The 110,690-nt window shown below is 38.6% G+C and overlaps 5 protein-coding genes and 1 long non-coding RNA gene across 21 annotated transcripts; 2 read left to right on the top strand and 4 right to left on the bottom strand.

Annotated features, from left to right (window-relative positions):
* Positions 1-3,086: 3,086 nt before the first annotated feature.
* On the bottom strand, positions 3,087-10,027 carry LOC135484247 (uncharacterized). Its single transcript, XR_010446438.1, has 2 exons — positions 9,351-10,027; positions 3,087-7,589 (listed from the first exon to the last, which is right to left on the bottom strand). It is a non-coding gene; the product is annotated as an uncharacterized LOC135484247 (long non-coding RNA).
* A 1,020-nt stretch (positions 10,028-11,047) lies between these two features.
* LOC135484246 (dimethyladenosine transferase 2, mitochondrial-like) lies at positions 11,048-20,919 on the top strand. Its single transcript, XM_064765553.1, has 12 exons — positions 11,048-11,187; positions 11,571-11,822; positions 12,164-12,235; positions 12,492-12,583; positions 13,038-13,170; positions 13,470-13,627; positions 13,885-13,974; positions 14,273-14,335; positions 14,568-14,719; positions 14,985-15,087; positions 15,333-15,443; positions 20,225-20,919. Exons 2-11 carry the CDS (start codon positions 11,576-11,578, stop codon positions 15,423-15,425), a joined length of 1,203 nt encoding a protein of 400 aa, XP_064621623.1. The 5' UTR covers positions 11,048-11,187; positions 11,571-11,575; the 3' UTR covers positions 15,426-15,443; positions 20,225-20,919.
* Positions 15,641-22,094, bottom strand: LOC135484245 (galaxin-like). The gene is made up of 7 exons (XM_064765552.1): positions 21,729-22,094; positions 21,184-21,315; positions 19,616-19,744; positions 18,942-19,205; positions 18,506-18,669; positions 17,914-18,158; positions 15,641-16,736 (listed from the first exon to the last, which is right to left on the bottom strand). Exons 1-7 carry the CDS (start codon positions 21,769-21,771, stop codon positions 16,460-16,462), a joined length of 1,254 nt encoding a protein of 417 aa, XP_064621622.1. The 5' UTR covers positions 21,772-22,094; the 3' UTR covers positions 15,641-16,459.
* Positions 22,095-25,331: 3,237 nt separating this feature from the next.
* Positions 25,332-38,549, bottom strand: LOC135484243 (galaxin-like). The gene is made up of 9 exons (XM_064765548.1): positions 38,487-38,549; positions 31,276-31,407; positions 30,868-31,041; positions 29,951-30,235; positions 29,374-29,607; positions 28,930-29,045; positions 27,906-28,120; positions 27,077-27,621; positions 25,332-26,854 (listed from the first exon to the last, which is right to left on the bottom strand). The coding sequence occupies exons 4-9, from the start codon at positions 30,111-30,113 to the stop codon at positions 26,526-26,528; spliced, it is 1,602 nt and encodes a 533-aa protein (XP_064621618.1). The 5' UTR covers positions 30,114-30,235; positions 30,868-31,041; positions 31,276-31,407; positions 38,487-38,549; the 3' UTR covers positions 25,332-26,525.
* LOC135484244 (mediator of RNA polymerase II transcription subunit 6-like) lies at positions 34,553-51,097 on the top strand. Of its 2 annotated transcripts, none has more exons than XM_064765549.1 (8): positions 34,553-34,593; positions 43,845-44,004; positions 44,664-44,755; positions 48,066-48,148; positions 48,951-48,990; positions 49,407-49,475; positions 49,695-49,826; positions 50,615-51,097. In XM_064765549.1, exons 1-8 carry the CDS (start codon positions 34,572-34,574, stop codon positions 50,743-50,745), a joined length of 729 nt encoding a protein of 242 aa, XP_064621619.1. In that variant the 5' UTR covers positions 34,553-34,571; the 3' UTR covers positions 50,746-51,097. The 2 variants fall into 2 exon arrangements, with proteins under 2 accessions (XP_064621619.1, XP_064621620.1); XM_064765550.1 differs by lacking the exon at positions 34,553-34,593 and adding an exon at positions 38,031-38,335.
* Positions 51,098-54,513: 3,416 nt separating this feature from the next.
* On the bottom strand, positions 54,514-105,381 carry LOC135484241 (regulator of G-protein signaling 7-like). 15 transcript variants are annotated; one of them, XR_010446437.1, is made up of 21 exons: positions 105,191-105,229; positions 103,660-104,239; positions 99,598-99,627; positions 88,847-88,943; positions 88,404-88,454; positions 85,450-85,556; positions 84,548-84,599; positions 83,525-83,666; positions 83,124-83,205; positions 82,318-82,455; positions 81,740-81,826; positions 81,370-81,384; positions 80,396-80,457; positions 79,821-79,934; positions 79,384-79,509; positions 77,606-77,695; positions 76,757-76,831; positions 76,343-76,457; positions 75,967-76,059; positions 61,941-72,124; positions 54,514-59,086 (listed from the first exon to the last, which is right to left on the bottom strand). XR_010446437.1 is itself a non-coding variant. In XM_064765535.1 (20 exons), the coding sequence occupies exons 2-20, from the start codon at positions 103,810-103,812 to the stop codon at positions 72,059-72,061; spliced, it is 1,695 nt and encodes a 564-aa protein (XP_064621605.1). In that variant the 5' UTR covers positions 103,813-104,239; positions 105,269-105,381; the 3' UTR covers positions 54,514-72,058. The 15 variants fall into 15 exon arrangements, 13 of the variants coding, with proteins under 13 accessions (XP_064621605.1, XP_064621604.1, XP_064621607.1 ...); XR_010446436.1 differs by having other exon boundaries at positions 54,514-64,258; positions 65,468-72,124; XM_064765535.1 differs by lacking the exon at positions 105,191-105,229 and adding an exon at positions 105,269-105,381 and having other exon boundaries at positions 54,514-72,124.
* Between the last annotated feature and the right edge of the window lie 5,309 nt (positions 105,382-110,690).

Raw genomic sequence — 110,690 nt, 5'->3', positions numbered from 1 at the left:
CGTCCAGGACACAACCGCCATCTGATGTTTTTGTGATAAACTAATTTAACACGTCTCTTGGTTTCTGTCGGTCATGATTTTTCTACTTGATGCTTACATTTTAGACTGACAAATAGGTATTGGATGACAGAGGAGCAAGTGTGCCCGACTAAAGTAGGGACAACGCCTCTCATGTATGTCTCATTGTGACCCAAGAAGAAAGGTATCTACACCAGGGCCCGGTTGTTCAAAAGTCTCGTTATCCCTAACGGTTACTTTAAGTATCCTCAAGGACGTTATCTCTTCAGTTAAACCAACTGAAATGTTCACGTCAAGACTTAACATCGCTGTTAAAGCTAACGTGGTTTTGAACAACTCAGCCCTGGAAAACAGCAACATCTCCTTATGACAGGGACACAGCCTCCTAAAAAGTCGTTGTGAATGTTCGTTGATGTACATGTATTTTGTTGAGTTTTTTTAATATATTTTGTGCCCTGGAAAAGTTATGTTTGACGAGCCACATAAATTGAAATTTACAAAGTTGAATGTCTCCTTTTGAAAGTTGTAAACGTCGCCATATACATACATGTAGACATTTTTAACTTTTTAGTAATTGCTTCACCAAAGTTTTCATATTTGCACAAACTTGGAACAAATTCATTCAAGGTAATCTTTGCTAATGAACAATACTTTATTATCAACACATTGTATACAAGATAGATCTATGTATTTGTATATAATTTCATCTCATCATCCACATCAGACATGTATAGGAAATGCATGCACCTACTGGAAAAGAAAACATGGGGAGCTGTTCAAAGGCCAGATAATTTCCACAAGTTACAGAATACTTCAATTTCTACAGTAAGGCAATCACAATATTTCAAGCTGCATTAAATAAAATTGATTTTAAAAACACATTTGTGCAAGTCGTTCACAGCCTTAAACTCCATTAAACATATTCATGGAAAGTTTTTAAAAAGGGTTCTTCAGCTGCCAATGAAGTATTCACCAACTATATGTAGATATAGTTCATTAAGTATGTTGAAAGAAATTGCCGAAGGAGTCAATTTTTCTCATCTGAACCTTGGACTGAATAGGATAAGGTGTGAACCTTAATTTGACTAATGTCACAAAACACAATTATTCAATCAATAAATGAAACGGCCAGGGGCCATTGTGCTCACCGTATACATCTTTTAGTAGGCAGGATCATGCTTAGTTTAGAGGTGAATATGGTGAACACAATCAGGCATGAAGACTTTTTTTAGATGTGTATTGATGTCAAGTAATAAGACAGGGCAGTGATCCAACCAATAATTGTCTATGACATCAACAAGATCAATATCGTGTGATTGCTAAGAGTCCCTGCAATAAAAAATTCATCGAAAAAAAGTCATTAATAAGCGAGATATTGCACGTCCTACTTTTTCAGTTTTGACCCCCTGGTGGCCAAATCAAGAATCAGATCAGGCCAAAATTCGGTGTCAGAGATTATCTGATGTAGGGGGTTACATGTACCAACTTTCAAGTTCATAGCTTTAGCAGTTAAGAAACGTGCCATAGTTACACTCGAACGGTCAATTTACGCCATTTGACCTCTGTGACCTAGAAAAGGAGGTCAAATCCAAAAATCATAGGAAATGTGATGTATCCTTGCTAGGAGTCCCTGCCATAAAATTTTATCGAAAACAATTCACTCAAATAGGCAAGATATTGCACTTCTTCCTTTTTCCGTTATGGCCCCCTGGTGGCCGAATAAAGAATCAGATCAGGCCAAAATTCGACATCAGACGTTATCTGATGTAGGGGGTTATATGCACCAAGTTTCAAGTTCATAGCTTTACTGGTTAAGAAACGTGCCATAGTTTACACTCTAACAGCCAATTTACGCCATATGACTTCTGTGACCTTGAAAAGTAGGTCAAATTGAAAACCCGTAAAATATGTGATGTATTCTTCCAAACAGTACCTACCATAAGAATTTTATCGAAAACAAGTCACTTATAAGCGAGATATCACACTTTTTAGATTTCCACTTTTGGCCCCCTGGTGGCAAAGTTAGGAATCAGATCGAACCAAAATTCAGCGCCAGAGGCTATGTGATATAGGGGGTTATATGTACCAAGTTTCAAGTTCATAGCTTTAGTGGTTAAGAAACGTGCCATAGTTTACACTCTAATGGCCAATTTACGCCATATGACCTCTGTGACCTTGAAAAGTAGGTCAAATTGAAAACCCGTATAATATAAAATGTATATTTGCTATGAGTACCTACAACAAAAGTTTTATCGAAAACAAGTCACTTATAAGCGAGATATCACACTTTTTAGATTTCCACTTTTGGCCCCCTGGTGGCAAAGTTAGGAATCAGATCGAACCAAAATTCAGCACCAGAGGCTATGTGATATAGGGGGTTATATGTACCAAGTTTCAAGTTCATAGCTTTAGTGGTTAAGAAACGTGCCATAGTTTACACTCTAATGGCCAATTTACGCCATATGACCTCTGTGACCTTGAAAACAAGGTCAAATTAAAAACCCGTATAATATAAAATGTATATTTGCTATGAGTACCTACAACAAAAGTTTTATCGAAAACAAGTCACTAATAAGCGAGATATCACACTTTTTAGATATCGACATTTGGCCCCCTGGTGGCCAAACAGAGAATCAGATCGGACCGAAAATCAGTGTCAGAGGTCAGCTGACCTAGGGCATTCTGTGTACAAAGTTTCAAGTTCATAGCCCTAGCAGTTAAGAAACATGCCACTGTTAGGATACGACGACGACGACGACGACGACGACGACGACGACGACGACGGACACAGCGCTATCGTATAGACTCCCCTTACGGTGAGCCAAAAAACTACTTTTTCAAATATATCCAACCGTTGAACAGCTCCATTGATATTGCCAAAGCCCACCAGAATACATGTATTAAGGAGCTAAAATCAAAAATGACATGCAATGGTGAAAATAACTAGAAAAACACATACATCTAACAATAAAAACACAACATACCGGTAAAATTTAAAAATCTTTAAATAAGAAATGAAAGTTGTCACAGCAACCACATATATTTAAATGCACGTTGCAGGCAAAATGTTGCCATGGCTAAGCCCTGGGGCCCCATAGAAGGTTCTTCACCGCAAAACAAGGCAACAAACATTCCACAATCTATATTTATACATTTCACTTTCTTTTTCTTTTGTGGCACATATCCTAGCACAAGTAAGAAAAACTTTCAAGGTTTCGTCAGTGTATCTGGTTATACATATGCACATGAAAAAGACCTCCATTGGACTAATTCATGCATGCGTTATACAAATTTTTTTGAAATATGTTCCAATGAAGTCCTAATTGACACATGGTTTTTAAAGAATACAAGTACGATGGAACCGTCGGCATCTTCAGTGGACACCACCGTTAGCACGACACTAAAGAACACTGGTTTCCAGAAACCTGAAAATTATTGTGAATCTTGTAACTGTACATGGCCGCCGTATTGACCCGACAGTAGCTAGCAAACCACCCAGACAAGAAAGAACACAATATAATCATTTCAAATATTACTTGTGTATGCCTGGCAGCAATACAGTGCTCAATATATTGACATTAATCCCAGCAAAATCTATGGATTTCACCTTAGTTCATATCATTTATAATTGATGTTTTTATCAATGCAATCATCATAGGGTGGAGTTCCCTGTTGGTCGCACAACCACTTTCATTTGTTTTTTATTGAACCAAACTGAAAATTAGATTTATAGAAACTTTGTTTTGTTGGTGATTTTCTTTAAATCAACACTAAAAGATTCCTTCCGCCATTATACTCTGCCTTGCTTCACAGTCGGGACAAATTCCACACAGCGGATATGCTTTCCGCGTTTGACAGGCTTTGTGGTCAGTTACAATTGCCAGGCCAATAACTAACATCAAAATTAATCCAACACCTGTGAAAACCATGCAGTTTTCAGCATTCCAAGGGAGTCCTGCTGAAGTTAAAACCACAAGCTTGAGAGTTGGTCTGAGATTCTTTTAAGTTAAAATATGCTGGGGAAAAAAACAAGTGCTCAGCAAACTCAAAAAGAAGCTTGAATGGCACATAAAGCAACCTGATGATACCAAGAAACATCTTGATAATACCAAGTATCGATAAGAGATAATTGAGATAATTGAGTAGATAATTGAGTAGCATGTGAACACCTACATGTATACAAGATATTTCTAGCAAAAAAATGTTTCATAAATCATTGATTGTGAGAACGCTAACAGTACACAAAACACAGAGTTGAACTGGAAAATTACGAGCCCCAATAATATCATTATCGCGCAAAAATATGACTGATGGACAGTAATACTGACAGTCGTATCGCATACAATGTACAATTAGTTTTATTCCATCTATTTACAAGTGCATTTGTCTCTAGTAGACATGTACATGTGAGGTACATTGTATGAAACAGCAGCTTATGTACACCATGAAGCTATTGCTTGCAAAGAATTTACAAAAGATAAGGTGAGTCGATGCGATATTTAAAACAATATGGAAAAAGAACAGTCGTAGAAAAAGTAATTAAGAGAATGTTTTTAGATTACGAAGGAGAAACTATACATTGTGAACTGTTTTCAAAAATACGGTACATTTATTGTCACCATTTTTAGGAATCTTCAGAAAGGGCATTGGAAACCCAAAAATTTGTAATGTTCTTTGGTTCTCCTAGAATATTTTTCACTACGTTTTGCACAATTTTTTCTCACTACATAGACGTACCCCATTGAAACGTAGCGGAAAATTATCCAGAAGGGTGTGTATAGCTAGAGTAGGTCTACGGGTTCCAGGACTGTACACTACAGGTTAGATAGGATGGTTGAAAAGCAAGCTGCCCAGCCATTTGAATCTAAATGACATCTCAAGCCTTCAGATGGCAACATTCAAGCTCTACTTTGTTTCAGGCATCATTAAAAATTGCGGATCTTTTCTACAGAATGTCAGGCAATTTAACATAACCTTGCTGTAGTGACACACCACATGCCACACCCCCATGACAAAAATAGGAAAAATAGCCCTGTTTTAGTGACAAAGCAGGTGGGAAATCAATGATACATAAAATTAGAAATCAATGCGTCAACATGTAATGTACAATTCATGTACACGTTCAACACTTTCATCAATTGGACTGATCACTGCTAAACCTTATTTGGTCATAATATTAGGTTTAATGAAAATAATGCCGTATTGTACTCTTGTAACTCGGAGGGTGATCATTGGCATACATGCGTAGTAATTTAAGTGCCAGACCCCAGACCCATGCGTTGTATCATCAGGAGGTTTGGCCCTCGGAAGGACACCAATCTGTGTTCTTAAGTAAGACACTTACCTGACTTGAATTATTAATGTACAGACCAATAATTGGCGTGGGGGGGGGGTCGAAGCACTAAAATGAAACCAGTTGGATTAAAATTATAAAGGTACAATTAACTTTATGAAGAGCAGTCCAGAGGTTTATAATGGCTATTAACAGACGTCGAAGGATGATGTCGCCATACATGTACATGTTCCTCTGGGGTTGCCAGATCTACATAAGGATCAGATCAATGTGCATGACCTATTTCCTCTCTGCTTCCGATACAAGGACACTTTTAAAATCTGTCAGTGAATGAAAGTTGCTATTGTATTCACTCAGACGACCTACAGGTATATGTTCACCATGCATGAAATATTGGTGAACCAAGCTGGAGCCACAAGTAATTATTCGTCATGATCATCCAGAGTAATAACCCCATCCCTTTCTCATCAAATTAATACGTCCACCTCATTATTGATTTGATCAGCATTGATGCGGTGCCTAATAACAGAACATCATCACCCAATTAACTGTAGGCTACCATAAACATGTACATGCAGGATAGAGTGGTGTAAAAAATGTACATCATACATGTGCACACTGACGAAAACCCTTTACTGGGCATCTCGGAGCCTTCAACAACTTCTCGGTCTTCAAACAGCAATTCAAACAAAATTTCGACATCACCCAGGAGAATCTCCGCGGAGATAACAAGCTATTTATTAAAAAACACCAATTGATAAGGGTTAAATATGGAGTTTGGGGACTTTGATTCATGGGGTTATCCTTAATCAATTTTTGATGACATCTTTGGAAAACAAATTGTTTTGCACAGGCTACAGCTTCGTTCTATGTCACAGGCAAACTTGTTGATTAACAATGAATTGCATTCATCGTTCCAAGAATCCCCACAATCAATACGTGTATGTTGTCTTATTCAACTAACTGCTGAGCCACGCCCCTCACTGTACCTCATCAGTAACCATGGAAACAGGCTTATCGGTTCTGGACAATAACACTTCAGATTGGTTGCCATGGAGACAGTTTGTGGGTCCTTAGGATACAACCAGATCATCAGTGACCTTAACAATAAGATAGACTTCCGTGAAGTATTTCTATTCATATGTCAACAGTCCGTCAATAGTTAGAGTACACTAATAGGAAAGGGTCGGGTTGGGCTTTAAAATAATTGATGTAAAAATGGTTTAAAAGACTGTATGTTGTAAATGTAGCAAACGAGAGCCAACTTATCAGAATAAAATGTCAGGTGGCGACCACGTCACACCTCTTTTTGTCGTTACAAGACTCCAGGCCTCTTATTTGGGAGAGACCCTGCTTTTCTTAAAAGTTGGGCATATTTTGGTTTTTACTGTGATTTCATCCCGTTCAGAGCATATTTTGCAATGTCACATGTACCTACAGAAAACATTTCAGGAGGGAAACAAAATGGCACTGTACATCAGGTATCAGATCTAGAGTCCAACGTTTCCCAAATATACCATAGGCATAGTACAATAACATAAGAATTTACAAGAGGGGTGCTGGATTTTATACAAAGTGCATTTCTTTACAAATTTACAAACATATTGCCCTATCATTATGTCTCGTTGGAACCACTGAAACCGGAGTTAAATTTTGCTAAATGAGTAGTACTACTGATATCACCAACAAGAATACTTCTTGTTTTCAAATGCTCCATTGTTAGCAGGCTCAACCTGTTATTTCTGAATGCCAATAAATAAAAAAAAGAGCAACTTCATACTCATAGTCACAAGGTGAGCTTTACAAAATGTGCAATGTGTACAACATTTCAGTTTGAAAACACTGAGGTGGAAAATTACCATACACTATATAGATGTAAAAGAGTCTTGTACATCATGATTTAAATGTACATTGTACCTATACCAGTTGTAATGTCTTGCACTTCGTCAACTTGTGATGATGGCCCTTGATTATCAGATATCAGTTCAGAAGTCTTCTATTTTCACAGACCATGAGACTCCATCTCAATCTTTATCGGCAGGACAATGCAGGAAAGACTGTAGCGTATTTCATGTGGTAATAGTATAAATTCTACTTTGCTTGAAAAATATCTTGATCTCTCTATTCCAGAAGAAATGGATGAAAAGTTTGTATTCCAGCATTTAATCCGAAGAAAGTATTTTGGGCAAATTGAAATGGATGATGAGTCTTTTAGTTCAGCTTCAAATAGTCAGAATGAGTATCAAATTCAGTGAAATCTCGTCATCTTCAGTTTACCCTGAAACGAGAGAACAACACCTGTTTATTACACCAAAGCCAGGCACTGTTCAATGGAAACGTCCACACATAAGAGCGTGTTTAGGCCTGTCTCCGTCAGAAAGGTTGCCGTGGCCTAGTGGATATATCTAGGTCTCAGACCCCGTCTCTGAATCTGAATCTGAATCTGTTCTCCCAGGTGACGCAATTCTGCAAAAGAACCTAGGTAACCTCCGGTGCTGGTGCAGGATAAAAGCTTGGTTCCAAATTGTCAACTTAAAAGAACGTCGGTGTAGGAATAGGATGAAATTGGTCTTGGCGGTTTAGAAGATTGAGGCTTCTAGGGCGACGTTGAAGGCCCTTAGGTTCTCTGCGCTGCTGATGTTTCTGGGCAGTGGATTCCACTCTACGATTGTGAGAGAAATGAAGCTAAAATTGTAGTGGTTTCAAATGCACTGGAGGATGTTAAAAATCGTAGGGCGTTCTATTGACTGTATCGCGTTAATGTTCTTGTGGCTTGGGACGGTGTTGGGAGATCAATAGCTGCTTGATCATGCTAGTCATGTGTTGCTTGGTGGAATATCATGAACCGGGCATTGACAATGTGATGTTAGTGATGTCATTCCCAAACTTTCCCATGTCCCCTTTGCTGTAGTTGTAGATTCTTTTTGGCTTTCTTTTGTTCCTATGGATGAACATTCATCATGACGGCTTCATGGTCACTCATCCCTGGGATTATTCTTGTCTCGGTCACAGTGTCTGGGTAGGTGGAGAAGAATACGTCTAGTGTGTTCTCTTTCCTGTTTGGTTCCTGTACATGTTGTGTTAGTTCATGTTTTGTCATCACCTCAACGAAGGCAGAGTTGAGTTTCATGCCATACTGTGGGTTTGGTTTAACCGAGTTGTTGTCCCAGTCTATTGATGGAAAGTTTAGGTCTGAGCCTAGAAAGATCTGGGGTAGGGTATTTGTTGATGTTAGTTGTGACAGGTGGTTGTCAAGTTCCTCTATCATGCTGACTGGGTTCGGGTTTGATGGATTCCTGTAAAAGGATCCAAAAAACATTGGGTTGCTTCCTTTTCTACATAGCTTCCCCCAGTTGACCTTACACTTAACATTTTCCAGTGGAGTTAGGAGCATGTCTTCTTTGTATTGTAGGCCAAAAGGGTTCCACCTCTACCTTCTCTGTCATCTGTTCGGTAGGAGTCGTACCCGGGAGGTAGGCCTGTACCTTGTTTGAAGTCTGCGCTGAGGTGAGTTTCTGAGGCCATGACTAGGTCGGGGTCCTCATGGGCTATGAGTGCTTGGAATTCTGTTTGCTTAGTTGCACTTCGGCGACTTCTACACTTAACGATCAAGATCGCTCTTTACGGTACCGTCACCGCTTTCGAATCCAACAATGGCCACTTTTTTTATTTTCTGCCCGTAATTTTTCTTCAAAATTTAGTGATAATACAATATTTCTTCATCTACTGTATAAAAGCTGACTTTCACTTCAAAGTCCAAGATAACAGACAATATCATCTTCCGTATAGCAGTGTTAGATTAGTAAGATTTTTCACAACATTTCATAAGTTAGTCTTGTCATGTTCACGGGCGGTAAATACATACCGATATTCAAAAATATAATTTACAAGTTATATCGTTCCGCACTCATCATAGCGCACTATGGAAAAGGGTATTAAGGGAGAAGTATGGTACGAAAAAGATTTGCCGCCTGCACAATGGCCACCAAGGAAGATATGCAGACAATCCCTCTTTTGCAAGCTATCAAGCATGACTTACCCAAAGGATATTATGTCAGTACAGAACTGGAAAGTTAGTAAGCGATGCTAGCCAGAAGCAGGAGGAGTGGTGGTAGTTGCTGTGTTAGGTGCCATCGTGGTGTTGTAAACATCTGCCGCAACAGAAACTGTTGGCATTTTAGTTGAAGTACCTTCATCGCCAGTTTTCATGGTTTGAAGAACAGGCTTCCACAACAAACTGTAGTATACGGCCAAGACTATGGCAGCCAAAGACACTGACAGGACGTATGCCAGTACAGTTGCAAGCCTGACCCATTTCTTGCTGGCTTTGGATGACTTGTTTTTCCCCTTGTCCATTCCAGCCCCACCTTTGCCGCCCCCTGCAGCATAATTTGTGGAATTTTCCTCTTTCGGCATGTTGAATCCCTGAATTTCACGAATATGATCCTACAGAAGAATAAATATCACCACAAAGTGGTGAAAACAGTTCTTTTTGCGACGGAATTTATAAGAAAATTGATAAGTGGAGACTACTGTTACTGAAATCGAGAAATTGTACGGCAGTGAAAATGGTTCCGTGATTTATTGTTTTTAAAATCAACTACTTCAGAGTTTTAAGTGACGTCTATATTAGCAGTAAATTTGTAAACACTTGAAAATATGTCACTAGGTATAAATCATCCTATATTTTGCAAGTAATAACGAACGAAAAGAAGGAACCAGAGACAGTAGTGACACCTGTCCACAGTACAAAATTGGGTAGCCGGTCGTTTCGCTCCATGACCTTTTCGCCCTCAGTCGTTTCGCTCCAAATCGTAGTCGTTTCACTCCTTGGGACTGAGGTTAATGGAGAAAGCCCGGGGTACCAAATTGCTTACTTACAATAGATATAATATTTTTGAGATGTGAGGTTATACGACAAAGAACGGGAAGTTTACGTTGAATCATTCAACTGATCCGATCAACTCGATCTCTTTGGCGCAGGGCAAGTAAGTCATTGGGAAGTCTTATTTCTATATACATGTATAGGCCTATATAATGTATATAAAATGTATTTGTTGTTGACTATCGGAAGTTTACGGTGGCTGGGAAAGACCATGAAATTATTTTTTATAACACGGGCGCCCCACATAGTTACTCGGGCGCGAGGCTGCATGTTTCATCATGGAGGTCCATGGTTTCATATAGCCTAACGCTTGTTGGCTGATCATAATCGTTCCCCAGCGGGCCAATTCTGTGGTAGGGCCTCGTTTTGGGATTTGTCGCTTCATTTTCCGGCAGAGGTCAAATTCCTGAATGATGGTGATGATGTTTTTTAAAATACGACGCAATAACGCACACACAGTAGGCCTATACCCTTGGCTTTTTTGACTTCAGCTAAGGTCTCATCACTGTGTCATCATTGTCCGTTAAACCTTATAAAATTACGCAATTAGGATAGGCATAAGTCAAGGATCGGGGCTGGCAGCAGTAGGCCTAGTTATAGGCCTATAGGGTTACTCCCGCCTCTCAATATTTCTAATTGACGAAGGAGTTAAAAAGGTGGTTCTCACAACTTTACTGAACTTCAAGCCTTAAACCAACAATGAAGTTTTCTAGAACCTTCTAGGCCTAATGGTACCTAGCCCAAGACTCGGGCCGATCATTCTACATTTTAATGGCAAGGCAGCTGACAAGATGACAAGTGACCAGCCCCAGAACTTTCCTTTCATTTTCCCAATTTACCAGGCGCAAAACCTTCGTCGACTACGATTTTGAGCGAAACTATTTCAATTTGGAGCGAAACGACTGGGGGCGAAAAGGTTATGGAGCGAAACAACTGCAATTCGCAAAATGGCAGATCTTTCCGGAATTTACAAATAAGGCTTTGAAAAAAGGTGATGTATTACAAATGTGTATAGTATTTTCAGTTAGAAGAGTGTTTAGATAGTGTGGCTTCATATGTGGAATAGACTGTCAGTCTCTCTTGGGTGTGTCATGCAAGAAAACAGTCGGAACAGAAAAATTATTTCCAACTATTCCTATTTCCGGACGCTTTTTGTTGTCGGATGAATGGCTTTTTGGTTTAGGCCTATTGTTTCGGCTCACCGCCGAACCCCCTTTATGTTTTCATGGACAATTGGAGTTAACATAATTGACTTAAAAGTAACAGTTTAAAGAGAAACTTACTCAAAGAACAGCTTGAACAACTGTTTTCAAACATCTATGATATTTGGAAAAGATGATACATTGTCATTGAAATGTACTGTATACTTTACAGACCAGATGATGCAAAGAATACTGCCTGGCGTCAGATATGCTCAAACAAATTGGCTTCAGCAACACTTGAAATGGAGGAAAAATTGTGTTGACCAGAGTTTCATCATACAGCATTTATCTAAATGGAATGTTCACCAGCAGTTTTCTACAAAGGAACACTGGAATTCCACTGAACAATGGCTCAATAAATATCCTGTGCTGACCGACACCAAGATTCGACCAAGTGTTTATATTCTGGATCATGAACTTGCAGGTAAAAGTGACCCACTTGCAATATTGCTAAGTAGAAGTTCACAATCACATGCCTTTGTGTAATGTTTGCACTTATTCTGCTGCTGCTGCTGCCCTAGGATATATCCAGCCGTATATTTTACTCTAAGCTAGATCACTACAGTAGTTAAGTATCAACTAAAGTCATGTTCTGTGAAAAATTATTAATTATATCAAAATTTACGGAAATATAATGTTTGACTTCTCGCTGTTATACGTAGCTTTATTGTTCCAAATCCTAAGTATTGTGATCTACTCGTACAGTAATGACTTTTGTAAATAATTCAGTATCATGAACCTTGTACTATCTTTTTTCTCTTCCAGGGTTGATTGTTGAAAAACTTGGAGGAAGAAATCTATCTAATGAAAAGGCAGCATGGGTGGAAGTCAATCCAGGTATTTGTTTGCAGTGTACATGGTGTTGCACTGTTGGGTGATGGTATTGTTCTGCTGCAATCGCTTATTACTATTAGTAATTTCTTGGATGTGTTGACATGGTTTCCTGAGGGCAGTAAATTCATCAACCTGCTAAGTGATTGGACAAGAATCTGCAATAACAACAACGATAAAAGAGTCACCTGCCATGAGAGCCTTTTTTACTCGTCAATAAGAATATTCGCAGAAATTTTCTTTTCTCTCATCTTGTATTTAGGCCCAGGGGTTGTCACCAGGGCATTACTTGAAGCTGGTCTGCCTCGATTGATTGCCATAGAACGCCAAGATGTCTTCAATCCTGAATTGGAGGTACATTGAATTTTAGTTAAAACAAATTCAAAGCCTGAGTCGAAAGGGTGGTGTAAGACATACACCAGTCGGGCTATGATCCAATTTTGTAAGTTGTTGGCAATTTGGGGAGTCTCCCCCGCCAAACTTGCAGAATCGACTGTGCCCCTCACGTCAATTTTGTGTCGACCAGAGCTCGATTTACGAATTACTCATAAATGGGGCGGGATCTTTTCTAAAAATAGGATTGTGCAAAATAGTACACACCCCTGCATGTCCTTTCATCGATGAACTCCCGATTTGCTCTGTTAATTTGGTTTAACACCACTATTACATACTTTTGCTACCATGAGTGCTTAAGAAGAAATCTTAAGCAGTGCCACATTTCTTTTGTGATGAAATGTTACCCTGCTATTTCTATGTAATAGCCCAGCAGTATGATACCAATAACTGAGACTGTTTTGTTGAATTTCAGGATATCATGGAAGCATTTCCAGGAAGATTAACTTACATCAATAAACATTTCTTCTCACATCCATTTATTGGAGACAAATATTATGAACTTCTCCAACTCATGCCAGATTTTTCTGCTAAGTCTTTCCTAGATGGTGAGGCTCTTTTTAATTCTCTTTCATCTTTCTCTTAAAAAGTAGCAGATTTTTGTATCATGTACTGCCATGAGCAAGAATAAATACATTCAAAGACTATTCGGTAGTATTTTTTTAAAGAATACCGTGTAGTCTTGTTTCTTGATATGATACAAGCAAACCTCTTCTCGTTGTTGACAATCATCTTATCTTGATGAAAGAAGAGGTAGGTAGAGTTAAAGAGACGAGAAGAGTGCTGGCTCAAAAATTGATTACCTTTCAAACCAAAATTGTGTACCTTCTCACTTCCTCTTCTCCAGACCCTCCTCTGAAGATTATCTGCCATCCTGCAGGGCACTGGCTCTATGAGAAGAAGTTCAGCCGTACACTGCAACATCAGCTCGTTAGGAATAAAGATTCCATCTACAGCCAGGGCCGGGTGCAGTTCATAACAATAGTTTCTGGTGTGGAACATATGGTCAGTAATAGCTTGGAGTTAATACTGATGAACTCTCAAACTTTCAAATACAGTGGAAATATTGTAACGCCAGGCATAAGTCTCACGAAGAATCTGATTGGCATTTAAATTGCCAATGCCAGCTATAATCAATCATGTCTGCCAGATATCTCAATCCACTTCATGGTGCATCAGCAAGCCATATTTTAGTGTGCTATGCTATGCTTTGGTTAACCAATCTTTTCCATTTGTATACGAAAGTATTCTTTCCATTTCAGAATTTGACTCCAACGTTCCCTTCCAAGACCTGTTATCGAATCAAGAATGTACTGCAACATCTCCTGTTTGACACAGAAAGCTTACTAAAGGTACTTTCCTCTTTCAGTCATCTTTAAAACGGAGATGTCCCATCTGATCACTGGTATTAATTTCTTACGTTGGTATTCACAGTCAGGCTTTTGTCATGCCCTTACGAAATAACGACGGTGAACACTCAACATTTAACTTCTTAACCTCTCGGGTGGCTTGTAATCTCAAGCAAATTCATTGATTGAATGTTTTGGTGCACCAGATCTGATGTGATGCAAACTGCTTCAACACAAATATGAGGACCAAACATTTTCTTGCTTCGTCTTAATATTGGCATAATGCTTGTTTTCCTTACAGGTTCCAACAGAGTATCTCTATCCGATGCCTCTGATGAAAACATATAAGGATGAAAAATTCAAGGTTTGTGATAAAAAAGAGGGGCATGGCTAAAGAGCATGACGACTCAAGTTTGAATCGTTATCTAAACCCTCACTGGAAACATTATTATTTCAAAGAAAAACAAAACGGTATTTGTAATATAAAAAGTGCAATTTTCATCTTAGAAAGCATAGGTCATAACAGATAATTGAATTCATAATAATTTGTCAGTCTTGCAAGTTTCTATGGGAAAATTTTTTTCTACTTTATGCAGAAATATAAAAAGGAACCGTTTGTGTTGTTGCGTATGACCCCCAAGTGGAACCTGTTTGAACAAGTGGTTCCAGCAGAATATCTTGGCTTGTTCCAGTTTTTTCTAAAAGAGATGTTAGTGAAGAAAACTGCCAGGTTGATCCCTAATGTCGAGTAAGTAGGTTTTAAAATAATATCTGCATCTGCATGCTGTTGCCTTTATCTAACTAACAGCTAAGTTGGCGGACACTTTTAAAACAAACTCCTCTCTGAAACAGCTCAGGAATGTTCTGCCATGAATCAGTCCACGTGAATGGTCCATGGCAAGAAATTAATAAGCCTATGAAGGGCAGCTACAAATATTTTATGTCGAGGCCTGAATTGAGCCTGCTATTGCAATGGAAGATCCTGTTGACATTCAAACAACTCTTTATTTCAGTACCTGGTTCCCTGGTCGTGGCTTAGATCTGATCAAATCGGGCTATGCAATGACAGATACTGTTCGGGATACTACACCAGATGACTTGCTCAAAGTATTTGAGGTAAATATTTTGTTAAATTTTCGATTTAATGTAGCCAGTATAATTACTCTGACTGATATTTGTAAATGATAAAAGACAAGAAGTATAGAATTTCTTAGAGACTTAGGTGTCCAACAAGAATGATTATCAGCTAACCTAGAGAGAAACTCACTGAACGGGTCAATGGTGGTGACGTGCAGATTTCATGGTCAGGTGCGACTTGTATAAACAGTCTGTACTTGAAACAGGGGATGTTTTCCTTGCAGACGATGCTTACCTGGCCAGAGTTACATTCATCAAGTTTCTACTCCGAATATTATGGTCAAGAGAGTCACAGAAAAGAAGAACGACATGCATGACCGCAAGAAATATATTTGGTAAGTTTGAATGGATATCACTTTGCGCACAGACCAAAATTTTAGTTTTTTGTTCTCCTAAAATTTTAAGTACTGGATGAAGATAAGGACATTTTAATGCTCTCAAAAACCTTTATGTGGAATCAAGAAGAGCAGAATGGTATCTTCTTGTGTATGCTTATACTATCAGGCGATATATCCCAATATAGGTGGTTTTTAGCAGAGTCTAAAGTGATGGACCATCACCAGATGTGATCTTATTGCAAAAATGAGATGAACACTTTGTTGATAAATAATATTATTTATTACAAGAATATGTGTGGCAGTATTTATAAAAATGTAAATGCTGATATGTACTCTTTAACTCTTGTGTTGTATATTGCCTTCAGGCAATAATCTGCAGTAATAGTTCTTTTTAAGCATTGCCTCTGCAACAATGTCACTCAAAAAAATTTTAAATGTGCTTCCTAAAGAACCTGAGAAATGTTATCTTCTTGAGCTAGGGTAGAAAATAATTCCAGAAAATGTATGTTTCTTCTTACAAAAGAAAATCTCTCGAAAAAGGTGCCCAAAAAATTTATGTCTTCTTACGAAAACAAATCTCGCTCTGTTTTTATTGGTAGAGCCCTGAGCAAAATGTGAATTTTCATGGATATTGATATTTCAATACCAATAGGATGGGTCTTTGATTTTGAAAGAGGCAATTTCAGTGAACACAGCAAAGAGTAAGAGATTCTTGTAAAAATATCCCATCCAATTTTACTAAGAGTAGCCCAATCTACGACTTGATCTACTGTGACTTATTAATTTTTTTACTTCCAAAGCTCTTTGTAATATATTGGATAATTCCCTGCTTGCTAAAATCTTTGTGCCAGGTATCTCTTAGGATGGCGCAATCCCAAAATAAAAAATGACCACCTGACTGCCATTGCAGTGGTCCATGTTTACTCTCATCCATTCAGACATCCACATGATTAATGTTTGAAAACCTGGTTCCTTGCTCGCTTTGTAATGGTTATTTTGTTTAAGAAATATGTCTATGAATTTTGTCGATGAGATCTACTCCGTAGTATCCTTTTGCAAATTTTGTGTTTTCGCACTATAAAATTTCTTTGGCAACATTTTTCCTTCCTTGAATCAAAAATGTCCCAACCGCAGCATTTCTGATTTGATGAATAGTACCGCCTTAGGATTCCATCACAGCAACGGTGTCGTGTCTTATCGTAGCTCTGCCGAGCACAATCATCCACATTGTGCCTTCGATTGGGGCATTTTCGTTGGTCAGATTTTGCTATAACTTTGCGGCCACAACATCTGTAAAACAGACACAAAACGACATGATTTTACAAGCATATAAGACGTACAATGTGTAGGACATATGGGGTTTGATTGAATTATATGTTTGACTTGAACCGTTAAACTCTCTGATATTTCATTTGTTTCGGTAGTATTTCCCATTACCTTTTGGTTAGTCATGCTCCATGAAAATTGTATCATGGTATTTCTGCCACCAAAAATGTTTTTTGTTTGGTGACCCAGATGGCAGCACTTTAAATTTGAGGGCATTTTCTGGAAGCCATCCAACAAGAGGTTTTCCCCAAAAGGTTTTCCACTGCATGATCCTTTGAATTAATATGGGACAGGTATTTGGTACGTGTTTTAAATCGCATTGTCACGAGCATGGTGTTTGGAATAATACTGGCCTTACGTTGCTAGTGGAATATGTGTATGGGATATGTCAGGCTTTTGATATGTATATCTTTATGACCTGTATGAGTGGATGAGTTGTCAAAACATTAGCTTACACTGGGAAATCCAGCATGTCCGTACTGATGAAACTGTGTGGGATTTCCCATCATAGTAATATGCAACTCACTCAGCCCTATGCATAATGATTTAATTTTCAAAAGGAAATTTCCTATATCCTTCACCCCAAATATGATAGTTATGAAGTTTAAGGTACAAATTTGTGAATTGCAAACTTTTTTGACAGAGACTTTAAAATAAGTGTTTCATTTTTAAATTCTTGTTTTTAAAAGTTCTTCAACCTCATAATTTAGTACAACTGTCCTTTTGAGATATCTTGGTATGGACAGATTCTGTAAGTTTGGGTTCACCCTTGGTTTCATGAATAGTTTTAATGCAGGATCCTGTCAGGCCAAAGGTCAAGTTTTCGAGCGACACCCAGAAGGAAATTTCACATTGTGTCATTGGATTTCCCCACATGAATCATGCTGATAGTATGATCCGATATTTCCAGGCCATGTTATCAGGATGAATAAATCGAGGTTGCTCCTGTGAAGGTTGGAATGTATAAATGTACAAATAAAAACCTAGGCCTATTCTGATTTCCCACGGTGCTCGCTTATTACAAGTTCTACATTATATCAGCAACCCACACCCCACGCTTATTGCTAATTATAGCCTAAAATGTCTTTTAGGTTTTTGCACTGTCTGCACTTCCAATTCCAAAATAGTGGTTGAAACTTACATATAATTCTTTTGACTCTTTCCTCTTTTGATCCTCCCCTTGCAACAGAGATCAAACCTTGTATCATAAACTCTCAGGTCACAGCATTGCGTTGTGGCTCCCAATCTTGGATGGAGCATTCCCCTACAGCATATTTCAGTGGCAGTATTGTAAGACCGTCGTCCACAGACATGGACTTCTTCTTGTAATCTTCTGATAATGAGTTGTGTTATGTTAGAATGTATCTTGCCTGCTCTGTCACAGAACTGAAAGTAATGGTGATTTTAAAATTGTTTGGTTTAATGAACTTCACTCTTTCTATATGGAATCATCTTGAGCAAAACTAGGATAACTTTCACTTGTATCTTGTCACTCTTTGATGGTGACATAATCATAAAGTCTACAGGCGGAGTGAGAGTTGCTCTTAGTAGTAAAAAAATTTAGCTACTTATCGAAAATTTAGTTTTTAGGTAAATAGCCGAAGGGGCAAATTGAACTGGTACATGTAGTAGTTGGGTGGTAAATGACCAATCCTGTAGAGTCGTGGCTTTCTTAATAGTTCACACTCTGACATTTAACTCTGTCTCTGTATTGCAGTCTAAATGTAACTTACCTCACTTTGACTATTATACGTGTGGTAGATGTTTGTTGAAGGTTCATAACAGCATGCATTGGAATGACGATCTCGCTTGTCAACTGCTACCCGAGAACAGCACAGTTGATTATTCGTTGGTACTGTTGTTCCACAACATTGCTTGGTAAATGGTACTATTTTACCTATGTTAGAAAAATATAGGGGTTAAGGAATTTCAATGTCCATATTGATCTGTTCAGAAAGATTTGTCATCGGTCTCATATTTCTTGGTTTTAAACGCATTAAGATTGTGGTCAATTTTTTGCTACATATCTCAACCGCTAGTACCGTAATATCATCGTAAAGATGTGACCTACAGTATTTGGATGAGTTTTCATCCTATGTTATGGCATGAAACTGATTTCTTTAATCTTTCTTACTCCTGTATCTTTGTAAAATTCTTGGCGGTACAAACCTCCACAGCATATATGCGTCTTGTCACTGTAAGGATTTGATTCTATGATGGGACCATAATCACTGGTTCTTGTGGCACAGCAGAACCCATGGTTTAAGGCATCATCCATTGCAAGTAGAGAACCCCTGCCGCCTCCTCTGCAACACTTGGCAGTATTTCTGTTGTAGCCAGTTGCCCCACAGCAGGCATTCACGTCAGGAGCATAAAGAATGGGGTTTCCGTTGCAACAAAAAATGTTGGTCATATTGATATATCCTCCGGGTGCTAAAATAGAACAGTTGACATTAATAATTCCAAGTATAGATTAGCATCTAATTTGTGCTTTATAGTTCTGATAGATCCAAATAGAACCTTTGCACCTATAAATTTTGTCATTCACGAAGCATTGATATTTGTAAGAGTATTTTTTAAAAGAATGTATTCCTCAAACAGACTTTTTTCCCTTGTCCATTTGCACAATTTTAGCATATGGGAAAGAACCACTTATAACAGGCTTCTATCACATTGAGTCTTTTATAAATTATTCAATATTTAGATGCAAATGACCCCCTGATCAGAAATAATTCAGCCAGAACCAAAAAAGATCAACCCCAGGATTAGAATGTCTGTCTATAGTTCAGTCAGTAATGTTATAGTGCAGTCAGTAAAAGACACCAGCGTAACAAATTACTTACCATTTCTGCAGCATTTATAATCAATCGGGATGATATGATCCGTGGAGCAACACTTCTTTTCTTTCCAGTTGTAGAGCTCTGCCCCACAGCACTGGAGATCTTCATTGCCGTTGGTGGCCCTTACATTGCCTGAAATTATGTAGGTGACACAAAAAAGATAACTAGTACATACTTTTAATCAATAATTCCGAAAATATCAATTTGAATATTACCAAATTTTTGTCACATCTGGCCAAGATCAGAAATTATGGTTTCCAGTTTGTTTATAGATTAATTACAGTCGTTATTGCACACAGGCATTTGCAGTTTTGGCACTTCTGAACCCTTGCACGTTTTTTTTTGGACGTCATTGGTCACCAGTAAAACCAAGGGGGTCAATTCAAGAGAACCAGAACACCTACTTATTTAGACTGCTCAGATTTATGGGAAAGAAGTACTGCTTTCTCTCTTTCAGTGGCCTGAAGGTACTACCCCTACCGATACTACCAACCCTTTGTTTTAATCTTGTGTTCTAGAATGAACTTTTCAGATAAGTTATGGTAGTGAGATAGGTTAGAAAAGTGACTGCACGCTGCCTTTAATAGCCCATTGTTTTTCTTATTTTTTCAGGTGACGTCTAGTGATTTAATTTGCCATGCTTGCCTGGCACAGTGTCTCCCAAGTAATTCAACACAACTCATGCTCCCAATTATCTTCGAAGTGTCATGGTGTGACATTACTGCTAAACCTTCAAAACGATACGTGGGTGCCGATGTGTCAGAAAGAGGGATTGGTAAAATACTGTGTCCACTCAGTTATGTGAAAATGAATCATCACTGCCAGTCCTTGTAGACACTTGGAAGGTGCTGCCCACTGCTAAAAATTGTTCTTGGAAAGAGCCCCCAGAAATATGATTCGTATGTGAATGTTGATGTGTGTGAAGGTTAAAAATATTATTAGAAATGGGCCTACCATGAAGGTCATAAAGCAAGCACTCGTCAGGAGGTTGTGAGTTCTATTTTTGGATGGATCACCACTGTTTTGTCTCTGCACCCTTGAGCAAGGCTCTTAACCCTACTAGGGGAAGACATTGAGTACCATTGAAAACAGCATCCTTACCTGATTAAGTCTATAGTTATCAGGGAATTATGGTATTATAGGGACATTGAATTGAGAAGTAACATCATTGCTGTATATGTAATGCAATCATTTCATGGGAGATCACATGAGAACAGGACCAAAAGTTAAAAGTAAAATGGCGTAATTCGATTCTTACTTAGTCACTTGTTGTATACTTGGTGCTTGAATAAAGAGTATTTTTATTGAAAATATACCCGGCAGTTTTGTTTTTTATGGGGCAAAGCTCAGATGAAACTGTGTCATGCACTGACATAACTTTATATTATTGTGCAACTTCAAATCAGCTATAGTGAGCCTCAGTAAAGATATTTTCTAACAAATATCATGTATGTGGAAATCTAGCCACAGAGCGGGAGTCTCCTTGGCGTCCGTTGTCAGGGTTTGAACATTCGCGGTGTAGCGCCGTGAATTGTAGGAAGGCATTAAAAAAGCGTCCAGTAGTGACCTACCATCACAGCATAGCTCGTTTCCGGTGTCGATGAGTTTGTTGGAGCAACAAGTCGACTCGAACGGGTCATAACACGTGGAACCACATCTGAGTTGATCACCCTGACACGCCCATGACCGATCGCACAGAGCGACTGAAAGGTGGAAAATCACAAAATGAAATTCCCGTTACCGATAGCTGATAGATTGCACAAATTTCTTTTGGAATTTTCTTGTGTAATGGGTTTCCAAACTTTAAATTGTCGTCACAAATATCAGGTGACCGGGATAGTTATTTAAAGAGATTCAGGACTGTCGTCTGCCAGAAGCCTCAAAGAGTGAGACGTGAAGACTGATAAACGGGAGCCTTAATCTCTTTAAGTCGTCAAATCCTGAAACATTCGATCGCGACTGGAAGAAAGCCACCAATCCCGAACTCAAACTGAACTGATTGAGACGAATTTGAGCATTTGAAAAACACCGTTGCTAGGTTTATATTGAAATAACGAGCTGGGCGGGAGAGCGACGACAATGTACAGACTACGTCATTAAAGTAAGTTGAACTTACCGCCAGTCCATGCGAGAACGAGGAAGTCCAACCACCTCATCATCTTCTCGAAGGCAAACTAAATCGGCAGACATGACCATCCGCATGTCGACTTCCTGCCTGGTGAGAAAGCGGACTTCCCAAGTCGGCTAAAGGGAGGACGGGTCAGGCTTCTGTGAGGACTAATGCTGATTCAAACTCTATCCAACCCCCAAAAAGATTACCAATTTAAACTAGCTTCTGTCTGTGCATATTGTTATAATAGTCGCCCTTTATCAACACAGAGAATGTTCTTTTACTACGGAATAATCAAAGTCCATGGAATTCAAACAATGACACATAGGAAATGGTTCATCAGATGGAAAGATATTGTAACCCGTACGCCCACTTTTGTGACACCCAGTTGCCCCATGTTGGGATTTCCGGAAGACTGTATATCTACGTGCCAACTTCCTCTATATCTAGTGGGACCATTGAATAGGTCTATAGAGTTGTAATATAACGAAATCTCTTTGAAAGAAATCATGTGATTGATGAGAAATGGCGAAACTTATGACCAGGATGACGAACAATTTACCCACAAATCTTGCCATAGGCACTCTTTGAAAGAAATCATGTGATTGATGAGAAATGGCGAAATATGGCGAAACTTATGACCAGGATGACGAACAATTTACCCACAAATCTTGCCATAGGCACTGAAAAGTACCCCCAGGTATATGGCACGGCTTAACCCGCCGGTCATTGAGGAATTCCTTCATTGGCTCCTGAGTGGGCGCGGTCAACCGGTGACTGGCGCGTACAATACAGGCTATATCATCAACATCCTGCTTGGTTAAATCCTGGTTACTCCAAGGTTATTCCAATGTTCGTGCCCTCTCAGAGACGTCTCTATTGCTTGGACATCGAGTCTCTGGACGCTACCTACCCGATAACGTTCATATGTCGTCGGTTGTCTGCTTGAACAAGAAGCCGCCCCCTTTATTTCGAAGTCCACCCAAGACCAGTCCTTTCCTATATTTGTTACTGTTTTGGTATGAATGAAAGGGACGGGCGCTGCCTTCGTCATTTTGGACTCGTACATCTCGGACCATAGCTGAATGATCGATTTGGTTGTGTTTTTTCACATCTCATGGACTCGAGACTAAAATTCCTCCCACAATAGTACTATCACAATCTATAATGGACCGAGGACAAAAGTTCCTTCTACACCATCACACTCTATCATTGACTGGGGACTGAGGTTCCTTCTACACCACTAGTCACAACCTTTCATGGGCTGGGGACTGAAATTCCTTCCACACCATCCCCACCTCTCAAGGACTTGGGACTGTGTACAGAATTTTTTTCTACACCAGTCACAGCCTCTCGTTGATTGAGGACAGAAGTCCCTTCTAAACCAGTTACAACCTCCTATGGACTGGTCGCTGAAAATCACACAACCTATCATGGACTCGGGACTGAAATTCCATTTTTATTCCTCCTTGCCGTCTTTTTTAGCCTCTTTTTCATTTATCACTGCACAGGCACAATGATGATGATTCTGTCTCCAGCATCTAACAGGCAGTGACAGGTATTTAGTACGGACATCCAGGCCTTTAGAGATTGTGACACGTGTAGAAATGTTTTGTCTTCGCTCTGTGACAGGCTTTGACTGACCCGTCAATTATAAATCTCTTCCCATAACGTGCAGTGACAGCCCGGGAGTGACAGTTACTTTAGAATAAACGGGCTCATGTTGAAGTTATTTCAGCCTCAGTAAACGACATAATATGTCGTTTACTGTATTTATCGTTCACCATATTATGGTGAACGATAAATACAAGGAAGCTCTGATTTTAGTCTCTAGTCTATAACACCTTCGAATGGTGGAGGAGAGATAGTACAGTGGAACCTCCCTTAGCGGACACCTCTCTATCAAGGACAACCTCCATATTAAGGACAGTAGTTTTGGTCCCAAAATGGCACTTTCCTTTCAATTTGACCTCTCTAATCAGGACACCTCTCTATTAAGGACAGCACTTGGAAGTCCCGAGCGTGTCCTTAATAGAGCGGTTGTACTGAATTTAGTTCAAGACAGGTTGTGAATGATGTAGCAGGGGATTCGTGAAGGAAATCTGCAGTCTACGACAGTCTCAGTGTGGTGAGGTAGGTCGTCTTAAAGCCTCCAAACTACGGTAGGTCGCGATTGTCGAAGGGTCAGGGATTCCAGTCCCAAATGCTATGACAGGAGTTTGCTAGTGTAGTAGGGATCATCTTTTGTCCAGTGTAATACAGCATGTGACTCGTGTGGCACGAAATTAGACTCCAGTCTATACAACAGTTACAGACTGTAACTGGATATTCCCGCCATCGGATTAAAACCGATTGCGAAAGGTACTGGACGTTGCACTCAGCCTATGACTATGAGGGAGGATGAGGTTATACCCGGTTGTAGTAATTTCAGACTCCATTCTGATACTGGTGTAGCATGAATAATGTTGTGCCTGGTGAAGAAGGGATTTCATACACTAGTCCTTAAGATATTGTGACTTGTGTAGAAGGAATATCTGGTCCTAGGTCGAGCGAGGTCATGATGGTGCCCTTTGGAAAAATGTGTCTCAAGTTCACCATGGTAAATCCACAATTCACCATGGTAAACTGACAGCACTTCACCATGGTGAATTGAGACGGTGAAATATTTTACCATGGTGAGCATGGTAAATTCTACATTCACCATGGTGAGCATGGTAAACTCCGATCTTACCATGGTGAATCTGCCAGAGATCTTTTTCGTAAGGGTGTACATGGAAGGAAGTGTCGGTCCTCAGTCATGAGAGGTTGTGACTTGTGCGGAGGGAGTTTCTGTTCTCAGTCTGAGGGACGGCATGCATGGAAGGAATATCAGTCCGCAGTCCATAAGAGGCTGTGACTTCCGCAGTCCGTAAGAGGGTGTGACTTGTATAGAAGGAACGACTGTCCTCGTTCCATAAGAGGTTGTGCCTGGTGTAGAAGGAATTCCAGTCCTCAGTCAATGAGAGGTTGTGACTGGTGTAGAAGGAACTCGAGTCCTTAGCCAATGAGGGGTTGTGGCTGGTGTAGAAGGAATTTCAGTCCCCAGTCCGTGAGGTTTTGACTGGTGTAGAAAGAACTTTAGTTCCCAGTAAATGAGAGGTTGTGACTGGTGTAGAAGGCATTTTAGTGTCCAGTCTATGATAGCTTATGTGATTTTCAGCTTCCAGTCTATGGGAGGTTGTGTCTTGGTGCAGAAGGAAAGTCTGTGATAGACAATGACCGCGTGTTAGGAGTTTTAACGAATTGTCGATGACAGGCTGTACTGACAAATGCAATAACCAATCTCCAGTCTGCGGCAAGTGGTGACTGTTGGAATAGAAAACCTAATACCCAGTCCAAGAGAGGCCGTACTTTTTCTTTTTTTAAAAAGAAAAGTACGGCCTCTCTTGAGTACGGCCTCTCTTGAGTGTCACTATCGTAACGTGCATTTAAAAATGCACGTTACGATAGTGACACTCATCAGTATGCCCTGGTGCTCCCTCTTTTTTACTACCATAATACCACAATCATAGAAAGACTTGACTATTATGTTACAGCTGGTAATTTATTACCCAACTTAATGCCACAAAAATCACATAAATACATAAATCACACTGAATGTATTCTGGACATACAAGTTTAAATATGTGACCCAGCATGGAGAAATGAAGAGACGGCATTTTATTTGTAATGACAACTGATTGCCTTTTGATGCATTAACTTTGGAAAGCTTGGGTCAATGTCCTTAATCTCAAAAATAATGTTTTACCTGATTTGCACATTACAAGGGGGGGTAATTTGTGTCAATATGACTTTATTCACTCAAAGAAAATTCATTATCAATGCCATGAGCCTAAAAACCCTACATCCTCAACTTTTGTCTCTAAAATTCCAAACACTAACACTTACTGCTATCAACTAAATACAAATTAAATATACTTATAGTTTTATACTAATGAATTTCATGCAACAAATTAACTGCCATAATTTACATTTAATACACAGACCCTGAAAACAAAATCTGTTAAACAAGGTAGACTATCCAATTTTGTTCCAAGATGTGCCATCTGGTAAAAGAATTCAAATCAATGCCAGGAGCAAATATACCCTGAATTTTTGACACCAAAACATTCGTCCCTCGTGACTCGTTGGGTAGTACGACAAATTCAATACCAGAATAAAAATTGATGCTCATAACTATTGATTCACATAATTAAAATCCATTATGTTCTGGCTCTACCAGATTAGAAAACACAATATCAACATCTTCACGTTCTGGCTCAACCAGAAAATACATGTCTCATATTAGAAACTTACTTTGTGTGATAAATACATCACATATGTAAACAAACATACATTGAAAGCTATAACTTCAAGCCCCATTCCTTAAACAAATATTACGTGTACAATCTGATCACAGCATTATTGGCACAAAAAGAAAAGGGCATGTTTGTTTCTTGGATGAAATCTAACTGCAGATTTTTGTCATTCACTGGTATTAGAAGAAGATACCCATTAGGCTCAAACATAGTAGCTCTTTTCTGTCAGAACAGCCAGAATGACAAAAGTGTAAATAAACTGCAGATCTCATAGCAATTACTGTGCAGACAATGGTATCAGTTTTTACTGAAAGTTAAGGTGAAATGCATCCCACACAATAAAAATGCAAAAGATCAGCTCCTTCTCGTTCAGTGTTTGGAGTATAGACCAAGCCATGAGTCACACGTAGCACTTCCCATTTCATCCTAAAATATCACTCAATATTCCATTTCTTCTGGTCTCCCTCTATGCATACAAAATCTTCTCCATCTGTTTTACAAAACGGCTCTCATACTTAAAGATGACATCATTGGCTTCAAACATCAGCATGCCTCGCCATGGTTCCTGGGAGGTTACCAGGATGAAACGACGATATCTTTCCTTGAGCATATCCCTACACTGGTTCCTTCCATGCAGAGGTATCAACAAATTAATTCGCTTTCCTAGTTGACGTCGTCGATGTACCCGCGTTAAGTCCTCGACAACTCTCGCCCGACGATAAAGCACGCGGCCACCGAGCGATGTGTGCAGCTCTTCAGGATGGGAAGCTGTGGTCATGATCACCAAGATATACTCTGAAAAACAGAAGGAATATTTGCTTATATTATATCTTGTTTAAAATATTATCCGAAATCATTTCAAAAACTGAAAAGCTCGTGGTGCACCTAAAGTCCATGACAATGCCTACCAAAGGTTTAACGCAGCACCAAAAAATTACATAAGTGTATTAAGCTCCAATTATTTAGTATCCTCACAAGGAAAAACAAGCCAGTATTTTAACTTCTTTGGAATCTTACTTTTCAAAGGCTGACGCTGGACGAGTTTCTTAACAATTTGTTGTGAGGATGAAGACAGCGTACAACAACTCCCAGGCATGATGTTCTTCACAGGAACAATTCTTCCATTCAAGCACCACTGCTTTGTCATATCGTAGCTGCGACCAGAACAGGTATCACTAACAGCATGTGGGGGGAAGCTATGCTTGGTTTTGGATGGGTTGCAGTCAGCATCGTTGCCATATCCAGTTATTCGTGAAGTGGTTGACCTCATTTTCGGCAGTCCCCCCTCTATACATCTTTCATCCTTGGATATAGGCTTTCCACTGCAACATTTTTTACTACTATCGATTTTCTGTCCAGCGCAACATTGTGCATCATAGTTCATAGTTAGAACTCTCTCCCTACCACAACAGGAGTAGTTTTTTCCGGATCTGTCCTGCTTAGGATGGTCAAAAGAATCACAGCACATTCTGGTCTTGGGATTGATTGCTTTACGACCACACGTCTGAACTTCATCACACTTCTCAGTTAATTTCCGTTTGTCTTTGGGAATTTTACAACACCTGAAATTATATTGGAAAAAGGTGTTATTTACTGTCTTGACACATTTAAGCTGGTTGAGAGGCAACTGTACAAAAGCACTGTGATAGGCCTTCACCACAACGTGAACAGTCAGCTTTAATTAAATAGATGCCAAGATAGCTGACCAAGATGAACAGCTTGATAAACTCATCAGATGTTGGAAATGTAAATATCGACCATTTTCGATTATAGATGATATGTGCAGATTAAATTTACACATACAGCAGAGCAAAATGGCAGACAAGCATAAACTGGTCTAACTTACTGCCATTCCGTTTTCTTTATGATCTCACCATAGCAACAGTTATGAGTGTTAGGATCATAGAGCTTATTCCTGCAGCATTTTCCAGTATTAGTGTCCTTAATGTTCAATGCAGCTATGCCATGGCAGCATGTGTGAGTCCATGTATAAATCATGGCACTGCCACATATTTCTTTTGGACCATTTTCATAACCATGGGGGCCACGACCTGGGCAATACTGAAAATAAACAAATTCACATTAATGAGGGAAGAGAAAAAGTAGTGAGACACACCACAAACCTCAAACTCCTATTTATTTCTATATATCTGATTTAATTTTCTTCAAAAATATTATCTCTCAAATGTTAGCAGACGCCTGTTCAAGACTATTGAAGGATTTTCCTAGAATTGTCTATTTCTATTGTTTGCTGTTGACTGGAGTAATCATTGAATTGAATATTATGAGAAGCATAGCTGTGGATGAGCAAAGAAACTTATATATGGTGAGGGGTGTGCTAATATTACGAGAGAAGTGTACCTAATCAACCTAAATACATGTTTTCAAACAGAGAGCTGGAAACTACTCTGACATCAATAGTGCTAATAATAAAACCAGTCTACGTTCAGTCATTCAGGCCACGAGTACAATGCTACTGGTCTTCTCACGTAAGGTTGCAAGATCAGCCTCAGGAGGAAGCCATATTGGACAATGGAGAAACTGTGGACATGTCACAGTAAATATTAATTCAATAATAATAATAATAATAACCTGTATTTATTACTCCTTTGAAAGTTTTCATGATCACCAGGTTTGACAGTAATAAACAAAACATTAAAATGACGTTAAAATACATCAAAAATGAAATAATGTTCGGTATAAGACAGTTAATACATGTAATGAGGAAATGCCCGATTCCAATCAGACCGTTAAGTACATGTACATTCTAAAATTCAGTGAACAGATTACGTGCGTACTCAGACATCTGGCGCCACACTGGTTAGCTTCGATCCACGTCTCCTATGACAGAATTGAAACTAAACAATTACCTCTTCCTTGTTGTTGATTGTGGTGAAAGTTTTGGATGTTGCATTGTAGCAACAGTGGTTGTCAAGTGTTTTCTTCTTCAGGGTGATCACACCACCAGGCTCACCAGGACGAATTCCTGGAAAAAAGCAGAAAATCAAAATCTATCTCAATTTATCGAAACCACAGCGATGCGGATTGGATTTAAGGTTCTTCTGATTGTGTAGAAAGCACTAAATTGCTTTGCCCCCAGTACATCTCGAATTTATTGATAACATACACCCCAAGTAGGTTTTCTATTCAGAATTGGGATTGCCTGAAGACATAGTGGACAGGCATTTGAGATGTCCAAAACACTGCTGCTCCCAATGATCAGAAGCTCAAACTGCCAATGTGTTCACATGCAAAGTCATAAATTGATGAAGGTTTCTAAAAAAATCAGGAGCAAATATCTCTGCATAACCTACCTCCACAACATCGATGTTCCCTGTCATCATATGCTTGTAATTTATCACCATTTCCACAGCACTTGCCATGATCCTCAGCATTAGGAATTGCACCCAAAGAATAACGTGACCCACTTCTACAACACTTCTCATGGTTTTTATTGAAGACACCGACATCTCCACAGCACTGAAGGTCTGAGCTGCGATTATACCCGAAACCATTGCAGCAGAATTGTGTTGCCGTTAATATCTTACCTGAAGAGATAAGTCAGTATAAAAGCCACAAATGAGAAAAAGACTGGAAAAGTATAAACAATCATGGCCGCTAGGTCTTAATTGGGACCAATTAGTGTTGTTTTCCCCGCTTTGGCATCTCCTTTCGAAATATATCTTTTTTAAAAGCTATTAAGACTAAAGCACCCAGCAAACACTAAAATGTCAATTTCGGATAACAGAGGCATACTCTTACTTTACAACAATACTAGATCGAAGAGCTTATGTTTTTGGTTAACTCTTTGTTAACTTTGATAGAGGGGGTGATATATCATTAAAACCAAAACTGTTAAGTAAAGTGAGCTTTCTAAAGTCATTTACTTACCAGAACCACAACACTCATAAGCTTTTCCAATCACATTATCGCGACCTGTTTCCTCATCATGACAGCACTTCCCATGCAATGTTGAATACGACTGATTCCCACAGCAATAATTCTCTGTTTTTATATCTGAAGGACGGTCACACACCACACCACTACAGCACATTTTTGAGTTGATATCGTATATTTCTTTACCACAGTATTCCTTGTCGAAAGGTAGAACCCCATTTGGGGTACATCTTTCTTGTCCAATGATGAAGGTTTCGGTTGAGAGGCAACATTCACGCTCTGCAAGACATGGATGAAGTACATCATAATAGCCTAACAGAAGGGACATTCTGAATCAACCAATACTGCATTTCATAACTGAATTCACAAAAAGCATTATAGATCAACCAAACTTCGTGTGGGGAGTACCAATAGTGTGTTAAAATATACTGACAGCTTTGCCTGTATACATTGGTAGCCTCACGATACATGTATGAAGCACGGAAAATTCATGGACTTCTCATACAACTTTCTGTTTTCCTCCGATCCAATCCACCAATCCTCACAAGGAATTGTGTTAAATGCTTTAATGTAGGCCGATTTCTTGCTGCATTACATGCACCTGTTAAGCTCCCAATTCCCATCAGAAAATGACACTCGTCTATGCAATGGAGGTTGTTATAAAGGATTGACATTGCCCTGACACATCTGGTTGTTCATACATCTATGTGACCGATTACGCCGTTCCATCTACAGTATATTCAGCCGACTTGTCACTGGCACATCAGTGCCAATATAGTTTTCCTTCGCACAACATTCACCCTTTTGCCATCAATGTAAATGACCAACTCGATACATTTCATACACATGCAAGAGATGTTTTAGCTCAGAATTTATCTTGTTGCTGATGCAAAGCAATTTTTATACCTTACCTTTTTTTGTAGTGTCTTCGATAAATTTCTGGTGTAGAGTCCCATTACAGCAGAACTGGTGTTGACCATGTTCAAACAATACCTTGCCACAGCATTGTTTGTTTTTGTTGATGGGTTCTTTGGCAATGGCCAAATTATCACAGCAATGGTAAACAGACTTTTTGCGCGCTATACCTGAAATGTCAAACAATACACAATTTTTTCAATCCAGACTATGCTTCTAGTCTTGAAAAGTGTAGTTAATTTAAAATTAACTATCACTATTTTTCAGCAATGCCAAGTTTATAAAATTAATTTTTTTAAATTTGATTGACAATGATTAAAAAATCCAATTCTTTATCTTTATTATATACTGTATATCTATAAATCATAAAAGTTGAGATAAATTTGAAGAGGCACACAAATTACCTTCGCAGCAAAGGTAATCATTTGGATCATCCCCAGCTTGAATATCAAGAATGTTCGCATAAGGTGATGTGCAGCATATCTGTGTGCTTTTGTTGTACGACTTCCACTTCCCATTGACGAAACAACTATCCCCTAAAAAAATAACTAGCATGTAACACTCTGTTGATTTATTTGTTCTTGATCTGGCACAGAATACTATACTTACACACAACATGAACTTTAATATAATGAATAACCTTGCTGGAATTTTTTTTTGTATTGTAGTCAATAGTCATTACTATCTGCTCTTTAAGTCACACGTTCAAGATCGCGACTAAGGACTGAGGAGGGTGATGTAATTTGTTTCGAGGGTACATGAAGGCTTTAGAAAAGTCCACAAATAGAAGCCACACTGGATGAGAAGAGAAACTTAGCTATAACAAAAAAATACACGTAACCATATCTGCCACATCTGGTGTCACTGTGATTTAGAGGGAGAACTCGGGTGAGGGAAAATGCACTCCCCGATGTAGCAAGAGACTAAATGCTGATCACTAATAACGATTTCCGCAAGTGTTGTGAGGTGGTTTTGGACATGTCTAGGAAATTCTACAGTTACAATCAGTTTTGATGAGATCTTCGTTGGGGTCTAAAATCTTTGTGTGTTCTTCAGTTTATAAAGTTCGGGTTCAGTGGGTTTCAAGATAAAAATCATATTGATGATAATGATAATAATGATAATAATAATACTATTAATACTATATGTACATGAATCAATAAAAAAATGAAATGAAGAGAAAAAGAATGTTGTGGATACACGGGGAGTCGCACCCGTGACCACCAGACCGAAAGTCCAGCCTTCTAACCGTTGAACCACAGAGGTTTTCATGTTTGAGTGGAGATTTTCTTCGCCTGTAATAGCCAGGCTATGGCGATACAGTATGAACCTTGTGTGAAATAGAGCGACATTTTTATTTCAAACAAGGTTCAGATCACCAATTCGTTCAGAATATTTTGTGTGGTTGCCACTGTGATGGAGGACCTGCCAGCAATAAATTATAGTTGTTTTTAATCAAACGTTGCCTTGGCTGGTTCGCACTCTTTTTTGTGGGAAAATCCTTGTTTTAATTAAATTGTGCCAGCTTATATACGTAGGTGAGGAATTTGTAAGTACTCTGCCAAGAAATTTGAAGGGAAAATCATTGTGAGCATGGTAAATCTGAGATCTTTTTAGTAAGGGCTTGTTTGTTAATAGATAGTCAGGGATTACCTCATTAATTGCTTAGTCAGCTACACAAAATTGCCGAATAATTATACTGACTAATTATGGTGGTACCAATGCAAGCCTCAAAAGGATGACAAGACGACAATTAAGGTAGACATTTTGGGCTTGATTTTAAATTATATCAACTAACAGAATTTCGATCGATTTTGAACTAGGAACGCGATCTTTTTCTAGACATTGTCTCACGGGCAGTATATTTAATCAGAACACCAGACCTAAAGAGACAGCAGATAGGCTACTGCAACAACCATACCGTAACATGCTGCCACAACCAGACCTGATAATACAGCATAGGCCCTATGCTGTCACAACCAGACCTGATAGACAGGAGATGCTGGCACAACCAGACCTGATGAGATTGCCGATACTGCCACAACCAGACCTGGCGAGATAACAAATGATATGATACCCAGAGCTTAGGCAGCACGAGCAGATCCACAACTGATAATCTTTCTCAAAGCAGACCAATGAACGAGCTCGATAGCAAAAGATTACTTCGGAGCAATCCTCAACCGTTCATGTTTTGAAACTTACTGGACCTATGATAACCAGGCCAATAGAAAGGATAGAGGCCCAAGTCTGAGTGCCCTTAGGCCATGGGAATGATTAATCCGGTTTACCGTCCGAGAGATTTAAAAAGATGACGAGGCTTTTTTTCATTTTTCATTATTCGTTATCGGTTTTCAGCCTGATTTACTGGTCAATACACGTGACTCGGCAAGTTCCAGTAAATGGAAATCCGGTCAGTCATCAACATGAGGCATTGAAAAAATGTCATCATTATGGTGAATACCCTACCTATCAAGTTTTAATTGTGTTTTTAAATTAGTTTAGGTCAAGATGGACCACAGGAAAGATTGTTTAAAAAAATAATGGCAACAATAAAATAACTATTTTTTTCCAAAAAATTGAAAAAATGTGAAGTACGCTAGCTCTGAACCCATGCAGGAGGTGGACGGTAAACCGGATTAGGCCTAATCATTCCCATTGCCTAAGCATTTCGTGATATGTGTCCGGTAAGTGAGTTGGCGAATGTTACAGGCCTATTCAGCCCTGCAATGGTAGAAGGCAGTAACTCCATATTTTGGTCAAATCCACCTTTTGGGCATTTCTGGAACTACTGCTAGTGCTTTATCTTCTGAAATGGTTGTTATCCCTGTAGAAGCAATATTTTCTGAGATTTCAGCATGGGGGTGAGAAGTAACTCCGACCTCCAGACACTAATACAATGGTAAAAGGCAGTAACTCCAATTGCAATGGTAAAAGGCAGTAACTCCATGTCCAATGTGGAGTTACTGCCTTCTACCATTGTTTTTTTAAACCCCAGTGGAGTTACTGCCTTCTACCATTGTTTTTCTCCAAGTGCCTGTGGACCCCCACACCCCACCCCAGTACCCCGCCCCTGATAATTCATTGACTGGGTGCCCTTGATCCTTGACAGCCACTGTTCTCCCACTTCCCTGTTACAGTCAAAAATGCATTGGAGTTACTGCCTTTGATGATTGTACAACCAAAAATAGTGACGGTGGTTTACAGTGGAAGAAGGCAGTAACTCCACTTTGACCTTGAACTTTGACCTTTTGACCTAAATCACAGTACTTTTGATATTTGGAAGATGAAAAGACAAATTTCAAATTGTAAGTATTTTGATAAGATTCCTCATGTTTGAGGCATAAGGTTGATCACAAATTGTTGTTTTTCTCAAAACTATGAAAAGTGGAGTTACTGCCTTCTACCATTGCAGGGCTGTATTATCCCCCACAGTCAAGCCATATTGATAAGCAAAGATTAAGCCAATATGCTTAAACATGAGCATTTGTAAAAGAAACGGAAATTGATAGAGATTTCCCATTCACAAGCCCAAGCCTTCTGAACAATGAAAAGAGTCAGTCTAAAACGTAAACAACAACACGTGAGTATGATCTTAAAATAGGTACTGACGCAGCCACGCCGTGACGTCATTTGCACCGACGAATGGCCATTTTTGATTTCCCCACAAAATTGGTGGACATCGGAACATTAGGGAAATTGCATGATGGCTGACAATCGCGCTGGTTTGTACAAAATCTTCTTTCTTTTTCATCCAAAATGCGGTGACAGTGATATTGAATCAGAAACAAAGTAATCACAGTTAATCCTACATACCTACTGAATTCATTGATACCGGGATAATCATATATCTATATTTAATTGTGCAGAATATCGAAAAGAGTTGACACTTTTTGATTCTGAACTCGAATTTCGACAGGACCCTAACCATTATGCAAATGCACTGATGCCTACTGAGTACATGAATGTTGTATCACACCTCATGCATGTCCTGAATAGTATGCTGGTCCATTTGTCCAGATTTTAATATTTCCATGTCGAGACTGTTCTGTGTTCAGTGATCTTATGTTTAGCATGCTTTGTAGTTAGTCACATCATTAGTAGTTGGCGCTACCTGTATCCTTTGTCTTTACAATATGGCTGATTAGCGGTCCGCTGATTAGTAAACAACCATATATTCTATATCCGCCTTCATCTTCAATTCTATGATCTCTCAAGAGACAACAACACGAAACATGGTGGCAGCGGTAAAAAGTATTGCAAAGACCCACGAGATCTGAAGAATCGTGCTTTCCAGTGACTTTCCTACTCTAAAAATTGACTTTTAGTGGTGACTTGCATCTCGTATCCAACCCTAGTGCATACACCTGTACATTGACAGTGCATACTGCACACAATCATGGCTGAACCTATTGTGGCTGCTGCTGTTGTGCCTGCTGTTTTGCCTTCTGTAAGCGGCATGAAGCCTCCACAACCACCAAGCCTTGATGTTGGTTGTGCGGCGGACAATTGGAAGTTATTTAAACAGAAGTGGATGAACTAGGCTGTCGTCACAAAAAAGGCTAGACAGGATCGTGAACACCAGGTGACCCTGCTGTGCCATACTCTTGGAGATGATGCTCTGAGGATCTTCAATGGTTTTACTTTCGCCACTCCAGAGGAGCAAAGGACCGCTGCTGAAATCATCGCTGAAATCATTTGTGCAGGGGGAAGTAAATGAGACATACGAACATTTCATTTTCAATAAACGAGACCAGCGAGCGGATGAAACCTTTGATGCTTTCCTTTAAAACATTCGCCTGCTGATCAAAATGTGCAACTACAATGAGGCATCTGTTGACTCTATTCTGCGGGACCCCCATTGTACTGGGCATAGCTGACAAGGATACGCAAAAACTCCTTCTTCGTGAAAGGAATCTGTCCCTTGAAGGCCATCTTATCCGATCAATCTGCGGCAGTGAACAAAATTCGTTCAGCGCCGGGAAAACGTCCCTCGTCTAGTAATGTAATGTAACTATTGCAGAGGAGCTCACGTAATGAAAAAGTCTGGGTGCCCTGCCTGGGGCAAAACGTCTGTAGCATGCGAAGGAAAGAAGTGGACACGGGTGCTACTGTCAATCTTCTACCATTGCGTCGAGTGATTCATGCCCATATTACTCCCCCACAGTTAAACGGTTGAAATAATTGTGGAATGGCTCGGAAATGGTTCCTGTGGGCACTTGTCGTACAGTGCTTATGAATCCTTAGAACAAAAAGCGCTATTCTGTCGAGTTCGTAGTTGTGAATGAAGAGCTCACTCCTCTCCTAGGTCTAAAAGCAGCAATAGGGATGAAGCTAGTTACCGTCAATGATTCTCAGATGGAACGTGTCGCCGCGATTACTGTCCGCAATAAATATTTTGATGTGTTTGACGGATCTCTTGGTAAGCTACCTCGGAAAGTATCCCTGAAAGTGGATGAAAGCATCCAACCTGTTGTGTCCTCCAGTCGTTGAATTCCTGTATCACTCCAGCCTAGGCTATGAACCGAAATATATCGTCTCACTGTATTCGATGTTCTAACCCCTGTTGAAGAGCCAACCCCGTGGGTAAACCAGATGGTCGTCACAGAGAAAAAATTGGGTAACCTAAGGATCTGTCTTGATCCAAGAGAACTCAATCACGTTCTTCGAAGGGAACACTTTCAATACTTGACGACAAGCTCACTTATTCTCAAAACTTGACCTGTCCTCAGGTTTCTAGCATGTGGAGCTTGACGAGGAATCAAGTTTACACACTACTTTCCAAACTTCCTTCAGGCGCTTTAGGTGGCGCCGCATACCGTTTGGACTCTCAGTCTCATCTGAAATCTTAAACAAAAAAACTGCTGGAGGCCATTGAAGGACCACCTGGTGCAGAGTGCATAGCAGATGGTGTGGTAGTCCATGACCCTGACACTGAAATGCATGATCGCAACCTTGATGCCTTTCCAACTCGATGTCGTGAGAAGGGAATAAAGCTCAGTCTGCCGAAGCTTGAACTGAGACTGTCTCGAATCCTTTTTATTGGACATCAGATTATGGACAATGGTCTTGGTATAGACCATGAAAAGCTGCGCACTATGAAAATGCCAAATGCCAAGGCCTGAGAACTTAGAAGCTCTCCGTCGCTTCTTAGGCCTTACTAACTATCTGGCTAAGTGTCTGCCAAACTTAACCTCTGAAACCTCGGCATTGAGAAACCTCACCAAAAAGGATGTCCCCTTCTCGTGGTCCACTCCGTAAGAAGATGCCTTCAACAAAGTGAAGAAACTAGTTGTTGAGGCACCAGTGCTTGCGATGTACGATCCATCTGAGGAACTATCACTAGAAAACGATGCGTGTGATTATGGCATCGGATCGGTGCTAATGCAATGCATAGCATATGCTAGTAGGTCACTCACGGACACGGAAACCCGTTGGGCACAGAGCCAACACAAAGAGGCTCTAGAGAGTGGCGTCCAGCCATAGTAGTACAAGTTAAGCCACGGACATATGAAATTGAGATTAGTGAAGGAAATCTACTCAGACACAATCGCCAACAATTGCGCCTGAAACCATCAGGTCAACCTACCGGTACACTGACATAACCTATAAGGGTGCCTGTCCCCGTCTCTCCCCAACAGAAACCTGACACGTCACCAGTCAATCCTGTTCAGACACCAAAGAAAGGCAACGTCAACGGCACCCCAACAAAGTGTGGCCAGGTCTCCCAGTGTTGAACCACCGCAAACCACTCAATACTACACCACCCGTTCAGGGCGTGTCAGAAAATCTGCACTCTGACTCAAGCTCTAAATATTATGACAATTTGACAATCTAAACAGGACATTTATGTCTACAGCTATAGCAAAGTTGACTACTGATTCTTCATAGACGCTTTTATTCTAATACTGATTCATAGGACACTTCATTTAATTCTAGAGCACTGCATATCCATGTACTCTTTCATTGTGTTGATACTCATTACTCAACAATGTGTGTAACCATTCTTCACTGAACTCCTTCAAAAAAGGGGCGATGTTCCGTGATCTTATGTTTAGCATGCTTTGTAGTTAGTCACATCATTAGTAGATGGCACTACCTGTATCTTGTCTTTACAATATGGCTGATTAGTAAACAAACTCATATTCTATATCCGCCTTCATCTTCAATTCTATGATCTCCTTCAAGAGACAACAACACGAAACAAAGACTGGTACCCATTTGTGACCCAGCACAGCAAAATGAGTCGCATGTCGCACATATGATTAGCCTAAAATGACACCAGGACATAATAGAAGAAATTGATCTCATCAGATTTCACATAAGGCAGACAATAGCGAAATGGACAACCAGTCCAGTCCGTCTCAACCTGTCAAGCTCGGATCGACATGCGACTCATTTTGCCATGGCGGGTCACATTTGATTACATACTCCTGACGACCTGAGTGGAGCCGTAGGGCAATACGGGTAAGTGTTAGGCTGAAGGACACCTCCTGCGCCCCTCCCCCTCCCAAATCTACCACTGAACATGCTTGTTTTTGTGTTAAAGTATCTGACGTCTGACCAACTGAAGACATTTCTCCCATTTTTCACACACTACTTTGGCTATCCTGCTTACCTGATTCCCTGGTAACATATTCAGTAATTACTGCATGTACTTGAATAAGGAATCCAGCTTTGATAAAAAGGTTCAATACTTGAAGTTCAGCCATCTTAAAAGTCATACATTGTATATGTTAAACGTTCCTTTTCGTTCTGTGGAATTGAAATGATCTCTAGCTGAAAATTTAGTTTGATTTTATACTCTCAGTCTAACTGATTCATACGCTAATTTGGGAAATTCCGAGCAGGACTTTACAAAAAAGTTATCCAGTCGCATGGATTGTGAAATAATTATCACTATCAGTGTGCCACACACACCTATGTGACACTGACTGTCGGATGAATTTTTGAGAGTAATTCTAAAAATTTGAAAAATATGTCTAAAATGTAAAATGTTTTTTTGGTGTCACAGTGTCAGTGACACTGAAAGAGGACTGCCCAACATACTGTATTACATGTATTATATATAGTTTTTCATTTCATTCATCGTAAAATTTGTCCGTCATAGCCATCATACATGTCATAATATCTTGTAACAGAAAGCTTCCTCTTATCTGAGGTGTACGTACGAGTCAGTAATGGAAATTTCCCATGTACTGTATAGAACACTTGTACATTTATAAACCTGTCACAAATATTCTGCAGAAATGAAAGATTTGTATGAAAGAAGTTTGGAAATTAGCAGAGTTTACAATGTATGCATTTGGCTTTTCACACAAATTTGAGCTGTTTAATTTTATAACTTCCGGTATTGTGACTAAAGACACTAAGTTAGTACAAGTAAAATGTCTCACCAGAGGAACAGCTTATCATCACTGCGAGTAGGACGAGGATCATGAAATTATACTGGTTCATGTTGATGTTCTTGTTTTCTCCTATCTCCAGTAGGCTATCCTTGTCTTCAGCTATTCAAGTACCTAGTCTTCCTTACCCTGTCACATTCTAAATCCTGTTTGAACAAGGCCAACAGAGATTCTTGGTTTTGAGGCATCTTTGATTTCGTAATAGGAAAGTCGTAGTACTTTCCCCAAAGATAGAGCCCACTCCCTATCTTTAGTAATAACTGTTGTTTCAGTTCCGGGTAATACAGGAGCAAACTGATCTGAAACAAGAACTTCAACAACCCGGAAGTATCTTCCTGAGAAGCCTTCTGTTCAAAAGGAGTTCCTCTTAGTCTTAAAAGAGTGACTTAATTGCACAATTACTTAATTACTCTGATAGAGGTGTGGCTTTTTGCTTCACAATACAATAGGACTTTTGAGCCTTTTTCCTTATCGTGCATGCTGCACCCATTTTTTCGTAAAGGTTCCTTTAGAAAATCGGCACGATCCGATGATCAAAACGGCCACTATAGCTGCCATTTTTCAATCTGGTTTCCATTGAATTCAGGGGAGAACGTTTGACACATTTGGTGTCATCAAGCCAAAAATAATTTGGTTGGCTTGATCAGGGCGAGGTTCCTTTGAAAATCGGCGTAATCTGATATCAATATGGTCCCCATAGCAGCGATCTTGTTTTTTTCGGTCAATATTGTGGAGAACGTTGCAACTGGGGCACTTTTTCCTGTGTGTGTTGGAACTCCTTTCGCATGTTAAGGGATAGATATATTTCGAAAATCAGGCCCCAACCTTGGATTCGATACGGCGGCCATTTTGAATTTCATTTACTTTGATTTTGGGAGAACATCTCGTCTCATTCGGCCAATCCTTTTCATGTGTCTTTGAATTTCACTCTGCTTGCTAGTTATCATGACATTGACATGAACAAACGCTGTTCATCAAGTCAACGTGCAACAGTCAGTCGAGGGCGTATGACCTGCTTTGCGTTGCTCTTTTTCAATTGAGAGTAGTAAATATTCAAGAAAACCTACTTTTCGGAAACTGTAACATTCTTTACTTTCTGATGTCTCTGCTCTCTCTGCTGGTCCTACATGTAGGAAAACCAGACTCGAAACTTTTGTCAGAAAAGGGGTTGTAATTTTCTCAAGTATTCTCTCCAAATAATATTTTCTGGCAATGATATGTGGGGTTTAATACTATGTACATGTACATGTATGGTGGTTTATTGGTACTTCAGTGGTGTTGGTTAGACATTTGACATGATAAAGACAGTATCTCCTTCCATTGCACCAACGGCCATTGCATACACATTCCAGACTTCAATAGTACAAGTTGTCCTTGTCTTTCTTTGTAGTACCCCCCCCCCCCGGATCTACATGTAGCTATGATGAATTGCATTTCTGATGCATTTGGATTTTCAAACACATGTTTAGGTTGTAGATGATGGAGCAATCGAAGTACATCGTATGAGAGACCCAATATCAAGGCACCGTAGCTAACCAGTGTTTTGTGCCAGCTCATTCTGAAAATAATATTTCTCTGATATTTAAAATCAAACTAATATCTTCAAATTTGATACTTCACAAAGCATTATGACGAGACCTTAAAAATTTAGGAGGTTTATTAAAAACACCTTAGCCGCGGTGGTCGAATTGATGTACAAACCGCTCTGATCTGAAGTGAAGGAATCCCCTGTATGAGTCATACTTTATTCTACCAAACCAGGACATATTTCTGCCTGTTCATATAGTTCTGGTCACCGTGCTATTTTTTTCAGAAAAAAACATTCAATACAGATTTTTTTAAATCAAGATAGTTGCCATGTTTTGGTTTGTTATCTGTCTAATGATAAAAGTTGCTGACATTATATGAATGAAGTTTTAAAATTGTATGTAGTTTCTTACCTGAAACAATGCTACTCCAACAAAGAACTGCCAACAGAAAACCACTTGCGATTATTTTGTGTTCCATTTTCAATTAAAGTCCCTTTCCATATGTTTGCTTCTCTCTTCATCGGACTCACTCCCGAAACAACTGATCGTAAAGTTTGGGATCAGTATAAATACTATTGCCAGTTGCCAGACTTCTATGATGGGGAATTCCCAATTTATAAATAGCACATGACATTGGGCCAAAATGGAAATGCCATTACTTTGATGTTGACACAATCAAGCGACCAGGTCATTAGTTGATTGTCTGATCTTCAAGCCTTCTAGCATCCGATAATAATGTGAACTATGATATATTTTGTGGATGAAATTTAAGCGTTTTTGTTTTAAAGGATTGATCAGGGCATCAGATATTGGGTAGATAAGTCTATTTTGATTGGAAATCCACTAAAACTCTGTTCTTTTGAGGTGTTGCAATAAAATCAAAAACTTTTTTAACTTGTTCAGTCGCTGTTTCTAACTTGCTACAAATCTGTTACCAAAGCTATGATCCTTGCACAGCAAAATCTGCCAAAAAAATTTTGAAGTGTAACTATAAATGGTACAGAGTGGCTTTTTAATAATTTTTGCCTCATGCACCATTTTGCCGAAGAAAGTTGGTATATTTTATTTTCAAAGACATGTTTGAAGTTTCATTGATTTACGATTAGTCATCCTGATCAAAAGCAAATCTTGTGAGTTGTCAGTTTTCAGTTATTGAGTTGCAGTGCTATCAATTCAAGTAACCAATGGCAGCCACGACTCGGCTCAGTTGACAATGACATGTGATCTATTCAGGAAGTGGTAGATCAGATCGCTTATTGTGAAATTATCCTATTGAAATGATAATTAATAGGTTCACTTCCTATTGTTTTTGCAGTTGTAATAATGTGTTATTTGTGGGTATGGGCCAATTAAAATTGAGTAAGATTCCTTTTGGTTTTTTTGGATCAACATACTTGCTGAGTTAAATCTCCCATGCAGAACCTTTATGAGCACTACAGCATGACATGATGTACATGTACCTTCTCACAATCTATAAATTATGATTAGAATCAAATTGCTTTGATAGTGATACATGGATGTTCGAGATTATTGATTAAGGATGAACTGATTTATTTAAGAAGTGTTTTTAGGCCAATTAAAGGTGGCGAGCAGGAAATCGTTTCTGGTGCTCTGATATCGCTACTCCTGTCCAGGCATGAAATGTGTGGAGGTGTCACATCCTTTGTTGACAGAGTCCTAGTCTTGTAGATTAAACTCATCAGGATAACATTTACGATAGCCTTTAAAAACTTGACATACACCTTATTTCCATCATCCCACATTGTAATTTATGTTGGCCTTCTCTAGCACTTTTGGTGAAATTGTGGGTGGGAAGACGGGAAACGCTAACCCAAGGTCAAGTGTTATTTTGGTTTCACCTTAATTTTTTCCCTCGTGCACTCAATAACTCTTTGGATTTCCTAATTAAAGTTATAACTGCGCGTTTTGTGTAAAAAAAATACTCAATAATTCAGTGTGTGTCAATGAGTGTTGGGAAATTTTGCACTTTCGCATCTTTAGCTTGTTTACAGCATCATGTATTCTTTTACCACTATTTTTCACAGCACAAAAATGAGGAATTCCCAGGCTACCATTTCCTCGTAGTAGTCAGTGCGTATCTTGGATACGCAGTAAGTGCTCATCTTGGATACCCAGAATCCAGCAAGCGACCCATCACGATGTCTGGCTCGTTCGCATATTGATTTGTTGGCAAAACCCTCTGCTGCAATTGGACCTTGCTGTTGCACTTTCAATGGGTTTTGTCTCGAGGTGGAACCTGAATTCGGCGAAATGTCTTTCTCTGGTCTTTGCTTCTAACATCTTTCTCAGGTTACTGGGTAGCTGGAGCTGGAATCATTCTCCTTTCTTCTGGATGAGGTGGAACCTGAATTCGGCGAAATGTCTTTCTCTGGTCTTTGCTTCTAACATCTTTCTCAGGTTACTGGTTAGCTGGAGCTGGAATCATTCTCCTTTCTTCTGGATTAGGTGGAACCTGAATTCGGCGAAATGTCTTTCTCTGGTCTTTGCTTCTAACATCTTTCTCAGGTTACTGGGTAGCTGGAGCAGGAATCATTCTCCTTTCTTCTGGATGGAAATGATATACCACTCATTATGTATATTTGCTGTCCTTATAGAATGATGATACTGTTTTCTGGATAAAAAAATTACCAAAGAGTAAAATTATATCTGTATGATGATTTGTACCTATACCGTGTATACTTCTTCTCCACCATATCTACTTTCATTTGCTATTGTGAGTTTTTTCTCAGTCACTTTAAAGGTTGAAACTTTATGATATTTTAGACCCACTTGAAAAATGGATTTTGCATCTGGATTCTGAACATTGAAATTCATACAATGTGCGGTCAAGGTCGGTTCCATAGTGATACTACATAATCTTTGTTGGCAATCACTGTGATGGCCATTATGATTTTCAGGCCTGATGATCTATGCAGCTGTCAATGAAAACCCTGTATCCCCTGGCATGACAGGTCAACCCAATGTGACTAAACTCCCTATCTTTAGTCATTACAGTGAAGCAAAATCATTATGTCTTTGCAGATAATCTGTTGTCGACATCATGGTATGCCAGCGAATGGATCCCCCTGCTAAATGCCGAAAATATCATGGATTACTTCTCAGATAGGTCCAATCAATTCTATGACCCTACGTGTAATAATGAGATTGTGAAAATGCAGCGGCTTAACCCAGAACAGCTCAAGTAGGTATAAAGAAGTATTGAGAAATTAACCAAATCAGAAGACAAGTCTGTCTTTGGGTATCGGACATTGTTTTAGAGTTGCTGAGGGCTTGGCGGTGTATTCCTGTTTCGCCTATTCCTGTTCCGCCTATTCCTGTTTCGCCTATTCCTGTTTCGCCTATTCCTGTTTCGCCTATTCAAATGTATTGCTAACCTCCCCACAGACGTAGGAATATGAACCGTCCCTTACTGACCGACCAAACCCGAGGAGAGCCACATATGTACGCATTGAAACAATACGTCAATGGAGAGAGGGACATAATGAGTTACGTTGATGCAGGAATAGGCGAAACAGGAATAGGCGAAACAGGAATTTTGTAGGCGAAACAGGAATAGGCGAAACAGGCATACACCGGCTTGGCAAGCTTAGTTCTATATTGGCGGTCCCTCAAACTTTATTACCAAACTGAGGGACTTGACTTTGCTGAATGATTTCAACCTACTACGTTATTATTTAGTTTTTGATGAAGAAGATGCCAATCCAAAATATATCCTTTAAAAGTTCTATCGCTTCTGTGAAATTCAGTCTGTTTGACATTGTACTCCGGGAAGGACATTGATTAGTCTACACAGTAGACAGAAAGGGGCCGATGTGTGAAAATTTTCTTCATCATTTTCAGCAACATGCCCGGATTAGAATATATCCTGCTGCATGTTCAACCACCTATACTTTATGTGATCAGGAAACAACACCGACACTCACCCACACAAGGTAAGGAACTTCAGCATCCCAACAAGACCTAGCAATTCCTAATTATGTATGAAATTTAACCAACAGCCCAAACCCAGTAAACAACTGAACCCTCCCCTGTGTCCGTGTTGAAGACAAAAGTGTGATCACGGTGTATAGACGAATAAAATCGTATCAGGTCAGTAACGGTCGATCACAGGATGGCACTAGGATTTTTTAAACTCTCCTTCTGTGTGGGGGCACACCTACGTGTATTCTCTTTTATAGATATGATATATGTATATAATATCATTTGATAGGCTTGTGGGTTTTTCCTGATCTGGATGTGATTTTGTATCAAGTAGTGTCCGGTACATCTTGTCTCTAAAAATTTGACATGTTTTGATGAACTGACAGATTGTCATTTAAAAGAAGGCTTACGGGAAAAATGAAAATTGCAAGTGCTCTGCTCTCAAGATCACACTTCTATTCTAATTGTATGTTTTTTGCAGGAAGACGATAATATACATTGTACTGTTATTGTTATTATAATATTATACTACACATTTTCTCTCAACTTGCTCAGTGATCATTTTCATATGATAGATCATAGCTTTATTTCCATTGTTGTGATTATGATAGATGATACATGTAAATGCATGTAAGATATTGCAATTTTAAAATTCCTGGAAACTTTCCGATTAATTCCACATTATCTTGTCATGTGGTTTCAACAGAATGGAGTGATACCAAAACAAGACACAAAACTGACCACAACAGAGATACCCCAATGAGTGGTGCTATTGTAACTGTCGGGCTATTCTCTGCCTTTTTTATTCCAGTAGAGGAAGTTAATTTTATGAGCGCATGTTGGAATTTGTCTTTTTACACATTTGACAAGTAGAATTGTGCTTTCACTGTTCAATAAATTACACATCAGGAAAATTGGCCTACTGGTTTGTTAATAAAGGTCAGCCATTGACCATGCACTTCCTTGTTTATTGACTGAAGTCATTTTGAATTGGGGACTTTGGTGTCGGCCTCCATGTTGACCCAAGTCAACATGACTCATGGCCAATATCTTACTGACTCCTTTATCGCCTCGACCAAATTGAAGCTCCCCCCCCCCAAAAAAAAAACAACATGCCTGAAAGTCTTGACTTGTGATTATATCTCGAGCAAAATCAACTTTTCTATGAACAGAAATTGCTGGTGTGCCAGTAGTTTTCCATTACCTGGTATTGAAAATCTAAGATGACTCACTAATAGCACAAAAAATGGGCCTATGACAAGGCCAGGTAAAAAAATTGTTTCTGGTCCCACCCTGCCATGATTTAGGCTACTGGCCGAAAAAAGAAATGAAAAAATTCATTCTCTGGTTTTGCCAGCACTCCATTGCATTTGAATTTCACCATGTTTGCCCCTCGTGATGAAAGTGAAAAAATCATAGGTTGGAATATTGACTTAACTAAATGTTTGTGTACCTGATTTGCCCCGATTGATACCACAAGGACAAGCTACTAATTGATTGAATGGTTGTCCAACTGACATCGTGTTTAATGAATCATACACATGTAATGTCTCTCATATTATGCAAGCTGAGACAAAAATGGAACAACTCGCACAAATACATCGACATGCTGATAACCAGTGTTGATTAAGTGAATCGGTTCCAAAGTGAGATGAGGAAGTATTGACCAATCAGTTATCAGTCAACTTTCCGGATCACCCACACATTTTGCTGTGGTAAAAGTGTTTGTTTGTAATTCACTTTCTGATTCTTCGGATTTCCGTGAATTATGAAACGTTTGAGGTTTTGATGCATTTATTTTTTTGGATCTCGGAAAAACCACACTTCTTCATTGACCTTGTACTACAACATAATGGTGCCTTTTTGGGCTGAGTAAAAATTTGGGGTTTTGCATAATCTTATATTGTATAGATTTGGTTTAGACTCAATCCAAAGCTTTTTAGCTCACCTCTTAGCAGAGGTGAGCTTATCCCATACCGTGGCGTCCGTCGTCCGTCGTCGTCGTCGTCGTCGTCGTCGTCGTCGTCGTCGTCGTCGTCGTCGTCGTCGTCGTCGTCGTCGTCGTCGTCCGTCGTCCGTTAGCAGGGCACGTTTCGTAACTGTTAGAGCTATTGAGTTGAAACTTGGTACACATGTACCCTTATGTAATGACACCTGGGAGACCAAGTTTCGGTCCGATTCGTTTCATGGTTTGGCCACCAGGGGGCCAAACGTTAAAAGTGAAAATATGCAATATCTCCCTTAATAGTAGTCGGGAAATTTTGAAAAAAATATGGTAGGTACTTCTAGCAAAGGTGCATCATATATCCTCCGGGTTTTTGATTTGACCTCCTTTTCAAGGTCACAGAGGTCAAATGGTGTAAATTAGCCGTTAGGATGTAATGATGGCACGTTTCTAAACTGCAATGACTATTGATACCAAATTTGGTACACATTTACCCCTTAGTCAGGTGATCTCAGGGACCGAAGTTTGGTCTAATATGATTCACCACTTGACCACCAGGGGGCAAAATCCAAAAACCTTAAAAATGTGATTATTCCTTAACTTCTTGCCCGATTGCCACCAATTTGATATCATGGGTACATCTAACCACCATACAGTATATGTCACACAGGTTTTTAATTTGACCTTCTTGTCAAGGTCACAGAGGTCAAATGGCGTAAATTGGCCGTCAGGCCGTAACTATGGCACGTTTCTTAACTGCAATGACTATTGATCACAAATTAAGTACACATGTACCCCTTGGTCAGGTGATCTCAGGTACCGAAGTTTGGTGCGATCTGATTTGCCGTTTGGCCTCCAGGGAGGGGGCCAAATCCTAAATTCTTCAAAATGCCATTATTCCTAGTAATGACTTGCCCGATTGGCACCAATTTTATATCATAGGTACATCTAATTCTAACAACCATTCAATGTGTCACCCGGGTCTTCTTTGATTTGACCTACTTTTCAAGGTCACAGAGGTCGAATGTACTGTAAATTGGCCATTTTGGGGAAATTGTAATTGCTTGGACCTACATCAAACCTAACACTACATGACACAAGACCATGCTCTTTATCCATCTTTCCTCCACATGAGGTGAGCACAATGGCCCTGGCCATTTCATTTGTTTTCAGTACAGGAACCAGGAAGCTTGGGTAGGCCTACTACGATATTATAGCTACGAAAGACAATAATCATTTGTCTGTTACATGTATTGTGGAAGCAGTCCTTTTTTTGTAGTTAGGAATTTGTTAATAATAATAGATTTTTCACTTCAGCTAAAGATGCATCAAAATGTAGTAAAGAAACTGAAATTTTCAAAATATCTTTTTTTCAGTCACTCCTCTAGCAGATTATTACATCATAGCAGGAGTGATTTATCAAGCCCCTGATTTGTGTTCAGTCATAAATTCAAGAATGGTGAGACTAACATGTATTAGGTAAGGTGGTGCAGTTACATGTATAGCCCCAGTAGGCAGTACACTTGTAGGCACTACAATGTAGAAAACAGCTGCCTGTACACATTAATGCGCACAGAGGCTACATGTATAATTGTACCACCTTATCCTTTATATTGTCATCCTGAGATACAGGTTTTTGATACTCCTACCTCGTTGAACTTTCAAGAGGCGGAGTATATTGAAAATCACTGGTTATGTCAGGATGACTTTTCGTGTGCACAATTTCAATATGCATTTAACATCGATATTGGCACATCGCCATGTTCTGCTGGTCAACAAAAGCCTGGATCGGTATTGTTTGAGGGTACATTGATTAGGTGGGATGCCAGGGGCCAGGTGTAGAGCATCTTTGTTGTACTGTTCCCCCTGCGCTCCTCACTTGGCACCGAAAAAAAACACCGATCACTTCTTTTTAATTTTTTGTTTTTGGGACAAGGATCATCTACACATGGCAGTCTGACCCCCTCCCCTGGGTGATGTGCTGGTGTAGCCAGTCGGCTATTGGGACTCATCCTTGAATTGACAAACAGGAAATGATGCAGTAACATTACAAATTGTGTTCAATGCCATTCAACTCGTTTTAAGAATTTGAACAAAACATCCACTTCAGTAGTTAAATATTTCAAAGTCTCAAATCAGATGTAGGCCTACATGTAGTTCATGTCGTTAAAAATTAATACGTTGTCACTGAACTGATCTTAGAATAGAACTGTGGGCTGGGTTTTATCCATGCTAAAATATTTGTTGATTCAAAATTTCAGCTGAACACAGTTTGTAGTTTACAGTCTGCTTTTGATGAAGGTAAGATCTATTTATAAACATGTCCTAACTTTGATTGTGCCAGTCGTGTATGAATCTCAACAAAAGATCAACTCTAACTTTTCTCCGAAACCTTCAATGATAGAGTGAATTTTTCAGTATATGGAATGATCATCATTAAAATTCTTCTCCGAAAATGTATCATTATAATACATGTATCAATGCAGTTCAATAGTACATGTAGTACTGATAATTACAAGGAAGGCCTTAGTAACATAAAAACCATTTGAAAATTTTATGAGGTTTCTAAGAATTACATTTCAACATTATTCAGTTTAGAATTTGAATAGAAAATAACATGATGTCATCAGAGAGTGCACTTAGGCTCTGACCGTCAACCTTTTTGTTGAAAATTTTCCAACCTTTGTATTCCAAATAAATTTCTTTTTCTTTTTCAGCGCTATCATATTCCCGGTATCATCCATCTAAGGGGTATTATTTTGAATTTAAAGACCAAGAACCAAAAGGTGAATACATCTATTCGTACTCAGTTTGTGTACCAGGCTCTTCAGCATGTTCAACTTGAACCCTGGATTATTTGAATTTCATTTTTGGGAATAAAAGGCCATTCAAAATCCAAGATTGCAGTTTACTTAAGAAATTGGTACACTTCAGATCATTAAGGATGACAATATAATTTGCATGCGTTGCTTATGAACTCTGATGATTTAACCAAACTCTTCCAGAGAAGAGCAAGGAGAAGAAGAAAGAAGAGCCCAGCTCAGTTTTCCAGAGACAACGTGTTGATGTCCTTCTGGGAGAATTGGCCAAGAAATTCCCACTCAAACCCCAAAACCAACCACCCGTAGAAAAACAAGGTATTCATATCAGTTATGCTCATTCAAAATGCTTTTGATACAGGTTTGGCGAAGTACACCATTGGTACTTTGGACAAGACTTCCACCAATTAAAATTTTGAAATTTGAAAAACTGGGACTTAACGGTTTGTACTGATTGTGACTATTGATACAGAATACGCCCATACAGCACGTTCACCCAATTTATCATTTATAATGGCTTTTAACCTGAAAACCGTTTTATTTCTCAATTTGGGAAAATGTATCTGGGGCAGTTTGTCTAGTCACTTTTGATAAATGAATTTATAGTACATATTTTAGAAATCTTTGTATTGAATAAAAATAAAGTAAATTACTCAAGGGCTTGTCACTGCTCAGTTTTGCCCATGGATTCCTTCTCTTTCGATGTTGTTGTCATAAAATTTCCAAAGTACCTGTACTATGAGAAGTTCTGAGACTGAGAGTGAACATAGAAGAGTATATATGGGCATGACATGAACTGCTTAATCATCAATTCTAGCTAACTGAACTTTGAAATGGTAAAACAACAAGGGTTTCACTCAGGCCACCTCATGACTCATGTGCCAGTGAAGACTTATCACTACATACTTTGATGTCCATAAAAATCTGTTACATCTATTAACTAGGAATGTGAATGTGTTAAACATTTTATCTCTCTTTCAACAATAACAAAAGATAGGCAAAGACCCAGCCTAAGGTGATGGCTAACACCATTTTAGAAAATCTGGTTTTTTTAAAGTCAGATGGATGTATCATGTATCTCAAACATGTGCCATTTTTCTTTCCAGAAGAGCCCCATATTGTTGTCAAACAAGAACCAAAAGAAATCAAGACAGAGAAGACAGATGACAAGTCATCGCAGTCAACACACTCTGGAATTAAACCTCCCGCTGAAAAGAAACCAAAAATAATCCGCTGAACTTGTACCTGTGACTATAGGATGCAGTGAGCAAAGAGGGGATGATCTGGCCACCGGGGTGTCAGGCCTGTGCTTTATGAAGAATAAGCACATGTTTGATTTGCTGGAAGTCACACACAATGTGGGTCAGAGTATTTGATTTGGATACTCACGCACTATGTCAGACTTTAAGGGCTTGTGTTGAATCACTCTAAGCCCAACAAGCTTTTGTACCCAAAGTCTCTTGCCTGTCAGAAAGTAAGCAAACTGGTCCACAGTGAATTCAGTGTGTTTGAGCCATTATGTTGTATATGATTGATGGCTGTGCGAAGTATGTCTATTTTTTCACTGCCAATAAAAGTATTTAAAATTATTTCTGAATTTATGCTTCTTCTTACTTTTCAAATTCAATCCTGTAGATATCTATCTGGTATCAAATTATACACTTTGGAAGCATTTGTCATAATTCATTATGACCATAGGATTGTATACCAGACAGGTGTTGTTGTAGACTCGAGACTAAGAATCCTATTATTACACCACTATGGGTAAAGGTATCGGTTTAGCCTTAAAGAGAGATAGGTGTTTATCTGCGAGGAAATGACGACACAAAATAAACTGACAAAAGACTACCGTGGTTCATTTTGAGGGGTGTGACGGCATTTCTTTTTCTTTCCATTATACCCCTCCTACACTCTCAGGTGGGCCCTGTTTCTATTGTGTTGCAAAGGCGAACAGATGCTTTTCCCACCATGTTCACAGGCCTGAGTCCACCAGCTGCAGATTTCACCCAGACCGGAGACTACCACAACACAAGTCGCAACCTGTCATGGAGACTGCCAATTCCTTACTACACCATACAGTCTGTCCTCGAGTGGTAACTGAAATCCCTTGCAGGATTGCAGTGCCATAGAGTCGTAAATAATAATAATTCTACTTGGTATCGGAAATCCCTTTACCAAAGGTGGCAATCTGACAAAGAAGAAATAATTCCTTCTCACCAAGTCACGATCTACCGAAGACTGAATACTAAAATTCTTACTTATGGAAAGTCCCAGGCTTTAAGACTAGACCGAGACAAAAATCCCTTCTCAAGCTACACCCCGTCGTAGATTTCCTGCTAAACATATCACAATCTATCAAAGACTGGGTACTGCAACTCTCGGCCACAACCTGTTTGGGATCCTCTTTCACGCCAGTGACTGGCTCTCAGAGTATGGTGAAAGAAATTCCTCCGACACCAGGCACAGACTGGAGACTGGTAATGCCACTTGCACACCTGTCACAACCTCACTTCTCAAAGGCCAAGGGCTTCCTACTAGACCAGCGTCTGCCTGTTACAATGCTTCTTGGTGGGGCTCTTTTCCTTTAATTTCTGGATCCGCTGTTGTGAATGGCAATTTTGGATTCAGAATGATAAAAGTTGCAGCATTATACATAGTCGGCCGAGGCTGACGAAATAAGCAGACATTTACTGGTAGGTAGTGGGAAAGGCCTGGCCGGCGTCGGTCAACGTACATCTCTCCAAATGATTAGCAAAATGGAAGTTATATATCATTAGCACAAAGTGGAAAGTGACCTTATCACGTTGTATAGCATCAAGTTTGGATGGCAAGACCCTTAATATTAAGATAGACCAATCATTGTTGCACAAATTAGTTGCCATGATGACGGAATTCCACTCTAAAAAAACTTTATTCATTGGTCAATTTCCTGAAGCAAAATGATCACCATGGTTATTGCACAATTGGCAAAGACAGTCTAATGCCTTCCGGGTAGTTTTTTTGTCATTATAATTGACGTCATTGCAAATGAGGCCAAGCATTAATTACAAATAATAAGGAACGATTTATACTGGTTTTTTCCCCATATCCAGCTTATGGTTGGTTTATTATGAGAAGATATGTACCAGGCCTTCAAATTCACGATCCCTTTGAATGCAGTCCCGCGCAATGACACCCTGGCCATGAGACCAAAAAATCGTTGATACCTCGATACTATGGCTGGCGCGTGTGGACAAAATTCAGAATTATGCCACGGCATAAATAGGAATTGTGGTGGCCCATAAATCAACCTATGAAAACATCGGATCTCGTGAGTTATGACGCGGCAGAATTCAGAATTATGCCACGGCATAATAGAGGTGTCCTCCGAAGAGAACAGTTCTAAGATTCCAAAATCCCAGGTCAGGGTATGTCATAATAATAAATAAATGTACCCGGTATGTCATGTAATAGGTCTGATCAACATTATTTTACTTTAATATAGCATATATCGGATTTCATGTCACTAGAGTACAAGTGAGGTGATGTCATCCTTAGGCCCATCCTTAGTGCATGTTTTCGATTATAAATGTGCCCTTTTCACGTATTACCTTATCTCCCAATTTCAATGATGTAATAATGGCCGGCACTTTAGGAATTTTTTAACATTTCTCTTCAGAGGACAACTCTAATAGGAATTGTGGTGTGGCATAATAAGACCAATCAGAAGGTGGCAATCGTTTTATTTATGGTGCGGCATAAATCGCACTTCCGTCCACAATGACAGATGACTACATGTGGGACAGCATGTGTCGGTCCATAGCGCATCCTCGGGAGCTATACAAGAGCGGGAAATTAAAATCAAGTGACTGGAACTGAGATTTCACAGGAGCACCAGACTAGTTGAACGATGGGATCTGTTCAATTTCATGGAGAAGAAGACTGTGTTGAGTGGCTTTGTATCGTGTACTCTTGCTGGTGGTTGAAGGAACACTACTATTGATCTCATTATATGAATACCATTTAATTACAAACAAGTGAAAACAGATCATATCATATTCCTGGGCATAAATTAAAATAGGAGTGTGGGAACAAGGTTTTTTTAGCAGGAGGAAAGCGAGAACATTTTGCGCCGTCGTATTCCGATTTGACTGGTTAGTCGTGAAATCTGCTTTTACTTTTGCAAATTAACGTATTCGTTTTTCTAGTTCTAACGTTGTCTGAATTAAAGATGCTTTCATAATGCTTGACTGGTCTGGCAAGAGGCATTGCCAGAAAAACGTGACGTCATTTTGGCCATTCTTCTTACCACACGCCCTCCCTCTCCGTAAAACTTCCTGACATGGTGTGAAGTGGGAGAGCGCACAATGGGAACCACACTGCCGCGATGTTAATAGTTTCTATTTATAGAATTCAGCGGCAGAGATTTTAAGCACGGAAAAAGTAGATTAACTCGGCTAATCTCAATGGATTTTACCCAGGAATGTTTTCAGGGCGAGAGAAACATCTGATTTAAGTACTGCGCTTATTAGATTTCATGTTCATGCCGAAGATTGGCCTAAAACGTGGACGAAAAGAGTGCATTATCGAGTGTTGGAGAGGTCACGTGATTGAACGAGAAACCTGAGCGAAAACAATAGACTCCAGCTCCCTGAGAGGGAGGAGCTGGAGTAATAACTAGGTCAACGCAAATATCTGCTCAGTAACGACAGCTGGTAGTATCAATCAAACCTATTCCAATTTTATATCAAAACCTACCTTCATTTTAAATTAAGCCTTTATCTATTGGAAAGTTTTCTGTAAAGGGCATTTCCTAGGATGTTCTTCCTCACGGCCAGGTCTTACAGTTACAGAACGTGCACCATGTAGACGTTGGAGGGACCATGGAGGTATTATTAAGATTCTTAATAATACCTCCATGGAGGGACAGCCGCCGCCACAGCTGAATAGTTATTTGACCAGCTCGGCTGACTTTTGTCAGCTGAGCTAAAAATAAACAAGAACAGTTTCTTGCTATACATCTGCATTTATTCAAGGAAAATGTAAAGAGATGAGATGATTAGCTTGAATGTCAGTTCTGTACGTATCTTCCTATATAGCACTGACCTACCACAGCTGCATTCGATGGTCAAGGAGGGCAGCTCCATACATTTCCATACCTCGTATTATTGTAAGATTTCTGTTCATTGCCATGCTCAACAATATATTGCAGTCGCATCTCCACGAGAGCCATACACTTGGTCTTTTTAACATCTAGCACACAAGGGCCAACTGAAAGATATCCAACACATGACCAAAGTCAAGTTCATGAGTTGCGCACGCATTTGGGAGAATTCGGTACAAATGCCCAATACGAACTTGACTTGAGAAATATATAGGTCAATTCAACAGTCCTCTTTATGTCTATAACAAATTGTCTTCCAGCTTATTAAACCAAATTGGCAACCGAAGTTAAAAACTGTCCCCAAACAGCTACTGCCCATGACCAGAAAACAGGAATTCTGTGATTCGATGTCTAACGAATTTCACCCTGAACTGGCCCAATATTGTAAATGTAAACCCCGCTCTACATGTATGAGGAACTGATAAAAGCTAATTTTGAGTCCCAACTCAGCATACGTCTTTTCATGTACTATTATATTTCATGATAGTGGTAACATAATAGAGATAGATGGCCATTGCAATATCGGTGGAAGATATGACCCCATACAGAAAATGATCCCAAGTAATAGGGGGAAGACCAGGACTTCTTGATATAATGCCAGGTTGGCACTACTGAAGTTTATAGAGTTTCCGTAGAAGGCCGTTCTTAGATACATCGGAAATGTACTACAAACTTTCTACCAAATGTTTATGCATAGGAACTCTGTAAACTACATAAGTGCCGTACCAGCATTTTCCGGACCAGTTATAGCTACTGTAGACCAACTGATATATCCCCGTCTCTTCAGGATTAATTACGCAAGGCAAATGGAAAGCATAGTTCCAGAGTATCTGTTTATAGAGAGTAATAGTGGTATTAGTATACACAGCAGTCCACATTCATCCCCAAATTCTGGAATGATCCTGAATTCTGCAAGTTCCAATTTCCATAGACTAAAAAACACAAAATATTTTATTTAACCCATTGCCATTGCCCTCTATAAGCAGAAACTGTGGAAAAACAACATTTTTCTGTTGTGCACAAATTGGAGATAAGCCGAACCAATTACCCTCTAATTAAGGCCATTACAAATTTTTTACCCACAAAATTTTTTTATAGATCCAGAATGACCATCTTTAGGAGAAGTAACTTGAGTCCCCACTGGCTATATAGTTGCCAAATTCCAGTGTTAATTGCACGATACAGACATGCTATCTAAAAGTGGACACAATTGGTTGGTAGAATTTTAGTGTACATTTTCTGATGCATCCCTGTAGCGCCACCTACATAGAAACTCAGTAGCTGTACGGTTAAATGACAGTCTTTGACCAACTCATCAAGCTACACATCCTTTCAGAGCCCCATCATTCTGAGGCAGGGAGGATTCAATCTTATTCTGTTTTCTCTCTGGCATCATAAAATAATCCAACACAATTACCCATTCAAGGCTATATCTGAATGGTAATGGTAATGAAAGTCAAATACACAAGATAAGAAATGTTCAGGTTTGAAAATTAAACCCTCATAAAGATGTCATGTTTTGATGATAATAATCACCAAATTTTAAAGCTGTCTGAAGGATTATTCAGTTGGTACGTAACTATACCATGTAGGGGTATATGCAAAGAGGCTTTAACAACTTCTGGATGTTTATGCAGACACCTAAAAATTAGGAAAAACATTCAATTAATATCCTAATATTCTGATGAGCAGAGCAGGGAGCAATTAAGGTGCTGTTTCAATCCTCACACAATCTAATTAAGACTTCACTTGTCCTGATAACAGCTAGTTTAACTGCCTTGTTTTTGGCTCATATTTATTTATTAGTATCTTGACAGGTTAACATACAAAGGAATTATACGTACTAACTGAATACCCTTAGCTTCTGACGATATGTTCGAGAAAACTTCTTCCAACATTTTCAATTCAAAAAAATTCCTCACATGAGATTGGTATACAGCAAAAGAGTCGTTGTAAAGCTTTATTCTACTTGTACGGCAATAAATCATTTGTCAAATTTATGTGATATGTCAGCATTTGGACAACAATTATGATAATAAATGACATTTGCAAGAATCAGATGTTCAAACCTAACTTAACCATTTTAAAATCTCAAAACACCAACAGAAAAAAAAGCTTAAAGCATGAACTAATGTCAGATATATTACAATCACAAGTCACACACTTTGGCAGAAAAGATTGTAGATGGACATGATAATTAGATCCAAGTATGCCAAACTCACTGTACTGATACAATATTTGTATTTGAATATTTTACAACTGACTTTGAGTACACTTGGCATAAGGCGCACTGTGTATTATGGCTTTGAAAAGACAGGACATGTTCTCCGTAGGTTCTCCAGCTATACTACACCGTCATATTGTTCGACCTTGAATAAACAGGTAACAAATCTTAGCACTGTTATCAACAACATTGTCAATAAACTGAAGGGTTCTGACCCCCTGAAGGCTATGCGGACAGTATCATAGAGAAACACGCTGCCATTATTTTCATTAAGAGATATTTTTCTTTAGGTTTGAAGACATGTTTTTAAAAGTCAACATAATTTTAAAAGTCAACACAGTTAACCGTCCGATCGGATAGGTGTAGGAAGATGTCGGAATGGCAGAAGGAAGCAAATGATATAGAGGCCAAGGAAGGTCAACTTATACAGCAGATCATGAAACACTATATCCATGACGATTAACCATAACTGCTTCGGAAACGTTTTCGTCAAAGCTGATTGAGAATATACTGCTACAGGGTGCGGTTGTTCAAACCAAGTTTTGTCACTCATGCTGGTGTTAATGCCAGCCCAAGTCACAAAACTTGTTTTGAATTACCGGGCCCAGGACCATGGGGATCTCGCAGGCTGAATATCTATAGCAGATGACATTGACAGGTACGGAGTAAGAAAGGAGGACTTTTTGCCTCTTCTAAAATACCTTTTTCTTTGGCCAGTGGCCTGCTTGGGAATCCTGTAACAACACAGCTGAATATACTTGTACGAAAGAGACGGGTATGTCTTTTTCACCACTACTCCCCCCCCCCCCACACACACACACACCTAACAACTGTCCTGCCACTTGAACTCTTGTATATATAGCCTGTACCTTGCAATATATACAACTTGTCACAGTCAGACTCGAGTTTACAGAGAAACAAATTTTTTCAAAGACGTTTCTAGGCATTTAGAGTTAACATCAACCATCATACACCCTAACAATCGGTATGCCATCAACCATTCAGGAAGGTCTGCCACTCAACATACATTGAAAACGCTTTCAATTTCCCATGAAAAGTTCATTGTTCAACAAGAATTCAGTCACCTTTGTAGCTGAAGAACCTAAGAAAATACAACACGTATAAAAAGTGTTAAGTTAGGATTGAATTTCACTGATTCCTACATGTACGGCATGCAGGAGGATATCTACAATGAACAATATCTACAGAATCTCAAATGGTATATACAGATGAGAGATATTTACTATATTATAAAATCATTGATATCTACAAAATGTGTTCAGTAGTTTGAACTGCCAAAAACATCGCAGTTCTGAAAGATTAAGAGCTAGTCTACTACTGAGTCCAAGTATAATATCACGTACAAAAATTAATTTTCTTGAATAATTTACTGAGACCAATATACATACATCTGTTGCTATATGATGAAATTAAAATCTATTCTAAAGGCAAATACCTGATTCTGCCTTCTGTAAACACGTTTTTTGAGTCATCAAAAATACTACACTGTATTAGAAGTTTTGTTATACAAGTTTTCAAGCTGAAAATAGTATGCCACAAAGGCAGTGTTACTTCAGTATGACACTCAATTGATAATAAGCAGATAAAAGACCCATGAAAAGCAAGATTTAAACATGGTGGCAACAGCATCTCCCCATCATAGATGCTGGCGTCACCTTATGCCATTATTGCCACTAGGTGGCATGGCGGAGGAAGATCGAACACTACAACCTTACAAACGGTAGCTACGTTAACAATAAAACACGTCGGATCAAAAAGTCCAATCCTCTGCGTACCAACAATAGTCCACGAGTAGAATGATCCATCGATGTAAACCACCCCAAAACACCATGAAACACGGACACCATTTAAAAAATCCACAGCATCATTGTTAGATTATGTAATAGTCCCAAAAGCTACACAAATTCTAATTTCACATTAGAAATATAGCTTCTACAACAATATACTATAATGCTTACTTGGTAACATTTGTTAGAAATATAGATACGGGACTCCCCTCAAGACACGGCCATGGTCAGGAAATGCCATGGATTTTTCAAATCTGCCACTCTATACCACTCCTAGTAGTCTTTTATTGTTGATATGAGACAGAACAGCAGTACTAAGAGAATACCACGCCTTGTGCCACACTCAACTACTTTGTTCAACTAACTTTCTTCTAACTTCACTTGCAAAGCGCTTTTTGCTCGTCTGGAAATGGTAGTAAAATTCATATCATATCATAACGAGAAAACATGCAATGTTTGCACACTTTAACAATGAGAGGTTTTAATTGATACAATCTCTACGGTCATATATTTCGTAAAGGAGTATAATTAGATGAAATGTCCTTTTCAAATGCCCATAGTTTACTCTTGTTAGACTATTACTCTTCTTTTATGCTCTGTTTGTAACAGGAAACGCAGTAGTTGTTCGAGTCCTTTTACCATGCAAGCTGGACAATCAGTCTTTTTTCAAGAGTGCCACGATCATTTTCCAGTGATCCCCCTGGAAAAGTTTACAGCATACATCCAGACTGTTATCAGGGTATAAGAGGATGGGGAATATTTTGGTTTGGTCCAACCAGAGTTGCTCAAGTTAAGAATACGATCTTGTCAATACAAATTCCCTTTGATTTACTATCTTCCTAAATGCACAAAACTGAATATGTCTTTTAGTTTTCGAGTCAGAAGGAATGAAACAGTGACTGACATTTTTTGAGAAAATCTTGCTCGTTGGAAGTTTCAAGCGACTTTATTCTGAAGACTTTGAGAGAGATATTAAGGGAAATAAAAAAACTGTCATTTCTGCATGTTTTCCTTTAACTGAGCTAGAAGCAACAGTGGTTGAAGCAACACCTTTGGGGAGATGGCGGAATGGAAAGGAGGTCTTGGACAAGGAAACAGGATTATTTGGGCTGAAAAGTGGTAAAAGGAAATATGCAGATTGCTTTAAATGACCAAGAAAAGAGGATTAATGAAATAGATTGGATGATTAATCAATTCATAGTATCAAATGAAATTAATCATTAACTTTGATTGAAACATTATCCTGGATGGGAAACACCTTAAGGACTTCAAAGCAGGAACGAAATATTTCGGTCATTTCGAGAACGAGTTGGTTTTTTTCTCACTAATCAGGTCGCACCAAGTAAAGACATCATCCTCCGACATTATCCATGAAGCATTGTACTTACCGGGTTTCCTTTCTTTCATTGAAATTGCTGTTTATGGGGTATTGCTTCAGAAGACATTTTCAATATCTAAAGACTGCAATCATGTAGAGTATTGCTTTTGATTTCAGTTGTTTGGAAGAAGGCAGTCGGATGTACAATTGATGTCAATACTCATTTTTCGCCCATAATTTTAGTTACTCGCTTTTTGTAGTGACCCCTTCATTTGCTTATGTACTACCGGGTTCTGGCAGTGACCCGTACTACTGGGTTTTTGCAGTGACCCCTTCAGTTGCTTCATGTGCTTTTTTTCCTGGCGCCAAAAATGACCCAGCATCATGATTTTATTTTCTGAAGCATGCGCAATAGTTTCAATGTCCAATGTTTGACAAGAACGTTTTAGTCCACTTTGCGGCTGCATGCATATATGAACTTCTTAAAATACATACTACCAGTCCTTAAAGAGTTTAACCCTCACAAGCCTGAGGACAGGAAATTAGAGCTACATGTAAGTGCGAAATTCTGCAAATCTCCCAAATTGCAAAGAACGATATTTCCACTAGCCTGAATACGAGTTTGTGGAGTTCTCTTTGATTTTGATACCATACACTATATTAGTTGAAATAGTTTGCTCAGTCCTCAGTGCTTATAGGGATTTTACAATAAACATGGCACACAGGTATGATATGACGAAGAGGTACATTTATTTGAAAGATGGAAGAATGAAGAATGAAGAAAGAAGAAAGAAGAAAGAGAAAGCTATGCAGCAAGCATTTTATGCTATGTGCGGGATCGCAGGCCAGCTCATGGGTCAACCATGCAAAGTGGTAGATGATCGTACATGCAGGCACGTCAAGTAAAAATTTCTAAAGTCCCCAGTACAGCTTCATATTATTACACATGTAACTGTAATATATATATAAGTTTAATCATGGCGGTATTGTTTATCAACGATCTCTTGAAGTTTAGAAAATAGTGTCTCAATATGGTGTGCACAACTCACTCAGCTTTCTCTGAACTCACGACATCAGCTTACGAGTCTAACTCAATACAACTACAGAACGTGCTTCAATTAAATTTGCATTAAATTAAACTTTGCAGTAGAATATTCACATGAAATATTCCAACACCGATAGGTGAGGTGCTTCAAGTCAATTTCACCTCCAGTCGCAAGAATGTCACAAATAGCTGTTGGAAAGATCTTGCTATATACAAATTATTCCTGCAACTACAAGATGAAGTTAACTTTATCTACAGCGAGTGTTCCCTAAACGTTGATCTAACGTTGACTATTATTGGAGGTGGGGTGTTCACTTCAGGGCATGGTCAGGCTGAAGTGTCTATATTTGAGGTGTCTGGCTTCACCAAAAGACATTGACATCTCGAGAACTATCAGTAAACTGGTGTGTGGTTCCAAGATGTGGGAAATAACTATTTTAAGGGGTAGGATAACCCAGGTTACTGCATGCCAGCAGCTATCAGCATGTGCCCATAAAGAGTTCCACACTTTGGAGAGTATAATATCAGTCCCAATTAAGCCAATCACCTTCTGTCTGATTCTGTATATCTCAGCACCTAAAGCACTTCAAAAATGAGCCATTTAAATTGCAGCGACCTGCAATTATGATCTCTGCTATCTGCGACAAAAAGGACTCTCGTCTGCAGGTAAAGCCAGTAATCAATGGATTTGATATTGATTGCAGGTAAGGGTAGTCACCAATGCTGGTCGCAGGCACCAGCGTTGACCATCGCAAACAAGCACTTTTTGTTGCATGTGATCATAATTACAGGCTGCAGGGATTCAAATCACTTGTTTGCAGGGCACTTTAGCCACTTTACCGACCAGAATATTACTAAGGTGCAGGGAATGTAAAAATAACATCATTGACATACCTTAAATCAACTTGGTAGACTCGCAATAGAATTAAACAAGCATCAAATAACTCGGCTTTATATTTACGCACTAGATGTTCCAATTATTATTGTAAATGTTCAATGTATTAAAAGCAACCATGAAAGACTGAATGTACCATATGTGCCAGGAAGTTGCACATTCATAGCTAATGTGCAATGTACCAAGACAAAGTACCCATATACTGGATCACTTAAAGTGAGGTACGGTACAAGATTTTCACCAACCACCGTGAGTCTTTACCATTTGATTTTACACCAAGTGGAACAGTTTAGAAAGAGATTTTATTATGGCCCTACATCAATGCAACGAAAGGGGCCTAAAAATTAAATAATTTGATAAATAAGCTAAATAACTGTTCAGATAACAATGATAAAAGAAGCTTTATACCAGCTGTTAATTATTTTATACAGCGCAGAAGCATTTCTTGGGGACATTTTCTATCCAATCCTGTGTGTGTTAACTACCATCAAGTCTACTAGCTATGTGATGGCTATCAACATAAAAATAGTGCATGACATGGGCATTTGAGAAGGACCACTCTACCGAGTTACCTGCAGCAGTCACAACAGAGAGATGGCAAACAGTCAAAACAGTGGACAAAGCTTTGTCATTTGTCAGCTGAAATATCAGAAATGTCAAATTCACCACTGTACACCGATTATTATGGATAATTTTTTTAAAACCTTGGAAAATCACAAAATTTAGGTCGTTTCCACTGACCTTGTTCTCATGAAGATCTTGGATCTGGACCTCATGAAGCTGGGCTATATGAACCACGACTCATGTCAGCCTAGGCCTTGATGATAAGCTTGCCTAATAACAACATTTACTGGCTATTTGATGATTTCTGAATTGCAGTGGAAAGGGTCGGACCTTCAGAATGTAAGCGACAGATTTGCACTCAAAAAATCTGTGTTTGCAGTTAAAGTCTTTTTCATCGCATAAAGGTAGATAAGGACCCTGTGAATTACTAGAGAAAGTAAAACACCAATTTTTTTTTCTTTAATAACACGTAAAAAGAGACAAAGATGTATCAAGTGACAACTATATACTGACCCATGAACTTCACAAGGACTATTTTGACAACAGTGTGACCTTTACTAACATTATTATAAACACATGTAATCAAAACTTGAAAATGTCCAGTTGACCTACAGTTTTTAAGGACACACTGACCTGGACACAGCCGATAGAGAGGTAAACACAACCATCAGAGAAGAAAGTTGGCCCCAACAGAAACACCCAACAAACAATCAAGACATTCGCATTCCTGCATAAAACAAATGACTATTTGCCATCTTCCTGATTTAAAGCAAAAGGTTGAACTGAGGTGTGCCTACAAAGTGTTCAAACCAAATACACTGCTGGCACTTTACAAAAGCCAGTAGCCACAGACGTCAGTTGCTATAGGTGATGAGCACTGTCATGTGAGAAACAGAAAAATATCAGAATTGAGTTATGATTGTTCTTTATGCCAATTTTAAAGGACCAACCCAACTGTAATCTTAGCCAAAACATCCACTCTGAACAAGAAGAAAATTGGAATGTTAATCAAGTCAAACCAAACCGGTGTTTAGAGAATTTGCTTAGTATTAGCCCACGCTTTAAGGAACAAAGTTACAGTGCATCATCCAATAGCAACATCGGTGAATATACCCCAAGTCACAGACAAACCATTAATGCAGAGATGTCCCCAGTCAGTGGTATCGACCATGATCAAGAGATGATGGCACATTATAGACTAGCGATCTAACTTCTCTATTCTGGCAGTTAGTCATGCTGTTTACCATCCCTCAACTGAGGAAGTTTGCCGCAAATATCTTTCTTTATCTTTTCTTAAATTAACCAGAGGGCGGGCTTCATCTATTCAAAATAAGCCTTGTCACAGTTAAACTTCAATAAAGAGTTTCTTCAAACATGTCTAAAGACACAATACTAACCCTTGAATATTCAAGCTAGAGTCATACAGGCACGCACCTTATCACACATGTTATATGATAATGAAAATGGACATCACCAATCTGAACTGAAGTCAAGTACATCAAGTACAAAAAGTGCATCTTCAACCCTTGATCAAGGACAATCCCTCATAACCGGAGACTTCCTTTATTAGCGGTGTGTCTGCCACCTGCAAGGAAATACATGATGCTCAACTACTTTAGAGCGTGCCGAGTGCAGCAGTACTGATGGGAACAGTGTCTTGAAGGAGTAAGGTAAACAGGAGTGCAGTGCTGGAGGCGAGTCATGGTCCACCAATGCTTAAACTTGGCAACTTTGGTATAATCGATCTGGTTTGCTGGAAGACACAAAACATGCATCATCATTTAGAGGACTGACAATTGGAAAAGATTTTAAACCTGGAATGCCTGATGGTAATCCTGTATCAATTAGTGGCAGCAAAAACTTATTACTTCAAAGTAGTACTTGAAGTAATACTTTTTTGGCGGTAGCAAATAGTAAGGAATCTGCAATATGAATCCAGAGGGAGGCCTCTGTTCGATATTTTCATCACAAATGATGAAGCGCTTCATTCTAAACTCAATGCTGCATCGCAAAACATATTTCTGATGCATCAGCAGAAGGTATATAACATGCCAAGTTATCATCGGTGTGCGACAGTCCAGAACTCGATCCCTTCTCATCAACGCACAACCCTAATAAATCAGCACGAACCTAAGATTCCTCTAGTATTCATCAGAATGCAGGTTCCTTGTTGGGTTTATTACATTCTAAAACCTTGTGTTCAGCCAAGGGAAGAGTGGTAAGGCATTTCAGAATGGGCAAGCTGGATATCATTGGCATTTGGGGCAGCTTACATGCTTTAAATGCTTTTCAATCCTCTGGGTAAGTAATTCGAAAATACGTGAAGGTTTAGTTGAAGGTCACATTGAGATCTGTGATCGTTTTCTTTGTCCATCTAATTATATATAACCAGAGTAAGAAATTGTCAAAACAACAATCAGAAATTCAACACACAGACAGTCGGTCTTCTGATGGAGTTCTACCTACATGTATGCAACTTACTTCTAAACTGCTATATTCTGCTGTTATATCCTAATCGACCTTGCGTGGCCTATCTGTCGTATTTTCCACAAGCAATACGACATAGACAGTTCTGTTTTGTTAGCAATGGGATGAAATGGGGACATAAGCATTCTTGTGCATGCTACGCTATGTCTGATAATAGCATGCACTCGCTGACATAGCAAGGTATGGGGAAGTACATGTATAAAGAAAATGAACTAATTAAACTATTTTCTATTTTCAAAATACTTATTCAGATCCCAGGCACTGTGCGATCAGATTTTTTGGGCTCGATAACAAACATCAATCAATTGGCTACATGTATGTAGGATGAAACTGGAAACCTTTCCAAAGAAGTTCAGGAATAGAAAATGCAGTATTCATGCACATTCCAAATTCTGCCTTCTATCTCCAGTGTAGAATTGGCTGAGATGTTAGAGTAAGTCACATGCACATTCAGTTAAGTGTGTGAACTACGTACACTGTGCATTTCAGAAGATATTCTATAATTTCCTGTAGCTTTTTCTCTGTAAAGAGCAATGTGTAGAGGATCAAGATTTTGATAAAGGCAAATCTTAAAGGGAACTGGAATAAATCTTTCTCCAGTCGTATGTATGATATCCTCTGGAGGCTACACGTATGTTATAGCAAGGGTCTGGATGAGGTTAGATATAGGAGACATATTTGGAAATCAATACAAAAATTGATTTTAAAACTGCGCAGCCTGCATGTGCATCATTAAAAGACCAGTTCTTGTCATGGAACCAATGCAAGGGAACATACATGTATACATGTAGGCAGGTAAAACCACTTTGAACAATATGAAAAATAGTATTAAACTAATGCATATGATGAGATGTATAAAGGTAAATTAGGAATTAGGCAATAGGTTATTCACCAAACCCAAAGAATATTTTAACAGCCAAAAGAAGATTCTAACAGACCTATACTCAAGTCAAGGTAGCAGGAATAAACTGAAACTATTCTGTTAGATACATGTATGGCAATTTATTTCTGTGGTTGGATCCTATTCAAATAAGGAACCAAACTGCACTGAAATTAGAGGAATGTTAGTGGTTTTGTTATGGATTTCACGGTTACAACTTACACAACTAGGTTAGAACACTCTCAAGACCATTGGGTCAATGGTGCTGCAACACAGATCTAGTATCAACAAAGACTAGACTGAATGGATAGATGTCAGGAAAATTGCAACCGAAACAAGATGGAGATGATGGCACCTCACTTTAATGGTGAAATAGCAGGAGATATTTTGGCAGAAATAATTCAGTCTTTTTACAAGGACCATGACATCTATGCATTCTATAAGACTTGACTACAATATAGGAGACAAACTGAGACATCAGGGATCAGGCATTCCAGGTTAAAGGTCAAAAAGGTCACTGGTGTCACTCTGACTGATCTGAAAGAGACCATGATCTGAAAGATGTGCGATAGAGACAACAGTTTGGATCACACAATGCTTGCAAGTTCACACTGCACACTTCATGCAATACTGTTAAGACATAACAGACACAATAGTTCATTTCCAAAGCGGCCAATAAAGCAACTTCCATCAACAGCACCGATTTTGGTAGCAGATGCAAGGTCATGACATCATTTCTCAATGGCCTTATAGAAAATCCCACTGTAGATAAATAGCTTTAATTATATGCAACTTCAGCCATGGTTTCTCCCAGAGGCATGTACAGATTGCAATGTGCACAGATTATACTGGACAAAATGTACAGCAGTTCTGCTCAACCTCTGTGGTGAAATGAACTTGGTGAAAACTACAAGGTCTACAAGGAAACCCATGCAATGCAGTGGCAAACTACCACTTGCAAAAATTTCACTCAGATCCACCCCAAGTTGACTAAATCACCATCACATTGTTGCATATTGGTAGTCTCATATATTCAATGTGACAGCTAGTCCAGACACTTTGGGTTAAAGAGAAGATATTTTCACTAATACACAAGACCCTCAAAGGACAAGATATTCTCTTGTGGCTCTACTCAAAGGACCCAACCCAAAATAAAGGACACAACCCGTACTAAGGAATTCACTAGACTGTGAAATGTTTGCCAAACCAAATTTGCTCTTTTCATTTGGTGGTAGATGAAATTCTCCAATGCTGCTGAAATTCAATGGTTATTGCATTGGAGTTGAAATTACATGTACACGAGTTCGATATTTGAGTTGACCTCCCAAATCATGAAAATGAAACAAACTTTTTCAGCAGAGCACCCTTCTAACCATGAAATGTCCTATCTTTTGAAGGTCAATGATATCATTATAGAAACTGTTCTCATGATTTATACACCAACCAAATTTGCTCATCACTGCTTATAACAATCTACCTTTACCTTTATGTATCAGGAAGTTAGTTGTGGAAGTGAATGACAAAATGTAAATGAGATACCAGTACCACATTCTATTATATGCCATTTTTTGCGAAAATTTCAAAAGATCACAAAGAATTATCCATCAAGATTCTAAAGCATTTGTCTTGATCCATCATTTCCCCAACTAATTCAATACAACAGTTCAGTAATTGGAAAGATTTAGAAAACGTCATTGAAAAATGTTGCCCCCAAATCAGAACTTATCAGCTGGAGGCCAATCACGAATGGTATAGACATCTGGGGAGTAAAACACAAACTAAATCTAAAATTATGTTGCAACAATGATTAGTAGATCATCAACACTTAAAGAATTGGAATTTAGCATCTCATATTAGACAGCCACCACACTGATGGACCAACTCGCTCCTCCAAATGTCTTCTACGAGCAATTTCCGAAAGATAACAATAAACATGACAGATAAAAGGAGTACGGTTGTGAAATTTCTATCGTGCAAGGAGGCTAACTGTGAGGGGTTGTTTCAACATATATGCCTATCATGATATAAGGGTGGAATTGAGATTTAAAGACCATGCCAACCAGCAGGGCTATTAGAGCACACGTCAATCACTGAATGCAAATGCAAGGTATGGACTGGGGTATAGGATGCTATATCTAAACGTTACAGCTTCTTAAAGTTACAGTTAGTTACAGCAAAAATTTTTATTTAGTGGACCTGAAGCAGCAAAAAAGTGCTGGCACATTTATGAATGCATACACTGGAAAAAAAAACACCTTTAGAAGGCGCATTATATTTAACAATATACGTGCTGGTCTAATATTGGTGGATAATATGTACACATGGTAAAAAACAATACCATCATATCTTAAGTGCTGAAAAACTACAGGATAACAGTTTAGGTTTCATCAAGGTGAAAACTACATAAAAAACAATTAAATCTGAAATTAGGTTTTATAGCATTTTTAGACATATTTGTCAATTATTTGTGCATTTTGGTGGAATAGTTACACGTTGTGAAGATGACACTTAAGAGCAAATCAAAATGTGTGGTGGTGATTTAAGTCAAGTACAAGTTGCACACTCAGTGAAGGTGTAAAAGATCTGTGATGCCCATCGTGACGTTGCGCAATGCAATGGCTGTGAATTGACATATTCATACAGAACATCTGACAGGACAGTACATGTAACCATGGATACGGAGGGCTCACGATGTTGGATGACATCTATTGGTGAACTTGTGATAAGCAGTGGTCATCAATTTGGTTGGCATTGAAGTGGAACAACATGCAAACAGGTCCGCTTGATAATTTATATATGTGTGGTTGTCAGGGGTTAGGATATTACTAATAACCCCATACCAGGAATGATATAGAGTGAGGCGATAAGGATGTGTGAAGAGTGTGTAAGGATGCCTAAAAGAGCTAAAACAGTGTCCCCAGGTTCAACCAAGACTACTAAAACCAAACTTTGAAGTGGGATGTATAATCACTCATGGTGCTTTAACCCTTTTACACGAGACAGCTATACTCCATGGGTCGCAGTTTTTCGTAATACAATTGAGAAAAGTCACTTGGGTTAATGAATATTCATGCGGGTGAAAAGAATATTACATAAACCCGGGTTGAGTCTAGGTAAGTGTAAAAGGGTTGATAAAAATTTTTAGATAGTTTTGATAGATGATAAATACCTCTCAAGTTCTATTTAGCAGGTTGAAATTCAGTGAGGGCCTTTTTTTCGAATTGTACTGGAAGAGAGCAATAAGCACAGAAAACTTGAGCAGAAAGCTAAGTTTGATATTTCAGTTACTTCAAGAAATAAGAAACTGGTTGAAAATAAGAATCAAACGAATCAAAGATTGAGCAAGGTGAAATAAATCTCAAAATTAACCAATTCATCATCAAAAAAGGTCAAAACTTTATTCAGTTAATCAGAAATGCAAGAGGAAAACCGTTTTCTAAAATATTTAAATGGGTATGGTTTGACGGTGAAGAGGGAGACTATACACCACATGATAGGGGGTTTTGAGTAGTCTCAGTGAGACCGAGGACGCAAGCTGGGTCTAACATGGGTATTTTGAATGGGGTGCCATTGATAAGAGGTTAGATAGTACAGACGGATGTGTGCTGTAATATAGATAGTGACACAGTATTGCATATCCCTAAATTACAGAATTTAAAAGACTGGAAATTCTGATGCTTCTTCTTGAGCTGCTTAAACTATGACATCCCTTCACTCAGGCAGGAATAACTTGGTTTTTTTCACAAAACTTGTATGACTATCCTAGGTACAGTCAGGTACATTCAGCATCAGAAGTGACCAGAAGTAGATAAGACAGACACGTTTTACCAGGGGTACCATGCATGGTTGTGGCAGAGTCACAGTTTACAGAGCAGAGGACAGTACGCATTGAAGAGATAGCATTATCTCAGTAACATTAGACAGGCAGCTTCACTGTTACAACAGAGACATTATCAGACAGTCTACAAGAGAAAACATAGTCAAGTCACATTTACAAGAACAGTACGAGAATAAAATGCATGAAGTTCATTTAAATGAGAATAAGTGTCACAGCAAGAAATTTGGAAATGAATTCACGATTGTTTGATCAGAGTAAATGAGTATTAATTTCTTAAGATCGTCTGTGAAAGTGAGCATTAACCCTTCGAAGGACGGAGTTCAATATTTCTAAGGTATTTCACAATTGTCTGAGAGCCATTATGCCATACTGATGCTATTGAGCCAGCAAAACTACCATTTTTCCTTGCTACTACTGCATATTTCTCTTCACTCACATTTTTCTAAGGGTTATATGATTGGATATTTTGATCATCTATAGAATGTTAAGTAATGCCATCATCACTGGGTAGGCCCAACTGGCAACTAATTGAAAATTGGCACACTAGTCACAAAACACACTTTAATATCAATTTCCAATGGCACAGGGTTAGTCATTATGATCAGAGTTGGAGAAGAAAAATCAGGCAAAAAACAATAATAAGAAGTCAATGATTAAACAGAAGCTGAAAAGTAACTGCATGCCTCATTTATTTAGTATTAACATAATAATGAGTACCTACAATCAGCATTCAATTCAAGATTTCATACTCCAGGGAAAAAAACACCTTTTTCAGATACGATACTATATATTTTTATTCAATAGAGAAATCGTATGGTAGCCACAGATTGGTTACACAGGTATAGCTACCTAATCATGTACATAATGAAATTAATCTAAATCAAAACTCAAAACAACCAGAAGTAACTGATTCAATTGTTTCTACTGCCGGTATCTATCTTCAAAACTTATGTAATGCATAATCAGGACTATCAAAAATAACAAAAGAACTTCATATCTAGGAAGAAAAAGTCAACAAACTTTGAGCAAATCAGAAACATGTACTACCGAGTCTTCATTATCAATTTGGATGAAGATGTATTTAACATCTTCAGAAATCATCATTGGATACAAAGCTTTATGCTGTGAAAGCAAGGCCAGTGCATCGGTCATAAATGGCCACTTGGGACAATAACATCTCTTCATCAGCTGCCAAATACATCAGTTGCCAAATGCCTGAACACAAATACGTTAAGCTCAGTATGTCTTCATTTTGTTCATGGCTATCACGTAGATGACGGGTATAATATACTTAATACCGGCCTCTTCCACAACTATTTGCCAATAAAGCGTTGAAACAGCAAAACAGTTTGGAAAATGGCTCTAGAAGTTCGGAGTGCATAATCTGGTGAAAAAATCATTTGTAAATGAAACCTCTCTATGAGTGTTCTACTGAATCTATGTCTACTGCAGTTTATATATACTTCTGGTGACTGATCAGTGCTCATCTAACAGCTACAATGGAAATATGAGTATTCTAGTAAAAGCGACATGCTGTGTTATTATAGGCATGCAAAGTCTTTCAGTGAAATAAAGAAACATGCATTAGATCAGCTTTAAAAAGAATTATGTGGACAAGTTTGCAAGTATCCGAAAACACCTCAAATTTAGAAATTCTCAAAGGCACCAAATATGTTCAAATCATCATAGTCTAATTATCACCGCACAAGTTCAAAATTGAATACTATAACAATTTTCATAAACAGGCTTACTTATGAACAGGACTTCACCACAGTGATTATGCGAAGTCACTTTGAAAACATAAGTTTTGAACTTACCAACTCTGATCATGATGAACTAATGAGTTACTGGATGAGGTGTGTATTGACTAACAGACTATACATGTACTACTGATGGATACTTAACGATTTGGGTGCAGAATGATGTTGCCCGGTAATAGGAGCAAAAACTATTATTCTCTTAGGTCATTTGGGTCAAGTTTAATTCTGGCAAATGAAAACAATGTTTGTCTAACAGAATGCACACTATTAAGATGAGCAAACTAATGTCAACCAATCTGACTACACTAGATGTTGACTGTACTTTCCCTGCTATTACTCATAAATCTTGATGGTACTTATTTGGACAATAGGCTCCTTCCCAACTTTCAGGAATCTACATATCTCCTGTAGGTGGCTGTCTCCAACAATAAGAACATCGACATAGCATCCACACAATTCCAGAAATCGTACACTGAGAAGTTCTTTTTACCAATTGTGCAATTTTCAACATGGCTAACAATTAAACTATGGTGAGCCACAATGTTACAAAATGTATATGATGATTACCAAGGCTCAGTATAGGCCTGTCTAAGTTATATCTTGTTCTGTCTCAGAACACATGCGGAGAAGAGGGGGGCATCTTTTGCATGACGTCTGTGGGGAAAAAAATAGATGAAAATTTAATATCTGCTTGATATCCTTATACGCAAGTAGATTTGGGAAGAAAAATCGCGCCCAGGAATTTTAGAAGAAGAGGCCCCAATGAATCATTTTAACCAGCAGTGTAGCCAAAATAAATAAAACTGTCCTCGTCAACAGGAAGAACAGCTACACAGCTGAATGATACTGAGGAAAAAGAAATTCTTGTCAGTTCTTGACAGAGGGTGTATTTGGCAGGATTATTATTCTACACCCCAACTCATAAAGGCAGTTGAAATTAGATAAGTTTTAGCCAAATCAAAGTACTTCATTTGAATGTCCCGGATCCCCATCCCCAAATAAATATTTTCTTAATGACAGTTTGAAACTATACTGGTACTTGTAAATCACAAAACCACCTTGGTCATCGTTCAAAACCAACCCACTAAATTTTAACCACATCCGGCCATCATTCTGCACATCAAATCGTATCAGCCTGTAATTTCATTCTCCAAAGCTGACTTGGAGAAGGATTTACATATCAAAGTGGCTGGAACCATACAGTCAGTTAATGGGGCTAGCTGTAGGTCCAAGTAACCATTGAAGGACTTCGCTAATTATAGATAGAAATATTTTCATTGTCAATCAGTTTACCCGGTTTCAACTCAACTTAAAACTAAGAGTTACAAGCCCAACTCTCTGATGAAAATTCTCAAGCATCTTAAATGCCTTTTAGTCATTAATGGCGTGGAAAGAGTTGTTCTAGTTTTGTAATTGAAATACGAGAAGAAGTCTTAAATTCCTAACTATCATTGTTTAAACATACGTTCACATCTGGGCCATAAAAAATAGACCCACAAACACCTTCTGGCATAGATTTTTTACTTGGCTGATATATAATGAACATTACAAAGATATGGCACATTATAAGTATACACCTGATTTATCATATACCCCTCAAAGAAAAAAAAACTTCAAAAAAAATCAAATCAATTTTGAAATAATTGTGATCTATTTCTTCAAAATTAGTTTTTTTCCAACAAAAAAAGGATTGTGAGCTGTTATTTAAAATGTGATGCATTTTGAACTATGTCACGAGCGGAGATGGAAAAATTTAGCTATTAAGTAGATTATCTTTTAATACTGTTCACTTTGGCAGGAAAGATTATGATGCCAAGTGATGATGATTAAAAGGACTGTTTTATTTCAGTGATGATCTGAGTCAATTTTGGAGTTAGACCACTGCTTTCCTCGTAAACATGGTAAACTTTTGCATCATATGCAAAACGGTTCATATTTCTGTTAAACACAACATGATCGAGACATAATGTATGATCATATCACAGTTAAAAATTCAAACACTTATGGGTATATGATAAATGACTGAACTGACTGAAATATAGGAATATATACATTCTACCACTAGATTACATTTCTTCCCACAAAAATCTCATACAGCAGTATGCCAGTGTGATATGTACATTTCACTTTTAGATCTTCATTGTGACGCTCATGTTCAATCTTGACAAAACTAGAACTGTTTTTAGATAGCAAAGGACAACTCAAGACAGTATGCAAGACAGGGGATACAGATGATCACAGGATAGGACTTCATATGAGCAGCAAAACTGTTAATGACGTGTGGTTCAGCTAAACCGGTCTTTACGCAATCAAGATAGACACCGCTCCAAGTACTTCTGATTTTTATCAAAATTTTGTACAAGTAGGCCTTTAACCAGAACTCAAGTTTGATCTAAAAAACAAGAAGAAGTTCTTTAAAAACCATTTCTATTGCACCATCATTTTACACAAGATCATGCTCTGAAACAGCCGGGGAAACGGCACCATTTAACCAAAAGGGGAAAATGGTTACTTTGGAGAGATCATTCTCTGTGACTTTTATAAGTAGAGCCTTTTCCCCATGATCATCTGCAAGAAGTTTTCAAACCTACACAGTTATAGTAAGAAGTAGTGTTGAAAGCTCTGGTTAGACGATATTTGACCAACAGAAGGCAGCACAAGAATGGTTATTTAAATGGTATTGACCTGACCAATATTGCAACAAATGTCACATTATATGACATTGAAGAGTTAACTCTATCAAGTCCTTTGGAAAGAATAGATTATTTAGAAGAAGTGGCAAAGCTTTTATTAATATTCTTATTCAGAATCATCTATACTCGGACCAGACTCTTAACCGGCAACATGATACACAGATTCCTGATGTGTTAAGAAAATATGTTACTGGTCACTTTTCATAGCCCATAAGCTAGTTTGTAGGCAAAGCTGTCTGACCACTTCTCACTCAGGTCCAAGTAATTACCCCATTGAAAAAGTATATCTCTTATGCAAATCAAGACAGAGTCTCTGGACTGACAGTCCTGAGATTCTAAGATTGCAGGTGAAGGGGCATACACAATGCTCTTCAACCTTTGCCAAACGTGCTGCCATCTGCCATAATGCCGTCTGCCGGAAGTGATTATGGCAACTTGTTGGTGGTGCAATGAGCGACTTGGTGCTGGGGTTCACGCAAAAACAGGACTGGTCTGTGTAAAGGCATCAGGATGGCTGGGAAAGTGCTGGCTAGCCTATTTAAGCATCAACTGACGTTAAACCATAACAGGTTTAGTTACATCATATGATGTCACTATAGTAACTTTCAATTTTCATTACGACACATTTATACACTTTATACAGTCTAGCTGAAGTAGCTAGATTACCACAGAGAATCAGGTCGATGCCGTTATTTGATCAATTACAGCTCAAACCAGATATGAAGCTACATATATGAAGACACTGGAAGCATGGATGATTGCTAATCATAGCCTTCAGGAATTAAGATACTATAAGCTGGGAAACACAACAGATAAACTAAAGTTAACGTTGGCACTTATTCTGTCTTTTTAACTGGAAGACTACCATGGTTCATAAAAACACAAGAATCTCATAATAAGACATGAACAACCTCTAAACAACTTCCATTACAACCTTATTTGGAAGGGCAGTGTTCAAATACAGGAATCGTATGTAGCAGGCGTAAATTGAACGTCTTAACAATTTACACAAAGTGACATATTGCACTCAACACCAATTTATATCTTCTTTGTGCTAATAGATAATGAGATTCTTCCCATAACTACAAATGTTCCAAATTCAATTGATTTCATTGATTTTGATACATGAACCTAAAGATTAGTACAGCGAGGCACTGAATGTCCTTTTTTTGGAGCACATGACAATAATATTCCCTGGAAGAAAAGTTCCCCACCAGGAAGACAAACTGCATTGACCATCGCTAAAAATATTGGAAGAGATTATTGGGAAATTACTGGAGTCATCCCAATTTCATAGGAAGCTCGTATGAATCAGCACAAACCAGTTGTGCCAATATTGATTTGATCATAGCTGAAGGAGCCTGACGATCGAACTTTTTGCCTTCGCCAGGGTATCAAGCTATGCATGTTATCATACTGGTTCTCACGATTAGACATAGTAAAACTTATATCATTAATCACACTACATATATATCACTATCAATATTGAGTATTTCAGTTCACAAATCCAATGTTTGAACTTTGTTTTACTTGCCCACAAATTTAACTTTTCACCAAACATGAGATTTCACTTGTCTATTAGGAAACTGTCCTAGTGTTTGACTTGTTGCAAAAATGTAAAGCAAGAGACATTGACTTGATCATCTCATTGATAGATTTTGCCAGCCAGCAGCCCGAGCCCAAACATCCTGACCCCATCTGCTACAAGCCAAGCTAAGATGGAGAAAAATGCTAGGATCACTCTTTCTTGATAAGTTTAGGGTGAAAGGTATCTATGAGTTTAAATGGCATAAGAGCTTGCACCTTTTTCTTTGTCCCCCCGAGGAATTCCTTATACATGTCTGAGCGGAGGTATCGACTGTAACTGTCACTCTTCATCAAGTTGAAGATATGTTCCTGAAATGTAATGGTTTTGAAGTGCCATTAGATCATGACTGATTGATGACTGGACTTGTTGAGAAAATGCTCATTTATCTTAAAGACGATATCTTATTATGGCACAAATGGTACCTGTTTACAAATGCTGATCATACCAACAAATGTCACATCATAAGGCTCTAACAATTTCAACCAATTTGGGTCCATTTCAGTGTGCTGCACTTGGAACAGGTTTTGTTCAATTAAAAGAGATACGATTTCAGAAAGGAAGTCACACACACTGCAATGCCATACTACCCACCTCTGCCTCAGCAAAACAATATCTATCTGGGTTATTATGTACACGCTTTTTCACTATCTCAGCCACTCGACTATCCACATTTACAGGGTCATATGCCCCGGGAGCTAAAAATGCACTGGAATAGAAAAGCATAACATTATTACCTTAAAGAATAATGTCGTGACACGGGCAATATATGATATTGATAACCCAACCCTCTTCTGTTTATTAGTGAGGCTGTATTCAGTGTGCAGATACTTCCTCACTTTCCATGGCTAGTAAGCAATCATGTTTTGCCAACCTTTTATATGTTTGATGAATATCAAATGCTGGTGTAATTGACAAGCATATTCCAACTTATAACGGTCCGCAGAAATCTAAACTGCTTTATAGAGTTGTCATCCAGCTATAAGGACAACAATTTGTCTGACAAACCTGTATATTTCTTGGACTTTCTTGTGCACATTACTTTGAGATACACTTTTGAGCTCTTGACAGGCTTCCCAAAATCTGCAAAAATATATATAAAAGATTTACAGTAGATTTCCACATTTGTAGGTTGTACCCTTTGCTTCTTAGATTTGGCACTGATTAGGTGTACCAGGCTAGGGAAAGGAAGTCAAGCTTCTTCTGGCTTAGGCACTAGATCTAAGAAACGTCGGTTTTGCATCTCATTGTGGGATAAGGAGTTTGCTCAACAAAAAAGAGATGGCACAGCAGATGATCCTTCTGCGAGACTACAAAAAGTTACTTAGATCAAACTAGCAATCATTACTTGCATCACTCTGCATTCGACTCCAGGAAGTCCGTCGACAGCTTCAAGCAGTTTCCTTTGGAAAATCTCAGACTTCTCAGAGTTCAATCCAAAAGGCAGCCGCTTCCAGCGGAAACGACCGAAGAGGTCTGAAAGGTGGTGAGGAGGCTAGACTCCTCATCAAGTTCCACCTGCCAATAGCCTGAAGATAAATCAAGCTTAGAGAACACCTCGGACTCCGCCATGTTGTGGAGTTTGTCTTCCAATAAAGGTAGTTGGAAATGTTCACATTTTAGTGCACGATTGAGTGGTCTCGGATCGAGACAAATACGCAGCTCCCCAGATTTCTTCTCAGCTAGGACCAGTAGGCTAACCCAGGGAGTAGGTTCGGAGCAAGGTTCCTTTAGCAGTCACCATGTTTCGTTAATAAGGTATGGAGAAGGGAGAGTCTAAATCTACCACTAAACTTTGGTCATCTTTATTAGAGCCATATGCAATACTATAATGATCATAAATAAAACTGCACTGACCTGTTCCTCTCGGGATGTGAAGACATATTCACATAACATCCTTCCTCTTTATAATGAAAAGAATTACTGGTACGAGTCCAAGAGTATTTACTATTAGCAAGAGGAAGATTAAAGAAAACTTTAAAACGAAGACATAACTACAAAACAAACACAGGGATAGAACCATAAGGATATGCACGCAACTAATGATATTGATAACACGCATACACAACTTTGGTAACAGAAGTCCTCTAAAAAGCGCAGAATGACTAATCATGATATTGAGCGTCACAAATTACAATTCTAAACGGACCACAGGTTTTATGATTCTACCAGAACACGTAGTACCTACACTTGGGGATTGAGTTACACTTTGTTCAGTATTCGCCTTAGCCGGCGTGTCATTACTCACATTAACAAATTCTATTCAACCAGTTTCAGGAAGTGGTGCGCAAGATAACGTGCGGAATAGAGGTTCCAGGCTTTTAGGCTAGATTGATCCGATACTTTTGAGTCCTTAGAAGGAGTGACTGTAGCCGCCTAGGTGCTTTTCAGAGAGGTGTCGTGATGATTAAGATGAGTGGCTTGTGGTTTGTTACCACATCTACCTCGCGGCATAATGATGGAATTTGTCCAAGCCAAAAACATCTCTTTCTCAATTTGGGCCCAGCGCTGTTCAGTCTCAGTAAGCGATCTACTCGCATAAGCGATTGGGCGGCCGTTTTGGAGCAGGACAGATCCAACGCCATGCTCACAAGCATCGTTTTCTAGGTGTTCCTTGGTTTGGTCGTAGAATGATAGGACAGGCGCTCGAGTGACAAGACGCTTTACAGTATCGAACGCAGTTCGTTGTGTCTGCGACCAGGCAAACGGCACATCTCCTTTTGTGAGATTGTGCATCTGACTGAGGTGTCGTCAACTCAGTCAGATTAGGGAGAAATCTTGCAAGATAGTTCGCCACACCTAGGAAACGTCGCAATTCCTCTAAGTTAGTAGGAGCAGGCATGCCCCTGACAGCATGAATTTTCTTAGGATCGGCCTGGAGACCACGTTCAGTAATCACATGTACCATGAAAGTTATCTCTGATAACCGCAGTTCAAGCTTTGCGATGTTCAGTTTGATCCCTTTCTGTTGACATCGTTGTAGGAAGCTTCCAAGTTGTGATCATGTTCATCAACGTTCCTTCCATGAATGATGACGACATCAGCAATGCATTCGACTCCAGGAAACCTGTCGATAGCTTCAAACAGTTTCCTTTCCTTTGGAAAATCTCAGACTTCTCAGAGTTCAATTCAAAAGGCAGCCGCTTCCAGCGGAAACAACCGAAGGGAGTCTGAAAGGTGGTGAGAAGGCTAGACTCCTCATCAAGTTCCACCTGCCAATAGCCTGAAGATAAATCAAGCTTAGAGAAGACCTCCGACACCGCCATGTTGTTGAGTTTGTCTTCCAATATAGGTAGTTGGGAATGTTCACGTTTTAGTGCACAATTGTGTAGTCTTGCATCAAGACATATATGCAGCTCCCCAGATTTCTTCTCAGCTAGGACCAGTTGGCTAACCCAGGGAGTAGGTTCGGAGCAAGGTTCCTTTAAGCTGTCACCATGTTTCGTTAATAAGGTATGGAGAAGGATCTAAATCTACCACTAAGCTTTGGTCATCTTTATTAGAGCCACATGCAATACTACAACGATCATAAATAAAACTGCACTAACCTGTTGCTCTCGGGCCATGAAGACACATTCACGTAACATCGTATCAGCGTGTCAAGAATAAAATTTATAAGATCTCTGCAAACTTACTTGAGATTTTCACCACTAAATTCTTTATCTAAAAATTTAGAGAATTGATCCCGGCCTGCCGGATCTTTCAGCAGTTCAAATACGGAGAAAGCCCATCGTTTTACTCGACGCTGAGGAACATCTTTCCTGAAAGGTTTGAGACAAAAAAGCATTCGATTCATTGATTTGGAACAGAAATTATATCCAAACACAAAGTAATCTACCACTGTGCAACTTTCTCATTATGAAGAGGATGACCTTTTCTCCATCAAAACTGAGGGTAGGATGGGCTCACCAGGACTATCATTGAATGAAGAGAAGGTAGAAGGTACATTTTTGCAGCACACCAAAATGTGCTTTTGATGATTTATTACATGAAAAGGACACTTCGGCAGCATTGTACATTTGCAATCATACTGTTGTAGACTGTAGAACGATGCTGGGTTGATCATACTCACAAATTTTTCTCTTGCTCCCAAAAGTCAACACTCTCTGTTAGCCAAGGATTAGAAGGTTCTACTGGCGTTAGAAAGGGATCAAACTCTGCATACTGCTCAAAGTAGGAGATAAAGCTGGAAAGGCAAAACAGGAAAGGGTCAAAATTGAATGGGTAATTGATGCGCAACACCAGCTTGAATGAGAAACTGTTGCACAACACTCAGATTGAAAGGTAATTGATGCAAAACTCTGGTGTGAATGGGTAACTGATGGGCAAACACTTGGATTGAATGGATAAATGATGTGCAATTTGGGCTTGAATGGGTAATGCATGTGTAACTTAAGCTTGAATACATGTAATGGATGTGCCACACCAGTTTCAACGGGTAAACGTTGCTTTAAGGTAAGAAAATGAGGGACAAGACTAAAAAAGCTTATGTGGGGATCACAGTGCAATTCATTAGGGTAGGCCCTTAATTGATGAGCAGTGAATAGTTGATGTTAATTACCAGATAAAAATACTCAGTTCACTGCAGGGGAAGGGGTACAAATAGGTGGGTTCAAAGGGGAAAACACAAACTATATAGATACTCACCATTCTGCTACTTTTGATACTTTTACTCTTCTTCTTTCTAGATTTTGCCTGGAAGCTTCAACCTATAGAAGAGAAGAAAGTTAACACTGCATCCAATCAAACAACCTAAGAAATCATCAAAATCATCATTGTTACCGGTAATTTATAAACACTCTGAAAAATGCCGTTGAAAGGTTATACAAGGATTTTGATAGCTCCAACACAGTCCCTGCTATACAGAAACTCTATAGCGAGCAATTTCTTACAAAACTCCCCTGTAGCAATGAAGCTGCTACTGATGATGGCACATTAAATGGTTTACAATAAAGTCCATGGCGATAAATGATTAAGCTTGAGCTGATGTGTTGGACTATTTTGTGCTTACAAAATGTAGAATGATGGAAGAAATGAAGAATACCACATGTAATTGAAATGGTGAATGATAAAGAGGAGTGTAGAATGAATGATAAAACTTGGATCTATGTAGTAATATGGCAAATGATAAAAACAACAGTGTACTAAAATTGGCGATGATAAAACTATGCTGCATTAAAATGGTGAAAGATAAACCTAAAAGGCACTAAATGGTCAATGATACAACTAAATCAATGCACTTGGTACTATAATCTATGGTAATAAAGGAACATAGCTGAGTTGCACTACAATGGCAAAAAAGTACAAAGTGATCAAATGGATGGCGTGATATAACAGCAAATGGACAAATTGCTGATAAGGTGCAAAAAATGGTATATTTCACCATTTTAGAGCACCCAATCAACAACATGTTCACTTTTGTTAAAACACTCAATGATGGGTTCCCCTAAAATGGTGAATGGCAAAACGAGTTATATGAGGTGCGCTATAAAAATCATGAAACCAAAAGAACTGATGCAGATGAGCAAAGAAACTGCTTGAAATTGGGCGTACTAGAATGATACTATAAAGCACACTCCATAAATGTGTACATGTTGACAAGCTATGAAAACATCAAATACCTTGTCTAGTAATTCCTTTAAAGAGGAGCACAAAGATGAAGTTATATTAGGCCCAAGATACTTTAAAAGGCATGGCTTATTGAACGAAAAGGAAAGTTTAGGAGTTCTTCTTTTGCTGAATAAACAAAGCTGAAACTGGGCTTTGTGACAATGAAGTCTAGCTGTGTCAAAACACCATCAACATTTAGCATAGCACCAACAATTTCTAACCCACTGGTGCGGCCAGCATGATGACACTTTATGGATGTCTTGTGAACTAACTCCATGTGCTTTAAGGCCCTACACTAATGATGTTACAAGGAACTCCACGAGGTAGCATTAAAGGCTTTCTGAACCTACAATTATATCTCCTGCTGATAATTCAACTTACATCTTTCCTCATTGAGTCGGCTGGATTTCTTAAATCAGCTTCTGATACACTAGGACTAATTCTCCCCCCTGGAACCTGATAGCTTGGCTGAAAACAAGCAAAGTATTCAATATATCATTTAGCAAAAGAATCATGAACAAGAGAGTCAGATGAGTCCAAGGAACTGTGAAGCCTTTATATATGTTGGCGGCACAAGATTTTTAATTCTGAAAGCCGAGCTGTTGAATCGTAAGGCATCACTGGTCTTATTCGATAGGGCACTTTTAGAGCTACATGTGCATATTTGTTCCATGCTTTCTTTTGATTTCTAGACTGGGAATGATATTTTTAATACCGGGGCTCAGTAGGGGGCACTTAGGTGTTCAATTAATAGTTCTTTAATAGTTCAAGTTGCTCTCTAATGCATTGTTTTCCAGCCGATAATCTCAGTATACACTACATGAATTTTACTTAAACAGAAAATCTATTTCATGCAGCAATCGAAGAGCTAAAATATTTCATCTATATCACACAAAAAAAGAAGTTATTGAAATAAGGATTAAATCATATATTTTCTAGCAACAAGACTTCAGACTAACCTTGGTTGTTTTGAGTGGTTTGTTCATTTTGCATGCTTTCTTTATATCGACTTCTGTCGTATTCACGCACCCAGGCTGAAAGGAAAACGAAGTGAGGGATTTCTTTATATCTACTTCAGCCGTATTAACACTCCCGGGCTGAAAGGAAAGGGAGGGATTATAAGGTCTAAGGTTGGTTAATATCACAATGACTTCTACTTTCTAGCTATTGACCATCCATACAGTACTCATGTGCATCATATCAAAACAAAATAACAACTTAAAGTTACGCATGCACTATATATGATCATGCAATTCAATAATGCAAAAGTTCTTTCTCACTAATATCATCAGCACTAATTTCTGACAGGTAGATTAATAGTTTTGGCTAATGATAAAAATGCTAGATCTTTTCTAATTCTACATTCATGCTTGTAGGAGGCCCGTTCAGGGTGTGTACTTGATGGATGGTCACAAGATTAATGACAATTAGTGAGACAATGACAACACAAAAAATGACTGTGACTATGATCTAACTATTAGGCTAAACATCAACTCAAATGGATGTTTAGAGGCAGAAAGCCTGAACGAGTCCGCAATCACTTTAATCTTCAATCCTCTATATTCTTCGGATAAATAATCAAGAGGCAAAATCAGGAATTTTTAGAATATACTTGTTAGGGTTAATACATAATCCTGGTATAGAATGTAAATAAACAAACAATCAGTTAATGTCTATATTCCATCAATTCATTACTGAAATGACAGTCGTAGGTCTGATGTTGCAGAGCCATGAGTGACCAATTGTTTATCTTGAAGACACTTACTACTGGTCTGTGTACATCCCAGAATGCCCTTTCTTGGCTATCCAAAACCTTCCGTTCTAATTTGTCTCTTTTTTTGTCAACTCTGAAACAGAAATTTAAAGCCATGAAGTCACATTTAAATCTTGGAAGTGTTCTTATCTTGCTTTACAATGTACACATCAAATGCCATTTCATACACTGTGAAAACACTGCATCCCGTCTCAAGAACACAGCTATGTAATAAAAGCAGGGTCAAATTTTTAATTAAATGAGATTTTTTACAATTTTAATGAAGCCTTTTTCACGGATTCTTGGTCACTCCAAAGCACTGCTGCTGACAAAGGCTCATTGTTTAGCTGCACAGAGTGACAACCTTTTTGCCAAATGAGGGCCCATGGTTTCCGAATGGGAATTCCACATACTTAGCCTGTGCTTCTGCCTGCATGAATATTAATTCCCATTTCCTAGAAAACATCTTTTGTAGTCGTGCTAAGTTTTCAGCTTCGTAATCGGCCAGTTCTAACCGTTGCTTGTTTTGCATTGTTCTCTTGCATAAATATACAGCTGAAATCAGAAAAGACAATTTTCTTAATCAAGATAAGGTCCCATTTCATCCCCTTTTACTGGATGACAAATACCCCATACTGCACATCCAAAATCTTTCAAACCCCATATAGCACTGCCATTCTACTGCAAATTAGAGGAACTTTACTGATTTTCATGACAACAAATTTTCATTGGAAAAGAAAAAGCTATCAGCAGCCATGTATAACAACAAACGATGACAATCATGTTAAGGATAATGATGATCTATATCAACAAACGATCTGGCTTGAAGATGGCAAGGTTGACCTCCAGATACACCAGTTCATATATTACTGCACAGATGGCAGCATCCTCAAAGATGTAGACTGCAAGGTGGTGGCCACCATGCTCTAATTATGAAGGATGGCTATTAAAGACGCTGCTTTTCCTTCCTTGCTAATTTTCAGGAGCAATCATAAACATCAATAAAAAACCTCCCTCAGAAGCAAGTTTCATAAATTTTTTCATCCGTCAGATAATTAACAGGGTACCGGTACATATAATTGTATGTTATGAAAAGCTGCTGTCGATGTGACAATCTGGTCCCCATGCCCAGGATAGATTTAAGTGCACTATAAAAAGGCTTTTTGTTAGGCGAGGCCAGCTACTTTAATTGTGACATACATGTAGTGACATTTGCGGTCATATAATCTCATTTGTGATGAAGATGGTCACAGCTGCTAGGAAAGCACCACGCCAATCATTAAGGGTCAAATTACAATGAAGATGGCCATTGTACCATTTGAACACATTGATTATAGAACAGCTAAATGAAGGACTCGACCCCAGGCCGAAAGAGTTGGAAAAGAACTGGTTCACAGGTGGTGTTTCGTTCCAATATTTTCCCAGTATATACTTACCATAGTCAGTATTTTCTGGTTCACCACACCGTGATGGCCAAAAACAAGGTGTCTGAAAAGAAAAGTAAATAGATGTTAACCAACTTCTTCACAGTGGACCATTCTCCAAGACAGAATTGGGTGAATGCATGTTCCTTGAAATTTTCTTCATTTCTACACGTACAAAATCAATGGTTGCTACCATAAAGATAAATCGGGTTACACCCAAAGACTGTAGCAAACTGCAGGAAAATCTCATTAAGACACTTGAACACCTAATTAAGAAAAAGTGCACATCAAGGTTCTTGAGGATCAATTAGTCAAAAAACTGTGTCAGTTAAAGGCGGGTCGTAATTAGATTCATAGATTTCCGAAGTCACACTCCAAGACGCAAGTCAAAAATATAAATAGTTTTTTTCGATTGCTCCAATGAAGCCTGTGGGGATTCGCTAATGATCGCTAAATATAGAATATTGATAAGAAATCTCAGACCAATAATAATAAAGGATATGGTCACAGAAGTTCACCATTTTGATGAACATTGGGCAGCATGGCCTTGTAGTTGAGGTGTAGGATTTGAATTGTGATCTGAAGTTTGGGGTTTGATTCACAACATTGACACACACCGCATATGACTGGGTTTGATTTGTGATGTTTTACTTGCCCTTGCCTCTGCCAAAGACAGGCAAATGATACCATTTAACAGAATACATCGCTGACTAGTATAGTATATTCGATACCTTTTCCCGCCTAAATAGAATCAATGCAAATACCCAGCTCAACAGGTACTCACAAGAGCAAAAAATCAGAAGAACAGACCAAGAATTCGCATTTCTCAGAAAATATCCAATCTACCTTACATGTACCAAATGAATCTTGAGTACATGTATAGTCAAGCTTTAATGAATTCATGCACCACTTACCTGGAATCTGTAATAGGTATTATCGTTTTTTACAGTAAGTACATGATCCTCAATAGGGAAGAAATAGCCATGGCTAGCCATCAGGTGGGCAAGGTGGAGTGCCTCCGCTGGAAAAGGAAACATAAAAGTTAGTTTGTAGAAGTTTTAACTGGGGTAGCTTGGCCAGCCATCGATGATCAGATGGGCAAAGTAAATTGCCTCCGCTGGAAATAGGAAATTTGTATGGAAAGACAGGAATGGAAGGAAGAAGACTGTCACTAATAGAGGTATAATGTTCAACTCCCTAGACATATAGAAAGGTCCCGATGAAAGATATAACCTTGGAGATAAGTCTGAACAATATCAACAAGGAATATTAATTGTCATGGCATGAGTATTCTGCATGACTACAGCCCATCAGTAAGCACGCCAGCCAAAGGTTACTGACCGACCTTACATTCGATTTCTATACAACGTAATTTATCTCCAGATGTTCTTAAAGTCATTAATCATGATTATCTGTGCATGTGATCACCATATACAAGGCAAATGTACCACTTAGATTTACATGTACTTGTAAATTCAAAGAGGAGACCCCCGGACCCCCCCCCCCCCCCCCGACCAAAAAGCTATCTGCAGGCCTGAAGTAGCGACGGTTGCATTATTGACAAATGATAATAACACAACAGTCATGGATGAAAATTAATCATGGACCATCAAAATAGAGAATTAATATTAATGGGACTTTAAAATTAGATGTTTCATCAATATTTTCAACAAGGTTATATCGATGTTATTGGCTATATGCTTGTATATGAGCCAGATATGGCTAATCTTGTGACCACATGAACGTTTGATTCAGAAAAAAAAGATCTACGGAACTCTGCAACAAACAAGTGATTGTTGTCAGCTTAGCAACTCCCATAGCAGTCCATAGTCTATCAAAAATTGACTAGCATATACAAATTGAAGCTATTACTCTCAGGTAACCCTCACTCAAATAGGGCACCTAGTTCAGAGAGCTTCCCTTATTCAGAGATCTTCCTTAGTTCAGAGATCTTCACAATCGGGGTCCCATTTTTAAAGGAAAGTATCCAATTCACCACCAAGTATAGCTATTTGATTGTAAACTTTTCCAAAAATAGCTCATGCCTAAAGGGCACATATAGTGAGGGGGTAGGGTAATTCTGATGTCCATAAAAGCAAATGACGTCTGTATTAGTCACACAACTTTGTAGAACCGTATCTAAGTAGATACCATGGAATCAATCAGCAAAGGTAACACACCGTAGACAAGAAAACCCCAAATGACAACATTTTGTCATAAAGATCACAGGTTATGGCATGCTTCATCAGCACAAAGCAACTAGGATATGTGGGTTGGACGCGGAGCATGTTGAGGTACCAACCAAATAGATTTCCCACCCAGTCCAATGGGGAAAAACCTGTAAATCGCCAAATGGAAAACTCGCATAAAACCTTCACCAGGTTATCTTTACAAACAGAGATCAGATCTAAAGATGCCAAGAAAACATCTCGAGGGAATAATCTCCTAATTCAGGTGGTAAAAGTGTGCAAGCCTGCTGCTGTAAGCTTAAAGTTTCTTGTGGTCTCTTCTCTACAATGCCGCTCCAGCCAATACACTGATGTTCTTTGGCTCTATTTCGCGCGAAAACAGACTTCAAACATGTTCCCCACATAAAGGCAAGTATTTGGACCAAGAGACCTACAGGGAAATTCTCACTACATGGCCAAACATTGTACTTGCTATGGATGACCCTACATTCATCCCTTCCGCCTTGAGCCTGAATAAAGACCAGTCATCAATCCTCCTCTGCAACAGCAAAGGAAAATGACAAAGAAATCAATTTCTAATTAGTGCAAAAATCCAAATGTTCACATCTGTCGTTATTGAACTATTGATCCAAGGCTGGGATCTAGAAGCTCTGATTGGGCTTCAGAAGCCTTGAGTTACATCACCCAGGAGATTAGGTTTACAAACAGCTGCAGAACGTGTGATACTCCTGCAGTCAAGTCAGTTTAGTCACTTGGGGACCAATTTTCCTCACTTTGTCTCAGAAGGTGGTTTGTATAGAATGAAATAGATATCCGAAATAAATATTCAGATGAGCTCACATTGTTATATTTTAGATATTCAAGATTATCATTAATATTCTAAGACACATTTAGGTTTGCTCCTAGTAGGAGATTTGTTTGAAATGCTTCAACTGCAGACGAAATTGCTTCTTTAAAGGAGGTTTCACTATTCATTCTTGGATAATGCTACTCCCTGTCTGAAGCAGCTATTATGAACAGTCTATCACAACTGATGCAATTAGTCCTAAACATTTTTGTAACTGGATACAAACCTCAGTAAGATGAGGCAAATTTGATTGGCTTGTACTTAAAATTCTCATGTGACATTTATAAGGGATCAATGAACAAAGAAGAGTCGATGAAAATCAACAAATATAAATGGAGAACGCCCAACACTTTCAGATAATAACGTATTTTTTTAAGAAGAGAAAATCTTTGGGATGAGAAGCCTACCTTTGGGGCTTGGTTGAGGGCTGGGTTGGGTTGAATAAAGTAATAAAACAAATATTTGTAGCCCAGAGTGTTTGCGGCTTGTGCATGTGAATATTCAATATCCCACAACCACATCATTGCATTCCCAGTTCCGTGTCGAGCTGAACGATAAGAAGCAGTGGGTTACCGCAACTAATCAAAGCGCAGACACAGCAAGATGTGAAGTAATTAGCATGTGATGACTTTCACTTCTATATTGTTGATAATCAGTAATATCGATATCATAACACATTGAAAACATGCAGATCAATGCATTGCGAAGACTTGGTCTGCAATGTCTAGCTTGTATAGAAGATGGGTTCCCAAGGAGGGATGGGAACTGGAGCGTGCTATTTGGGAAGAGAGGGACATGGGCAAATCAATAGAAGACCTGGGTCAGAACTTACTTTGGTCTTCAACATCTAAGTTTTTCATCATCCAAGTTACCAGTTCTGTACCTGAAAGGAAATAAGAATGGGTCAGTTGAGGAAATCCGACAGAAGGGGGTCACCCCATATCTTAGCTTTTGCTTTTGGAATTGGGCACTTTAAAACACGCCAAGACAGTAAAAACAACAGACACTGCCTGCAAGTGCAAAAATGTTTGTTATATTCGTTAAATAATTTCATAATTTGAGAAACCTGTTACAATGGAACAATGCACCAGCATGTACATGACTAGGAGGAAACTTGAGCAGTGAAATCACGCAATCGAAAAGAACATATGATTGAAAAGCAGCATAAAACATTCAAGGGATGATATCGTATCTTAGGTAATCGCGTGCAGTGGTTGATGCTGTTAAAACATCTGCTTCACCTCGTTTATATTCATGAATGTTGAGAACACTTACCAGTAAAAACACTTGGAACTTTAGATATGAAATTTTTGACAGTTTTGACTGGCACACCCGACTGTTCATCCTGCATTCTTTCCACTATCTGCTCCATCTGCAAATACATAAACAAGGCAGAAATATAAAATTTGGGCAATATCCCTTACATCCCGGTGCCCAGACCATGCAAACATTCCAAAACTGCAAATTAAGCCCTTCAACGCGAATACAGGGCCTATGGCCACGATTGATCGTGGCCACGTCACCGCAATAGCACCTCCCGACAAAGCAACCAAGCATGTGGTATACTCAATGCATCTTCTCACATACCAAGCTTGGCATCGCCTATACAGCCAATTTGATCAGTTTGATTATGAATTTCATCTCCTGATTTCCAACCTTGCTAACATGACTACCCCAGTAATGTGACCCTTGTGAGCATGGAAAACACTGTCACTATAACGCCTTTCCCATAAAACAATATGATAACATCCTACTCATTGATAGGAGACCCAATTGAGAAGTCAGGCTCACATACTTAATCCTTGTACAACAGCCGACAAGTTGATGCCATGGCAACAGTATTCTTGTCTGAAATATGCCAAAACTTAACACAACCAGTATCTCGGGTATGCGGTGAAGTTCTAATGATGAAGGGACCATAAGGAGCATTATCTGCCTGATAATCTCCCTATAAAATATTGCTTTTTCATCATTTCAAACATGTCAAAAAGCAAATAATGATCAATCCTTTGCTAAACATGCTAAAGTACAACAATATAATTATTCAAATAGTTCTCTGATAGGTCGAGGTCCGCATTAGCTCGAAGACATTTGAAACTATTTAAAGAATGAGGCTACTTTGGGAAAATTTCCGAAAACATATTGCATGCTAAAATTGCTATACAGTCAATCCTGACACAAACGGTGTGCCAACAGAAATTAATTGCTGTTGAAGAAATTTTCCATGAAAATTTAATATTCTTTCAGCACATCGAGTGTAATAATAAGAGACATCTGATCCTCTCTCCATCTAAAGTGATATCAATATAGTATAAATGAAAGGCTGCCTGTAATGAGCAGTCAAGATCGTAAACAGAAGTGATCAAACAAAGTGACAGACAGTTCATAAGAATTTGATTCTAGATGTTCGCTTCCCCAGAGCACGCCCAAGAGCCCTACGCTACTAATACCCAGCACTACAGCCCACTTGAGAAGAATGGAGAACCAGCAAGCCAAGACCTGACCAAATGATTTCCTGAATCCATCAGCGCAAGACGAGATGATAAGGTTCATGTCCGCCTCGGGCACATCATATAGTCATCTATACAAGGCTATATATACACTGTATTGGTATTGCCACCAATCGAATGGTACTGTTCTAGCTGGCGGGGAACGGTAATAAGGCAAAGCAATGCGAGATAAATGGTACAAACGTCTTGCAAAATGTTCAATCAAATGTTTGTATTCTCGCTTATCATACATCTATGTCCCTTTATCAAATTGCATGGTATCGCCAGCAGTGGAATGTAGCCTGCGGTATAAAAAGGAAACAATTTTTAAGAGGGAGAAGGCCTTCACTACTATTGACAAACAGCTAAAAGGCGATCAGTAGCATAATGGTTGAGTAGGCAGTAGGGCTTAGGGACCAGAAGACTATGGGCCCTACCTAACTCTCAAAAGGGACCATCACTGTTTAGTCATCGTCCTTGAGCAAGACACTTTTATAGCAGGACACCCTCCCCATTGTAAGGACAATAATTTTCATTCCAAATTGATCATCTTCATTGAATTTGATCTTTGCAAGGACACCTCTCTATAAAAGACAGCATTCGGCAGTCTCAAGACCGCCCTTGATACTAAAGCAGCGCCATCTGATGAGTTATCGTCAAATTGCATGTCATTTATGTCCGTGGAGGCTTCATCCGGCAGACATGTGCAAACACTACAAGATGAGGTTATATATGGTCGCAGACTACAGGTGCTTCAGACACATTTGTATTGTATTGACCAAACAATAATCTTTACATCACTATTTTGCTGTATTCCGCAGATGATGTTGATTTTTGTTTCAGCTCAATTGACTGGGAGAATTTTTTTTTGAAAAGAGCAAGATTTTCAATCTAAATGTTTTTTTCCTCAAACCAGATTTTAGCTGCACACTTTTGATCAATTGAAATCAGTTAATGACTCTTTTGATGTAGAGAAGAGCACATTTTGGCAGGTCAGTGTAATCTTTTAGGTCCTCGATCCTCACCGGTGCTGTTACGATACAATGTACCAAAGCAGTACACTTCGTTTTAGAACAATGCGTGCCTTGAGGGTTTGGATGCGTAACTGCACATGATTTTGTCCCCTGCCTCACTTTCGAACATTATGAACTGAGGTTTTGACTTTCCGACTCCACATGAACAGCATGATCTTGCCTTTTTTTATTTTTTATTTCCTGATGTTGACCTGCCAAAACATCATGTCATGTTAAGTATTATCTTTTTGGAATTGTATGATAGACACAAGAATGATGGTACTTAACTGATTGAAACACTTCAAGTACAACTTGTATCATGTACATGTATGACAACACGTGAGCTATAAACATGTTAAACATGACAAACCAAGACTGCATTCCTGAGAACAGAATATAAAGGGTGATACCACATTTTTTAACCACGAACCGTTACGTGAAATAAAGAAGCTGCACCACAGTTGCTAATGGACAGCTATAATGATGATGACACTCTATCGATCTTGTCAGCCCACTGTACTGCAGCGACAGCAAGCTAATTACATAAATGTTTTGAATAATTACACATGACATGACTCGATAACATGCCGATTTATTGACAGAATATCTACGTTTGTTGGGAATTGTTCCAAATGCAAACAGATGACATGCACTTTTATCAAAAGGAAGGTATTATTAGATTTTATCTGATGACAAGACAACGACCGATAATAGATTTAATTTGATTTGTCAGGCACCCTTAACACATTCTGTGCAATCATGCCAATTTGTGTCGAAACCTGTGCAGCTAGAATGCTTTTGGGACCAAGTACAGTTATTTTACTTTCAGACAGGCTTTGGTCGTTTTGGTTATGGTTGCCTAACCATGATAGATAACTTATAAGATGCCGCCTCTTTTTATGATGAACCATCTGATGTCGAATCCGATCTGACCTTTCTTGTGGGCCACAAGCATGAAGGAGGAGTTTACTGAGAAAAGATCAAAGAGGCCCCAATGAGGAGTGGGTTATATACCCATGACAAATATACAGCAAAGAAGAAAAGAGCCCATTGTAATGATGAGACAGCCATAGAGAGTCAACGTCGTGTATCTCTCACAAGACAGCCCACCCCCACAACGTTCATCTGATATCAAACTAATACTCCAAAGTACACGTATCTCAGCTCTGTGGATCTGATCTGTAAGAAAGGGCACGGGAGCAACCTTTGGCCTTTTTCAAGCTAAATGAGATTATTACCAATTTTCATATCACAGCATTGTGAGAATCTCACCGTTTCAGTTATACTATGCCCCCTCCACATTGGGGTATGTATTGATTTGCAAGGTATTAAACTTTTAGCCTTTCTCATGGAAATTTGTCACAGAAGTCATCCTTTGCCAAATATTAACCCCATAAGGACACTTACCCTAACACTAACAGCAGTCACCCTTATGGGATTGAGAAACTTGCTGTTGATCCCAATGACATACAACCAGACCACACTTATTTTATATTTCTATGATAACACTCATCACATGCTGAGCAAATTAGGAAGAGCCAAGCTTTCCAAAATTTAAGTCACTTGTCACCAAAAACATATATGTACAATACATGCATCAAATACCCTTGACAAGATACCTACAGACAGGCGACTGCAGCTACATTCATGTTAGGTTATCCATAGAAATCAGAATCAACTCCCAAACCCCCACCTCCCACATAAGCCCCATCATACCTTAGTGACCATAACCTGAGCTGCAGTATCATACGACAACTGCCGTGATCTTCGATAGGTCGGAACAGTGGCCATTTTCATGTGCTATATTAATCTGCAGCCGCTGCGCTTCCTACATCGAATAAAACTCACTCACTCATTTTCTGACCTCCATCCACTTCCTGAATGGAAGTCGCCCACTGTAAAGTGCAGAAATGGAGGAAGTTCCCCATTTAATGGCACATGACTCCGTACTTGTACAAATTTGCACAATTTACCACACTTCCCAATGACGCCACAATTTAGTGACCTAAATGGACAAAGTTACTTCAATTGTTATTGACTTTAGTACAGAATTCAACTGACCACCAGTGTCATTATTGTTGGAAATTTGGTGTCAGTCCAATGTGTGCAAGGAAGAGGAGCATGTGCAAGACCGTAATATTCAAGGGTGCCAGCATCTTGACATGCAAGGCTTGAGATAGCAATGCCCTCCAGTCATTCTGCCAACACACCAAGACTCTGAGAACGCAAAATCACTCAGCCATATAGGACATCTGCACTCAGTGAAACAAGACAGAGAGTGAACTTCCTATATTATTATAACAGCACAACAGTAAACATGTGCAACAACCAACAATTAATTTTAATAATGTGATTTTAATTCCAAATTAAACTAAAAATTTTAATCGGGAAAATATGCACGAACATGCTTGTATAATACATTTTAAAGAGCGTACATCGATGATTAACAATGTCCACTTGGGTATTCATTTGTAAGCTCCCATGCTGCTCGATCCAATTTTCAAACCCCTATACAGACCAGATCTGTATCCTGTCCCACAGATCCGACTGTACAAAATCAATACTTCTGGGATTGTATATCTGTAAAGAGCCGTGCTGTGCTATTTGGCAAGATTCTACATGCAATGCCACAAGACAGTGCGACTTGAGGCTGTCTCTCGTCTAGGGCGGAAACTGTACATCTACAGAGAGCCATGCTGTACGATCCCGTGATATTAAACATGCAATTCGACTTGATAAGGCAGCCTCTGGGCATGATGGACTAGGCCATATAAGGATTTTACCATAAGTCACTGGATTGCCAATCTTAGCATCATTTTGTTCTGTCATGATGCACATAATTGGGATTATAGAAGGTCCTGTTGAACAAACGAAATCCAACCCTACAAGAACTAGTTTGGTAGAGAACAGTTTTTCAAATGTACATGCTTCACCTATTGATGATGATGTTGAGTTTATCATAAACATCATCATTTCTACGCTCAATCACTGAATCCGGAACTGTACACACGCTCAGCTTCATACACCCTAGCAATACTGCAACAAGTTGTATACCATTACCTTTACCTGATGGTGATTCAATGAATGACTTCAACATCACAGTCAAGAGTAGAACTGATAACAGAGTTTTAGACACGAAATCCCATCTTTCTCTCAACCATTGATACAGACACCTGGTTCAGATGCAGAAAGTTCAACTCGAGCAACACAAATCTTGACCCTCAATGTATTGACATTGCTCAGCCTCGAGACAAAGCGCATCAATATGGTGGTTACGGAGACAATACCACTGGAAGTTCAGTATGGCAACACAGTACTTTAAGGACTTAACACCAAGAGGCAGACGAGATATTGTCGTAGAACACTTGTTTCAGAAACTTGGGTCCACTCAAGTCAATTCATTCTACTTCACTAAGTCAAGAAATCACGGGTTACATTAAACTTTCAACAGTTGAAAGTAATGAAGATGAACACTTAAAAGCTATAGAGTAGGTTGTGATCTGTATGTCTTGTAAATGTCAAGATCAGCCAATTCCAAAAGGCAATAAAAAAGCACAGGCCAGGTGAAAACCAAGCCTGAAGACATTCACCAGCATCCATCTAGTGAGAACAATCTCCAATTCAATGATACAGAAGCTGGTCAATAATCCAACTCGCCATACGATCAATGCCACACTGCAAGACGGCCTGCCATCCACTGGTTTAACCATCAATGCCACCTGATGACGGTTCCATCCATATCAATGACTTTGTCATTTCTAACATATTATCAAATGTAGAAGTGATAATACAGTATATAGACACTATTTATTGATCACATGCTTCTTTCAATCATTGATCCCATCCACAGATTATCTCAGTCTATTCGCACAAAATCAATACTTGAACTGAACACCAATTAACCAGAACAAAAATATCAGCTAGGAAATGAAAATTCTATAGGGGATGCCTTCGATCATTTCGCATGATAATGCGTATTTAATCGAATCATATCTTGCTCTCCTGCTGAGGAGGCTGAGATTTCCTCCTGTCGTTTCACTTGTCGATCTTTCCGTCAATGATTGCTTTCAGCATCTGTCCATCATGCCCATCGATGGAACATATCTATTTCCGTATATGACATGTATGGATGTCAATTGCTGGAGCGAAAGAATGTGGATGATGTTACAGGTCTCAGAATAACTGGACTAGCCCAGCAATTTACATTGCATTTTAGATGCAGTGACTTCGCCTAAGATTTGAGTCCATGCTAGGTTAATCCAAGTGCCAAGTCTAAAAGGAAGGATAAGGCAATCGTCATTAAGTGACTTGCCAAACGTAACAAGAAATGTGCCCGTGTGTGGTATCAAACAATTGCAGCCTTGATCTTCCTTCAGAGCTGAGGGGTGGAGCACTATGACTAAGTGTCAAGTACCGTACACTGTTGATATAATGTTTTCGCCTATTTAATATTAATTTGCAATTGTGAAAATATAACTTTACATGAAATAAGCGAAGTATAGACTCTTCACTTCACCCACAGGCACTAATCCAAGTGTGGTGTAAGGTGGCCTATTGTCAAGTCCAGCCTAGCGGTAATCAATTTTACTCCAGTCAATAGTAAATAGACGACAGATGCATCATGGTTTACAACTGTCTGGTGTTCTGACAGATATTTTTAAAGGCAGTTCAGAGATATTATACCAGACGAATGAATAGCGGATCAACACATGATCACCAATATTATGCCATGCCCTTGCTGAGTGCCATACCACAGGGTAATCACACAAAAAATTATCCATATAGGCTTAGATTAAATAATGAAACTAAAATATTTGCTACATCATTTGTTCTTTATCATTTTTGCCTCAGGTTTTGAGACCCTAAGGCAGGGGCCAAAAATGATGAACGTTTGATCGAACCTCCTGTACCCATTGCATTGAATAATGCAAGTATGCAACACAAATATTGATACTGCAATTTGCCTTTCAGACCTGCTCAAAGGTTATTGCACTGAAAGAATGCTGCAGTAAGTTATTGCCCTAAGCAGAGTTACTGCCCTAAACAATACTATAGTATAATTAAGAATTCACAGATATACAACATCAACACACCATCCAGTAACTACACATACCATAATATTGGACAACTGATAATGAAACATGCAGGCCCTGATTCCCTATTAATAACACAATTAAGAAAACAAAACCTGAACATTAGAGTAAGTTTACAAATCTTTTCATGAAATATTAATCGAACAACACATGCTCATGCAGTATAGCAGAAAAGTGCTGGTAATCGAATAATCCATGATGGCATGAATATAAACTTCACATTTAGGCTTATAGAAAATCTTTGGAGGCAGATAATAGCTGTAGTACAAAAATTCTTGTTGAAAGCGATCTGATGGCATGTGTCGAAGGAAGCAAAGTTCCCCATCTGACATGAGGATTGAAGGAACTGTCTCAGTCACCCAAATTACTACATGTATCACAATTAATCAAATACATTGAGAAATATTTGTGTATGACTCGTGTGTTTTTTACAGTGCAGCCAGAGCAGCCAGTGCAGCCAGTTAGTGGGTGCCATTTCCCACAAGAAGGGCAAAGGTAAAAGAAACAATTTCCAACACACTGTAAACACCAGATATTTTGTAACTATATCACCTAAAATTCTCAAAAAGCAGAAAATTCACATGCAGGCAATGGAAAATTTCTTAGAGGTTATGTGTTAGAACGTAACACATATTGACTATGAAGTAACTGCACGGAGTGCCCTGGGCAGGGCTCAATGATCAAACGGTATAATCGGAAGGGTCTCTAAAGTTTTCCAAGGAAAGGTCATGTGGCACTGGCCACTGCAACAAATGTTTTCATCAGACTTTTTAAAAGACATCTCCAATTCCATAACCTTCAAATGTCCTTCGATTGGACTAAATGACCTTGACTGAGTCTCCATTTCAGGATGAATAATCAGTATCCAACACCCCAAGACAAGTCTCAAACCATGCAACCATCACAATGACATTGGAGCTTAATCCATTCCGATTCTACAGGCAACCGTGGAGCTGTGTTTTTGAAATGCTTTGTATTGATGCGAGGTAAATTTGGTCAATATTGTAAACAAGGAACTCCTCTGGATCGATAAACGCTCGAAGCTTCTGATGATTGACTGATGGACCTCTGTTATGATAATCAATATTGTGGACTTAACAACCCAAGTGGGTAAAACACACTGACCTGTGGTTGTTATACACCCGTCAATGAAAACCGCGACCACCCCTTGCATGGCAATCGATGCAATTCTGATGCCTGCTGAAAATATTTCTGAGTCGGGATTCTACATTTTTTCACCCAGGATTTCAGCCAAAATGACATGATTTATCCAATATGCTTAACATTTCCTAATGAGCCTTGTTATCACTGGAGAAAAGGTACCGGCATTGAGACGGTCATGGATTCAACCCCCAGTTCTCCCTCCCATGAATGCAAAAAAGGTACCATGGCATTTGTTTGTGATGAGTAAAGTGTGAAATTTTCTTTCTGAAATATGTATGCCCACCCCATTCAACCCTTCCCCAGCCATCACACTGACCAATTGCGTTTTACTTTAGCAAGTTTACAATGCATTGCAATAATCAATTCAAGGCTTTCATATTTGTGGCCTGACAACTTGCCATGGTAGCATGTTTTCCAATAGATTATACAAAAGGATACATAGCATCATTTGTTGGTTGATCTCCAAGCACAATCATGCCTATTAATGTCTCCATTAAATTTCAAATTCCTACATTCAATATGACTCCCATATCACACTTTACAATGTCATTTTTTAAATGTGTTTTCACACTTTTATATTTTAAACAACTTCCCCAGGTGTTACAAGCCTGGCCCAAAGGAGCAGTTGCCACCTGTTGGGAGGGGGGGACACCACCTTTATGCCTGCAATCATGCTTGGTGGTTTCCAAAGGCCTAACCCACGAAATCTAGATGTCCTGAGATGCAATATCAGGTCATTCCTGATCAAATCGACAAATAGTACATCCACTTTCCTAACAAACTGTTAAGACTTCTACTACACTAGCATTCAAACCCACGGACCACTACCACTAACGGAAAATTCTCAACAAATCACAAAACTACACTTTTGCATGACTTAGGTTTTGAATCTTTGCCCTGCATTAACTTTAAATGGAACAGAACTTTGCTACAGCAAAGTTTTAAACTGACAGTTTTGTGCAACATGAACTGGTACTACTGCCTACTGGAAAAATAGTAATTGTTGCACGTTGGTGAAGCAATGTATCTCTGTTGAAAATCGTAGTGCAACAAAAGAAAAATATTATCTTCAAAAGTTCTTTTGGCCCATTATTGTTGATAAAGCACCCAAGGTTTCATCGTCATCGTGCAGGAATACTCAACCATACTTTTGACAACCATGCATCTAGCACCCTGTCATGCAACCATTGTTTTCAATTTTACTAACTACATGTATATACTAAGGTTTAAACTTTCAGAGCAGGCCTGGGCACCCCCTTGCAGTGATCACTCTAAAACATCCATCATGCATGGGTAGGGATCATCAAATCATTATCTGACCAAGAAGCAAGCAAGGGCAAAACTCAAACATGGAAATTAAGGTGATGCAGAACCAGGAAAACAACACAGCTCAAGTTCAAACAAAACAACAGGAATTAGTTCTAAAAACAAACAATACAGAATTGTACAACAAAAAGAAGGTCTAAGAACTAAGAAAAGTTTCCCACACTTTCAGCACTTATATCACTGAATGAGTCCCACTGGTACCTCATGAGGCAAGTTCGGACAAAGTTCGAGCAGAGATATACTGTGATTTTGGTAAAAATCAGGAATATCAGTGCTGAAATAAGTCTACAAACAAAAGAAAATGGTGAGATTGCATGATGTACAATCGTGCCTTGAGCAGTGAGGCACCATTGCTGATTACGTAAGGAACCCTATACACCATTGCCAAAATATCCCAAACCTACATGTATAATCTATATCAAGAAAATGCTTGCAAAGAGCGAGGATTTCAACCCTCCCATCTTCTAGTCATCTAGTCTCAAAGACTGGAATGACAACTGGGTGGGCGGAATGAAATCCCAATGTTTGCCCATAGTATTTGGAAATCATCAACTTTGCATGACCACGACATTCATACCATTCCAGAGAGAAGCTTTTTTAAAGAACCACTCAAGAAGATCTCAAATTACAAGTTCTTCTTGAAACAAACCAAAGGATAATCCAGCAACACACACACTTGACTATTTGAATTGAAGGATAATATTTTGCCAAGGTTACTCCATGGTCGTTTCTGAAATGGTTTGCAACATCCTCTCGAAAATGGCAGTCTATTGCATGTCATGGAACTGATGATTTCCAGGTTTGTTCATATATGTCCCCTTCTGAAGAAGTCGCATACAGATCCTGCATGGAATGGTGGTCATGGAGGAATAAACAGTATATAGGGTCCTTAGTGTAATGAAGAGAGAGATAGGTCCAGCAATGACAAAATGAGTTATCACCTTTTTTTGCTCTTCAGCCCAGGAGGGGGTCTGAAAAGTAGAAAGCTGACATAAATCGTCATGATATTGTGATAGCCAGAATTGGCATTCATGACTGTTCGCTCTGTCAGTTCTTGAAGGCTGATCTCCACACGCTGTTGTGAACTGCAAAATTGCTGCGCGCATGAATATTTGTATATGAAATTTTACAACACCAGAGGCCACAGCAAGAGATTGAGAGGGACAAAGGCATCAATGGCTTTCCAACAGCAAGGGCTTGAGAAGTTGGATAGCCCTGGGACCAAATTCTAATATCATTTTGTCTTCGATCTGACACTTTGTCTTTACTTTTTGAATACTGGTCAAAATTACCAAAACTCTTTCACGCAGAAGATGCTTTTTTGCATTTTGGGCTGGTAGTGTTTATTATAGTTTTTGTTTTCTCAGAACTTTTTTTGTACTTACACTAACATAAACCATCACTCTAAGTAGAGTGTTGAGAAGAAGCCTCAGAACAAGAACTGCCAGTCATAAAAATGATATGATTAATGAGGAAGCATTGGAAAAAATACATTAAAATGGTTCAACATTTTCATGAAGGCTAAGAAAAGGGAGAAATGATGATGATAGATCGAGAAGAAACCTTTTAAAACAAACTAACAGTTTGTAAACCCCCAGTCCTTCATTTCTTTATGTGATGGACTTAACACCAACAATGCCAACTACAAATAGTAGTCACCAGAGGAAGCAGATATTTCTAAACTGCAAACATATGACCATCAGAGCGATGTATTTCAAATTCTCTATACCGTGAGCAGTTGGCTCTTTTTAACCGTAGTTTTGATCAAAGGTAATGAATATTGTGATCGCCATTTTCATTCACTTCACACGTGTGTTATAACATGCTAAGTAGAAAATCAGGTTAAGGCGAAACTATGGAAGATTTTTTCCCTTCGTTTGTGGACTGCTGGTTTAGTGGTTATGAGGAAAAAAAGTCATAGGCCTACACACAACCGCTGTAACTCCACACTACATTGAACGGTGAGCAAATCATTAGCTCAGGGTTGAACAAATATTGCTTGACATCAAATACTCCTTCTCATATTGGAATTTTAAGAATAGTTTTGAATTACAAAAAAGTACACATGGCTTCTGAAAGGGTTGGCCCACTGCACCACTGTGTCTGTATGCTGGAGATCGAAGCAACTCATAATGGCAGAGTTATTCTAATGACATTTAGTTTCAGTAATTACATGTATTTGTTGGGGTTTTTTAAACCAGCAACTGATTGAACATTGCCTCGAAGTGTTCAAACTTGAGGCAACTTCTGGATAGCAAAGAGAATTGTGCACCATATTTCATCTTACAAAGATAAGGTCGAACATATTGACATCAACACTGGATACAACTCCATAATTGATATTGGACCCTCATCAAGCATAAATTGGGAATGAATGAACAACAATTGCACACCAGATGTATCCACTTTTCATTCAAGATCTACTTATTTTTTAAATCATGTCCTATTATCTAAAATCAATAAAATGAAACACTGCCCATTTCATAGTTTGGAAACAGATGTGGCTGTAGCTACCAATTTGTAATATCAATACAGCAGCTAGATCAACACTTTCTTTTTTATAAAATAATAAGTACCATATAATTGTTTGCTTTTAAATATGCATTCAACAAAAGAATCTGAAATCACTTTTTATATATGAGCACATTCTGGTTGCCAGTATTGTCTTATGAATAATATATCACAGACCTACATTACCAATAGCAGCAGCCAATAATTACTGGCACTGTCAGTAATTTGTAATGGTTTTTTTGCATCGCGTTGGTATAGTCCCCTTCTTTAGATAGATTTGTAATGCGCTACATGTATGTTCAACTCATCTTTTTTACATATCTTATGAATAGAGTTCAGTGTTGGTCATAGCGAGAACTAAGAATCGGTGTAACAATTGACTATTTCTGTACTGAAATAGGAGAAAAAATTGTACTTTGAAAGGAAAGAGTAAAAGAGAATAGTTTTAGAAATGATATCTTGGTTTACAGAAGAAGTAAGACGGTCTCAAGTGTATGTAGAAAAATGATGTACATGTATGTGTGTAGAAAAGTGCGTTTTTTAATACAGGACCTGAAACCTCAACAAAGGCAATGAAGGCGGAGGTTTCCTGACTCCCAGGGATTTTGAGCGTATATAGGTTGCTGCCAGTTTGTTGAGCTGAAGCTTCAATTAAAGTATGTTTTGTGCAAACGCACGGGAATATGCAGAATGTGGAAGGGACCAAAATAATCTAGGGCTGACTCAGTGTGAGGGGCCAACAACATTGTAAGAGTGCCGATGGACAGATGAACAGATTTTGCCTTTAGATGACATGAGCAGTGACGACTCAAGTTCCAAGTTTAGCCCAAAAAATAAGACAGAACATCGACTGTGATGGACCGTAGATATACTCAAGCATCCAAAGGATACTCAAGTCTCCAGAGGAAACAGGTGACATCAGTTGCCAAGCTTTCCAGGGGATGAGATCTAGCATTCAACTAATGAATATACATTCTTATTCACTCGCCTACCCCAAGCAATTTTACCAATGGCAAAGCCTGTGAACCATCAACAGGATAAGGGGTGTCCAGACATGCCAGACTCCACAAATTAGTCAAGTATCCCAGCCCCCTTTTTCATGTGAAGGCAGACTATAAAGTCAGCTGAGTACAAAATGCATGTTTCAGGACCATATGTGACAGGAGTAGCTTAACCGATAATTTTTAAACCAAAATGTTGTTGGGGCAGATGATGTTTCTTCATTTTGAGCAGAAAAAAATGGGGGCCTTGTAATGGTAATTAAGAGAGGAAGCCATTCGGGGCCGGCGATTCCAGTCCGTAGACTACGAATTTTTGAGGGCATTCAGTTTACACCTAAAGAGCGAAAGAGCGTGATGGAAAGGAGGAACAGAGCAACTGCAATGTCGTGTATATGTGATGTGTGTGAAACTAAACCATGATCAAGAATAATGCAAGAAGTCAAGAAGTTTACTTCATGAGAAACCTGTCTTAACCCTCTTGTCACATTATTGTTAATGAATTTTCAGATTCCAGGATATGTTATAATCATAAACATTGATTAACAAAACTACAATGAACATGCACTTGCAGGCTTATAAAAATGTAATTAGTCATGGCTGGCATGAAGGAACACCATCTACATAGGACGAGACAAGAAAAGTACATCAATCGGGTATCTGCATTAGTCCTAAGACAACAATCGAATGCCCAAACAGTTGATGACAAGATTTGAGTAGTGGGTGTGGAGTGAGAAGCTATTTTATGAATTTGTATCTTTGGTCAGAACATCTTATATCTGATACCATATTAGGGACTACGGAAGAGATTGTCAATTACATGTTTAATGCTGCCTAGTTAGCGCACACTTTATACAACAGAGGTCTTAGTTCAGACTGAATAGCAAGTAAGCCATAATGAACAATGCAACAAAATTGTCATATAACACTCAACTTGCACCCAATTTGCCCAATGAACACAAAATTATGTCACATATTACATTATCAACGATAGTGATACGAGATAAATTTTCACTTAACGGTAGTGAATACAACGATGACATCACATTTCTTTGTGACGTCATTCTTGTATCATACTACCATGGATACAATAGGGTATAGCCTATATGGTAATGGTATTGTTTGATGCCTTTTGTTAGTTCCATCATTCATTTTTAACACTTGGATCGAAACCAGAGCCATATTTATGACAATGTATGAGGGCAACGGGCGATTGCAAGTTCTCCATGCCTTGTTGACCTTGAAATTTCATCTTTTTTTCTGATTGCAACTTTCCATTTCTTATACCCACTGGAGAAAAATTAACAATCGTAAATAAGCAGAATCGGTGAAAACCAATCAATTATTTTAAACAGCCATCTTCAACTATTAAAGCGCCGATTTTGGCCAGTACGTACAGAGTGCCCTCTTTAGGCAGAGATGGAAGTGCCCTATAGTTCTGGCAAGTGCATTGCCCGATGGGCAACAGACCGTTTTAAACTTGATGTCTCTTACCTTTTTATACACAAGATTATGAGGGTTCTCTTCTTCTTTTAGTGAGTGTGGCTGTTGTCCGTTACTACCGCCGGTTGTACCTCCACTGCTGACCCCTTCGTTCTTCTTGCTGTACCTATGAGCCATATTACCAACCAGCCTATAGACAACCATAATACTCCCACAAGATGGACACTAAAAATGTTGCGTATCACCTCCAGTATGAAAATAACATTATGCTAATTGATCTAGAGTCACCACAGTGATAAACTTAACAAACACGTATTCCGTAAATCCTGATTTGAATTTTTGAGCAATTCAAAACTATTCCCAAGTTCAGCAATATTTCTTAGTTAATTCCGCCGATAAATTTTGGAGGACGTACTTCAATTATTATTTCTATGATACAGACATGATGGAAGATCTAGTCCTAATCATTGATTTTATTTTGAAAATGTAGCGTGACGTCCAGCACATGGATGTTTTTTTGTGTAAATCTCGTTACAGGAATATCTTCCACAACAGACTATGGACAACATTTTGGCACTTGGAATTCCACATCTTGAAAACATTGGTTGTCCCTGATGTCCTGGATGTTTTCCTGAAATAGAGGCAGAAGTTGTGTTTACCCATAGTAACTGGCTATAACTGGGTGATAGCCTACTCAGAGCAGAATACTTTACTAAAAGAGTAGATTCGGAGGGGGGGAGCTTGCCAATGCAAGTCCCACTTGTGTCATATACAGCAAATGAGATATTTTTGTTGAATGCAACTGCTGAGTGCTGGGTTGCGGGGCTATTAAGTGATGAAAATGCTACTATGGCCCACATGTACTGTGAATTAGTAGAGACATCTATTAACTTTATGTCACTTAATATGCCCCACTTGGCTCCTGCGTATTGACCCCCTTAGGCAAGAGTGAAGGAATCAAACTGGTAGACTTTAGCAGTGTTTAGGTTATTAGTATGCACAGTTGGGGGCTTGTGTTTTGATTCAGTGATAATTATATTCCTCGGAGAAGTGTAAATAGTTTCAATCAATGTGCTGTGAGAAAGGAGCACCTCTCATTAGTGACTGCATGCAACTGAATATAATCTCCTATCAGGTATAAGCCATCCTGGATAATTCTAATGGTCTTAAACATGTACCATCAGTGGCATCACTGAGTAACCTCCTCTCGGTCCTTTTCATGGCTTTCACCACAATCCTAGCTACCAGGCAACATCAGACTCAATACCTTGCACGCACTAACCCACGGCTGTAATAATGGACATCATAAACAATCCAAACAGCACGGTATGGAACCAAACGAGAATGGTACAGCAAAACATAACAGCCAAAACAGACTAACACTAACAGTGGAGTATACAGTCTGTGCATAAGGATAGCCCCATCCATAGCCATGTAGTGTGTGCTATATGAGTATTGTATAGCATTCATTAGCAAAGGCTGTCAGATGAGAAAACCACATCTGAAGCATATAATCACCTTAATGGTCAGGCAAATCAGCATTCTTCTCTAGTTAGACTTAAAAGGTTTCCAACACACCTACCTTGATGCCCAATATTTGGACAGTAGACCTACACAGCAGCATTAATTTTCAACAAATCATAATAAATGCACAGCCTACCTTCGTTTTGCTCGCCATATTGATTTTCCATCCACCAATCAGCAGCATCAGCCAGCTGCTACTGACATCTGTTGGATGCTGGGATAAGTAACCAGGTCAGAGATGGGTTCATTTTGCTGCCTATTTATGGGTTATGGCCTCTCTCTCCAACACTCAACAAATAAGATTATGAAAAAGAGAGATGAGAAAAAGATTTAATGAACAGTAATAAATGTACAATTTCGAAATCTAAAGAACCTTACGAGAGCATATTTATTCGAGGCAGACAAAGAAGTTTCAATATTTTTCTTTATACATTACCATCAGTGAACTAAAAAACAAAGGCAGACAAAGAGCTTTCAATATATTTCTTTATTAATTACCATCACTGAAGTGAAAATACAAAGGCATACAAAGTGTTTTCAATATATTTCTTTATCTATTCATTACAATCAGAGAACTGAAAAGACGAAGGCAGACAAATAGTTTTCAATACATTTTTTTATTTCTTCATAACAGTCAGGGAACTGAAAAAACAAAGCCAGTCAAAGAGTTTCCAATAGATTTCTTTATTCATTACCATCACTGAAGTGAAAAGACAAAGGCAAACAGTTTTCAATATATTTCTTAATTTATTCATTACAATCAGAGAACTGAAAAGACTAAGGCCGACAACGAGTTTTCAACATATTTATTTAGTTATTACAATCAGAGAATTGAAAAGACAAAGGCAGACAGAGTTTTCAATATATTTCTTTATTCATTACCATCATTGAAGTGAAAAGAGAAAGGCAAACAGTTTTCAATATATTTCTTTATCTATTCATTACAATCAAAGAACATTAAAGAGACTAAGTCCGACAACGAGTTTTCAATATATTTATTTATTTATTACAATCAGAGAACTGAAAAGACAAAGCCCGACAAAGAGCTTTCAAAATATTTATTTATTTATTACAATCAGAGAACTGAAAAGACAAAGGCAGACAAAGAGTTTTCAATATATTTCTTTATTAATTACCATCACTGAAGTGAAAAGACAATTAAGTCGGACAAAGAGTTTTCAAAAAGGTTTTTTATTTATTCATTACAATCAGAGAACTGAAAAGACTAAGGCCGACAACGAGTTTTCAATATATTTATTTATTCATTACAATCAGAGAACTGAAAAGACTAAGGCCGACAACGAGTTTTCAATATAATTATTTATTTATTACAATCAGAGAACTGAAAGGACAAAGGCCGACAATGAGTTTTCAATATATTTCTTTATTAATTACCATCATTGAAGTGAAAAGACAAAGTCAGACAAAGAGTTTTCAAAAAAGTTCTTTATTTATTCATTACAATCAGAGGACTGAAAAGACTAAGGCCGACGAAGATTTTTCAATATATATTTATTTATTCATTACAATCAGAGAACTGAAAAGACTAAGGCCGACAACGAGTTTTCAATACATTTATTTATTCATTACAATCAGAGGACTAAAAAGACTAAGGCCGACAACGAGTTTTCAATATATTTATTTATTCATTACAATCAGAGAACTGAAAAGACTAAGGCCGACAACGAGTTTTCAATATATTTATTTATTCATTACAATCAGAGAACTGAAAAGACAAAGGCAGACAAAGAGTTTTCAATATATTTCTTTATTAATTACCATCACTGAAGTGAAAAACAAAGTCAGACAAAGAGTTTTCAAAAAAGTTTTTTATTTATTCATTACAATCAGAGAACTGAAAAGACAAAGGCAGACAAAGAGTTTTCAATATATTTCTTTATTAATTACCATATCTGAAGAGAAAAGACAAAGTCAGACAAAGAGTTTTCAAAAAAGTTCTTTATTTATTCATTACAATCAGAGAACTGAAAAGACTAAGGCCGAGAACAAGTTTTCAATATATTTATTTATTCATTTCAATCAGAGAACTGAAAAGACTATGGCCGACAACGAGTTTTCAATATATTTATTTATTTATTACAATCAGAGAACTGAAAAGACAAAGGCAGACAAAGAATTTTCAATATATTTCTTTATTAATAACCATCACTCAAGTGAAAAGACAAAGTCAGACAAAAGTTTTCAAAAAAGTTCTTTATTTATTCATTACAATCAGAGAACTGAAAAGACTAAGGCCGACAACGAGTTTTCAATATATTTATTTATTTATTAGAATCAGAGAACTGAAAAGACAAAGGCAGACAAAGAGTTTTCAATATATTTCTTTATTAATTACCATCACTGAAGTGAAAAGACAAAGTCAGACAAAGAAATTTTAAAAAAGTTCTTTATTTATTCATTACAATCAGAGACCTGAAAAGACTAAGGCCGACAACAAGTTTTCAATATATTTATTTATTCATTCCAATCAGAGAACTGAAAAGACAAAGGCCGACAACGAGTTTTCAATAGATTGATTCATTCATTACAATCAGAAAACTAAAAAGACAAAGCCAAAGAGTTTTCAATATATTTCTTTATTAATTACCACCACCTAACTGAAAAGACTAAGGCCGACAACGAGTTTTCAATATATTTATTGATTTATTACAATCAGAGAACTGAAAAGACAAAGGCAGACAACGAGTTTTCAATAGATTTCTTTATTAATTACCATCACTGAAGTGAAAAGACAAAGTCAGACAAAGAGTTTTCAAAAAAGTCATTTATTTACTCATTACAATCAGAGAACTGAAAAGACTAAGGCCGACAACGAGTTTTTCAATATATCTATTTATTTATTACAATCAGAGAACTGAAAAGACAAAGGTGGACAAAGAGTTTTCAATATATTTCTTTATTAATTACCATCACTGAAGTGAAAAGACAAAGTCAGACAAAAGTTTTCAAAAAAGTTATTTATTTATTCATTACAATCAGAGAACTGAAAAGACTAAGGCCGACAACGAGTTTTCAATACATTTATTTATTCATTACAATCAGAGGACTAAAAAGACTAAGGCCGACAACGAGTTTTCAATATATTTATTTATTCAGAGACCAGAAAAACAAAGGCAGACAAAGAGTTTTCAATATATTTCTTTATTAATTATCATCACTGAAGTGAAAAGACAAAGTCACACAAAGAAATTTCAAAAAAGTTCTTTATTTATTCATTACAATCAGAGACCTGAAAAGACTAAGGCCGACAACAAGTTTTCAATATATTTATTTATTCATTCCAATCAGAGAACTGAAAAGACAAAGTCCGACAACGAGTTTTCAATAGATTGATTCATTCATTACAATCAGAAAACTAAAAAGACAAAGCCAAAGAGTTTTCAATATATTTCTTTATTAATTACCACCACCTAACTGAAAAGACTAAGGCCGACAACGAGTTTTCAATATATTTATTGATTTATTACAATCAGAGAACTGAAAAGACAAAGGCAGACAAAGAGTTTTCAATAGATTTCTTTATTAATTACCATCACTGAAGTGAAAAGACAAAGTCAGACAAAGAGTTTTCAAAAAAGTCATTTATTTACTCATTACAATCAGAGAACTGAAAAGACTAAGGCCGACAACGAGTTTTCAATATATTTATTTATTCATTACAATCAGAGAACTGAAAAGACAAAGGCAGACAAAGAGTTTTCAATATATTTCTTTATTAATTACCATCACTGAAGTGAAAAACAAAGTCAGACAAAGAGTTTTCAAAAAAGTTTTTTATTTATTCATTACAATCAGAGAACTGAAAAGACAAAGGCAGACAAAGAGTTTTCAATATATTTCTTTATTAATTACCATATCTGAAGAGAAAAGACAAAGTCAGACAAAGAGTTTTCAAAAAAGTTCTTTATTTATTCATTACAATCAGAGAACTGAAAAGACTAAGGCCGAGAACAAGTTTTCAATATATTTATTTATTCATTTCAATCAGAGAACTGAAAAGACTATGGCCGACAACGAGTTTTTAATAGATTTATTTATTTATTACAATCAGAGAACTGAAAAGACAAAGGCAGACAAAGAGTTTTAATATCTTTCTTTATTAATTACCATTACTGAAGTGAAAAGACAAAGTCAGACAAAAGTTTTCAAAAAAGTTATTTATTTATTCATTACAATCAGAGAACTGAAAAGACTTTCCATTTCCTGTGGAAATGTCATTTTATTAGTTCATACCTACCCAGGTCAGACTTTTACATGTGTACTCCATTCGGACACACCCGAGGAAGAAATAATCTATTGATAATAGAAATCTCTTAGCTAGTTCGCTTAGCTACACCTAGGCGGCGCCCCTATACAGCCTCTGCCTCGTGTGAGCCGCCTTAATCAGTACTTATTACTCGAGCGCACCGAGTAAGTCCCGTTGCTGTGGGGACAGGCAGGGCGGGTAGTCTGACCTGGGTAGGTATGAACTAATAAAATGACATTTCCACAGGAAATGGAAATTTTATGTCGTTCATACTCTACCCAGGTCAGACTTTTGCATCGAATACCAACAACCAAAGGAAGGAGGGTAAACGGTGACTTACCATGTAGTGAAGTGAACTGTCTCCAAGCTGCGCAGCAGAACCCAACGTGTGAGACCAGGGGACCCAGAGAAAGAATGCTTGGGGAAAACCCGGGCTAGAGGTCAACAGGCCCTTTGAGAACAAAGGGAAGCATAACTGGGAAAACCCATCCCCTCCGAGACGGGGACAAAACCACCTCAACACGGTATAAGCTCAGCACAAATCGTCAAGAGACACAATGTGGGAAAAAAAAAATTTATTATTATTTTTTTTTTTTTTACAAGAAGGAGAGCACACCCCAGAATAACATGGAGCGGCCTCACTGACTAACTCTCAAAAGTCCTAGGCGGCTGAACCCTAGGACAGCTGGACGGGGCGAACGCGCGGGCCCGAAGACCCGGCGACAGTCTATAGAACAACCCCCCCCCCCCCCCCTTAAAAAGGAGGGAGGACAAGACAGCCAGCAGGAGAGAAAATCGACGAGTGGTCTAGGCAGGGAAACACCTAAACCACGTGCTGAGCAGCGACAACTGGACCAAGAGACAGCATACCGTCTGTTAACCTGGAACAATCGCGCCTATAATACTGGGAGAATGTAGAGTGAGAACTCCACGTAGCCGCATCTAAAACCTCGTTCAGCGCCACTCCCTTATACTCGGCCCACGAAGTAGAAATGGCCCGAATCTCGTGGGCCGTAATGGCGCCCAGGCGACGAAGCTCTGGAGAACCGAGTGTCATAGAATAAGCCATCCGGATGGTGGCCACTAACCATCTGGCGCCCGTGGCTGCAGCTATCTCCCTAGTAAACCCCTCTCTATAAGACAAAAAGAGGCGCTTCCTGCCTAGGCGAACAGCAGGCTCCTTAGTCTTATTAGAATAGAACTTCAATGCCCGAACAGGACAGAGAGTTCTGTCCGGGAGGTCTCTAGAGACCGTAGCGGATAACGAGGGGATAAAAACCGGGCGCCTGGA

The sequence above is a fragment of the Lineus longissimus genome, chromosome 3 (genome assembly GCF_910592395.1).
Source record: "Lineus longissimus chromosome 3, tnLinLong1.2, whole genome shotgun sequence".
Classification (NCBI taxonomy): Eukaryota; Metazoa; Nemertea; class Pilidiophora; order Heteronemertea; family Lineidae; genus Lineus; species Lineus longissimus.
The sequence above is the reverse complement of the archived record's forward strand: the minus strand, read 5'-3'. Positions and strand labels throughout refer to the sequence as shown.

Excerpts from the sequence above, each read along its gene's own strand:
- LOC135484246 (XM_064765553.1), top strand. The coding sequence starts at position 11,576 with ATGATGCAAAGAATACTGCCTGGCGTCAGATATGCTCAAACAAATTGG. Across the intron at positions 12,236-12,491 it reads ATGGGTGGAAGTCAATCCAG|GCCCAGGGGTTGTCACCAGG; the intron begins GTATTTGTTTGC and ends TCTTGTATTTAG. Across the intron at positions 13,171-13,469 it reads TGCTAAGTCTTTCCTAGATG|ACCCTCCTCTGAAGATTATC; the intron begins GTGAGGCTCTTT and ends CCTCTTCTCCAG.
- LOC135484245 (XM_064765552.1), bottom strand. The coding sequence starts at position 21,771 with ATGATGAGGTGGTTGGACTTCCTCGTTCTCGCATGGACTGGCG. Across the intron at positions 21,316-21,728 it reads CGTTCTCGCATGGACTGGCG|TCGCTCTGTGCGATCGGTCA; the intron begins GTAAGTTCAACT and ends TCCACCTTTCAG. Across the intron at positions 16,737-17,913 it reads AAGAGTCAAAAGAATTATAT|ATGTTGTGGCCGCAAAGTTA; the intron begins GTAAGTTTCAAC and ends TCTGTTTTACAG.
- LOC135484243 (XM_064765548.1), bottom strand. The coding sequence starts at position 30,113 with ATGTGCTGTAGTGGTGTGGTGTGTGACCGTCCTTCAGATATAAAAACA. Across the intron at positions 29,608-29,950 it reads TTATGAGTGTTGTGGTTCTG|GTAAGATATTAACGGCAACA; the intron begins GTAAGTAAATGA and ends TTATCTCTTCAG. Across the intron at positions 29,046-29,373 it reads GGAACATCGATGTTGTGGAG|GAATTCGTCCTGGTGAGCCT; the intron begins GTAGGTTATGCA and ends GCTTTTTTCCAG.
- LOC135484244 (XM_064765549.1), top strand. The coding sequence starts at position 34,572 with ATGATGGCTGACAATCGCGCTG. Across the intron at positions 34,594-43,844 it reads GATGGCTGACAATCGCGCTG|ATAATCTGTTGTCGACATCA; the intron begins GTTTGTACAAAA and ends ATGTCTTTGCAG. Across the intron at positions 44,756-48,065 it reads CCGACACTCACCCACACAAG|TCACTCCTCTAGCAGATTAT; the intron begins GTAAGGAACTTC and ends TCTTTTTTTCAG.
- LOC135484241 (XM_064765535.1), bottom strand. The coding sequence starts at position 103,812 with ATGGTTGTCTATAGGCTGGTTGGTAATATGGCTCATAGGTACAGCAAG. Across the intron at positions 88,455-88,846 it reads AGTTCCAAGTGTTTTTACTG|GTACAGAACTGGTAACTTGG; the intron begins GTAAGTGTTCTC and ends ATTTCCTTTCAG. Across the intron at positions 77,696-79,383 it reads TTTAGTGGTGAAAATCTCAA|TAAATACTCTTGGACTCGTA; the intron begins GTAAGTTTGCAG and ends TCTTGCTAATAG.